General features: G+C 39.7%; 2 protein-coding genes across 5 annotated transcripts; one reads left to right on the forward strand and one right to left on the reverse strand.

Annotated features, from left to right (window-relative positions):
* Window positions 1–15492: 15492 nt before the first annotated feature.
* On the reverse strand, window positions 15493–32291 carry APIP (APAF1 interacting protein). 2 transcript variants are annotated; one of them, XM_054825800.1, is made up of 7 exons: window positions 32118–32291; window positions 26512–26612; window positions 23448–23496; window positions 22071–22146; window positions 20800–20935; window positions 18057–18224; window positions 15493–17502 (listed from the first exon to the last, which is right to left on the reverse strand). In XM_054825800.1, the coding sequence occupies exons 1-7, from the start codon at window positions 32151–32153 to the stop codon at window positions 17403–17405; spliced, it is 666 nt and encodes a 221-aa protein (XP_054681775.1). In that variant the 5' UTR covers window positions 32154–32291; the 3' UTR covers window positions 15493–17402. The 2 variants fall into 2 exon arrangements, with proteins under 2 accessions (XP_054681775.1, XP_054681774.1); XM_054825799.1 differs by having other exon boundaries at window positions 22029–22146; window positions 32118–32263.
* On the forward strand, window positions 32288–108817 carry PDHX (pyruvate dehydrogenase complex component X). 3 transcript variants are annotated; one of them, XM_054825798.1, is made up of 12 exons: window positions 32288–32415; window positions 45365–45448; window positions 55373–55473; window positions 68443–68648; window positions 70689–70787; window positions 78957–79140; window positions 81171–81318; window positions 84147–84170; window positions 86534–86592; window positions 90763–90921; window positions 95437–95501; window positions 104538–108817. In XM_054825798.1, the coding sequence occupies exons 2-12, from the start codon at window positions 45388–45390 to the stop codon at window positions 104800–104802; spliced, it is 1371 nt and encodes a 456-aa protein (XP_054681773.1). In that variant the 5' UTR covers window positions 32288–32415; window positions 45365–45387; the 3' UTR covers window positions 104803–108817. The 3 variants fall into 3 exon arrangements, with proteins under 3 accessions (XP_054681773.1, XP_054681770.1, XP_054681772.1); XM_054825795.1 differs by lacking the exon at window positions 32288–32415 and adding an exon at window positions 32545–32797; XM_054825797.1 differs by lacking the exons at window positions 32288–32415; window positions 84147–84170 and adding an exon at window positions 32545–32797.
* The last annotated feature ends 35362 nt before the right edge of the window (window positions 108818–144179 follow it).

The raw sequence follows: 144179 nt of genomic DNA on the forward strand, positions 1-144179 counted from the left end.
CCGGGGGTGCCAATTGTAATTGTAATGTACCTTTAAATTGTTGTAAACCACAATTTGAGTTGTATATTATAGAAATTACTATAGCAGGAACTACCTGAACCAATGGAGGACAAGCCTTACAAGAAGCAGTGCAAGTGCAGCTGTGATCCTACCTAATCTGGCTTTGGTGCCAAATAACTCCATGCAACACACGACCTCTCCCGTCCTGAGTGACCACCATAACAGATGGTGGACATGTTAAAGACATTTTATAGGGCTGTTCTAAGGGAATGATATCTGTATTTTATGTCAAAGGATGGGAAGGGTGGTGGGGGTTAATGAAGATGTATTGGGTAATGTGGAACCTGAGCATGATGTAAATGGTATGGAATAAGGAGTGGAGAATGTGCTGCTTTTGGCTGGGATAGAGTTAATTTTCTTCATACTGGCTAGAATTAGGCTATGGTTTAGATTTGTGCTGAAAACAGTGTTGATAATACAGGGATGTTTTAGCTATTGCTGAGCGGTGCTTACACAGAGCCAAGGACTTTTCTGCTTCTCACACCACCCCACCAGTGAGTAGGCTAGGGGTGCACAAGCAGCTAGGAGGGCACACAGCTGGGACAGCAGACCCCTATCGACCAAAGGGATATTCCATACCATATGATGTCATACTCAGCTTATAAAGCTGGGGGGGAAGAAGAAGGAAAGGAGCAATGTTCAGAATGATGGTGTTTGTCTTCCCAAGTAACCGTTATACATGATGGATCCCTGCTTTCCTGGAGATGGCTGAACACCTGCCTGCCCATGGGAAGTGATGAATGAATTCCGTGTGTTGCTTTGCTTGTGTGAGTGGCTTTTTCTTTACCTATTAAACTGTCTTTATCTCAACCCATGAGTTTTCTCACTTTTATCCTTTTGATTCTCTCCTCCATCACACCACAGGGGAGTGAGTGAGCAGCTGCCTGGTGCTTAATTGTTGGCTGGGGTTAAACCACTCCCCCATGCCTCACCACCCCCCAAAAAAAACCCGAACAACAACCCTCTAAAAAGTTCTGAACCTGATTTCCTTGGATTGCCATCAGGTTTCTATCAAAAACAACAAGATCTTGTTGAGATTGAGATAATTCAATGTCAAAATTGTAGTTAATTCCCAGCCAGGCATAAAAGACTTCTTCCAGCAGATTGTTTCTCACAGCTGCTGCCCTTTCTCCCAAAGCTAGCTCTTCTCTTTTTTCTCTCTTCCTACAGCTCTTACAGATTTTTTGAGTTGGAAGCCCCTTGTCATTCCCTGCCTCAAGGACAGGTGACAAACTGGTACTATCTCCCTCTGCATATTTTATATTTTAGATTTTTTTAGAATAGCCTGAAGCTCACAGTGCATGAGGGAGGATGAATGAGCTGAGTCAACATCAACACAAAAGTTAAGAATGAAAGTCAAAACCAATCACTTCAGTCGTTGTTGGCTGATGTTCATTTGTAAGTATCCGGGCCAGTACAGGTGAATAAGAGATCAAAAAAAGCCTAAACTGGTAATTTCAGAAGTTTCCATAGAGAGGGAAAAGGAAGAAAAGTAATTACCTTAGCTCCAGGGGATCAGGAATCATGTACTAGCTGCACCACATACACAGAAACAAACTGTAAAAGTAATCATCTTGTGAAAGACTGGAACCACACTTTTCAAGGCTGCTAAACAGCCACTTTAATTAGTCCAAAACTTACTAGCCTTCAAAGTAACTTTCTTTATCAGTAGCACTTCTCTGCAAGTATTTTGGGTTCACAGGCACCTACTCTGCTCTTTGGGGATCTCTGCATTGTGGAGCTCTCATTATCTCAGAAGGGTGCAGGACATTTGGCTATACCACAGAGAAATGTAAGCAATTGCAGAGGAAAGAAACTTGTTCTTCCAGCATGGGGAAAATGGATGGTTTGCCACAGGGTACTCATTGTTTCATGACACAGACACTGGTGGGGTTTTTTTGTTATCAGCCATATTTAGTAAGTAAATGTTTTTCTAAGCTCTGCTATTTTTCTGCCCTTTAGATATTCTCATCCTAAGTCCGTCATCCCAAATTTTTTCTAATGTTTTCTTTTTTTGTGTGTCTTAATGTCCCCTTGATATTTTTAAGCCTTTCTCATGTTTGACTTTTTCAATAAGCTTGCTTTTTCCTTTTTTATGTCCTTTCTTTATTCTCCCCTGCATATTCCTCCCCCTTTTCCCCAGTATTATATTTATTTATTAACTGCACTTAAGCAGTCTCAATTGAACATGAGGGCCTATTATGTTGGTCACAATCTACAAAGCACGGCAGAAAGGAATTTTATCCTCCTTTCACAGATAAGGAAAACATGGCTCTGGCCAGTCAGTATCTTGACCTAACCCATGTAAGGAAGCCCGATGCTTTCAGGCTTGAGACTATTTAGGATAGGATAGGATAGGATATCTCAGTTGGAAGAGACCTACAATGATCATCTAGTTCAACTCCCTGACCACTTTAGGGCTGACCAAAAGTTAAAGTATGTTATTTAAGGGCATTGTCCAAATGCCTCTTAGACGACTACAGGCTTGGGGCATCTTCCACCCCTCTAGGAAGTCTGTTGTAGTGTTTGACCACTGTCTCTGTAAAGAAAAGCTTCCTAATGTCAGGGTTTATCTCCCCTGATGTTGCTTTGAACCATTCCTACATGTCCTATGACTGGATCCCAGGGAGAAGAGATCAGTACCTCCCTCTCCACTTCCCCTCCTCAGGAAGCTGTAGAGATCAATGAGGTCGCCCCTCAGCCTCCAAACTAGACAAAGCCAAAGTCCCTAGCCTCTTCTCGTACGTCATTCCTTCCAGACCTTTCACCAGCTTTGTTGCCCTCCTCTAGATGCATTCAAGTGCCTTCACATCCTCCTTAAATTGTGGGGCCCAGAACTGCACACAGTGCTCAAGGTGAGGCTGCACCAATGCTGAATACCGCAGGATAATCACCTCTTTTGACCAGTTGGTGATGCTGTGTCTGATGCCCCCCAGAATGCAGTTTGCCCTCTTGGCTGCCAGGGCAGACTGCTGACTCATATAGAGCTGCTGTCAACCAGCACCCTCAGATCCCTTTCTGCAGGGCTGCTTTCTAGCCACTCCTCTCCCAATTTATATTTGTGCCTGGGGTTACTCTGTCCTGGGTGCAGAATTCAGCATTTGGACTTGTTAAATTTCATGCCATTAATCATTGCCCAGTGCTCCAATCTGTCTAGATCCCACTGCAAGGCCTCTTGTCCCTCAGAAGCAGCTCCCAGTTTGGTATCATCAGCAAACTTGCTAATGGTGCATTCAACTCCTGCATCCAGATCGTTGATAAATATATTTAGCAGAATTGTCCCTAGAATTGAACCCTTAGAAACACCACTGGTGTTTGGTCACCAGACAGATGTAGCCCCCATTTACTACAACCTTTTGAGCTCTGCCATTCATCCAGTTCTTCACCCAGCACACCGTGAACTTACTCACCTCACAGTTGGACACCTTGTCCAGAAGGATGCTGTGAGGGACAGCCTTACTAAAATCCAGAAAACCTGGAGTTTTCATGTGTCCCACTGATACAAGGCTATCAGTCATATCTCCTTTTTTTAAAAAAAAAAGAAACAACCCACCTTTTCTCTCCACGTGCTCTGTCTTTTCTATTTTCTTTTGCATTTTTTTCCAGAGAGAACAGTTTATTCTCTATGTTTATTAACCCTTGGCCACTTTTCTGAGTGGATATCTTTCCATCCAAATCAGTGGCAATGATGTCAGGTTTCATCAACTACAGAACACCTGTATTGCATAACTCAAGTTGAACAGCATACCCGTCTTGAAATAACATTAGGCACACAAGTTAATTGCATAGTTACTGTGGGGAAAAAAAAAAAAAAAAACAAAACCCCCAAAATGAATTATTTGGTGGTAACCATTCAGTCACTCTATCAGCAATAGCAGTAACTTGCTTGTTTAACTTAAGATAACACTTTCAGTGTTTGCTATTTTCCAGTAGTTGTGTAATTGAATGACATTTTGGAAAAATGCTTGCACATAAAATCTCAAGCTAACAGAGTAAGAAAAGGTTACTCCTACTACCTCCATAAACATTAGTGACAACAGTTATCATAGCTTATTCAAAAATAAAGGGGAAAAAGAGAGTAAGTGCCTTCATTGAATTCCACCCATGTTCTGCTGCAAGGTAATGGGGAAAGATGCACAAATGGGGGAGAAGGAGGAAGAAAAGAGGTACTTGACTGACATGTATAAATGAAGATCAAATAGTCTTTTTGGTTTTGTTATCCTCCTTTGTGGTAAATGATTTGGGTGAGGTAAGGTTGAGTTGCATGGTGAAACATATACTTAGCTGTATCTCATTTACAAAGCAAGAGGACTACTGTCCTGTCACTTTACATTATTATTAACTCTAACTCTCCAAACGTAAACTTCTAATTCTGAGAGCAAGATAGAATCAGCTTCTGTTAATGGAAGTGGAAATTAATCAATGCATCTAATAATTAGACTCTAAGTTTTTAATATGGAAATGAATATTTGGTTGATAAAAGAGAAAACTGAACTTTAGACTTTCTAAAAATTAAAGAATGAACCATTTTGTGGTAAATTTTCTTGAAAGCAGTTTTGAATTAGTATGTTTTCCCAATGGGTTTTAGCATCCATGCTTGCATGTGGACAGAAAGAACCACAGTCAATGTACATAAGGATCAACATCAAAATAAAGTAGGGCATGAATAAGAAGTTGTTTATTCAAGTCCTAAAGTGGATACTCCTATTCCAAGATAAAAATTTATCAGTATTAAATCACTTCTTTAGACTAGAAGGCTCCATCTGTTACGATGACGCTGTTACATAGTTACTACAAACTCCCTTCCTCTGATATATGACAGAAAGGGGCTTTTTCTGCTTTTAATTCAGTTGAGATTAACCCCTTTCTAGTCAGAGCAATGTAGTATTTAACACAGTAACATTACCATATTCACAAAGGCAAAATATATCTGTGTTACTGTATTGTCTTGAAATCACATTTACTCATTTGTTTGCATGTCAGCATTTGGATTGGGCCTGTCATAACTTTTCTGGGTGTCTGGAAGATTGGGATGCAGTGTCTTGAGTGCTAATATAATACAGAGATCTTGCAGAAATAGTATCTACTAGTTCACAGCAGCTGTTGTTCTGTCTGTATTTTGTTAAGGTTCTTCATTATTAATGGGAAGTCTAAGGGAGTTGTTATCCCATATCAATGCATAAAAAGAGATTTCAATCTATTATTGAGTCATAACAGCTACTGGCATGGTGCTTTTTTCAGTAGTAACTGGTTGGAAAGCAACCTTTGGACATGTTCCTGCAGCAACACCCACTCTTCTAGGGAAAAGGATTATCAATGCAAATCACAGGGGTGTGTTTATTAAAGGTTACTAATTTGAAAAATGCTGAGATAAATGATTGGTAAAAGCATCTGTCATCCATTTCAGGACATTATAAGATTATAAGAATCATGGAAAGCAAAAGAGGTTTTTGGTAAAAGGGAGGCCTGGAAGCTGTAATTGCACATTTCTTTATATGTGTTCTAAAGTGCCTCTTTAAACCTCCATTTCAAGAATCAAGGACTATTCTCAAGCATCTTAAGTATTTCTATTAGAAGTATCTAATCCATAGGTTTTTCCCTTGTCATCTAAATTTCTCCTCAAATTGTGTATAGTCACCAAAAGCCTTGAGTAACCAAGCCCCTATATCAAACCTAAGCCCTGTATCTCCCATGACAAAAACTTTGCTGGCTGACAGTACTTTAACTTCCTTCTGCTGACTCATCTTTCTCTATTCAAGCTAAAAAAAAGTGGGACACAGATTCAAGTATGTATCTGTAAATTAAACACAGATTAGAATTAAAGACTCCCCTTCCTTATGTAAATGATCTATTGGTTGCTTGAGGATTCATAGGTGCCAACTGCTATCTCTTTCTGAGACAATGAATAGTTTCACAGCATCTTCAGCAAGAATGGATGAGAGTACTCCCTCCAAATTTAGAATAACTGAAGTTTTAGCTCTCTTAATGGAGATGGGAGAAACTTGGTTGCACCGCCTCATTACACAAAGGTACCAGGTTTTCATCATTCTGAATGAGACCATTAACTGCCTGGATACAATTTGAAGGAACTGGTAGTTCCTTCTCCTCAGGAATAAATTAATAATCCCTGTTAACATTTTTTTCAAAGACAGTGCTTAGGCATCCATCTTTAGGAATGGATTCCAGGCTGAGATTTCTCAAACAGGAGGAGGCTCCTCTCCATTGTGTTTAGTCTAAGACACAGATATGGCTTAAGATTAAAGACCTAATATTGTTCATGTTGTTTGCTACTGGTTGCTTATTCTACTTCACACAGAGCTTGTATTTTAAAATGGAAATCTTCTTACACCTTGAAGTTTTTACAAGGAAGTCCATTACAAGTACCAGAAATCTATGTCCTTTTTTTTGGATAGCACTTTCAAGCTATAAGTGAAGATGCATAAGGAAGTACAAAACCTTTACAGAGCTTAGGTGGATGATAGATGAGTCAAAGACCTCATACTACTTCTCTGAACAGGAATTGATTTTTACCCAACTGGGAAATCCCACCTTTATCCTCTAAGAACTCAAGCATGGAAGTCATAGTTTGGGGGGGGGATGTTGTGATTTTTTTACTGCTGTTGTGCTCACTTGAAGATAAAATGACCAAATAGGATATCTTAGATAGTCCCAAGAGACTGTTTGGGTTATAGAAGCTAATTCCCAAGGATCTACAAATTCTGGGGAAGTGTTGTACCCGCTGCTCCTAAAATCACTGTCTTATGCTCAACCCCTAACAGACAGCTTGCAAGAGTTCTGCAAGGAAGGCTTCAGCTGCTTACATTATTCTCCGTCCTGGTGAAATTATCTTTGGCCTGATCTTAGCCTTTTCGACATTTTAGTCTTTCTACCCAATGTAAAGAGCATGGAAGACAGTGAGAGTTTCCTCTATAGACATTAGTAATATTAACAAGTACCATTTCAGTGCACAGCCACCAAGGTGTGAAAATACAACTCATGAAACTATCCTGACCTTAACCTCTCCTGCCCAACAGCATTTCAGTGATCGCTGCTGCACTTCAGCTGTCTTTTGTTTATTTCTTTGAAAATGAGTTTCTTCTCTTATTTGCAGAATTTGAGTTGTCATTTCCACTGGACTGATACTTAGGATGAAGTAGGATGAAAACATTTTCTAAAAAAAAAAATAAATTAAAAGAAAATTAAAAATTAATCTGTCTCAGTCAACCATAATCCAAAGTAGTAGCTTAAAGATTTTAACAAAATATGCAAATGAGAAATATCCTGAATCAATTATTAGTATCTTGTTTTAAAGGAGAGGATAATTACAACTGTAACTAAGCTGATGTTTGTGGGATGGACCATAAAGTTCTTGATCTCTCTATTAGCTTCTGAGCATATTAAATCTGCATCTACGTCTTACAGCTCAATCCTATAATGGGGAATCTTCTTTTGACCTAGCTGACATCTGTAGCACAAGGCTAAGTCTGGCCACTTAGCTATTTAACTCTGTCAACTTCATGACACTTCTCCTGAGCTCTTCATGGCTGCTTTTCTCTAATGTGGGTTTTCTCTTTTTCATGTGCAAGATTATTCTTATGTTATTGGTGTATTACTTTGAATTTCGGGGATTTTAACACCCATTCCCTGTTTTTTAGCTTTCTCCTTTCTGTTCTTTTGCACTGTATTCCTTTGTTGAGGAATCCTGTGCTCATTCCTTGTGCTCGTGATGGCCACTTTTTTCTGCATATGAATATTCTGTATTCCTTCCTTCATCCTGAAGCAGTTCTCACATGTGGACACTTCTTCCATGGAGAAATCTTTGTAAAACTATCCCCTGTGTTGTTAGGATCAATTCTGAATATGGTACGAAGAAACAAAAAATAAATCATAAACATGAAGATAGATAAGGTAGATAGGAACGTTGAGGAGATTTACAGAGCTTTGGAGGATTTCTGGAAGTGAAGCTGTGAATGATTTATCATTAATAATAAAGGAAGTAAGCAAAGAAATTTCAGGAAGATTTTTTTTTTTTCCCCAGAAGTTAAGTCTTCTGATAAATTTCTTCATATAGATTTCTGCATAGATGTCCACATACAGAGAAACACGGTTAGGGAGAGCTCATGACTTGCATAATGCTGTTATACGGCATAATGCCACAACTTTGGTCTCAGTGTTGCAGCCTGGGAACCTTTATCAAGTTAAACATAGACTATATATTATGGAGAGACACTAAACTTAAATATAGCTGGGATGACTGTTTCTCATCCTTTGTCTCCCTATGGGAACAGGTTACAATGTATTGTCATTTCATTTTATTTGATAATTAACTTTGTGCAATGTAAGTTTCTGGTTACAGTATATTATCAAGTATTGTCTACTTGATCGGCCATTGTTCTCTTCTGGTCTAATTAGAATTAGTTCCTCATTTTCAGTATCTGATAGGTTTGTTTTTAACATTTCCAAAATTTAGGAGGAATCTGTGTTGTATTAACTACTTAAAATGCCTAGACCTTCTCTTTAAAACATAGCAGTCTTCCTTATTAAGGACTAGAAATTTCAAACAGGACAATACATCTTAATGTAGGTTCATATACCTTTTTTATTAGCATTAATGGACTAACTATTCAGGCTACTAGGATTGTGCTGTTTTAAGCATAAGAAAAGTATAGTAAAACATGGTACTATTTTCTAGTACAGTGAAAATGTTTTATTAGTGCTTCAATTGCAATAGACAGTGGTCATCATCCTATTCATTTAACTATGCTTATCTACTAATGTTCCTACCATTACTATTAAATGCTTTCTTATTTAAGTGTCTGAGACCTTAATTATAATCTCTCTTCTTGCCTTTACTACAGTTAAATAATTTGTTATCATAATGTTTGTCCTTCCCTCACTTGAAACATTATGCTCTTATGCTATGACTTGAGGCTTGATTGACTGATCTGTCACTGAAATGGTATTGAATGGGTTCTCCTCCCTCTATTGCTTTTCAGAAACAGCCCTCTTCCTACTCCTACACATCTCTTTGTATCCCCATTCATGTTAACCATGACAAGCAAGCATGACAGTAGCCTTGGGGTTTTTTTGTTTGGGGTTGGTTTTTGGTTTTTTTCTGGCAAGTGGACTTTCGTGTTCAAATAACTTACTTATCCAAGTTGAGTAAAAACTAAATAACCTTTCAGACACCTCTACAGCACCCCAGCCATAAGCCTCTAACCATATTTACATGGAGGAAGTATCACGTGAGAAGTGTGACAAATTCTTCACTTTGGCAATGGGATTCTCCAAATAAAAAAATTAAAGCATGCAACTGGATTTAAAATGGAATTCAAGGACCTCCAACCCTGACTAAGTATTAATCTGTTCAGAAACATCTAAGTGCCTTGATTTTTAATTGCTAATGTAGTTTTTCTTGAGGCCCTTCTCCTAAACTCCTATGTGGACAGTCCTTTATTTATATACAAGTCGGAAAAACTACCTGCATTGTGATATCTCATTGGTTTTGTCTATGTTTTTCATACGTGTAGTCCTGAACTCTTGTTTTTGTGGTGCATGCAATACTTCAGAAATTATCATAACATCAAGGCTAGGGCATTAAATGAAATGATGACCCAAGAAGATGCAGTAGCTTGATTTTGAACATGTCACACAAGTCATAAAAGGAATAGTTTTTTTATTGTACGAATAAAGTTGCAGGGACTCTGAAGTTAAACTTAAAATAACCTTTTTAAAAGTTGTTGAGGATAATGAATTAGCCAGGAGGAGTTAGAGCCTGCTGCTGCCAACAAAAGTGCTTGGGGACTTGAGATAGAAGTGAACGATAAGAAGCAGCTTTCATACATTCAAATAAATTACATGTTGGGCTTGGCTTAATCCTGGCATCACAATGATCTCTGGGGTTTTCCCTACACTATCTTAGCCTATGATTATGCAAATATCCTTTTAATGTAGCGACTCCTTAACAGGAAATTTAGTCTCATACTTGCTCATATGCTCTTGCAACCAACAGACATTTGCTTGCAAAATCCTGGAGTGTCTGATGTACAAAAGGCACATTAACCTTTTCAGTACCAAAATTTTGCAAACATGCAAATAACAGGACATGCTCGGATATGTCAGGGATGTAGCAGAGGAATCAGGAAAGAGATAAGTTTCCTAACACAAAAATATTCCTGGGTTTGAAAGTTCAACCAGAATGCAAATGGTATTAAGTTTACATTTGGTTTCAAAGATAGTAAGGAAAACAGGGGAGGTAGAAAAATCTTACAGAAAAGCAGGATTAAAACTGAATAAGACATGGAAATGAGACAAAGCATAAAGACAAAAGAAATGTAATCATTAGCACGGCAGCCTGCTGAGCCCAGGCATCAGCATTCATGCATATAGACATACATAAATTTATTGCAGTGCTGTTGTTTTCAGGAACTGCACCAAAATGGGGACTGTGAGTGTAACCCGCTTTGTCCGGAGAACAGGAACTTAAGAATGGGAATTGTATGTTTCATCTGGAAAGACAGACAGCTTGTATCCTTTGGGAGGAGCAGAACTGAAGTCACAAAAATTGCATTGTGTTACTTGTGGTAGTATTAATGTACATGTCTGAGTAAACAGGAAAGCTCAGTTCCTGATTTCTTGTTTTTGTAAATCTCTGCTAGGTGAAATTATCTTAGGTAACATTTTTCTTAAACTAAGAGTTTCTAGTATAAGAGGTCATCTTTCTTTTTAGGAAAAAAAAAATAGCAGTTAAGCATTTGATGTAAATCTGAGATACACTAGTGATAAGTTGGCAGCTAGTACTTGAGGTGCCCTCCCCTCCCTTTTCTGTTTTACCCCCCTGATTGAAACACAGACAATTAAATCCTCAGAATTACAGGGGAGCCTAATGAAATGAAACTCCTAACTTTCCAATGGGATTTAGGGTAGTATCTGAGTCATTCAAGCTCTTTTGAAACTCCCATCAAAGTGAACTGTTCAAGGCATGACCTTAAAGTTAACATTTGAATCATCCACAAAAATCAGTTTTTTGCTTTAAATGTAAGACCTATTCTTTCTTCTATATCCAGTGTATTCTGTTTGTAATTACCAGAAATTATCATTAGAGAAATCGGAGCTAATATGAAGCTCATTAAGGAGCAAGAATTTATGCTTAACTATTTAAATAAAGTCTCGTTGATCTGGTTTCTGGAGATTAAACTCTGCAATTTTATCTGTCATAGATGGGAGAAACTTGCTAGTATAATAGCACAGTAACTTAGAGTAAAAAAAACCAACCAACACGCATATGCACATAAGTAACTACAGATAGATGGGTGTTTGCAAATGCTATTCTGGCAATATGACTTTGCATGATTCCCTACTAAATCTCACATAGTAAAGCACGCTGAGTCCATTTTTAGTACTGAGCACTAGCCAGTCATGAGTTTTTTTCTGACTGCTCTAGCAAAATCCAGCAGATGCTAGATTAAGTCTGAAGACACATAGAAAAATTTTTAAAAAATACTATTTGGAATTGATTTTGTTTTCAGTGGATTAAAATCCTACGAAATACCCAACTGTTGTGGTTCCACTAGAGGTTTCATGTCCGAAATAATTTTGCAGTGGTGCATTCAGTATGCTGAACCACTAGCATTCAAATTTAGCAGAAACAGGTATCTATGCTAATGATGTCAACCACAAAATAGTGAGATTTTATTTACAATCTGATTTATGTAGTGAAGCCTTGGGTAGTATGAAGATAAATGCCTTGGGTAGTTCTGAAGATAAAGAGCTCTTTTTCAGACCCAGTGACTTTCGCTCTTTTAAAAATATGTCAGGTAGCATTCTTTTGGAGTAACATTAAGCTGATTTAAAATTAACACAAATATACAGATTTGCTGACTTCTGTGAAAGCTTTGATTAGCTGGTATTAAAGCACAGTCACAGGCACCTCTATATTCTCTGTTACAGAAGTGTACCTTGGCTCAGAGGACTGTCCTTGGACACAACCTGGGTCTGTAAGGCACAGCTTTTATTTCACTTTACACAAAGGGAAAGAAAACAAAAACAAAACCTGCAAGCTTTCACCTCCCCTTATAACAAAAGAGAACTACAAATCCAAAGTGGCTTCAAAAATGAAGTGTTCTCCCAATTTCTTTATTGCTTATGAATCTGTAGAGTACATGACTGATAACTCCTTTAAGTAGGGATACCTTAACTTATATCAGCTCAGAGGTTTTTTCAACAATTTTGAAATTACGAAGCATTAATATCAAACTATATATTTTCTTTTTTTCCTTGATACAGAAGTAAGCCATCTAAAGCGCTCCACGAATTTTTTGCCAATTTGCCATCCTCTGTAAAATGGAAAAAAATTTTTACAGACATATTTGCCAAAAAGTATGGCAAAAAAGAATTTAGAGGAAGACCACTGGTTTATTTGTATTTTTCTACTAGTCATTGGGCTTTTTCAGATATTAATTTTTACCTATTTCAGAGTTAAAGGAAACAGGATGCCAGCTGTGCAGCATTCACTAGAGGACCTATATTGGCATCATAACTGCTTATGTAAGTTAGAGCTCTATCTCTTAAGGTTTCAAGATGCTGTATTCTGCAGTTTTATTTCCTTCTTGGAAAGCAAGTAGGATGTTTGCTAGGAAATTACTTTTATTGGGAAATACTGGAACTTAATTACTATTTTGAATGACCCACTTGAAATGGGAATTATGCCATTTTTACGTGTCTATCTGGTGATACTAAACCTAGATAATCGGCTTCAATGGACATCAAGTCTTTGCTGCAAATGTATAAAAATATCTAGCTGGCTTATTAGCCTACAATTCACATCAGAAAATGGTCTAGACTTTAAAATTATGGGAGTTTAGAAGTTTTAAATCACATAGGAAATTTTCATGGTTTTGTCCTACAGAATTGGAGCTAACGCTAAGAGCTTTCTGAACACTTTGGGAAACAGTAATCATTTCAAAAGTTTATGAAGTCACTAAAGCTGTGAAGTCACCGATTTCTTTGTTGAGAAGTCACATGACATGAGAAGAGCATATTTAGCTCATTTCCATACCACTAAATGGGACTCTGAGCATCTCGGAATCCTACATGAAAGAACTTTACTACTACTAAACTTGATATTTCACACAGATTTTAGAAAGGCTACAGAGTGGCAAACTGTAGCTGGATGAGGAAGTGAGTATTTGTAAGTAACATGATCCCAGAGGAAAATATTTCGCAAAAAATACCTTTCGAGTGTTCTTTTGTAGTTTGTCATTATACATGCAGAACAAAACACCACCAAGTCTAAAATCATCTTTATCCTTACAAAACATCAGTGTTATGGAATGATACAATTATGTCCTATTCTGACAGCACCATCATAATACCACAGGAGTTTACTTGTTGCAGAAATCTAGCAGTTTAAATAAAGAATTAAAGGTCACAATCAACAGATGGCAATTAGATTTCAAGACGAAGTGGATTGTCACATCAAGAACTATTTTCACTAGCATGCTCATAAAGAAGAAAAACTAAGGGAAATACAATCTGCTTTCCCTTCATGTCAGTTGCACGTCTGAAGTCTTGAAAATTCTTATAGATGTGTTTTGTGCTTAAGTGGAGCAGAGGAGTATGCAGCCTGTCCAAAGTCACTCTCCGATCTAAAATATAACATTTTTCACCCAAGTTCTTACTGCAGTCTACATACACTCACAAGATGTGGCGTCACTGCAAAATATTTGCCACTGACAAGTGTCTAATAATGAAAAAATGTATCAAAAAACATATAATCCACAACCCGTAGCAACTTAGTGATAACCAGTATTTCACAATAATTAAGTTCACCCTTCCCTTAAAGTTTAAAGGTTGCACACTGCAGGTACAGCACTACATACAGTACAGTAGCCACAAGACACCTATCTTAATGAAACCTGCCAGTCTGTCAGCATAGCATCACTACTTTTTTTAAGAATCAGATAGCACAAGTGTTTGGGAAGGGAGTTCAGAAATATAGTGAATGGCATAAACCACAAAACAATTAATGCTCTTGTGTTCCTAAAATGTGTAAAGAAATCCAGAAAAGAACTAAACATGGTTATTCCTTTAATATAAGAATAGAATGGCAAAGATTCTGGTCAATTAAATTCACTATAATTGACGCTGGTGGATCTTGAAGTCCTGTCATCAAGGGGAAAAAATGGGGCCTATTTGAACTATATGGTAATTCCTTTAACAACTCTTTAGTTGACATCTGACTGACAGGGACAAGAGAATTTGAGGGCAAAGCTTAGGTATTTCCTATACAGAAAATCTGAAGCATCCCAGAGAGGTGAGGGTATGTTATTTTGGTAGATGAGTACTCAGCAAGTTTCTGATGGCAGATTGTTTTGTAACAAATCATTCCTGTGGAGGGGTCAATTCATCAGTTGAGGTGTTGATGTCATCTTTGACATCTGCTGTTGGTCTGGTAGCAGCAGATGCTGAACACGCTCTCTTGTGCAGCACAGAAAGACAGGCTGTAGTTGCTACAAGGATGTGGAGATAAGAGGGATCTGGTTGCTGACAAACTGACAGCATAGTAGCAACAACTCTGTTGGGTACACCAGGCTGTCATGGCACAGGCGACCACATTTTACTGCTTAGAAACAGCTGGTACCCAGCAGGTTGGATCAGGTTAGCAGGTGCTTGGCTTATACCATGATGCCTTACTGCAAATGAGTTTTGTCAGAGCCCAGTGACACTGTTATGTGGGCACACAAATACCCACCAAGCCAAAGCAGGATGGTTTTTGTTCAGCACAACACAATTACCAGTAACTAGAGAGCCTAAAGGCATATGTTGTGCTATGATCAGTAGGCTAACATACATAAGTAAAGAAAAAATGCTCATTAACAGGTTAAAAATATAAGAAGTTTCTTCCTGACTTCTTGGTTTAGCAGAATACTTTCCATAGATTTCAGTTCTTTCTAAACTCTTCAGAACATCCACAGCAAATGCCTGTCCACAAGTTGCTGAGTATGGCTGAATAGTCATCCTCATGAAATGGGGGAAGCATTGTCTGCCATCTCTGGCTTTAGCCATCTCCCCTTTTGCCCCAGCTCTGGTTCTCTTTGGACCCACCTCTGAGTTGATTCAACGTTTTACCAGTGGCTTATTAGGAAAAAATAGAGTAATTTTCTTTCCCCTACTCCTGCAGTAGTTTCCTCTTAGGTTGAAGAGCTTTTGAGCATCCATGAGGTGAATTAATGTGCCAGAGATGATCCAAGGGGAAGTGGTGGGAAAGCATGGCCCCTAGCAGAAAACAATTGGTGCCTACCCTGCCTCAATTCACCCTTGGGACTAGAGTCTCAATACTCGATCAGAAAGTTGGTCAATCGAGGCTTAGACTGATGCCACTCGGGAACCACTCCAGGAAATTTTGAAAGAAGACACTAAGACACATAAATATGTAAGACTATATTTTAATGAGCAGTTTAAATAAATCTACCTTAAACTGACTAATCATAGGTCATAAAAAGCTGTTTTCAACTTGTAATAAACAACATCTTACTGAAATCCGGAGCAGTCTCTCAGTAACAACTTGCAAATGGACGCTATAAAATTATGTGCTTCCTACTCATTATAATGACAATTAAGACAATTTAAAAATACATATGCTACAGGCTTAATTAAAAAAACCCAAACCCTATTAACACAGCATGAATGAATCAACAGTTCAAACAATGCTTTAAAATTTTACACCTAACTTCTAATTGAGGGGCCGTCCTCACTTTTTCCCCCAAGAATAAAGGCTACTATAACTTTCAGAAATGGAAACCTAGAACAAGTTAAACGATGTAGTAGTAGAGCAGGATCAACAAGTGTAGGTTGTTGAAATATGAATTTTTAAAGAATGCAAACAAAATGTCACATTAGTTCTCCATAGCTTTTTTTCAAAAATTTTTTTGCATGTGAGTTTTCATTCCTCCTACTGTAGCATTTGACAGGATTCATAAATAGCAATGATTGTTCAGCATTTTGGGGTGGTTTTTTTTTCCTGTTTTAACTCTCCTTTTATTCTTGGATGTGTTTAAACAGTCAAAAGTGACTGCTAACATCTGTCAAATAGCCAAGTATAACAGCACCCCCTTCTGGTTTTTAGAGCATGAAATAGAATCACAGGATAAAAATGAAGATATTCTAAAATTAGGTATTTAATTCATAAGAAATAGGCAAAGGAATATTAATGTGACTACGTTAGCCCAACCTATTCAACTGTAGGGGCTGAGGAGCAATTTTAGGAATGGTTCTTGCAGGCCGTGAGGTAGCTCTGTAGAGGTATGGTAGCCAGCGTGCCTTCATCACTCTATGCAGTGGCAGCACTCCAAATACCTGTTCATGCAGCGACTCCCTCGACAGCAAGCCTCCTGTCCCACTGCTTCATCCTCTAGTGTGGGCATAAAGGCTAATGATCCAAGTACCTGTCTGTTCTGGGCTCATGCTGCCTGAGCAGCCATTTGTCATCTCTTCTGATGCAAACGTGGTGGGTGGAGAAGATTATCAGATGGGCCAACTCTGGGCAACAAGTTAGCTTATTCTGTTTAACTAGACCACCACTTTGGCCAAGCAAAAATTTATAATCTCAGTATTAGTATCTTAAAACTTGCATAGATTTACAGGAAGAAGTGTCCCAGACTCTGAAACATTATGCTTGCACTGTGTTTTGCCATACCGAGCTGTACATTGGTTACATAAGAGTTGTTTCATATTATCTATGTGCCTTTACTTTAAAATATTTGTTATGAAAACTTTCAAGTACTGATCATTGCTACATTAGAAAACAGAAAGTTATGGTAAACAGGTGACACTAATCATTGAAACAATCAAATTGCAACCAGCCATTTCTGCTGAAGGAAAAAACCAAAACCAACCCACCATATAAGTAACATCACTGAGATGGACTGAAATCAAACCTGATTCTGCAAGCTGAAGAACAAAAGTGGGTGTTCAGACATCTCTGTATAGATTAGCTTACTAGGCTGGGGTCTTTTTTTTCTCCATTGGCTTTTTCTGGTAATTCTTGATACAATTTAGTTTTAAAAAGCAGTTGCATTCCATGCTGTACATATGTGCTAAAATATGCACAGGACATACTTAACTATAATACATATCTTTTTGTTGCATTGTGTGGTAAAGGAGCATTATTTCAGGCATAGATATAATTACAATGGTAATGGAGCGGAGCGGGGGAGATGTGGAATACTGAAGTTTTCTGAATGGGAAAGCAGACTGAAGTGATGGTGTCATCTGCGGTCTCTCCCTCCAAACAGATCATCTCTACAGATAAATTCACACCTGAATATAAATGCTGTTGTCATTTACAAGATCCCGTTTTCTCCTGCTGGATGTTTTGAAGGATCTAGCCCATGCTGCTTCATTTGCACTGCAATATCGAACAAGTAATCGTAACACTCACACCTAAAATTGAAAGGGAAAAAAAAGTGAAAGGTAAAGTAAGGCTCAAGTCTTACCACGTCTTACGAAAATTAATAGTTTTCTTTCTTGAGCTTTCCATCACCAATGCGACAGTCTGACTGGACAGCTCTATTATTTATTTCCATTACTGTGGTATGGAAAGTGCCTGGCATTTTTGCTACATGATCCTGATTTGCTGCAGTTCCATCAGCAAATGAAGAACTAAATTACAAAAATGGGACTAGGAAAGACTACACAAACTGTATTGGCAGGTGTTATATAAAAGCAGAGATTGCCTGCAGGTTTCGTATGAGGAGGGACTTGTCCATATGAAAGGAAAATGTTGGAAACCCTTTCAGCCAGCATATGATATGAAAGGAAAACCAAGTGGTGGAATCATGGATGAACCCATTCCTAAAAGCTCCCTATACATTCAGTGAGGCCAGAAATTAATGTTCTGAATCATTATCCATGGGTTGGAAATACACAGGATATTAAAGTCATTACGATTTTGAGATATAATGGCAAAAGATACCATATGCCTAAATTGTACTCACATTGTTTTGGCTTTTTCCCATGTTTCTCCCCATACGTAAACTCCGTGACGTCTGACCAATACAGCACAAGAGTCTGGGTATTTTTCCACTGCACGTGCCATTCTTTCCTTGAGATCCTTCTCTTCTGGTGTATTCTCAATAATTGGAACCACTAGTGTATCATCATATCTGAAAGAAAAATGAATGTTCATGTACTTAAAAACCTGCTGTGTTTGGATGTATGAAACTTTTCTCTAAGAGATTCTCCTTTGACTGTGTAAAGATGTTAAATTCTCAACACTAGTGATTTTACGCTTTTCTCTTGTGAGTCATGCTGTAACATAAGAACTCTCAGGAACATCTCCCATTCTCAAATGTAGCAATACCTGAGCTACACTTAAGGCACAAAAAGAAAATAACACTTTAAGGTATTAGGTGTAGCCGTTTGTTCATGTATAACTTTGTAGTTGGGTCCCTTCGCAACTTTTTCAGACTCTCTTCATCCTGTATTGGCATCACGTACAAGCTGTATCTCAGATGAAATTATTTAAAAGATTCACATCATGAAGAAGGAAATGAAGCTGTTTACTAGAGAGCAGAAAAAAAAATTAATTTAGGTAGTTCAAAAAGCCCCTGGAAATAAGATTGTCCTGCTAAGGCATATAAATAGAAAGAAGGGTCAACACATGAAAAATAAATTGTCTGTGATGGAGTCATTGGTGGGCTATATGTGATCTTAAGAGAGCCTGAGAACCCCAGTTCCAAAGACAAGATGATGCATGTTACTCAGTGGAACTTGTCTAAGAGTTTCTTCTGAAGGAGGACTGGGATATTTGGCATTGTGTGAACCTTAATTAACACTGGCAGAAACTTGTTTAAATAGTTTTAATAAGTCCCCAGTTCAGGTTCAGTTTTATCACTGAGATCCCATGGATATTTCATGAGTGGATGCTAGTAGTACTTACTTTTATAGAACACAGAGAGAAACCAATGGTAAAAATAAAACAGCTTGTACTTCAAATCAAAATATTCAGAAAACTAAAAAGTCTCATCCCTTACAGTTTTCAATGCCGACTCTTTCCCAAGGAAGTCTATAAAATAGTGAATGAAGAAAATTAAGTGTTTTTTGTAGGTTTACTTTGACTTTTACATATGCTGATCGATAAAATTAGATTTGGAGTGTTTTCTGCTAGTGAGGCCAAATGAGCTAAGGGATTGGTTACCAAGGTTCCGTTTTCTACTTGGACATGAGTTTGGAAGCAGGTATAAATACCATAACTGACTCCTAATCATAACCGTAAGCTTTTTATCGAGAACTAGTATCTATAAAACCCCAAGAAGGCTCTGAATGAGTTAAATACTTGATATCTCTTTAGTTTTATTGAAATATAAGCAGCCTACATTTAACCAAACTTTCATATAAAATATCCTGGGACAGTCTGAGGCTTTCAAAGCTATTTACTATAGATCTAGTTCTCCTTCTACCGAAGTCAAAAGTAAAACTATTCTGACATCACTGGAATAATATTTAGGACAACAAATACTTCTGTTTATCCTATCTGTAGCATTTTTCTGGATAGCTTCCAGAAAAGATTTATGCAATTAGAAACATGTTGTGAACCTGTTTTTTGAAAGATCCCATTCTGTACGATCCAATTTCTTTTGAATTCAATGGGGAGCCTTGTGTGAGGCAAGACAGTGGAATTAGTCTAGTATGGACAAATATGTACTTAGGAACCATGTAATCTGGTGCTTTGATTTCTTTAGTTTTTCTGGTGAATTAACAGGATGACACAGGATATGGAACTCAGTAAATACAATGTCTCCTAATGAACATTTAGGAATGTTTGAAAATTCAAAATGCATATCCAAAGAAGAAAATTGTTGTGGATTTTTTTTAAACTAGTGTTGTTAGACAATTCAGTATAAGGGGTGTCTTTTGCCCCATTAAAAATACAAATGCTAATGCTGACAGGAAGGTAAAGCTGGCAAGTCAATCAAAACTGAATAAAATATGTCCAGGCATAAAATCACACGCCAGACATATGGCTTGCTCCCTTGCCAAAGGGCAATAGTTATAAAAATTAACATCAAAAAGTGAAAGAATTTAGCATTTCATTTTTCCATCTAATTGTCACATATTATATAAATGTTGTCTGCAGATCCCAATTCGACACTCTGTGGGTGGAATCCTCAAAACAAGCCACCACACATAATCTGGAATAACTCAGCGCTTACCTCAGAGCTCATCCATGAAAAGTAGTAACATTTTCTTTAATGCCCTGTTTATTCTGATTTTTCTTTCAAAGTCTGTCAAGCAAAATCTGAAATCCTCTACTCTCTTAACATGCCCTAAACTAGCACAGGCAGTGATATGTGAAGTCCACCCAAATGTAGTTTGTAGGTTGTCAATCCAACCTAATGCTGGCTGGCTCCAGTTTCAGTGTAACATTGAATAGATGTATTAACATCTCTGCTCCTGAGATATTTGTCAGGACATAGCTCTTTATTTGGTTTGTTTCTGTAGGTCAACACCCACAGTAGCCTTGACATTACAAGATTTTACCTCATCTCTTCCACAGGCTTGAGACTTACTTAGGGAAAGCCAATGACTGATTTATTTCACAGGTCTTTTTTACTTCTTATTCCTAATACTTTATATCACACAGTTCAACGCACTAACTCAAAAGACTTGTCATCTATTTATCTTGTGGAAAACAAATGATCAAATAGCACGCCTCTCTTCTTAAATATAGGTATGTACCGGTAATAGCCTCCTGAAGTGCACTTCTGGATTCCTTTTATCATCTCCTGATGGGTAATACTGAACTCACTCCCTGGGTAAAGAAGGGTAGCCATAACAGCAGCCTTGGAATGAGTATGGATCACTGCGCCTGCCCCTAAGAACAGAAAAAGAAGAAAAAAAATATATTTTTAGAATTAATTTTAAAATGTGTCTGTTAAGAAGATTTTTATTCACATACTTGATACGTTTCCTTTGGCTAGGCATCTTAGCAAATGGTGATCTACAGTATTAGAGGAAAAAATACACAGCAACCTAAATAAAGGTATAAGATAATTACTCATCTATAAAGGATAATTATGTATTGTCTTAGGACACTAGTGTTAACTTGCAGTTAGTGACAAATTCCAGAGGAGAAACTACTCGCATAAATTCAAGGAGAAACACTACCTGTACATTTCTTTACATACTGCAATGACTGAAACCCTCTATTATCAGAGTTCTGAGATTCTAAAGAATTTCCAAACTTATTTGTGAGACGAAAGTTTAAAGACTTTTACTTTCTTTTTATGCTAGTACTCTTCTTCAATTATCCACTGATTCTCTGAAAAAATATTTATTGTTATCTTATTGTGTCATGATTGAAAGATAGGTAGACAATAATTATAATTTACTTACAAAGTTGCAACGTTGCCCAAAACATGAAATGGGTTTTCCTCAGGTACACATTTAAGCTTCTTGTGTAGGAAGATCAGAAGAGACTCCCTAAATTCTTTCTAAAGTAACAGATGTGAATCTTACACAACAGCAGAAGCTCTCTATTACTGTCCACTGGCAAAAGAGAAGTTTCATACTTTTTTCACCTATCTGTAATTTAGAGCCTTTGATGGCAGCCAATGGTTGTATAAGCATCTAAAACATAGTTGCTGAAAAGGTAAAACTACTGTATAAAACACCTGTAAATCCCCCAGCTGCTCCCACAACCTACTAATATACTGCACTAAAAATCAGTATCAAAACGATGATCACAGGTATACGGGAGAAGATTAAAATGTAAATGAAATTCACAGGATGTTACCATGGATTACCTTCCGTTGTGCATAGTCCTTTGCAAACCAATTTATTTTATAGTTTTGTGTTAATTTCACTGTAACTTCCAGGTATAAGGAGTATGGTATTGAATTTCAATTTTGTGGATGCATACATACATTTTTTCAATCATTCCTGAACTAGTAACATTTGCTACACACCTCTCATAGTGTAGGCATTCATAAAAAGAGGTGTGCACTGACTTTTCTTTAATTTCTTGTGCGGTGGAGGACCACTGATGTCCAGTCCATTCATGTCACAAACAAACATATCTTCTGGCTGTAAGAAAGAAGAAATTATTTTGACCTGTGATGACCCAAATGGTTTTGTTTTCCTTCTAGGGAGACAAATATATACACCATATATTTAATATAGACAGTGATTTTAACTTTGTAGAAGTGCTTTAATGCACCACATTTATTCTAGCTTCTAAAACTACTTACTGACATGTGCAATGTGAATTAATATCAGACTGCTGCCAAGCAGATATTTGTAAAACTAAAATTTTCTCAGAAAGGAGACAGCCTGTATCTAAATAACAGATAATAGATCAAAAGGAAAAGCAGTAACTGATTCAAAAAAAGAAATGTAGATGTACTTTTCCTTCCCCCCTTAAAGAACCAACAAAGGACATGAAGTAAACCTGCAAGTAATATATTTAACTTGTAGAACTATTTCTTTAAGCTTTGCTTTTAGTAGCTTTACACGAATGTTACCTTTGCATCAATCAGCTACTCATAATGGTACAAAGAATTGTTCAGGCCAGCAATCAAATTTTTTCTTTAATGTTATTTTAAAAATCAACAGGAAATACAGTTGCAAGAGGCTTCCTTACCCATTGTGATCAATCCACTGCTACTGCTAGCAAAAAACAGACCACCATGGTCTTGCCATGGTATGCATTTGCGTGCCTTACTTGCTAACATTCTCAGTGAGCACTGCTGCAAAACTCCAAGTTTCTGTCAGTGAAGAGATTCCTTTCTCTTCTCATTGTATTTACCCTCAGATCTATAAAACAACAAATCATTTCCACATATTGTTCTATTCTGGGGGAGTTCCTGCTGTCATAAAATACTTATTTCCAACTTTCCCTTCCATTTATATTTTGGGGGTATTTTTGGAAAGGAGTCACATAGATAAGGTCACCTTTTCATGAGGAGAGCGAGTGCATCTATTCACTGAGAATATCAAGACAAAGATTTGTAATCACTCAAATGAAAATAAATAGAGATGAGGTGTTAATGAGGTGTGTCACAGTAACTTGAAACTGTAGCCAGACCGCTATAAAGCCATTCAAGCTTGACAAAGAATAAAGCTGAACTTGAGTCATGTTTGAATCTCAGAGTCTTCTGTGTTAATGTAAAGCAAAGAGATCATGAAGACTAATCTACACTGGCCACTGAAACACACGTTGGCTTGCTATGCTAGTGGAGTACTGGGCAAAATCCTCAGTTGTTTTAGTAAGGCAGTCAATAGTATAACAAGTCTCTAACTCTACATAAGGAAAAATGAAATTCTAAAGAAAGGTACTTTCATCCATCTCAAAATGAGCTCCGAGATAAAAATACAGTTTAACATACCTCCATTCTTTCCTTTTGGACTCCTGAAGGAGCGATGTAGATTTCATTCCTAAGAAAAGTTACAGACAGTGAAAATCGATAAACACAGGGTTGTTGAATTGCATGGGCATTAGAGCTCTCAATCCTCTGAAAGGGAAATAGCAGATCTAGTAGCTCGTAATTTAATAACTTTCTTGTTCCTTCCATAGATTGACATGTAGATGGTTTTCAAAATAGACCTGAATCATAAAAGGGCATATAAAATCTTTAACTTGCAGATTTACAAAACCATGCTTTCAACTTGACAAGAGATCTGAAACACACGTAGGAATTGCAGCCTTATTATTCCTACAAAGAAAAGCACACAGCCTCCCCTTGCAGTAATTCCAAACTCAAATCCCCAGAATTCAGAATAAAAATGGAACGAGACAAGTTGCAAGTAGATATTGATCTATGACAAAACAGGTGACAAAACTATTACTTAAAAATTCACAGACTACCTATAAACAATTTTAATTATCTGTAGTATTCTACAATGTAAATACTACTGGGTTTTGTTATAACTGTGTAGTTTAGGTTTTTAATGCATTTATAAATTTATTTGTATTAATAAAAAGTTAATACTAACTCAGTGCAATTAAGTGACTGAAATTCAAGTAGAAGTGCATCACTTCTTGCAAGGTTTACATAAACAGAGACTATAAAAAATCAATTTACATTAAAGTTATTTTAAGATGGCATCTGAAATATTTTCAATAATAGCAAAAAAAAATTCAGATTATCTTTCTCAACTGTAATCACTATTTGGTTTCAACAGAAACATACTAAATTCAGGAGCACAGAGACATCTAGTGAATAATTAGTTAAGCTACAGATACATTTCCTAAGGACCACGAAATGTTCATATTTCTGGACAACAGCACTTAGAAGAGCAATGAAGCTGGTGAAGGGTCTAGAGAACAAGTCTCATAAGGAGCAGCTGAGGGAACTGGGGTTATTTAGTCTGAAGAAAAGGAGGCTGAGGGGAAACCTTATTGCTCTCTATATAACTACCTGAAAGGAGGTTGTAAGCAGGTGGGTGTTGGTCTCTCTTCCCAAGTAACAAGCAATAGGACAAGAGGAAGTGACCTCAAGTTGTTCCAGGGGAGGTTTAGATTGGATATTAGGAAAAATTTCTTCACTGAAAGGGTTGTTAAGCATTGGAACAGGCTGCTGAGAGAAGTGGTTGAGTTACCATCCCTGGAGGTATTTAAAAGACATGTAGATGTGGTACTTAGGGACATGGTTTAGTGGTCAACTTGGCAGTGTTAAGTTTCCGGTTAGACTTGATGATCTTAAGGATCTTTTCCAACCAAAATGATTCTACGATTCTATCATTCTAACTCTTCCAAAAATACAACTCTTAAGATGATGTACTCTTCATAGTGGTAAAACGGCTGTGAGGCACATCAAAATGTGGCTTTATCATATTTGTAATTTTTAACATTCATGAGTTAACACTGTCAACATTGCATTAATTTAGTCTCAATTCCTTTGCATGAGCAAGATGACTGAGCGCGCAACATATCGAGAAATCAAGTGATCAAGTGGTAATTCAGTTACTAATGAAAGACATGCATTTTTTCTTAAAACAAATGTTTTTCTTTTATAGAAATTAATCACAAAGAGAAAATCTGATGATGAAATACAGCCTTTGAAATATAGGGCACTTGAAAAAGAGCTCTAAATCGATGCTGTCCCACGTCCTAACTGGCATTTTTATTCCAAGTAGTTGATACAAATTGCACAGTAAGTAATGCTGATTAGGATTAACTGGTAAGACCAGTTGTTAGAATTTCAATCAAATTTCAATTGTTCTTTCACTATTTCCTATGTAACAATTCTAAGCTAGTCTGACCTCTGCCTCATAACTATTAATTTTGAAACACAGCTACTGTTACTGTAGTCATAAAACAGTACAGCTACATAGATTACTATTCCTAGACCACGTACAATATTGGTACCAAATCTAACATGTATTTTGGTGTAGTCTGAGCAACCAAGTTATAGAACTGCTGAGGAAAACTGTACTAGTATGTTAGTGTATTCTCTGTTGACACCATTTGTTTGCCATAAACAACATGAATTGCACTGAAATGACAAAGAAAATAGGCTACATTTAGCTACTGATGAGAAATTAGTGCTAGAAAGATCTTTCCATAGATTAAGAACTTTAAAAACAAGAATTAACCCTCTTATCATTTCTCTCATTATTATTATTGCTCGTTTTGCTTGCAAAATCACGCAGGGAAGTGAAATGACCTGCCCAAAGCCATTAGAATAGCACAAATATTAGCATTTAGAGCCTTTACTTCACATATATACATAAAAAATATATTTCTACAGAAATGGCTGTTTGTGTCTGCATGGAAGCATACATCAGAAAAACGAGAGGTCAGACACTTTCAAATTAGAGTATCACAACACCCTGTGACTGGGCACAGAATTGTAGGCAGTGTGCAAGGTGTTTTGCAGAATGAGGACTTAACCTTTTTTCAGTGGCCACTGAGAGGAGCCTGCAAAGTACATTAAAAAAATGTTTTGCTGTTACCTGTCCTGCTTTAATTGTATGTTAAGAATATCTCCTTAGGAATTACCTCAGTACAACAGTAATTTCCTTCTTAAAGGAAATGTCTTGCCTGCAAAATGTCTAGGGTGAAATTTATCTCATCTAACCACAGACATTTGAAAGCTGTGTTCCTGGTGTAACCCACTCTAAATTCCATAGTCAATGAAATGAAAAAGGTGGAATGCATTGCTCCTTAAAGACAAATTGTCTACCTTAAACAAAGACAGGAAAGGACAGAAAAAAAGTCACTCCCTGAAGCTGGCTGTCCACTGAAGGCACTGCAACGATTGATTCAGACTAGCCACCTCCCTTCTATATGGTTAAATTTGGCTTACTGTTCATTTGTCCCTCTACCTTCTTGCTCACTCCTGACTTTCAAACATTTTTTGTGGAACTGAAATGCACTCACCAACTACTAAACACAGCCACCCTCTCTCTCTCTAACCATCAAATTCTTTCTCTTCCATCTTTACTTACCCATGCTTCAAGCTGATTCCTCCACCAGTTCCTGTTACCCAGCCTAAACCATAAAACAGTCTACAAAGCTCTGGGATAAGATTTCTTGGATGTAACTTCTCCTAAAAATAAATAAAAGAAATAAATTAAAAACCATCAGAAACATCACAAACCTAAGAATTTCAATTCTGAAATTTAGTTTAAAGGGGTAGTACTTTCATACTGTGGTACAACAGTCTAATTTATGCTTTTATGAACTTCAGTTACAAAATGACTGCATGTTTGCATAATGCCCTTTACACTTTGCAGGGGTCATTCATGCCTTGAAATGAACAAATAAAACCCTCAAATAAAATGCATGTCTGATTATCCTTCACAGGAAAGGTCACATCTCAAATTCATTCGAGTGCAGTTGCCCACAGGTATTACATCAGCGAGATTAAGTCACAGACTAATGCCATTAAAAAAAAAATGCATCTAACATTATCCATTTTGAAAAGCTCAACTAACATCTTTTCCCAAACAATCAGTTTTCTGTAAGTTTATTTTGATTAATTTACAAATTTCAGTAGAACAGACTTCATCAGTTCTGTTACATAATATTTTTACATAGCAGTCAAAAATACCATAAAAAACATAGGCAAATTATTTGATGAACTTCACATTCCTACATTACAATGTGAGGTTAGCTAACGTTCAGTTTAGCCAGAAGGCAAATTGCATTATTTTAATATTTCTTTCAGAGCAAAAAAAGTTCTTAATTTTTTCTATATTCCATTGTTTATTACATCAATAAATATATCTATATCTATCTATTAACTAAAGGTATCTGTGGTGTCAGAGATTCATTCATAGTTAATCTAAAACAGAATGGCTTTACAGTACAGGTCAAGACTATTTATTGGAAATCCTAAATATTACTCTGCACTGAACATATAAAACTAAGCAAGCTGTACCTAACAGGTAGCAGTCTTTTTAAGTGCATACTACATTGGAAAATTAAAAATTTTGAATGTTGGAATCATTTACATGAGAAATATAACCAGTACACACAGAAAAAACTGTGAGATGCTACTTTAATTCATGCTGTGTGCTTGAATTTATGCATTTGCATGTTGTCTTGAGTATTTCTTTTAGCATATCTGAGAGAATAAAAAGCCAGTGTCTTCCCCCATTTACCAGTGTAAAAATAAAAATTGTATGTGCTTTCACAATGATCCTGATACAACTGAACCCATCAAGTAAGGAATTAAACAGTAGAGAAACAGCAGTAATTTTATTTACAGCAATTTATCTCCCTGGGATGGGTTAAGATTTTTACCTACATTACCAGAGCAATACACACAGCTAGTTTTGTTTCTTATATGGGTGTGACAGAAAGCAGCAATTAAGCACAACAGATGTACTCCTTACATGGTTTTCAACAGAAAAATAGATTAGTTTTAGGAAGGCTAAACCCTTACGTCACCAAATACAGTCCTCTCTACTGCAGCTAACTCTCACCTAATTATTTTTATATATGCATTAAGCCTGATCAGTATTTCAAACTTCAACTAAATAGTGTAGCACGATATTCTTCAATGGCACTTGTTTCTGAAGCAATTATCTTTAAAGAACTGGAATTCAGTTCAGATGCTATTCCTGCCTGCTCTGATTTTGTTTCTACTATTTACAGTCTCTTTCAATATATTAAAAAATCATCTGCTTATATAATTTCAAATGACAGAAACAAGACTCTAACCAGCACTCCTATAAACTTATGTAAGAAGTTAAGATTTTTAAAGCACGCTGAACCTTCATCAGTTCACATTAGCTGAAACAAATAGAACAGCATATACAAGAGTACATGACGGAAAAAGACCCCAGGCCAAATAAACAAATTCCTACATTTATAGTGAAAAAAATCTGAAATCTTCACCATTCACACATCTGAAAATGAAACCACTCCTTTCCAGCTCTTCACCACTGAAAATACAAATATATATCAAGTACACTCTAACTGAACATTCCTCAAATACTAGTAACTCTGATATGTACTGTGAATTTGAAAATATTAATGTGTGTGTCTTATGTTTACAAACACAAAACAAACACATACTATGTGTAAATTATGGGTCCCTGTATTGTTGTTCTGATTTATTTATACAGAATTAATGGCTGGACATAATTTTTATCTATTTACCTGTCATGAAACTGAGTCCCATATTATCTTGTTCTGACTCTTATTCCAAATGACATCACTGTCTATTTCTAACTTATATACTACACCAGTATTTTTCATTTCAAAGAAAAATTACGTCTCTTCTACTTTTGATGGAATAAGCTTGTATTAAACAGGTTATATTGCTATTATTTATTGAATGTACACAGCCATAAACCCCCCTAGATTATAACACTCCTACATTTGTTTCATATTTTCCCTGTTTAATGAATCTAGACATTTACTGCAAAATTCATATTCATGGGAGAACATGAGTACTTTCCACCACTTTAAATCATTAAAAAGAATTTTTAAAACTTTAAATTCAGAAGCTACTTTCAAGAACATATGAAAATAAACATAATCAAGGAATTCTGACTATTTTTCTGAAGAATTCCAGGATTATAAATCAATCCTCAGAGTTTAACAGTATATTTCCAGGATCAGTGGATACTGATTATAAGCATAAACAAAAATATTACTGTATTTCATGTTTAAAATTACTGATAATAAAAATGACTGTTCTTTCCATAACTAAAAAGGCTACTTGCTGTAATAAGCCTAGGAGTGAACATGTGTGAAAGCAGTAGGCAACTCAACAGGATTACTCTTTATAAAATATCAATTAGCAGTACTTTTAAATTTGAATTTTAAGTTGAAGTACAGATGCCATTGGTTATCTCTTCCTTCCTATCTCCAGCTCAGGATCTGGCCCACTAGTTTTCTGATACAGCTAACATGAACAATTTAGCTTCTTTGCTTCTATGCTGTTGTCAGTGTAAGTTTCTACATGCTGTTAGGTATCAGGGAAAACTCTACAAACTTCTATCAACTAAAAGTGACTAATTTTTCAATTCATTAAATTATTCTTTTGAAAACAAATTTGCTGGTAAATTTCTAAACAGGGACTGAAATTATATTCACTGAAAATATAGACTATTCCAGCAGTCAAATCTTTTAAAAAAATTATATTCTGCAATACTGTGGTTGCTCAAGAAAAATTAGCTTTTTCCTATTTTACTCAAATTATTGTACCTAATATGATTTAAAAAACAAAACAAATCCAACCCAAAACCCCAGAAAACAATGTGGATCTAATATAATGGAAATCAAGGTGGACCCAGGCTACTTGTGGAACAAACACATTTGTAAAATTTTTGGGGATAATTTTCAAAAGGTCTAAAACTGGACTACAATGTGGGTATTTTAAGATATTATAGTAAATAAACAGTGCCTAAAATATGTATCTCCCTTTCATAAGTTACTAAGAAATCATATATTTTCCTCAGAAATAAGCACTGACTGCACTGATGAAATCATATTGTTGATATTTCATACTGATGGGTAGTAAATCATGATCAGGTTGAATAGCTAGGTAGTGGTAAGTTTGATGTGGTAAAAGAGATTTGTGCTACATTATAAAGTGAGAAAAATACCATTAATAAGCTGGTAGATTTCTGTTTAAAATCTGTCTTTAGCATAGAAATGGATCAAATAGAAAATGGAAAAAATAAATAGAATTTAGAAAATAGAATTTAGAAAACAGAAAATGGATCAAAAATGTCATGATCCTTTCAAAAAGTTTTTTCTACAACACCTTCAGCACCATACAAGGATTGCAAAAGGGAGGGTTTTTAGGTGAGAAAAAAAATAATTGTAAGGAAAGCAATGCAGTGAGGATTCCTACTCTACTTAAAAGGCTCAGACAGTCAATTTTTACAGCAAGTACAGACCTCAAACTGAAATTGATCATTTATGGCGTGCCTTTTTACGTTTTGATTTGGTTTTACTGCAGCAATTAGAAGCTTTAATAGTGGGGTTTTTTTTTAAATGACAAGTGATTAGCTGCTCTACTGCTCAGCTGTAGTCAATTTATGGTCATGAAAGGACATTTGCAAGAGAAACGTTTGTTTAGCAGTAGGAACCCACGTTAGGTGGGGTATTCCGTTAACACTCACAGAATAAAGAGAACAAAAGCAAAAATTAAGTAGCACATACCAAAACTGGTTGGCAGGTAGTTACTTAGACTAATACCTTTGCTGAAATATTAAGAAAAAATTGCTGCTGTCACTGTTCTCTCCCCCCACCCTGATACCACAGTGACTAAAGCTGAAGACTGAGTGATCATTGATGGTCTAAAGAAAGACTGTAAGACTTAAGGCAAAGGGGAACTGGAATTTTGTGAGCCCTGAGATATTGTCTCCAGAGGCTTTTTTTAATGCAGTCCCTCTGAACAGACAGACCACTTGCATCTTGATGCAGTTGCTACAGGGAACTGCACACCACAGGAATTCTTCCATTTGGTGTCGGACTTGCAGAACCAGGCATGGTGAGGCAGTGGTGGCACCACGGGAGAAACGGGCACAGGTACAAGACAGCAGCAGTGGTGCTGAGGCAGGAGACAGGGAAAGTGATGGAGATGGCAGCCTGGGGCAAGTTTGACAAGGTTTGGAAGCTTCTACGTTAACCTCATATTTAAAACCTACAATGACAGTGAGTCACAAACTCCTTAGGCAACCTGTTTAACTGTCTCAGGTTAGAAATATTTTCCTAATGCCTAACCTAAACCTTGCCTGCTGTAATTTAAGCTTGTTATTTCTTACCAAACAGCTACAGACATAAAGACAACGTTCTTCCCTTTCATCTCTATGACAACGTTTTACATATTAAGACAGTAACTCCATTTGTTCCTCATTTTTTTCTTTTTTTTTTTCTCATTAAGCAGATTCTTTCCCTCTTTCCTGATAGGCCACATTATCTAGTCTGCTGATTATTCTCATCTCCCTGTTGTCAGTCCACACTGCTCCTGATGCTTGGGCTAGTCTCTTGACCAGTTCCACATTCAAACAGGACAGGTATTTCAAGCCTCATCCAGGTGACGCTCCCATACCCTCTAGCACGATGTTTGCTTGGTTTGATAAAGACTGTCAGCTGGCAACATTTTGGGAAGTGTAGTAAATATTCTAAGATCTCTATACTCCCTGCTAATTACTAACTATGAAGGTTACTAGCTAATAGTAATTAGCTAAGATTATAAAAATAGCCTCAATTACCGCAACTGCGAACTGCTATCCTGGAGCACCCGCTGACGCAAAGTGCCCGAAGCCTGGCAGCGGGCAGAGCGTGGGCCTGTCAGCAGCGTCAGGGATGACACAGGTTGCCACGGCAGAGCCCAGGCACACCAGCAAGGTCGTTGCCGGTTCGCTGTCCCACCTCAGGCCTCCAGGAACCCCTCCCAGCCGGAAAGGGGTCCCTGTAGGAAAGAGATAGCTGACCCCACATGGAGCACTGCCGGGCTGCTTAAAGTGGACGCCGCCAGGACGAGGCGTGCGCGCCCGTCCTGCTGCCCAGCCCTAGGCCCCTTTAAAGCCCACGCGGCCTCAGGAGCAGGCGCTGCATGTGAGGATTCCGCGTGGCCCCTTGTTACCTGTACGGCGTTATAGTCGCTGACGGTGGCCGCCATGGTGCCACTCGGACGGCGAGCGCAGGGGTCCTTTCTTTGGGGCTTCTTTTGGGGGCCGCGCGGGTGCCTGCCGAGAATTTGTGTACCTCTGGCGGTAGGGCATCGACCCGATACTCCAGCGGGCGGCGCGGGCCCTGCCCCACTGTAGAGGCGGACTGGCCGGGGGGCGATAAACAGACCAGCCTTCACCCCCCCTCAGGTCAGGAGGGCAGAAAAGGGCTAGTAGCGAGAGGAGACGCGGGTGCACCCCAGAGGAGGACAGGTAGGCAGATCCGAGAGAGGTGCAGGTGCGTAAGTGATAGGCGTTTGCTCGTACCCGGGGCGTTAGAGGTAGTCAGGCCTGAGCAGGCGAGTGACTGAGCGCCCACGGCTAGTGCTGCGGGAGGGCTTGATGCTAAGGCGGCTTGGCCGCGGGGTGGCGCGCGTGCTGCCTTTTTTCTTCTCAGGCAGTGAGAGAGGCAGCTCTAGCGCTGAGTTGTACAGGGAAGTGAGGAGAAGCAAGATGGCAGCTACTTTGTGGCTGAGCTGTGGCGGCAAGGGGGTGGCGAGGCTGCTCCTGCGGGGGCGGCCAGGTCTGGGAGCAGGTGTGTCTTTCCCCGCTCGAGGAGGCTGGAGGCTTCTGCACGGGACCCGAGAGCTACTGGGTGAGTGACAGGCTGGATTCTGTGCCTTTCGTTGTCAGTCGGGTGCCTGTGCTGTTGGCCTGCTGCAGGTGTGCGTGGAGGAGCTGCGACGTTAAGTGAGGGATGAGGGTAGGTGATGCTGGGGGAGAAGTAGAGATTGTGCAAGGTGGCGGGGAGGTGTGAGTGCTTGCTGTTAACCAGGCGGGTGTGTGGGGTGGCAAGGCCGAGCAGGGCCGTCGGTGTACTGAGTAGCAATGACCGGTTGGGAAGTGGATGGCAGGCTATGGAGATGGGTTAGTTTGGCAGGGTGCTGTTTGGTTTGATCTCTGGAGGTACTGGAAGTACATCAGGAAGGGTATGGGCTGATGGGAGAGAGTTTGGAGACAGGTGCGAGAGCTATTAAAGGTCTAGAAAATGTGATCACTGAGAAAAACTGAAGGAATTGGAGTCTAGAGAGGAAAACAGATTGGGAGATCAAGCCTTCAAATATGTAAATACTTTGTTGTGGATAAGGAAAAAAGTGCTTATAATTGAGAATAGTTGAGTGTTTTCTAAGTATAAATATACTTAAGTACTGAAAATGAAGGTTTTGGGGTTTGTTTTTTCCAGTGTTTGGAGATTCCACCAGTTTCCTGTCATCTTGTTTTAACTCCAGCTATGTATTAAATAAACCTTTCTCACCATAAAGTACTACAATAGATTGCCTGAGAGGACTGTAGACAAGAGGTCTTTAAGGAGTTAGATACTAAGACTAATATAGAGGTAGCTAATCCTGCACTGGACAAAGAGATAAACATATTTTTTGAAGGAATCACATTTTTTCTAATAAAATTTGGAAATAAATAACATTTGTTTCAAGAACAGGGATAGCCTTCCCTATATCGGGGAAAGATTTTCATACTGCAAAGCAGCAAAGACAACCAGTGCCAGAAGAGAAAGGTATACTGACATCTAAACCCCAATGATTAACAAGTCTTTAAATTCTACTGAGCTTCATTGTAAAATGCAGGTAATTTTATTGTAAAATGCATGTAGCTTTCTTACATAAGGTTAGCAAAAGCTCAGTGCTTTATAAGTGCACTTAAAACAGAGTTCAGGTATTTTATGCTCAGTATCACACCAGTACCCAATAATAACGCACTTGATTATCATTTAAACATTTTACAAGTTGTAACTAACAGATCAAGTAGGGAGAGAAAAGATCACATTTCATTTGGGCATACAAAACTCTTTCCACATCTCTTAGAGAAAAATATGGAAGTTAAATACATCTGCCGGGTAATTCTGTAACAAACTTCTGAGAAGAAGAAAAAAAAGTATCTTGAAAGGCTGTTGCCTTAACCTCATAGGTTGACTTCTATGTAGCAATGTATGCTAGACATGCAATTAATAAATTCAATCTCCATTTCTCCATTTAAAAAAATACATAAAATATAGCTTCCATGCTCTTCTGTAGCTACTTGAAACACTACTACAAGTAGTGTTTCAAGTATCAGTAACAGGCTATCCCTGTTCTTGAAACAAATGTTATTTATTTCCAAATTTTATTAGAAAAAATGTGATTCCTTCAAAAAATATGTTTATCTCTTTGTCCAGTGCAGGATTAGCTACCTCTACATTAGTCTTAGTATCTAACTCCTTAAAGACCTCTTGTCTACAGTCCTCTCAGGCAATCTATTGTAGTACTGTATGGTGAGAAAGGTTTATTTAATACATAGCTGGAGTTAAAATATTAATTTTGGATATGGAAATGAGTGGTTTTATTTTCTTCTTTACTGTAAGCTGTTATGTATTAAGGTGGAGATACCACACTTCTTCAGGCTTTCCTCATTGACTTGTTTCTTTGAACTGTCTTAATATTCATTACTGCTTTTCAAGGTGGGGCATATCTCAGTGACACTATTTTTCTTAAATGTTTATTGTAGCTTCTAAAGTGAAAACAAAGTCATAACTTCTCTGGTAAAATACAGCTCTTTTGGATATAAAACTCACTCTTGTTTCCTAGTTTGAGAATTTAAAAGTTAAGTCAGTTTTAGTATTAGTTTTATTTCTCCACTTTTCTGAAAGTGCCATCATTTGAAGTATTGGTCCATGTGGATCTAGTTTTGTTGTGTCATTTTAGTGTTTTGCTTCTCTATTGTGGTTTTACCCCAGCCGGCAGCTGAGCACCACGCAGCCGCTCGCTCACTCCCCCCCATCAGGATGGGGGAGAGAATTGGAAAAGTTAAAGTGAGAAAACTCATAGGTTGAGATAAAGACAGTTTAATAGGAAAAGCAAAAGCCGCATGCACAAGCAAAGCAAAACAAGGAATTCATTCACCACTTCCCATGGGCAGGCAGGTGTTCAGCCATCTCTAGGAAAGCAGGGCTCTGTCACACGTAGCGGTTACTTGGGAAGACAAACACCATCACTCTGAATGCCGCCGCCCCCCAGTCCCTCTTCCCCCAAGCTCCTTATAAGCTGAGCATGACGTCATATGGTATGGAATATCCCCTTGGTCAGTTTGGGTCAGCTGTCCTGTCTGTGTCTCCTCCCAACTTCTCGTGTACCCCCAACCATCCCGCTGGCAGGGCAGTGCGAGAAACAGAAAAAGCCTTGGCTCTGTGTAAGCACTGCTCAACAATAGGTCCATAGAACAAAAACATCTCTATATTATCAATACTGCCTGCAGCACAAATCCAAAACATATCCCCATACTAGCTACTATGAAAAAAATTAACCCTCTCAGCTGAAACCAGGACATCTATGTGTTTCTGTCCCCCTCTGTGGTGGTGATAGAGGAGGGAGACAGTTGTTTTGCATAGTCAAAATGATTAATTCAGAATTGAATTCCTAATTTGTTGGTTACGAGGAAGGAAGAAAAATAGGATGAACCTTTATGTTGGAGGCCTGTCAATTTTTCTTTGGTTTTAATGTTTCTTAATCTTATCATTGATGTCAGGTTGGAGTAAATCTTTCAGTTCTCTACTGACTACAGAGTGTGGCTTAGGAAGTTATGAAATATCTCTTTGATGGGGCACATTAAAGTATTTGTCTTAAGTTCATTGCACTTTTTTTTGTTTGACAGTGCTGTAGCTGTTTCTGTATCAGATGAGGTCAAAGAAAGGCAATGAACCCGTGTTATGATGAATAAGTTTTAAGTACAAAATTTACTGTCAATGGGATTCTCAGATTGTAATTAATGGGAAATTATAGAGGTCTGCTGGTCTACTCTTCCCTTAAAGCCCTGATCTTCAGTCTGTTTGATACACAGCCTAAACATGCACTTAATTTCTTGATGGAGAAGGAAGGAGGGAGAAACATCATTCCCAGACTCAACTTGATTCTTAAAATGTGTTACCAAGAACAAATTCTCTTGGATACACAGAGGGTTTTCTTTAAAATAGTAGCTACTATTTATGTGAAGGTTTAAGTCTTCCTCCTTTTTATTCAGATAATTGATATGAAATAACACAGTTACTGTTGATAGCAGTAAAATTAATGGATGGTGACTGGGAGTTCAGAAGTTTCATATGCTCATGGCTCTAAATTCTATTATGCCAGTGAGGTCTGTCTTTGAGATTCTGTGTGAATTGCCAGAACTTTTTTTTTACACATAATAAAAGAGCAAAAATATTTACTTCCCAAAGACTGCCTGTATAGTGCAACTAACCTATGTAAATGCAATAACTCCTTTTATTAATGTTTTTTTATTTAATGAGGGAAGATATTACTTGAAGGGAATGGTTCATTGTAAGATTACCCTTTTTTGACACGTTTAAGCCTGTTTTTTTGGATGTGTACACTTATTAACTGAAAAGCGACTAAAATAGCTTTGAAAGAAGTCCATTGTTATAGCTAGTGTTCTTGTGCATCTGTTGCTGAACTTCTCTCAACATAGGTGTATCTATGCATGAGCGTTGAATGAATACATGAGAAATGGATAGGTTGGTGAGTTTGGAGGATGAGAAAGGAGTTTCCTTTGCATTAGCACTTGGATTGTAGTTCCATAATTGCTTTAACTCAACTTAAATTCTATCCTAGTTCTCACTGCCCATTTTAAATGCTGATTTTGTTCATACTGCTATATGATGAGCCAGATCAAGAAGCTAACCTGACTGAAATTGTATTCGTTTTTGTGATGGGCTTAACTTCCAGCAAAATCTATTCCCCAGTTTGGATAACTGGGCAGCAACATGAGTATTAGTACTGCTGCTAGTATGAATAAAGTTATGAACATGAACAGTTGGGGCAGAAGGCTGATTAACTCCTTTTGGTTGTATCATGGATACACACAACAGCTTTTTGCTCCACATTAACTTAAAACTCTTTTCCCTGAACTGGCCCAGTTCAAATGCAATCATTGGGCTGCCTTGCAAATTAGGTTTGTGATACATTGTAGGGAGAAGAAATGCTTTTCTTGTTTAAAAAGCACTTTGATATTGTAGCTATGAAATTACTTTAAAGTATCCAAATAAGTTAATAACTGTGTTCTCTGGGAAGTTTTTCTATGAACTTAGCGACTACATCTGACCTCCAGACAACTGAAAGTAATTAGAAATTGAGTTTTAAAATCAGTGCCATAGCATTGCCAAGTCTGTTGCTGAAATCTTTTCTTGTACGTTACTGTAGTGGATGCTGTAACTAGTATAATTCTGTTGTATAATTCTGCATATGTCAGATCAGGCTGCATATAAGTGAGGAGGAAAAGGAAGTTCTGTGCGAAGTAAAGTAATAGAAGTAATTTGTTGGTATACTTTGTCTACTTTTTTGCTGCCATGGCTATCCGTGTTATCAACATTATTTCTGAAGATTAAGTTCCTTCCTAGATAACCCAATTTAAAAATTACTTGAGATAATTTATTACTTTTTTAGTGTAGTGTTCTCTCAAGTACTCTGCCTCCAAAATTTTCTGAGTGTCAGGAATATTTTTCTTTCTTTGATATGCCAGCAAAAGCAGCCTAGAAATAGATCTGGTGACTGTAGCAGTTGTGGGGGGAGGGGGGAAACCCAAACCCTGCATGTGATTTTCCTTGTCAAGTTAGACAAATGAAACAGAGAACACTTCTTTACATTCTATAATGTATTATTTTCTACTTGCTATTATCTGTAAATATTTTTTGAGTGAACATATGTAAAGAAAATTGTGAACTCATAATTTAATTTGTAGTATTTGGAAAATGATCATAGACAAAACACGATTTGGTGAATGAACACATGAAGAATAATACACATTCTTAACGCAGTTCATTTTTCTGTGTATTGGTCCAAGATGGGAGGTTGCAAGAAGAAACTTTTTAAATAAAATCCTTGGAGGTAATTCAGATAGGAATTGCCAGTGTTACAAGGAACACTGTCTGGATACATTTCTAACCATTACAGTAATGAGTAGTATTAAACTGACAAGTATTTAAATACTGTGGAAAGAATAGATCAATTTCTAGGACTGATTTGGAAAATTAACCTGTGAATAGAAGACATTTATATTTCCTCATGCAGTCTTCTGGGAACATGAACCATACATACACTTGGCTTATTCCCACAGTTTTTTTGGGGAGCATGATCTTGATTATGTTGCTCTTCTGGGGATTTTTGGGGAATAAATAACTTCCTGCTCTTGGTGCCTTTTAAAATATCAAGATAATTGATGATGGCTGACATGATTAGAGGTTTGCTACAATGTTTCCATTTCACATTAAAAAAAAAAAAATCACAGAATGGTTTAGGTTGGAAGGGACCTTTTAAAGGTCGTGTAGTCCAACCCCCCCTGTTGTGAGCAGGGACATCTTCAACTAGATCAAGTTGCTCAGAGCCCTGTCCCACCTGACCTTGAATGTTTCCAGGAGTGGGGCATCTACCACCTCTCTGGGCAACTTGCTCCAGTGTTTCACCATCCTCATCGTAAAAAAAAATTTCTTTCTTGTATCTAGTCTGAATCTACCATCCTTTAGTTTAAAGCCATTATCCCTATTAAAAAGTCTGTCCCCATCTTTCTTATAAGCCTCCTTTAAGTATTGAGAGGCTGCAGTAAGGTCTCCTCAGAGCTTCCTCTTCTCCAGACTAAACAACCCTAAGTCTGTCATGCATTCCTTGTAGGAGAGGTGCCCAATCCCTCTGATCATTTTTGTGGTCCTCCTCTGGACCTGCTCCACCAGGTTCATGTCTTTCCAGTGCTGAGGGCTCCAGAGCTGGGCGCAGTACTCCAGGAGGGGTCTCACTCCCTGATAAACCAGAGGGGAGTAGAGGGGCAAAATTACTTCCCTCAACCTGTTGGTCATGCTTCTTTTGATGCAGTCCAGCATAGGGTTGGCTTTCTGGGCTGCAAGTGCACGTTGCTGGCTCATGTCTAGCTTTTTATCCACCAATACCTCAAGTCTTCTCAGCAGGGCTGCTCTCAGTCCTTTCATTCCCCAGTTGGTATTGATACCAGAGGTTGCCCCAACCCATGTGCAGGACCTTGTACTTGGCCTTGTTTAACATCATGGGGTTCAAACGGGCCCACTTCTCAAGCTTGTCCAGGTCCTTCTTAACAGCATCACATCCCTCAGGTGTGTCAGCCACACCACTCAGCTTGGTGTCATCTGTAAACTTGCTGAGGGTGCACTCGATCCCACTGCCTATGTTGTTGATGAAGATATTAAACAGTACTGGTCCTAGTATGGACCCCTGAGGGACACCACTTGTCACTGGTCTCCGTCCAGACATTGAGCCATTTACACTACTCTCTAGATGCGACCATCCAGCCTTATTCACAGAATAGTCCATCTGTCAAACGCGTATCTCTCAGTTTTAGAGATGAACATTGTGGGGGACCATGTCAGAGGCCTTACAGAAGTCCAGCTATGTTACATCAGTGGCTCGTCCTTTGTCCACTCATGCAGTCATTCCATCATAGAAGGCTATTCAGTTGGTCAAGCAAGACTTGGCCTTCATGAAGCCATGCTGGCTGTCACCTCCCTGTCCTCCATATGCCTTAGAGCAGCTTCCGGGAGGATCTGTTCCATGATCTTCTCAGGCACAGAGGTGAGGCTGACAGGTCAGGAGTTCCCAGGGTCCTTTTTTTTTTACCCTTTTGAAAAATGGGTGCAATGTTTCCCTTTTTCCAGTCACCAGGGACTTCATCTGACTGCCGTGACTTTTCAAATATCACAGAGAGTGGCTTGGCAACTACATGTCAGTTCCTTTAGGATTCTGGAATACATATCGTCAGGTCCCATACAGTTATGTATGTTCATGTTCCTCAAGTGGTCACAAACCTGATGTGTTACAGTGGGAGGGACTTCACTTCCCCCGCATCCTTGCCTTGAGGTCCATCCACTCAAGAGGTGTGGGAAGAGAGATTACATCGTTTTTCCATTATTTCCGTTACTTAATATCTCTACCTAACCTCTGAAATACTTATGATTATACCTATGTTATTTTGCAAATGTAATCATAGAATCAGAATGGTTTGTGTTGGAAGGGTCCTCAAAGGTCATCTAGTTCCAACCCTCCTGCTGTGGGCAGGGACACCTTCCACCAGACCAGGTTGCCCAAAGCCTCATCCAACCTGGCCTGCAACGCTTCCAGGGATGGGGCCTCCACAACTTCTCTGGGAGACCTGTTTCAGTGCCTCATCACCTTCACAGTAAAGAATTTCTAACATCTAATCTAAATCTACCCTCTTTTAGTTTACCCATTACCCCTTGTCCTGTCACTACAATCCCCGATAAACAGTCCTTCACCATCTTTCCTGTAGGCCTCTTTCAGGTACTGGAAGGCTGCAATAAGGTCTTCCTGGAGCCTTCTCTTCTCCAGGCTGAACAATCCCAGCTCTCTTAGCCTGTCCTCATAGGAGAGGTGCTCCAGCCCTCTCATCAACTTTGTGGCCCTCCTCTAGGCTCGCTTCAACAGCTCCATCTCTTTCTCATACTGGGGACCCCAGAGCTAGGTGTAGTATTCCAGGTGGGGTCTCATGAGAGAGGAGGAGAGGAGCAAAATTACCTCCCTCAACCTGCTGGCCATGCTGTTTTTAATACAGCCCAGGACACGGTTGGCTTTCTGGGCTGCTAGTGCACGCTGCTGGCTCATATTGAGCTTTTCATCAGCCAGTACCCCCAAGTCTTTCTCCTGAGGGCTGCTTTCAATCCATTTTCTGCCCAGCCTATAGTTGTGCTTGGGATTGTGCTGACCCATGTGCAGGACCTTGTGCTTGGCCTTGTTGAATTTCATGCGGTTCTCACGGGCCTACCTCTCAAGCTTGTCAAGGTCCCTCTGGATGGCATCTCTTCCCTCCAGTGTGTCGACCACACCACACAGCTTAGTGTTGTCAGCAAACTTGCTGAGGGTGCACTCGATCCTACTGTCCATGTCACCAACAAAGATGTTAAACAGTGCCGGTCCCAGTACTGACCCCTGAGGAATGCCACTCATCACTGGGCTCCACTTGGATATTGAGCTGTTGACCACAACTCTTTGAGTGTGACCATCCAGCCAATTCTTTATCCACCAAGTGGTCCATCCATTGAATCCATGCCTCTCCAATTTAGAGACAAGGAAGTCATGTGGGACAGTGTCAAATGCTTTGCACGAGTCCAGGTAGATGACGTCTGTCACTCTTCCCTTGTCCACTGACACTGTAACCCCATCCTAGAAGGCCACCAAATTTGTCAGGCAGGATTTGCCCTTAGTGAAGCTGTGTTGGCTGTCACCAGTCACCTCCTTATTTTCCAGGTGCCTGAGAACTGTTTCCAGGAGGATCTGCTCTGTGATCTTGCCAGGCACAGAAGGTGAGACTGACCGGCCTGTAGTTCCCTGGGTCTTCCTTTTTGCCCTTCTTAAAGATGGGGGTTATGTTCCCCCTTTTCCAGCCAGTGGGAACTTTGCCAGACTGTCATGACTTTTCAAATATGATGGAGAGTGGCTTGGCCACTTCATCCGCCAGTTCCCTCAGGACCTGTGGATGCATCTCATCAGGTCCCATGGACTTGTGCACCTTCAGGTTCCTTAGATATTCTAAAATCTGATCTTCTCCTACAGCGGGCAGTTCTGCATTCTCCCAGTCCCTGCCTTTGCCTTCTGTGACTTGGGCAGTGTGGCTAGAGCACTTGCCAGTGAAGACCGAGGCAAAGAAGTCGTTGGGTACCTCAGCCTCCTCCATATCCTGGGTAACCAGGTTGCCTGTTTCATTCCAGAGGGGACCCACATTTTCCCTTGTCCTCCTTTTATCACTGACATCATACCTATAGAAACTTTTCTTGTTGTCCTTGACATCCCTGGCCAGACTTAATTCTGTCAGGGCTTTGGCTTTCCTAACCTGATCTGTGGCTGTTCGGACAGTTTCTCTGTATTCCTCCCAGGCTACCTGCCCTTGCTTCCACCCTCTGTAGGCTTCCTTTTTTTGTTTGGCTTTGCCCAGGAGCTCCTTGTTCACCCATGGGGGCCTCTTGGCATTTTTGCCTGACTTCCTCTTTGTTGGGATGCATCGCTCCTGAGCTTGGAGGAGGTGACTCCTGAATATTAGCCAGCTGTCTTGGGCCCCTCTTCCCTCCAGAGCTTTGTCCCATGGTATTCTACCCAGCAGATCCCTGAAGAGGCCAAAGTCTGCTCTCCTGAAGTCCAGGGTAGTGAGCTTGCTGTACATCCTCCTTGCTGCTCTGAGGATCTTGAACTCCACCATTTCATGGTCACCGAAGTCAAGGCTGCCCTTGAGCTTCACATTCCCCATTGGCCTTCCTTGTTGGTGAGAACAAGGTCCAGCATGGCACCTCTCCTTGTTGGCTCAATGATGATTTATTCTTTCGTAATCCTGTAGCAATGAAAAAGGCAAGGTCAGATTTATTTGATGTATTAACATCAGTGAATTACAGAACATAGGTGGACACTTTTAATTTCCTGAAGTCATTGTGTATTAATTGAAGTTTCTCTTCCATCTCTGTCTTCTCTGAAATCTTAACCATGGTAACTCTTAGGACTTGGAAGTAAGGATGAGAAGCATTCTCATTCTAGGTGATGTGTTTTTCAGCTCAAAATTCTTCTATTTTTTCCTTGCTTTTTTTATTCTGGATTATAAGGGGGAGAAGGATTAATTTCTAAGTTTTTAAAGCACTTTCTGCTTACTGTAAGCAATACAGCAACTGGGAGAAATGTAGTGTTGTTTCCTATTGAATGATAATAAGCCTTAATGCTGGGTATTAGATAAAAGGGAATAAATATGAAGCAGAACTGATTCTTGCCATTGTATACAATGTACTTTCTATGTGTCTATTTCAGTTGTCTAACTGAATATAGATTCAGATATAATAGTTCAAGAAGGAGCCTCAAAAATCAGTCAGGTGCTGGAAAACTACTCTTATAAAATGGTATCTAAAAAGGTGTATTTATTTGGCCTCACGATGATCCTTTAAAGTTCAGAAAGAGTATCTCTTGTATTATAAGCTGTATGTCAGAATATTACTTTGGTATACTGGATCAAATGAGAAGAGATGTGGTGTGCTATGAAGCCAAGGAATGTGCTGTATCATGAGCCCTGTCCTCAGAAAAATCCAACTTACATGACATGCAGCTTGCTGCTGTGCAGTGCCACTTCTCTCTGTGTATGGGTTTATTAAGCAGATTCAGTCAATTGGTGGACTGAAGTGATCTGCTAGCTAGTGTCTGGTACATGGTGTTGCAAGGCCAGAGAGGTGGTGTTGCTTAAATACATTGGACTTTTCAGATCTCTTTATTTGGCTTGTCAAAGGAAAGAAATGGCTAAGAATTTACGTGGTCTGTTCATAGACACTTACCCATGAGAAGGATCTCTGTAATGAGATATCTTTAAAGCTTTTTAACAGAGGCATAAGATCCAATCACTGAAACTTGAAATTAGGCAATTTCAGTCTGCAAAGTAAATATAGTTTCATAGCAGAAAGGATAAATAAACATTGGACAAGCTTATCAGTGAAAGAGGTGGATCATGAGTGTATGGAGTACTAGGATCAGGGGACTTCTATTAATTTGAAATATGTACTTTAATCTGTCATCTTGAAAAAATTCCACAGCCTGTGGCAGAGAGAAAAAAGGAGGATGTCATGTTTGTGGCGGATTTCGATAAGACCAACAAAACTATCACCTAGGAATTCTGGACTCTGAATTCCCATTTCTTTTTATAAAGTTTGAACTTTGGAGGAATGGGTTTACATGCTTCGCCTTGGTGTGCTCTTAATATTGCATTTCAGCATTAAGACAGAGGTCTTAATATAAATATCATATAAATATCTAGCCTGTGGTTAAGAGTCAGAAAGCATTCTAACAATTGTGTAGATATATTTTGCACGTTTACACTTCAGTATGTCCTCATGCTTGCATGCCCATGATTAGAAGCCTGAGGATGGGTAAGTACTCTGAAACAGAAGAGCAGATGCCTGCCTGGCTGGTACTCTGGTCATACATTCATAATCATATTGTTGACATACTGCATAATTAGGAAGAAAAACTATGGTAAATACCACTGAGGAATCTGTGGGTGGAGTTACACTATCCTCTGTAGCACATCATGGTTCATCAGCAGGGAACACATCAATACCTCTTACCCAGTTTCTCATGATTGCAGCAGTTTTGGCCTCTCGAGGACTGAAATATGTGTGTCTGTGTGTGTTCTCTCCTCTGGGCTTGCTTATGTCTGACAAGTCTTATGTCCAGACTTCCTTTCCTGCAAAGCAAGCAGGAAACAAGCAGGATACTCATTTCCTGGACATTCACTTGTGTCCTAGAATAAACGAGAGGCTGTGACACAGCATTTTAACCAAGCTTTTGATCAAAGAGGCCTTGAGAGGGGCAGAAGTAAGCATATGCAGGGCCATGTATGGAAAGCCCCAAAAATGGAAATGTGGTTTGGTTTAGTACATCTGCCTCTGATACTCAAGAGGCATGAGGTATTAGTTGGCTCAGATTTGAAACTTATGGCATTTCGGGGGTGAGGGGAGAATAAAAAATATGAAAATCAAAACTTCAATACTAGCTGCTGATTTTTTTTTTCTACTATATGTATCTTATAGCTGATTTTTCATTCTACACATCATAGCTTGTGTGTAGTTGGAGCTCTAAGCAAGTTTGATTTTTTTTCCATTTACATTTCTGTTGGACAAAAGTTATATAACCCTGTTTCACTTGCATGCACCATAGGTTCAGTAGGTCAGGCTGAACTGAGGGGTACTTGAAGTACTAGTTTGTATATTTTTAGTAAAGCATTAAGACTTGGTTGTGAAGAAAGTTTTCATTAAAAATTAATTGAATCAAAGCTGAAACAGTGTGAGTATCTAAAGTCATCTTCATCTGATCCAAAGTTTTTGTATCATATTTTTACTTAAAACAGAGTTTAATTTGCTTAATACTTTGTATTATTTATGACTTTATACTCAAGTTGGCCCTTGTTCTCATATAGGTTATATATCTAGTGCCTTGTTTTCCTTGGTGCTTTTGGGAGTGCATGCTTGTTTGTAAGCTTAAAAAACAGCAGCATATTGAATCTTCTGTTCAACACTTTCAGATTCATGCACTTCTAGTTTCGTTTGTGTTAAGCAGTTAACTGAGAAAATCATTATACTGAAAATGTATTTAGTCTAGATAATCATGTGCTTGTTTTACAGGTACACCTGGTATTAAAGTTTTCATGCCTGCACTTTCTCCTACAATGGAAGAAGGAAACATTGTGAAATGGTTAAAAAAGGAAGGTAAGATAGCATTTTCTGTGGCCACGTTTGTTATAATCTTCAGCTATATAAATTTATTCTGTAAGAATAAGATCATTCTTTCTGGTTGTACCTTAGTATTTTGAAGCAAAATGTTTGGTATATAGATGTTGTGTTCTTGAACAATACCCGCTTTGAAATTGTTGCATTGATTATATTTTTGAAAAATTCCCATTAGGCTGTTCCAGGTTGTGAGTATGCATGTGTTGTCTTTAATTCCCAGTGTTGTTATGATGATCAGTAACTTTGGAAGTTTGAGAGCCTTTGACTTTGGGAAGAGTCTCTGTTTCATTGTTCTGCTGCATTATGAAATAACATGAAAGTTATGGTATTTTTATAGTTGCTATTCAGGGCTTATGTTTTTCATATCTAAACTATAGTCTACAATTAAAGCTGATAAAAAAATTTAAATTACTTTCATAACCCAAATTCCAAATGGTGAAATCTGTTTCCAAATAATAAAAAAAAAAAAAACCCAAATCAAAACCCAAACTACTCCTCCAAAAAAAGCCCTAACAACCATGGTTATCTTAGGTTTTCTGTGCTCTGACAACTGAAAAGTAATGTACTTCTGTTAAAATATGTTGGAGCAGCTAGATAAATAGTCTGAGTGTACGTTTTGTCTTCGCATAGGTTATACGTAAATGAAAAATGACATGCAGAAGAATCTTCCGTCCCTGTTATGTCAGGAAGACCTTTCTCCCCTCTCCTACTCTTTCCCTTCTCCAATTTAATATTAAAACTGGATTTTGAATGTAGTTTTGGATTCCAGGTAGCAGTTGTCCGTTGGTATATGATGCAATGCAGAGTTTTAGATGACTGTAGGAATATATCGTGTTCTCAGACATTTTTAGATTTGCTAAAGAGATGAACATGTTTGGAGAAGAGAAAAATCCCTTAAAGCGTATTATCTTGACAAATGGAATTTGGTGAGCTATATGTATTTTGACTATTCAGCCTAGAAAAGCCGTTGCCTTTAGCTTACCCTCTAAGTGTTGATACAGGCTCCATCACTGTGTTACTGGAGCACCCTGCTTTTATGCATTTTTTTAACACATTTTGAGACGTGGCCAAAAGGCAACTTGTGGCTCTAGTACTGGACATGATCTTTTGCTTGTAAAACTTCTGGTAAGAATTTCTGCAGAATTTACTAGGAACAGTGTGGCAGTCAATGTCTGTAAAAAGTAATTGTACTGATGTTCTAGAAACTTGAAGCTTCAGTTAGTCAAGTATCAAGTCCAAGATTATGCAGAGAGAAAGGAACGATCCAAAGTCCTTTTTATATTCATTAGTTGTCAATAACTGTAAAAAAATTAAAAATCAACAGTAGTCTGTTTTACAATAAATACAGCATTCAAAATTACAAGAGAAAGCAAAGAAGAGAGCATGATGGGAGTTAAAGTAGATACCAGTTTGCTCCACAACATGAGTGAGTTAGTTTTCCTCATAAAAATGTCTTAGAATGCAACAGCTATACAATGGTTTTTTTCAGTCTTTCCACTATACTTCACTCCCAGCCCAAAAGGGGGGGAGGGGGAAAGTTCCACACCTGTTTTAATTAAATTAAAATCAAATCTTAATTGATGGTTGGACTTTGAGAGAAAACTATTTTAGGATTTTTATTACTCTACTTCCTATTTAGAAACAAGGCCAAAACTGAATATAGTATATTGTTTTATTTGGCACATCTGTGACCATAATTAGTTCCTATGGATATTTTTTTTTTCCTCTGAGAGTCTGGAAAATAAACATAATGACAACATTTTAAAAAAGTGAAGAAAAATTTTGAAGAAAAAAAGCAAAGTGATTTAATGCTTACAGTCCTTCTGTCTGCAAGGGATGCTCATAGCTACATAATTGTCCAGTGACTTGGCCATCTAAATGTAGTATCATTGCTGAATGTGTTTGCTAATCTCATATCCAAGAAAATAAATATTTTAAAGCAATTGACAGAAGAAAGCTGATGATTGCATATGAAATGTTTCTCCTACTGTATAACCAGCAGGGGTCAGTAGAATATTATTTTGATAATTTTTCTGCTCTTTGTGTAAATATCAAATGTTTTGCATTTTATGGTTTCACAGGATGGACAGATGATTTCAGTACTGCAGAAGGACATGTGCTGAATTTAATTGACAGCTTTACTATTTCTTTCTCATTGTTAATGCCATTTCATATTGATTCCTATGGGTAATAAAGTCAGTCTCATAAAAATAAAACTGTGTAACCAAAAACTTGTATGTATTATGTATGAATTTAATGTTGATGAAAGATGATAGACTGACAGCCCAGGAGACAGAAATCCTCCTCTTATTGTGGGCAGGAAACAGAATAGGCAACAGTGCTAGCAGTTCCCTTGTGCAGTGTAACTCCCACAGCTTCTGAGATATCACCTCCAGGGACTTCGTAATCTATGCTGTCCTGGTTTTTGGCTAGGATAGAGTTGATTTTCACAAGAAGCTGGGAGGGGACACAGCCAGGACAGCTGACTCCAAGTAGCCAAAGGGGTATTCCATACCATATGACAGTCATGCTCAGGGAGGAGGAGCTACTGCTCCGTGTTGGGCTGGGCATCGGGCTTCTGGGCAGTGAGCAAATTAGGTTGTGTATAATCTGCTTTGTACATTCTTTCGTAAGTAGTGTTGTTATTTTCCTCTTTATTTGGTCTCCTAGTAAACTGTCCTTATCCCAGCCCCCAAGTTTTGCCTTTTTCTTCTGATTCTTCTCCCCATCCCACAAGGGGGTGGGGGGCAGTAAGCAAGTGGCTGTGTGGTGCTCAGCTGCCAGCTGGAGCTAAACCAGAACAGTCCTTTTTCATGCCCAACCTGGGTCTTGAAGGGTTGAGATAATGACAGATCTGACAACAGCATGTTAAAATGAATGTTATATGCATTTATTATATCAATTAGTTGCTGGTCACAATGGTGTTTTGTTTGTTCACATCGTTGTGTTATGTTAATCCTTCCTTGCTTGCCGTCATTTACTGACAGGCGGTTTTACTGCTCTTTCACCTCCCCTTGTTCATTCAGGCTAGTTACAACAGCTTTTGAGACTTGTGAATACCCTTGGGATGTTCAAGCCAGCATGCTCTTACTGCTGTGTCTCCTGAATGTGTTCCAGGTCTTGTTTAGGATTACAAAAAATTGTGTTAGGAATACTACCAAGACATCTGCCTTAAGGCTGGATAGTCATGGGTGGCATAGCATGTGGGAGTATATGGGCAGGTATCTAGAGAACTTCTCATCTCCAATGGTTTGAAATTTAATTCCTGAACAACTACAAAACTTTATTAAAGTTATAGAATATATAAAAGAAAAATGTTGTGGTTATTCCAAAGAGGCACAACTTACCACACTGGGGTGTGCCCTGGACAGTTTCTATGAAACACGGCTCGATATCAGGCAGCACCCTCAAGGGCAAGAGAGAGAAAAAGAGTGACAGGCACTGTGGCTTGTCCAACCCTGGTGACAGGCATGGCAGCTGAACCAGGAACCCACTCTTGCTGGTATCAGTGGCCCCTATACAGAAGAAGAAAAACCACAAAAACACCCCAATTCACTTAGTAAGGGATGACAGTGAACCAGCACCATCACAAGAACAGGAGGAAGGGGCAGAACCAGAAGTAATCACCCAATCCCTGTCCCTGAGTGAGCTGAGAGATAGGCAAAAAGATTTCAGCTGTCAGCCAAGTGAGCATGTTATCACCTGGCTGCTCTGATGCTGGGATAACGGGGCCAGTAGCCTGGAATTAGAGGGTAGGGAAGCCAAGCAGCTGGGATCCCTGTCTAGGGAAGGGGGCATTGACAATGTCATTGGGAAAAAAAGACAAGCCGTCAGCCTCTGGAAGCGACTTCTGTCAGGTGTGAAGGAAAGCTATCCCTTCAGTGAAGATGCTGTATGTTGTTCAGGCAAGTGGATCACCATGGAGGAATGTATCAATTACCTGAGAGAATTAGCCACGCAGAGATTGTTTATTATGACCCAGACAGCATGCAGTTACCCACAGAGCCAGGTGACTTCCAGTGCACATGACCCACGTGGTGGAAGCTTGTACGGAGCACACTATCATCATATGGCAGCTCACTGGCAGTAATGGACTGGGAAGACGAAGAAGGACCAGTAGCAGATAAATTGGCTAGCCAACTTCGGCAACGCAGAGAACTCGGTCCAGCAACTCAACGGAAAGATTGCACTGGAACAGGGTGAAGCTCTGGAGCACCTGCAGTGCATTGATGACATCATCGTATGGGGCAGCACAGCAGCCTAAGTCACTGAGAATGGGAAGAAAATAGTCCAAATCCTTCTGAAAACTAGTTTTGCCATGAAACAAAGTAAAGTCAAGGGACCTGCACAGGAGATCCAGTTTTTAGCAATAAAATGGCAAGATGGGTGTTGTCAGCAGCTATGTCTCCACTGACTAGCAAAAAGAAAACACAAGCTTTCTTAGGCGTTGTCTGTTTTTGGAGGATGCATATTCCAACTTACCGTCTGGTTGTGAGCCCTCTCTGTCAGGTGACCCAGAAGAAGAATGATTTCAAATGGGGCCCTGAGCAACGACAAGCCTTTGAACAACTTAAAACAGGAAAGAGTTCATGCAGTAGCCCTTGGGCCAGTCCGGGCAGGACCAGATGTTAAAAATGGGCGGTACACCTCAGCCAGGGAGCATGGCCCTACCTGGAGTCTCTGGCAGAAAGCACCAGGGGAGACTCGAGGTCGACCCCTAAGGTTTTGGAGTTGAGGATACAGAGGATCCAAGGCCTGCTACACTGCAACTCAAAAAGAGATACTGGCAGTGTACGAGGGGGTTCGAGCCACTTAGGAAGTGACTGGTACTGAAGCATGCCTCCTGGCACCCCGACTGCTGGTGCTGGGCTGGATGTTCAAAGGGAGGGTCCCCTCTACATATCATGCAACTGATGCTATGTGGAGCGAGTGAGTCGCCTGTGATCACACCACGGGCTCCAATAGGAAACCCTGATCGCCCGGGAATTCTGAAGTGATCATGGACTGGCCAGAAGGCAAAGACTTTGGAATGTCGCCAGAGGAGGAGGTGACGCTTGCTGAAGAAGCCCCACCGTATAATAAACTGCCAGAAAATGAGAAGCCGTATGCCCTGTTCACTGATGGGTCTTGCCGCATTGTGGGAAAGCGTTGGAGGTGGAAGGCTGCTGCGTGAAGTCGCTGAAACTGCTGAAGGAGGAGGAGAATCAAGCCATTTTGCAGAGGTGAAAGCCATCCTGCTGGCTTTAGATATTGCTGATCGAGAAAAGTGGCTGGTGCTCTATCTCTGTACTGATTCATGAATGGTGGCCAGCGTCCTGTGGGGGTGGTTACAGCAATTGAAGTAGAGCAACTGGCTCCGTAACTGCCAAGCGGCTAAAGCCCCTCTTGTAGGGAGGACAATGGCTGAAATATAAATATGGGGAGGCCTGGCAGATTGATTATATCACACTCCCACAAACCCGCCAAAGCAAGCACTATGTCCTCACAACGGAGGAAGCAACCGCCGGATGGCTGGAAACATATCCTGTGCCCCATGCCACTACCCACAACAGTATCCTGGGCCTTGAAAAGCAAGTCTGGTGGTGACATGGCACCCCAGAAAGAACTGAGTCCGACAATGGGGCTCATTTCCAAAACAACCTCATAGACACCTGGGACAAAGAGCATGGCATTGAGTGGGTGTATCACATCCCCTTGTCATGCACCAGCCTCTGGGAAAAGCGAACGCTACAGTGGACTGCTAAAGACTACACTGAGAGCAACGGGTGGTGGGACCATCAAACACTGGGATACACAGTTAGCAAAGGCCACCTGGTTAGTTAACACTAGGGGATCTACCAATCGAGCTGGCCCTGCCCAGTCAAAACTTCCATGCGCTGTAGAAGGGGATAAATTCCCTGTAGTGCAGATAAAGAATATGTTGGGGAAGACAGTCTGGGTTAGCCCTGCTTCAGGCAAAGGCAAATCCATTCACTGGATCGCTTTTGCTCAAGGACCTGGGTGCACTTGGTGGGTAATGCAGAAGGATGGGGAGGTCTGATGTGTACCTCAAGGGGATTTGACTTTGGGTGAGAGTAGACAATAAATTAAATTGTATTATGTTAATTACTACATGATAATGCATGTCATCACTACTATGTTTGCTATATGCCATAACAACAGTATTACAGTAAGCATCACCCAGAGTAATGAAGAACGAACTTTGATGAAACTGAGGCAAGGTGCAGAGGTGATGAAACCAGAACTGGCTGCAGCAACTGGCACCCAGCAACTTCCTCGAGATCAACACCTTCAACCTGCAGACCGTGAGCGTGGGCCGTGCCAGGTACACCACGACCTCCAGATGCAGCATGCAACAATCAAACACCACACACCATCTCCCCTGCCCTGAGAGACTGTTAAGAAAGATTCAGCCCAGAAGTCATGGGCTAAATGAATTCAGCGGACATTTTAGAGGGATGGTACATGGACTAAGGGAATGATATCTGCGTTTATATATTTATGTTCAAAGATAGGAAGAGTGGTGGTGATTAATTGGAAAGTGTAGGATCTGGGCATGATGGAAGTGGTATAGAATTAAGGGGTGGATACTGTCCTCATTTTTGGCTGGGGTAGAGTTAATTTTGACCAGGAAGCTGAGAGGAGGCACAGCCAGGAGAGGTGACCGAAACTAGCCAAAGGGATATTCCATATGGTATGATGTCTTGCTCAATAAATAAAGGGGGCTGGCTGCGGAGGAGGGGCAGCTGGTTGGTAGTCCCGGCTTCCTGGTTGTGAGCATATTGCATTGTATATCTGTATATTTGTATATTCTGTTCTAAGGATTGTTATTTTCCTCTTCCTTTGCTGTCCTAGTAAACTGTCCTTATCCTAACCCACGAGTTTTACCTTTTTCTCCTGATTCTCCTCCACATCCCACTGGGGTTGGGAGGAGCGAGTGAGTGGCCACGTGGTGCTCAGCTGCCGGCTGGTGCTAAACCAGGACATATCGTCAGAGAACTTCAATTTGATTTTCAAAGAGTACATCAAGGAGTGGACTTTGTATGTTTTGATTAGGATACTTGTCTGTCAGTTATTGAACAGAGCACGTAGGCTATTGAATGCTGTTTGGATGTGATCTCCTAGAGGGAAACTTGTAGAGATCCTGATCATTCAGCCTTACTGTAGGAACTTGGTCATTTAAAAAAGCCCAGATGAACCTCACCCAAGATTTTTCAAGGGCATTATATGTACTCTGCCATTCAGGTAACTTCTGTTGCACAGACTGCTCTCTTAGTAGAAAGCGTAAGAGCAAAGATATGCTCTTCAAAAGTGTTCTTTTTTGTCCTGGATTTGGCTTAGATAGAGTCAATTTTCTTTCCAGTAGCTGGTATACTGTTGTATTTTGGATTTAGTATGAGAATAATGTTGATAACACACTGATGTTTTTAGTTGTTGCTAGGTAGTTTTATTGTTTACACTAAGTAAAGGACTTTTCAGCTTCTCACGCTGTGCCAGGTGCACAAGAAGCTGGGTGAGCACAGCCAGGACAGCTGACCCAGACTGGCCAAAGGGATATTCCCTACCATATAAAATCATGCTCCATGTATAACTGGGGAAGCAAGCTGGGAGGTGGGATCACTGCTCAGAAACAGACTCAGCATCATTGGTTTTTTTCCTGCATGTGGTTAGCAATTGCAATTGTACATCACTTGTAGCATTTTTTTTATTATTTCTCTTCGTTATTCTATTGAACTGTCTTTATCTCAACCCACAAGGTTTTTTTCCATTCTCCTCCCCATCCCACTGGGGAGGGAGGGGTGAGCGAGTGGCTGCATAATGCTTAGTTACTGGCTGGGGTTAAATCATGACAGTTTCCAATCCTATCTATTGGGAAAGCTGATTTGTAATTGACATCAAAGTGGGCATTGATTAGGAACTATCACAAATTTTGCAATCATCATGAAAATAACTGTGATTCTTTCTGTTGCACTTGGATACTGAAACACGCATGAGATTTTTGAATGCTGCTATGAAATATTATTCTTAAAATTTTATGTAATCAATTGCCTTCCAAATTTATGACCACTTCTTGGCTGCAGCAGTGAAAGGAAAACAAAAATAGTAGTGGAAAAGTGGTTTGCCCTGTTCTCTGAAGACTTTTCTTCTTGCCTTCCCTGTGCAAAGGAATCCTTAGCTTCCTGTGAACAGCCTCATGTACCCAAGTTAAGAGATATGTCGTGTGTGACAAACATATTGATGAAGGTATTTGCTTTGACTAGCTTGCACGACTAGCTTGCATTGTTGGAGTTACTGCTGTAGGTTGCTTACCATTAAGATTTCTTTTTAATGGTGCAGGACACTTAGAGTCTGATTGCAGGTTGGGAGGAGAGAATAATAAAGATATGGAGTTAAGCTCCTTTCTGCTTGCCTATCTTAGCTCTGTAGGCTACAGAATTTGCCCAACAATTTGATTTCTTAACATCTATGAAGGACTTACCTAATGATCTGGTATATGGGCTACTTGAATTAATGATCCAGTGGAATTAAAACACTTGTATAGAGCCTGGAGTTTTGACTTCCTGTTATAAACAGTTTATGCTCTATTTGTTGTTAAGTGAAGTGTGGCAATTAGATTATTAAATTAAAAAGATCAGGTGCTACTTTGTGTACTCCCCTGCCAAGTTATACAATAGGAACATAAATGACTTAATAAAACCATGTAAGTAACTTATCTTTGAAGGTTTCTGTTGTTTACTACTGCAGAGATCACAAGGATCATACAGTGCTCATTTTACCCTTCTTATTCAGTTAGTCCTGAAACAGGAAATAATAATTTAAAAAAATAAAAAATGTTTATCTCTTAGCTAAATACAGGTGGTAGCCTGTACTAGGTTTATGCTGATGTTTAAGTACAACAGAGAGTGATATCAGGAATTAAATTAACTGCTTAGATAATACTGTTGCAGCATTTCTGGTACTGGGGAAATATTTAAAATTTTACTTCATAGAAAAATTGTAATCGTGTTAGGCTTGCATGTATATTGTCCCTATTTTTCAGTGCTCTGTAAGGAAAGGGTTATCTTATTTTGTTGGAGGCCAAAACATTCAACTACCTCAAAGTTTTTCAATGTAATTTCAATTTTGATGTTAGCCATCTAGTCAGTATTGATCTGTTGAAAGAATCCAGACCCTTTATCATGTGCTAGCATATCCAGAATCTTTATCATGTGCTAGCAGATAGGGGTATTCTTCAAAAGGAGAGGAAGAGTATACCTCAAAATTGATCATAGATTTGTGTAATGTAGGAAAGCAATTTCTAACACTTATGCATGTTTTTATTTCAAAAAGTATGTTTCTAAAAGACCTTTTTTAACTGTATAGGTGATTGAGGAAACAAGCTTGCAGATATGCTTTCCAAAGAGATTAAAGTTCCTGAGGTTTTTATTTTAATATCTTTAATAGTGTAGATACAAACTAGAGAACTGTGATGCTTAGTTAAAAATGTTGTTGCCTGTGACCATTGTCTTAAAAAATTAGTTTTAAGTAGCTTGCTTTGACTTATAGTTAGCGATGAATTTGGAAGCATCAGGATTTTATTCATGGCAGTGTTACTGAGTTATGGCATTGTAGAAATAAATTTCATTGTGTGTGTACTTCCTCTTTGAAAACCTACTGTAAACATCAGTATTTGGAGTATGTTAATGTTCTGCGACAGCAGTTTATGTCTCTGAATATTAGTGGGTTTTATTTGGAAATCAAAGATACAATATGAAAAGTAACGTTAGGGGATCACCTAGTTATAGAATATATTAAAGAATGCCAAATATCTGTATTATATTGATAAATATCTATCTTCGATGGTTAAATAAATCTGAAAGGAAGTTTAGGCTAAGCATTCTTAAGTTCTGTTATATTTTGCAGGTGACACAGTGAATGCTGGAGATGCATTGTGTGAAATTGAAACAGACAAAGCGGTGATTACCATGGAATCAAGTGATGATGGCATATTGGCTAAAATACTGGTAGGGATTCTGCCTTTCTGAGTAGGATGATATAACTTTTCTTCAGCCTGTCATTTAGCATAACATAGAATAGCAAAACCTTAGATAGCTAAATTTCCTTCTGCTCAGCTTTCAGAATAATGCACTTACTTGCATTCCTAGTGAGAAATAATTACTCTATTTCTTTCGTACATGTACCAGACTACTGGTACATGGTACATGATTCTATATGTGTTTAATGGATTTTCAGTTAAACTGATTGAATTATGTTGTTTTGTATGTTTTGCACCTTATGGATTATGTCCATGAAATATTACAGTTCATAACATCTCTTACTCTGAGTTACAAAAAACCAAGTTGTGGTCAGTTAGCTGGAATGTGGAATTTCGGATAATACTTTTTCCAGGATGTGTGATCTCCACACTAGATTATCTTATGCTGGCCATTGAAGATGGAACGTTATACAAGATGGGCTGACTCAGAAGACCATTCTTAGAATTATTAATTTCCTGTATTCATAAAATTAGATTGATCAGGGTTAATATAAAGAATGAGAACTGGGATGAAAGTGAAGTTCTCTGAACATCATTTTGGAGTATTTGTGTGTATGTGCATATATAACAGAGATAACGCTCAGTTTGTTTTGCTTCCTTGTTTATGTTTGGCTTTAAATCCTGTTCTGTACCAAGAACAAATCAATAACAACAGGACTACAGAGATCAGGATGAAGGACTTAGTTCTAACCCTGCATTGCTTAAGGTCTGCTTGCAAGTCCTGTTCTATTCTTTACATACTGGATTCTAAAAAGACAAGTCAAATTCTGTATCTTTTCCTTTCTCCTCTTTCTGACATTTTTAAAAAACATTTCTTATTTCAAAATGACCTGATGTTAATTCTCATCAGAATTTAGAAGGGTGGGGCTGTAATTTGGAGGCTTTCTGTTGCTGCTTCTGTGTCAAAGTAAATACTGCATTTTCCGAAAGCCCATATTTTATGCTTAAAAATTAAGGGAGACTATATTTTTCTTGTCCATTAAATATGTATAATGGGAAATACATTTTAGAATTTCTTATCTTTAGGGAGGGAAATGAAAGTTGTTACTAGTTGTGTATAAAGACAGCAAAAGGATTTTCCCTCCCTTTCAATATTCACCACTTTTTCTAAAATTTTCCCTAAACAATATCCAAATCTGTGGAGTTCTCTTATTTATCCTGTGAAGTCTTAAACTGTCAGCTAGCCTCTCACACAAGAACACTGATACCTTTTCTTTTTCCTTTTAGAAATCGGGTAGATAAATGTGGTATACTTAAATGTGATTTTGCAATGAATTTGCAGTTTGGTTAAGGTAAAACAACTTGCCTAGTTACAATTGTAGAAAATCTAATTGGGCAATTATGCAGCTAAACAGGGAAACAAAGTTCTGCAGCATAATATTTCTCAGGTTTAATGCATATACTGATATATAAAGAACTTCTTACCACACTTAAACATCCTACCTATGAGCTAGTGTCTCCAAGAAAAGTTATGAAATACTTTGTAATGTTCAATCCATAGGATACTGAAGAAATCTACTTGAATCACTGTGCAACTTCGTAGCTTTTTTTGGTGGTAGACATGTTAAAATGGATATTAGTACTGTTACTTTGTCTTAACTCTAAGAGTGTTTGACTGACACTTTAGCTGTCTTGGTACACAGTATGTTAGGTTTGGTTGTTCCAGGACTAATAATTTAGCTTGTATTCTTTCTGTCAAAGGATCCTTTGTGTCTTGAAGCATTGCTTAATAGCTCAGGTTTCCAGCATTGTAGTGTTTGCCTTTCTCTAGTTCCTTACCCTTGCATAACACTCAGTTGCTTGGCCAACCAATTGCATCTATAAAGTGCTGTTGGACCAGGTGTGAAATGAACACCATGGAGAAGGCATGGATATTTGCCTTTATATAGGCGCAGCCCAGCTGATTGGGTGCAGAGGGGATACATGAATATGCAGCTGTGTGGTGCCATGCTTTTACCACCATACTTTTATAGTGAATGTGTTGGGCTTTGTATTTAAATACTGTTGCAGGTTTGTCGTGGCTTAACCTGTCAGGCAGCTAAAACAACCACATAGCCGTTCATTCATTCCCACCCACAGTGGGATGGGGGAGAGAATCAAAAAGAAAAAAAGTTAAAACTCACAGGTTGCAATAAAGACAGTTTAACAGGACAGAAAAGGAAGATGATGATGATAATAATAATAGAAAGAATATACAGAACAAGGGATGCACAGCACAATTGCTTACCACCCAAAGCCGATACTCTGCTAGTTCCTGATCCGAGCCGCTTCCTGGCCAACTCCCTAGTTGTATACTGAGCATGACGTCGTATGGTATGGAATATCCTGATGGCCAGTTTGAGTCATCTGTCCTGGCTGTGTCCCCTCCCAGCTTCTTGGGCAACCCCGCCTTCTCACTGGCAGGCCAGTATGACAAGCTGAAAAGTCATTGACTGCTTGGCAACAACTAAAGTAGTGTGTGATCAATATTCTTCTCATCCTAAATACAAAACCTAGCACTGTACCAGCTGACAGGAAGAAAATTAACTCTATTCCACCTAAAACCAGGACAGTACCCACCCCTTATTCTACACTATCTATGTCATGCCCAGGTTCCAGAATTTCCAATACATTGCAATTAATCACCACCATTTTTCCTGTCTTTTGATATATACACACAGATATCATTTCCTTAGTCTATGGACCACCCCCATAAAATGTCTGTAAAATGTTCATAAATGTCCATACAGTTTCTTTAGCCCATGACTTCTGGGCTGAATCTTTCTTAACAGTCTCTCAGGGCAGGGGAGATGGTGTGTGGTGTTTGATTGTTGCATGCTGCATCTGGAGGTCGTGGTGTACCTGGCACGGCCCACGCTCACGGTCTGCAGGTTGAAGGTGTTGATCTCGAGGAAGTTGCTGGGTGCCAGTTGCTGCAGCCAGTTCTGGTTTCATCACCTCTGCACCTTGCCTCAGTTTCATCAAAGTTCGTTCTTCATTACTCTGGGTGATGCTTACTGTAATACTGTTGTTATGGCATATAGCAAACATAGTAGTGATGACATGCATTATCATGTAGTAATTAACATCATACAATTTAATTTATTGTCTACTCTCACCCAAAGTCAAATCCCCTTGAGGTACACATCAGACCTCCCCATCCTTCTGCATTACCCACCAAGTGCACCCAGGTCCTTGAGCAAAAGCGATCCAGTGAATGGATTTGCCTTTGCCTGAAGCAGGGCTAACCCAGACTGTCTTCCCCAACATATTCTTTATCTGCACTACAGGGAATTTATCCCCTTCTACAGCGCATGGAAGTTTTGACTGGGCAGGGCCAGCTCGATTGGTAGATCCCCTAGTGTTAACTAACCAGGTGGCCTTTGCTAACTGTGTATCCCAGTGTTTGATGGTCCCACCACCCGTTGCTCTCAGTGTAGTCTTTAGCAGTCCACTGTAGCGTTCGCTTTTCCCAGAGGCTGGTGCATGACAAGGGGATGTGATACACCCACTCAATGCCATGCTCTTTGTCCCAGGTGTCTATGAGGTTGTTTTGGAAATGAGCCCCATTGTCGGACTCAGTTCTTTCTGGGGTGCCATGTCACCACCAGACTTGCTTTTCAAGGCCCAGGATACTGTTGTGGGTAGTGGCATGGGGCACAGGATATGTTTCCAGCCATCCGGCGGTTGCTTCCTCCGTTGTGAGGACATAGTGCTTGCTTTGGCGGGTTTGTGGGAGTGTGATATAATCAATCTGCCAGGCCTCCCCATATTTATATTTCAGCCATTGTCCTCCCTACAAGAGGGGCTTTAGCCGCTTGGCAGTTACGGAGCCAGTTGCTCTACTTCAATTGCTGTAACCACCCCCACAGGACGCTGGCCACCATTCATGAATCAGTACAGAGATAGAGCACCAGCCACTTTTCTCGATCAGCAATATCTAAAGCCAGCAGGATGGCTTTCACCTCTGCAAAATGGCTTGATTCACCTCCTCCTTCAGCAGTTTCAGCGACTTCACGCAGCAGCCTTCCACCTCCAACGCTTTCCCACAATGCGGCAAGACCCATCAGTGAACAGGGCATACGGCTTCTCATTTTCTGGCAGTTTATTATACGGTGGGGCTTCTTCAGCAAGCGTCACCTCCTCCTCTGGCGACATTCCAAAGTCTTTGCCTTCTGGCCAGTCCATGATCACTTCAGAATTCCCGGGCGATCAGGGTTTCCTATTGGAGCCCGTGGTGTGATCACAGGCGACTCACTCGCTCCACATAGCATCAGTTGCATGATATGTAGAGGGGACCCTCCCTTTGAACATCCAGCCCAGCACCAGCAGTCGGGGTGCCAGGAGGCATGCTTCAGTACCAGTCACTTCCTAAGTGGCTCGAACCCCCTCGTACACTGCCAGTATCTCTTTTTGAGTTGCAGTGTAGCAGGCCTTGGATCCTCTGTATCCTCAACTCCAAAACCTTAGGGGTCGACCTCGAGTCTCCCCTGGTGCTTTCTGCCAGAGACTCCAGGTAGGGCCATGCTCCCTGGCTGAGGTGTACCGCCCATTTTTAACATCTGGTCCTGCCCGGACTGGCCCAAGGGCTACTGCATGAACTCTTTCCTGTTTTAAGTTGTTCAAAGGCTTGTCGTTGCTCAGGGCCCCATTTGAAATCATTCTTCTTCTGGGTCACCTGACAGAGAGGGCTCACAACCAGACGGTAAGTTGGAATATGCATCCTCCAAAAACAGACAACGCCTAAGAAAGCTTGTGTTTTCTTTTTGCTAGTCAGTGGAGACATAGCTGCTGACAACACCCATCTTGCCATTTTATTGCTAAAAACTGGATCTCCTGTGCAGGTCCCTTGACTTTACTTTGTTTCATGGCAAAACTAGTTTTCAGAAGGATTTGGACTATTTTCTTCCCATTCTCAGTGACTTAGGCTGCTGTGCTGCCCCATACGATGATGTCATCAATGCACTGCAGGTGCTCCAGAGCTTCACCCTGTTCCAGTGCAATCTTTCCGTTGAGTTGCTGGACCGAGTTCTCCGCGTTGCCGAAGTTGGCTAGCCAATTTATCTGCTACTGGTCCTTCTTCGTCTTCCCAGTCCATTACTGCCAGTGAGCTGCCATATGATGATAGTGTGCTCCGTACAAGCTTCCACCACGTGGGTCATGTGCACTGGAAGTCACCTGGCTCTGTGGGTAACTGCATGCTGTCTGGGTCATAATAAACAATCTCTGCGTGGCTAATTCTCTCAGGTAATTGATACATTCCTCCATGGTGATCCACTTGCCTGAACAACATACAGCATCTTCACTGAAGGGATAGCTTTCCTTCACACCTGATAGAAGTCGCTTCCAGAGGCTGACGGCTTGTCTTTTTTTCCCAATGACATTGTCAATGCCCCCTTCCCTAGACAGGGATCCCAGCTGCTTGGCTTCCCTACCCTCTAATTCCAGGCTACTGGCCCCGTTATCCCAGCATCAGAGCAGCCAGGTGATAACATGCTCACTTGGCTGACAGCTGAAATCTTTTTGCCTATCTCTCAGCTCACTCAGGGACAGGGATTGGGTGATTACTTCTGGTTCTGCCCCTTCCTCCTGTTCTTGTGATGGTGCTGGTTCACTGTCATCCCTTACTAAGTGAATTGGGGTGTTTTTGTGGTTTTTCTTCTTCTGTATAGGGGCCACTGATACTGGCATGGTATCAGTGTCAGTCAGACTGGCTGTAGTTCCAGTTGCTGGTGTTGGAGTGGCCGAGGTGCCTGTTGCTGGGGTTGGGGTGGCAGCAGTGCCTTTTGCTGGGGTGGGGGTTGGCGCATTGCCTGTCATTTTGTCATCAGATCCAGACGCTGTGTCTTCTGTTTGAGGGTACTAAATAGTGTTGAACAGGACTCGGTAGGCATGGGCCAGGCCCCAGCACATTGCAATGATTTGTGTGTCTCTGGAATTGCCAGGGTGACAACATGCTTTTTCCAAACATTCTACTAGTTTTCCAAGATTCTGCAGTTGTGCAGGGGTTATATTCCAGAACACTGGAGGTGCCTGCCATTGTAGGCATTTGGCCATGCTATCCCACACGCCCTGCTACTCGTAACTATCCAGCCTTGGGCCGCATCTCTGGGCGATAGTTTTAAATAGTTGTTTAACCCTAAACAAGACATGAAATACATTCAGGAGATGTAGCAATAGGAACATGTTGGTTTGAACATCCTAAGGATATTCACAATTCTCAAGAGCTGTTGTAACTAGCCTGAGGGAGAAGAGAAAGGCGAAGATGAAATGTTCCCCTGTCTCCCCCCTAGATTGGTTCTCTGGGGAAAAAAGAGTATGATTAATTCCCAGGAGATGGCGCCCAAGGTACAGAAATTACAGCAGTGCTGAATACACATACCAAATCATTCTCATGGCCAATAATGTTATCTTATCATAAGTGAGGAGTACACAGTGCAGCAAAAGGAAAATTCTCATCCAGCTCCCAGAGGTGATAAACAGCACAATAGGGAATTACTTTATGCAGTCATGCAAACAAATAATACATTGTTTTGACCAGCAACTATCACACTAATGTAATGAATGCTTACAACAAAGCTGTTCTAACATGTAACATGCTCTGGTCAGATCTGCTATTATCTCAACCCTTTGTGCCCCATGTTGAGCACCAAAAAGGCTGTCATGGTTTAACCCAGCAGGCAGCTAACAGCCGTTCACTCACTCACACCTCCTCCAGTAGGATGGGGGAGAGAATCAAAAAGAAAAAAAGTTAAAACTCGTGAGTTGAGATAGACAGCTTACTAGGACAGAAGAGGAAGATGATAATAATAATAATAATGATAAAAGAATATACAGAACAAGGGATGCACAGCACAATTGCTCACCACCCAAAGCCAATGCTCTGCTAGTTCCTGATCCGAGCCACTTCCTGGCCAACCCCCTAGCTGTATACTGAACATGATGTCATATGGTGTGGAATATCCCAATGGCCAGTTTGGGTCATCTGTCCTGGCTGTGTCCCCTCCCAGCTTCTTGGGCAACCCCACCTTCTCACTGGCAGGCCAGTATGAGAAGCTGAAAAGTCCTTGACTGCTTGGCGACAACTAAAATATTAGTGTGTGATCAACATTCTTCTCATCCTAAATCCAAAACATACCAGCTGCTAGGAAGAAAATTAATTCTATCTCAGCCAAAACCAGGACAAGCTTCAACTGCAAGTTTTCATACTTCAACTTGTACTTCAGTTTTAACTCCTGCATTCAAGATACAAAGAGTATGCCATTAATGTTTGTATGAAAAGTCTGGTTTTAAATGACTTGTCCCTGTATTTTTTGGGAATTTGGTAACAGAAGGGACTAAATTTCAGTTCTCCAGCATAAGATTTAGTTGTCTTTGATGATACTTCCCTTTTAGTTCTTTGCCTCATTCCTTATATATCTTTTATATCATAAAAAAATCCAAACACAAATGAAAGGCTGCAAAAAATAATGAAGCAGGAATATCCTAGAGACAAAACTCCATGTTTTTGCACACTCTTGATATAGCTTCATAGAAAATGGAATAAATATAAGTGAGCATGTTATTAAAGACTAAATTGTACATATGCAGAAATTGTGCTGATTGAATGTTTGCCTTTCAGCAATACGATAATGGTCTTTTGCTGTTCCTGTGTGTGGAAATCAGTTGTAATATACTTTTTGTTGCAAACCACATTTTCCAAATTTTCATGGTACTTATAAGATACTCTGTGCCTCATTTGACAGAAAAGACCACACGTAAATTATATAGTCTGTGTTACCCTCACAAGAGTCCATCTTTGTGGTTTGCTTGGGAGGACTAAAATTTTGTTTCTTCATTTCTTATGCTTTTCTCTCCAAACTCTTCACTTTTTGAAATTTTCAGAATAGTCTCATTTCTGTGCTGGTGGAGTATTGCAGCTGTTTCTTCTCTCTCTCCACAATAATTAAATAATGGGGTGGCTTGGAAGAATTTTGAATGAAATAAAAAATTATGAGAATTGTTTTGCCATATGTGTAATAGATTATGAAACCCTTTGTCAAAATATTTGGTTCAAATTGGTGTGTTGGGAGAGAAGAGGGTGGTAAAAATTTAGAGATTGAGAAGTAAAATGTAATAAGATGACTAGAGTAAACTTGAAAGGGAAAATTCTGGGCTGAAGAGAGGTAGAGGACAGAGTCAAGATACTGCAGTTACAGAATTCTCCACTTGGAGAACAGATCAAAGACCCTAGTGAAAAACTATATTGAACAAAATCCTTTTTGTGATAGGAAGAAGGGGAGAAAAACAAAACATACCACACACCCCCAAAACAGATCAAAAAAAGAAACCTCTCTTGCATCAACAGTGAGACCTGAGAGATCCAGCCTTTAATTTGAAACTTTAATTGACAAAAGTAACTTTTATGGAGCTGGAAATAAAATTGAATTTACTATATAGATTTTCATTAAATGAATGCTCATTAACATGAACTATGGAGACACTTCATCGACTTCTCTTCACTGAGATCCTTTATCTTCTATGATAGAAATATTTTTACCGCTTTAACCTGGTAATGTGAAAGGTAATATTCTTAAAATTGTTATTTTTGTTTTGCATGATCTGTTTAAAGGGTTATCTGCTCATAATCTGCATACCAATTTTGTTAGTGTTTTCTTAAAACAGTTGTTCAGAATCTGTTGATAATTGGAAAATATGATTTGAAAATTAAATGTGAGATTCCTTTTAAGCTATAGAATCTTTCCCCTTCCTAACATACAGAGGTCATAGATTAGAAGTATTTTGTAGACTGCAATGCATGTGAAATGCAGGAAGAAATAATAAGAATTCCACTGTGTTTAGGGTGATATTAAGTGAAAAGTATTTCTAGTTTTAGTATGCAAAGTTGTGTAAACATAAAGCAATGATTTCTTGAAGCTTAGATTAAGATTTCAACTGATCCATACCTCTGCTAGAAAAAAGTTACTCTCTATCCATTTTAGCTCACTAGCTTTAGTGATCATATCTTTTGATCAATAAATACCTATAACAAGACTGAAACTTTCTAACTCTACTCAGTACTCTAAGTCCTTTTGTGCAGATGATGTCCACTATCTCAGTCATGCTTCTGAGCATGAATGCTTATCTTAACTCTGTGAAGCTGTTGGACTTCATCTAAAAGATAGGGCTGGTTTTGTAGTTCCTTGCTAAACAAAGTGTATCAGATGCTGCCCTGCAAATATTGCTTTATATACATGCACTTGTTAATAATGAGACTATTTAAAGCTTAGTGGCATTCAGTCAAAATTGGAAAGGATTTATAAAGAGATAATATTGTCTGAGAAACAAAATGGTGTGAAATTTAAATGTCTGTTTCCTTGATATTTGCTTTGTTCCTTCATATTTGCTATGTTCCATTGTTTCACTATGTTTAATACAAACACTTCACAATCAAATTAAGTTTATGTAGAAAACAGGAAGAAGAATTAAGAATGTGTGTGTGTGTGGCTTTCCACAGAAATCTTACGCTGTTTCTGAAGCTGTAGTTATTAAATTGTGTTGTCACCACAAGTGTTGCTAGTAAAATTTCCCTGGAAGATATTGCAGGTTTTGGTCTTAGCACTTGACAAAAACTTGTGTGACCTCTTCATTTTTTTTAATATGAAGTACCTATTCTGCATTTACAGATACTGCTTTGTTAGATTATGTGAAGAGGAGATACAGGGATTGTCTCTGTCAAAAGTATTAAAGAATGATTCCTAGAGAGACATTAAGAAAAGAATAGCAGACTCCAATATTGATATTTCGAGTTTCTTTAGTAGTAATTCATGATGACTACAAGTAGCATTAGTATTTCAGAAGATGTGTTTTTCCTGTTTTCTGTCCTGCATTACGAATGCATTCCAAATTCCAAAATTTCTTTGTGTATATTGCTGTTGTGGCACATTTTTTGATAGATCAAAACATCTACTCTGGTATGTCTTTTAATGACTAAAGCACTGTGCTGCTGTGGCAACAGCTCTGAGGGAACTTTACTCCTCTGTGCACTTAATCTCCTCCAGTTTTTTTCTCCCAGTCATGGGTCACCTGTGCTTCGTTAGTTTGTCAGGAAAGTTAGGATCTTTTTGACTCTTCTTGGCTATGTGTACACACAGTAATAGAAGTATTGTGAAGCTACTTATTTCAGCTCTTCCTGCATCTGAGATTCTGGGGTTCATTGAGATTTATGCAGAGAGGTTTTCTGGTACTGTGAATTATGAAAATGTAGAAGTGACTCAAAAATCCAGGAGATGAAAAATTAAGCAAAATAATAGCAATTTTTCTTTGTCTATTCTAGTTCTGATCTGCAAAGGCTTTGTGTTTAAAAACATGGGGTTTTTTTAAAAAATACATGCATACACTTTTTAAAAGTATAAACCAGCAGTCATCTAGGCTGGAAACTTGTATTGGAAAGTAAGGAATGCTCTAGTTTTCACGTAACTGTCTTGGAGCAGTGAACATGAGGAAAAAACACAGTTGGCTTGCTCTGAAGAGTGAGAGTTGACAACATTGATGGCCATGAATGCTCATATAATGCTGGGTTATAAACAAAGCCTAACTAGTGTAATTGTTGCGTTGTTTCTGAAGGCTCAACCGTCCCTGTTGGATTTCTGCATGTGTTATCATAGCACCATTAAAGCACTCTGACACTAAAATTGTGGTAAGGACTTGACACCACAAGCATGTCATAGTGCTTCTTGGTCTATTCAGTTACACTGTGTAGACTGCACTGCTTATAAGTGTTCTCCGTTGTATGTGCAAGCCTTTGTAAAGGAAAGAGAAGATATGCAAAAAAAATTTCTTATTTTGGAAAAAATCTTAAGTGCTGCATATTAATATGTTATGAGGAGTATTTTGAACTTGGAGGACTTAGCTGGTTTGCATCATCATTGATATGGATCAAACATCTGAGTATTATGCTGATAAACATAGTTTTTTCTAAATACCTTGTTCAGTGCTAAGTATGATAATGCTGTAAAATTATTAGAGTTAATAACTTCAGTATTTTGTATGTTTATAGCTTTGTTTTCTTTTGTTTTTCCCAGTTTTTATGTTTCAGTAACTAGGTTAGGTAGGTTGTGTTTGTACTGGCTTCAAGCTGCTGTTTTATTTGATTATGAGTGGTAGTAACATTGTAATTATACATAGTTTTATAAATCTGTTTATCAATGGGCCTTTCTGTGGTAGGAACTTTCAGCCTTAGAAAAATCAGTTCAGGACTTTTGGTTGGCATTCTGTCATCCACAAGTACTTTAAAGTCATCTCATAAAAATAAAATATCATCAAATCTTGATGGACTCTTCAGACTTTTTTCTTTCAAATGAAGCTTTTCAGAATGTTAATGAACAAGAATGCATTAAGAGATCAGAACAAGAGATATTGAACTAAATCTTGAATTTTTTTCATGTAATAAATACTCTTAAAGAAGTATTACACTAGAATTTACCTAGTGTTTATGGGGGAAAAAGAAGTGAACTGACAAAACTGTAAATGTGAGATGTTTTATCAGAATATACTGAGAACAAACTGCCTTTGCTGTTCCTTCTTAGGTCTGGTGTTGGTCCTTCTAGTGAGGGAGCTGGGTAATCCTGTGGAACATGATACATTCTGTCAGTGGAGTTAACAGTGTGCAGGCAACAGTCTTAGCTGAGTTCTAGTATTTGCATCTGTCTAGTACAGTCTTTACAGCATTCTGTTTATTTATTAGTGTTTAAGTGCCTAGAAAACCCAATTAAGTTAGTAAGAGCAGCGTGATGTCTGGTACTATGTATATTTTTATTTTGTGTGTCTGTCTTTGGGCTTTTCAAATGATAGTGATTTGTGTTTTCTTGAGTAAAATGTCAGCATTGCAGGTATGTAGACCAGCTTCATTTGAGGCAAATGTGTGTGCAATATGGCTTTATGGTGGAAATATGATGTCCATTTCCTTTGTTAGGAAATCAGCTCTATTTGGGCTGGTTCAATCTGAGGCGTATTTGACTACCTGTGGTCCTAAAGGGCTATCTTTACATTTGGTCTGATGCCCTGGAAATGTTACTGCTTTTGAAAACCTGAGGCGTTGTACTTCTGCAACCATTTCAGAGCCTGTATGAGGAGCCCTTCATTATGAGGAGCCCTTCATTAGGCTGTTAAGTCAACATGACTGCCATGCCTTTATCTGCCAAAGCATCAAAGAAATTTTTTGACTGTCATACAGATATCTTTTGGTTTTAAAAGGAACATTAGAATAGATTGGCGTTATCCAATCTAATTGGATTATATTTAGATTAGATTAGATTATTTTTTCTGTAAGATTTCTGTTAGATGTTCTTTGAAACAGTGATTTACAGACCACATAAGTGCTATCACTTTCTTGGTGGACAGACTTGTTATTTGGCACCAGTTATGTTAAAATAGACAAACTTAGAGGTGGAAGTTAGTGGAAAGTGAATGTTATCTTTTTCAAAAAGAAGTAATGGGGCACTATTGTGGTTGTGGGGTTTTGGCCTCTCTTTGTTTCCTTAACTTCTGAATTTACAAGCTTGTGTTTTAAGAAGTAACACTGCTAGATACAGGGTAGATACCTTGAAGTACATCTGCTCAATGTGTCCAGCAAAATTTTCAGGCTTGGTTCGCAAAGATTCAGCACCCACATTTGTTTTCAGTAGCTAATGTGACTTTATTCTTCGAGGTACTCAGTAGTCTGTAACTTGCATACTTTGATTTCTGAATGCTAATTTTAGATGTATGGGATTTGGGGCATAAGTTAATATTCCTCACTTTATAATAGCAACTGTAATTAATTTCAGTCATGAGTCATCTTATAGCAGGAATAAAATAGGATATATTTTCTTGATGAAGTGTCATTAATATGCCTGAAATTTTCACATCTACCATTTTTAGTCATATTAGTCTAGACAGCGCAATATGTAACTTAATGTTCTCATTGCCTTAAATTTAGGTGGAAGAAGGAAGCAAAAATGTACGCTTGGGCTCACTTATTGCTCTGCTGGTAGAGGAAGGACAGGACTGGAAGCAAGTTGAAATACCAGCTGATGGTATTGATCCATCTTCTCTGGCATCACCAGCACCTGCGCTTACTTCAACTCATGCAGGTCCTTCAGTTTCAGCCCCTCCTAAACTGGAACATCAACCCAGAAGATTGCAGTAAGTTTCTCTGTCTGTTATGAAATGGAACTCTTATTTAGTTAGATCAGTAGAGCTGAACCAAGAAGAATCTTTTGTCCCTTTTTACCTGGTATTAAGCCATTAGTTTAAGGGAGTGTTTCAGTATGTGTGAGGTAGTAAAGCTTGCCTGCCCAGAATATTTCTTTGCTTGTAAACCCAATAAGTCAATTCAGACAGCATAGTTTTATTAGAACACTTTCTATGGATGTGCTTTTATTCTGACATACAATTGCTTTATGAAGGATTCCAGGATTAGATTAGAAGTTGTGTTTATATACAATAAACACTAATGCTTATGCATCAGATGCTCAGTTTTCCTATAACTTGTTTTCTATTCCTTTTTTAGGAGAAAAAATAAACAGACAAATGGCATACTCCAAAATCCTTCCAAGCTCTTGCAATTTTGATATTAGAAAAAATTTCTTCTTGTTTTCATAACAGTGGAATGCAAAGTACTCAAAACTGGATTTATGTGCTTTTTGTTAGTTTTGTTTTGATCTGTTAGGGTACTCTAACCATTACAAACATCTTAGAGGGGGAGTAAATTAACACCAAATTGTTAGTCAGGTAACAGTAATCTATAAATCACTGTTTTGTGTCGCAGGATGTACCCTATTTGGAGGTATAATCCTTATTTGGAGTGAATTATAATAACAAAAGCTGTAAAATTACAGCCTATTAGAGAAAAGAATAGGAAACTAATCTTGGTAGCATGTGCTAGCAGACTGTTTGGGTTTGGTTGTTTTCTGGTTTTTGGAGGTTTTTTAAACCTCATTACTTTTTCTGTCTGGTTTGCTATATTTACTTTTGTTGTCAGCATTTAGGCTTTTCTCATGCAAGTGGAAGACAACTAATTGAAGTCATTGCTGAAATGTTACCAGTAGTAGGAGGATGATCTAAGGAAAGGATCCTTGAAAAGGATTAAGTCTTGCATTTTAGTACCAAAGAACATCAGAAGCGTGTCTGTTTCACTGCAGCTGTTAATTAGAGATGTATCAGCATCTTTGGAATCAAGTGATCATTTATGACATGTTTTTTCTGGCAAGGGCTTACGGACAGTTCTTAAAACTCAATGTGGTGCAAATATAGTCTCCTTTAGGAAATAATGAATTGGAGATTTTGTGGAAAGACTTGAAACCAAGTATTTATTCTTTTATGAAAATGTTGCTGCTTTTGTATCTAAGAATTTTGAAATCTGTTCTTTACGTGTTTTTTTTTTTCCTCATTTCAGAAAGGAAATCATGCTAAGCTGCCCTAAGTGCTCTGTAGCTATGCACTGTGCTTTGTAGTTGATCACTGTTTCTGTTTCAGGCAGAAACGTTACTATTGAGCATACCCCGTCTAGGTCAAGGTGACAGGTACAGGTTTACTATTATTATAGTGTATCTTAGGTGTATGCTGATTAAAATGTTTGAGTATGGGAGGGCTTAATATTTAGTCTTCTAAAGCAGATACAGATGTGGTTGCATAATTCAGTATAGCTTTTGCTTTTCGAAAAAGTATCCATTTCATTAAGTCAGTCCTATAAAATAAAGTTGAAAGGTAATGTTATAATTAGCATTAAGATGCATTAATGATGCAATTACAGCTAGCCAAACAAATAATGGAGATGAGCAACCCTCTTGTCTGAGCTCCTAAAACTCATTTTTTAATGTTAGAATAATAAGCTGGTCTTAAAAAATGTGTTTGGTTCTTCACTGATGACCCTTTTCTAGAAGAATCCACAAGTATATTACATTGCTGCTGTAAGAGGAAAATTTGGAGATGAGTTTTGCACTCTTTATTTTGCTCTCTTTAAGGTCATTGTGTTTTTAGATTCAACCTTGCAATAAAGCTTGCTGAAAGGTCACAGTCTGACTTCTGTGTTAGGATCACAGCCTTTGTACAGAATTCTTGTTTTCTTCCCCAGCTGTTGCTTCTGAAATAGAGCATATATTGTGTAGTTTCTCTTGATATACATTGAATGAAATAAGTTAATCTTACTGTTTAAATATTTTATTTTACCCCTCATTTCTTTAGGGTTCGCTTAAGTCCTGCAGCTCGCAACATTCTGGAGACACATGGACTAGACCCAAGCAATATTACACCTTCTGGGCCTCGAGGAATCTTCACTAAAGAGTAAGTAGATATTTCAGTAAAGCTACAACCTCATATTCCTTTATTTCTTCCTTTGAACCTAGAGCAATTTCCATGAACATGAAAGGTCCTTTTATTTAAAAAATCAGCTTTTTGTTCCAGTTTTTTCTATAGGGCATGGCTTAGTTAAAGTCAAAATACCTGTTGAGAAAATATGGAGAATAGATTAGGAACTATTGTAAGAAGCCTTTAATTAAAAAAAAAAAGAAAAATCTCTTTGTTTTTATATCCCCATCTGAGCTGCGTGGTACTGCTGTCACATTTTCTGCAGCTCAGCCTAATGGTGGCTATCAACTCCTGGGCACCACTGTTGGCTACCATTGTGGATCTCAAGAATTTTGCTACTCAGAGATGTATTCAGAGCCAAAATAAAATACCAGTGGCCTGTTTTCTTCAACTTCTTTTCTTTGTGGAGTTCAGGTCTTTTGCTTCTTTAACTGAAGTTCAGTTATGAAGTCTCTCAGGATTTAATTTGTTCCCTTTTTTATTAGGCTGGGGAGAGCAATGAAGTGTAATGGTAAGAAATCCAGAGCTCTGGTTTTTTCCCCCATCTTTGATTTAAAGAATATTTGTTTAAAAACCTGGTGTTTATTATAATCAGGCTTCTAGTAGTTTACTATGCTTTTTGAGTATTTTTATGTAATGATTGGCACTCAAGCCTTGGAGTGAGGAGCTTGTGTAATAAAAACATGTTGTGGTAGATCCAGAGCCCTTAGCCTCGAAATGGTGCATTATCTTTGCATTAGTGTGTATGTTATTGGAGATGGGGATTTTGGCTGGAATACTTATTTTTGTTCTCAGTAAAATTATTCCTATTGACAAATGCCATCATTCACCTACACAGACCTTGTTAGCTGCTATAATTTTAATTCCATTCAAAGACAACCAGGTCAGCATAAATTGGAATTGAACCCAGAGAAGCAGGCAGTGGAAGTCTGCTGTTTTTTCAAAACTCTTTTTCCTATGGTCTTTGGCTGAGTTGAGATAAAATGAGGAGTTGAATAGATATATCTGATACAACAGCAAATTATCAGAGATCAGTTTTTTTCTTAATTATGTAAGTGTAATGGTAATTTATGGTGTGTTACTAGGCTATGGCATGTGGAAACCTTCTAGGACTTTGAGCTACCTAATTAACTTTCCCTAGTTGTCATGGAGATGTAGCAAAGATTTTTCTGTAGCTATGAGAATTATCTAACAGTATCTTTTTTTCAAAACTGCTTTCTTCCGTAGAGATTTGATTTGAAACATCATTTTAAGATACAGACTGAGGGTTTTTTAACCATTCTTTTGAAATGGTGTTAATCTTTCAGATGCCTACAGGCTCTGCTGTTATGTTCAGTTTGAAATGAAATGTTTACAGATTTTTGTAGAGAGCAGCTACAGATATTCAGGGAAATATTTATTTTGCTAACTTGACATTACTGTTAAAATACATGCCATGTTTTATAGCTGTGTGACTCATGGTCTCTTTTCCAAGTATACTAGCAATTGATTCTTTGAGGGAGTGTTCAAGTTCACTTTTCACTTTTAAACTCTGAGTTTCCAGGGCTCACACTCACCAGATTAAAAGAAACAAAAAAAGACAGTGAGTTATGTAAGCAAGCAAGATTCTTCCCCCCCGCAACTTTCTATCTTTAAATTTAATTCACTGTAAAAATTTAACAGCAATAGGAGCTTTCACGTAATAGCTTTCTCTGTCATAATCTACTCTCTTAGTAGACTGATACTTCATTTCTCTTATGTATCTGTGAAAGGCTGAGTTAGCATTGTCTTCTTCCTGCTTGTTTTTGGTTTATGGAGTGGCAGCTTTTTTTTATTATTATTTTTAAGCAATATCCTCTGCTTTCTTCAGAAATATACTAGAAGATTGACATGTCAGTACAAAGTAACTCACAACTTCCATCAAAGATTGTACCATCTTCCTAGTCATCAGCTCAGACACTGTGTTTGGGAGAGCTAAGTTAAAATCGTTGATTGTTTCAGACTACTTCTGCCCTTTCTCCTCCTATTTATTAGTGATCTAGGGATTTATAAAAAGGTGGGGGGGACAAGTTATCAATAATAAATATGTTTTTCTGAGGCCATATTCCTCCTATCTGTAACTTTGTACCAGCTGTCACTAAGTTAGTGTGATTTGGGATCTCAGAGCTGCTCAGGCATTTGCATTTTCAGTTTGCAAATAAGGCACAGCACACACATGTCATGCTGGTTTTCCAGAGTCATTTCATGTGTATGTATTGACTGCAGACTTACAGTGGGATCTATGCTGCGTGCAATTTGTCAGCTGCCATTATGCCTTCTACACTGTTGATAGTACAGTAAGTCTGATACCTAGCAGTATCTGATGTGTAACGTTCTCTGATCACCTTTTTCCTTTCCAGGAAATCTTCTGTGAATTATCATAGAATGCTTTGGTTGGAAGGGAACTTAAAGATCTTCTAGTTCCAACCCCCCTGCCATGGGCAGGGACACCCTCCACTAGACCACGTTGCCCAAAGCCCCATCCAACCTGGCCTTGAACACTTCCAGGGATGGGGCCTCCACAACCTCTCTGGGCAACCTGTTCCAGTGTCTCACCACCCTCATCGTAAAGAATTTCTTACTTTAATCTAAATCTCTCCTCCTTCAGTTTAAAGGCATTACCACTTTTCCTGTCACTACATGCCCTTGTAAAAAGTCCCCCAGCTTACTTGCAGGCCCCCTTTAGGTAACTGAGTAATTGGATGTTCAGATGAAAGGGCATTGGGACATCAGAGGAAGCTTAAGGTAGCCTGTGCATCTCCTGTTGCACCATTGGATCCTTAGTGATTTTTAGGTGTATAACCTTTAACTTGTCCATTTCAAATAAAGTGTATTTTGAGCACAAAACACTCAGTTTACTTTCACTATTCTTTGGATTTTGGCTAACATGAAGTGGAAAGACTACACACTGTCGTGGTTTAACCCCAGCTCACAGCTAAGCACCACACAGCTGCTCGCTCACCACCACCCCCAGCGGGATGTGGGAGAGAATCAGAAGAATAAAAGTGAAAAAACCTCTAGGTTGAGTTAGAGAGTTCAATACGTAAAGCAAAAGCCATACATGCAAGCAAAGCAAGACAAGGAATTTCATTCACTACTTCCTATTGGCAGGCAGATGTTCAACCATCTCCAGGAGAGCAGGGCTCCATCACATGTAATGGTTACTTGGGAAGACAAACACCATCACTCCAAATGTGTCCCCTTCCTCATCCCTCTTCCCATAGCCCCTTATATGTTGAGCATGATATGATATGGTATGGAATATCTCTTTCATCAGTTGGGGTCAGCTGATCCAGCTGTGTCTCCTCTCAATTTCTTCTACACCCAAGTGTACCCAGGTCCTTGAGCAATCCAGCAGGTTGATTTGCTTTTGCCTGAAGCAGGGCTAACCCAGGAACTTTATCCCCTTCTACAGCGCATGGAAGTTTTGACTGGGCAGGGCCAGCTCGATTGGTAGATCCCCTAGTGTTAACTAACCAGGTGGCCTTTGCTAACTGTGTATCCCAGTGTTTGATGGTCCCACCACCCGTTGCTCTCAGTGTAGTCTTTAGCAGTCCACTGTAGCGTTCGCTTTTCCCAGAGGCTGGTGCATGACAAGGGGATGTGATACACCCACTCAATGCCATGCTCTTTGTCCCAGGTGTCTATGAGGTTGTTTTGGAAATGAGCCCCATTGTCGGACTCAGTTCTTTCTGGGGTGCCATGTCACCACCAGACTTGCTTTTCAAGGCCCAGGATACTGTTGTGGGTAGTGGCATGGGGCACAGGATATGTTTCCAGCCATCCGGCGGTTGCTTCCTCCGTTGTGAGGACATAGTGCTTGCTTTGGCGGGTTTGTGGGAGTGTGATATAATCAATCTGCCAGGCCTCCCCATATTTATATTTCAGCCATTGTCCTCCCTACAAGAGGGGCTTTAGCCGCTTGGCAGTTACGGAGCCAGTTGCTCTACTTCAATTGCTGTAACCACCCCCACAGGACGCTGGCCACCATTCATGAATCAGTACAGAGATAGAGCACCAGCCACTTTTCTCGATCAGCAATATCTAAAGCCAGCAGGATGGCTTTCACCTCTGCAAAATGGCTTGATTCACCTCCTCCTTCAGCAGTTTCAGCGACTTCACGCAGCAGCCTTCCACCTCCAACGCTTTCCCACAATGCGGCAAGACCCATCAGTGAACAGGGCATACGGCTTCTCATTTTCTGGCAGTTTATTATACGGTGGGGCTTCTTCAGCAAGCGTCACCTCCTCCTCTGGCGACATTCCAAAGTCTTTGCCTTCTGGCCAGTCCATGATCACTTCAGAATTCCCGGGCGATCAGGGTTTCCTATTGGAGCCCGTGGTGTGATCACAGGCGACTCACTCGCTCCACATAGCATCAGTTGCATGATATGTAGAGGGGACCCTCCCTTTGAACATCCAGCCCAGCACCAGCAGTCGGGGTGCCAGGAGGCATGCTTCAGTACCAGTCACTTCCTAAGTGGCTCGAACCCCCTCGTACACTGCCAGTATCTCTTTTTGAGTTGCAGTGTAGCAGGCCTTGGATCCTCTGTATCCTCAACTCCAAAACCTTAGGGGTCGACCTCGAGTCTCCCCTGGTGCTTTCTGCCAGAGACTCCAGGTAGGGCCATGCTCCCTGGCTGAGGTGTACCGCCCATTTTTAACATCTGGTCCTGCCCGGACTGGCCCAAGGGCTACTGCATGAACTCTTTCCTGTTTTAAGTTGTTCAAAGGCTTGTCGTTGCTCAGGGCCCCATTTGAAATCATTCTTCTTCTGGGTCACCTGACAGAGAGGGCTCACAACCAGACGGTAAGTTGGAATATGCATCCTCCAAAAACAGACAACGCCTAAGAAAGCTTGTGTTTTCTTTTTGCTAGTCAGTGGAGACATAGCTGCTGACAACACCCATCTTGCCATTTTATTGCTAAAAACTGGATCTCCTGTGCAGGTCCCTTGACTTTACTTTGTTTCATGGCAAAACTAGTTTTCAGAAGGATTTGGACTATTTTCTTCCCATTCTCAGTGACTTAGGCTGCTGTGCTGCCCCATACGATGATGTCGTCAGTGTATCACTGGTGGGGTGGGGTAAGAAGCAGAAAAGGCCTTGACTCTGTGTAAGCACTACTCAGCAATAGCAAAAACATCTCTATATTATCAACACTGTTTTCAACACAAATCTAAAACATAGCCCCATACTAGCTACTAGGAAGAAAATTAACTGTATCCCAGCCAAAACCAGCACACACACTACCGTAGTAGTGCTAAACTGAAGTGTAACAGAGTTGCCAGAATCTGCATACTTCTAATAATAACAGTTTGGTAAGGCATGTTTTTGTTTAATAAATGTTTACCAAGCTCTGGTATCTTTTCTGATCAGTAGACTACTCTCGTGTTTGTTACCTCTCTCATCTTTCTACATTACTATCCTGTGTTGATAGAGGTTTATAGAGTGGTTGGAAAGATGTGTCCAACCCTTCCTTTTCCAGTTCTCATAAAATATCTATTTGCCTGCCTTGAACTGAAATCTGTTTAACTTGATTTGCTTTGGTGCCTCCTCCAACTATACTTATATGCAGGCTTGCAGTCTTGCACCCATGACAGTCATAACATTGCTGTACCTGTTTTTCTTAATCAGTTAAATCATGTGGAATTGGTGGGAAGGAAATTATTTTTATGTGTATATATAACAAATATTTATATAATATCTATAAATATATATGAATATGACTTTTATATATGTATATTTTATATATATTTCTATGTCATACACATGAGTTTCAGAAAGTCCTGAGTCAATCTTCTAATCTAAAAATAAGCTCAATTTTGGCAATACATTTTTCAGTTAACACACTAAAACCCACTAAAATTATTAAATGCATTTTGACTTGGCTATGATAGGTAGAACCATCTGGTTTTTGTCATTTGCATAATATATGGAAGTAATTTTAAAGCATTTTGTTACCTTTACAATATATAAGCTAGAAAAGCTTTATTTTATCTATTATAGAATCTAATGAGCAGATGGTCTGTCTTATGACTGCCAAGTTAAAACCCTTAGGTAGTTTTTGGTAACTTCTAATATGTTAACAAGGAAAGTTGTATTATGCCATGCTGTTACTTTTTTATCTCAAATTGTAATGCTAGGGGATGATTTCATTTAATGAAATCTCATTTTTTTCCCTGATATAGTAGTTATGTTAAAAACTAAACACATTTTTAAAAGAAATTTTGACTAACCTGTCAATTTGGGAAAACAAGTAACAACTTTAATAATGACAAATTTACATCCTGAGCTCAGTAATTTTTTTCATTTTTAATATCATTTGCTGGAGTACATATTGGAGCTAAAAATAAATTGAAGCAAGTCAGCAATCAGTAAAAGGCATTACATAGAACACACAGCTTTTCAGGTTTCAGTTCTTGGTTCTGGAGTGCTGCTTTGTCAGGAACAACTAAGAATGCATAATGTTTTGAGATTTTTTTCCTTTCTACAAAAATTTAATAACACAAACTATTGACTTGCACTCAAGAATAGACTGTCACTCAAGCAGTAATCTAATGAAATTAGATAGCTTTGTTGTTTAGTATTTATGGCTTATGTTTTGAAGCCATGGTATGGTTCTAAGTAGTCTGATTTTTACATTTATTTTTAATTTTCTCTGCCAGTTTATGTAATAAAACTTTGTGTACATAAACCTTTGTGTACATGCTATGGTGATGTCTTCATGAAGTGACAGAGATTTATCTAGGGTGTAAGATGCAGACTTTTGTTATCAGATCTGGAGCATAAAGAGAAGACGTGTATGACTGATACAGCTGCTCTTACAAGTCACTAGTATATGTGCAGTTACACCTGCAAATTTTACTATAGCTTATTTCCTTTGCAATTGGCAGTGGTGGTGTAAATGCAGTCTTTTCTGTTTAGTCTTGTAGGTGCTAATCTTTAGCATTGTCCTGGTTTTCAGCCACGATAGTTAATTTTCACAAGAAAATGGGAGGGGACATAGCCAGGAGAGATGATCCAGACTAGCCAAAGGGATATTCCATACCATATGATGTCATGCTCAGGATAAAAAGGAGGCTTGGCCAGGGAGGAGCAGCAGCTCTGGGGATGGTTGGGGATGGTTGGGTGTCCAGTCATCAAGTGAGCAAATTGCATTGTGTATCACCCGCTTTGTGTATTCTGTTATAAGTAGTGGTGTTATTTTCCTCTTCCTTTTCTGTCCCAGTAAACTGTCCTTATCCCAAACCACTAATTTTACCTTTTTCTTCCCATTCTTCTCCCCATCCCACTGAGGCGGGGAGGGGTGAGCAAGCATCTGCGAGTTGCTCAGCAGCTGGCTGGAGCTAAACCACAACAAGCATGTTGTTTTATAAATACAGTGTACTAGTAGATATAGTATTGTAGCTTAAAGATGGGAGTTTACTTATGTTAGTCATTCTGTGTCCACAAGAGAGAAGTTTTGTGGCAGTAGCTGTATCAGTATAAAGACCCTGGGAGAATGTTTATAGAGTAGATGAGGTTCAACCACACCTGGAACTGTTAGATGTTACTCAGTTTTTAGCTTTCGTTCTTTAGTGTGGTGCTGTCTTTCAAATTGCTTATAAAGTATGGACTTGTATACTATCTACACCTGCTGGTGCATATTTATGTCAGAAAGGTACACAAAAGTGAATGATAAATATACTACTCAATTTTCTTTGAACACTAATTACATTAGATTCAAATGCCTACAAATACAACAGATGAAACAGCTTTTATTTGAGACTTTATACCCTGAGTAAGTGTATTCTGATATCTTATTTAGAAGAATTGTTAGTGGAATTCACAAATTACCTTGTACACTCACAATTAGTGATGATGAATGTCATCCTTCTTTAGCACAAATGTTTTCTGTTACTCTATATTCAAGCCCATTTATTCACAGAAGTTAATGAGAATATACTAAAAAGATAACATGAGACACACAAAATTTGTATCAGTAATAATCACCTTCTTAACGTTTGTTTTGACAACAGAAATTTAACTGCACAGAAGTGGCTCGTTAAAGTGATGAAATAGTAATACTTTTGGAATTTTTGAAATAGTTTCTTTGTTGTCAGTATTTCACTGTGTTTAATCACCAGGGATGCTCTCAAACTTCTGCAAGAGAAGCAGAAGGGCAAACCCAGTGAATTGAAATGTGTGGTTTCTCCAGCTCCTCCCCAGCCTACTGCAGTGCATTCTGCTTCGCAAGCAACAGCTGTGACTTCTGCTTATCCAAGGCCAGCAGTTCCACCAGTTTCCACACCAGGACAACCTGCTGCACTGGTAATGTTTCTATTAAGTCCTCAACATTGCTACAGCTAAATATTGGCATGGCTACTTAAATAGGTATATGAGATTTCCAGAACTGGAGAGACAAAGGAAACTAAGGCTACCCAGATGCCAAACCCAGTCACATGCAGTTTTTATTCAAAATGCAGAGTTCTCAGAATTATGATCTGCACACTACTTCGTGTAACTTGCAAATTGAAGCCATGAAAAAATTTACATTGCAGGCCTTGGAAAAGGGAAAGTCAGAGAGGCAGCAATTTTATTTCAGTCCCCAAAACAGAAGATGCCATTAGTTTGGAAATCAACAATACACCCTTTCCCTCAATCCCTGAAGGATCAGTGTGTCAGAGTGTATTTCCAAACTCGGAAAAACTTGCATCCTGATGTATTTTTACTGTTGCTTTCCTGCGATATATGTAAATGTCCACTGATGAGTTATCAAGAAGCGAGGAAGGAAAGGGCTTAGTGGTTGTTTTGAAGAGTAATTTGCAAACTCTTGCACCTAATTACAGTTTCTATGTTAATCTGAAATTCAGAAATACCAGAAATTGTTTTTTAAAGAATAAATGCCCACGCTGAAATGCACATTAGTAGAAATTGAAAACCTTTTGTGAAAAATGGGGGAAAAACCTTTCTGGCTCTAGAAATAAATTTGAAGTAACTTTAAAGGCTGAAATTTACAATGTAGCGACAATTCATAATATTCAGAAAATGCTGCTGGTTTTGTACTGTAGAAAGAAGCAAACAAAGCGCAGAAAGCTCAAACTTAAATATTTTTAACATTACAGATAAAAAATGTTTCTGTGATTGCACCAGACATACATATTGCAATTTCTTCTATTGTGTACTGCTCAGTATGTAGTATACCTGCTGTAGATTAGGTATACAAAATAATGTTTTACAGAATCACTTACTTTCTTGTTTTCTGTAGTCACTGATATTTCAAGAGATTCCTTGAAAGTTGACTTGCTTCTATGAACAAGGTGGGAAAACTTGTGCATTCAAATATTACTGAATATATCTGGAAGGAGAGAGAAGAATAACAAAAAGGAGATGCAGTAAAGCCTGTCTTAAGGAACCACCCAGGGGACTGAAAAAGCAGTATCTTACTGAGGAAACATTCTATTATAATTTAAATGGAACAAAGCATATTCTGAGCAATATGCCAGCTCTGGCAGATGGAACAATGCTTTTATTCTCTGGCAGAGAATTAATGCCTGAAGATTTGAATTTTATTTTTTTTTTTGGAAGCAGTCTGCTAGAATAGCAGGAATCATAGAATCATAGAATGGTTCTGGTTGGAAGGGGTCTTAAAGATCATCTAGTTCCAACCCCCCTGCCATGGGCAGGGACACCTTCCACTAGACTAGGTTGCTCAAAGCCTCATCCAACCCGGCCTTCAGCACTTCCAGGGATGGGGCATCCACAACTTCTCTGGGCGACCTGTTCCAGTGCCTCACCACCCTCACAATGAAGAATTTCTTTCTAACATCTAATCTAAATCAACCCTTTTTTCAGTTTAAAGCCATTACTCCTTGTCCTATCACTTGTAAAAAGTCGTTCTCCAGCTTTCCTGTAGGCCCACTTTAGGTACATGGAGCCTTCTCTTCTCCAGGCTGAACAATCCCAACTCTCTCAGCCTGTCCTCACAGGAGAGGTGCTCCAGTCCTCTGATCATTTTTGTGGCCCTCCTCTGGACTCGCTCCAGCAGGTCCATGTCTTGTACTGGGGACCCCAGAGCTGGACACAGTACTCCAGGTAAGGTCTCTCAAGAGTGGAGTAGAAGGGCAGAATCACCTCCCTCAGCCTGCTGGTCACACTTCTAAGTTGAATAGACTAGAACACCCAGTGGTCCTAATCATATTAATTTCAGTAGTTGGAACGTATCGCTTTTTGATATTTAGGGGATAGTTGAAGAGCAGGAGTCACTGATGATAACGCATCAGTGCTGGAGTCCTGTTTCAGCAAAAGGGAAGTATATTTGCTCTTTCGGTATTAAGTATGCTGCATATGTTTTCTTTTAGGGCACATTCACAGAAATCCCAGCTAGCAACATTCGAAGAGTTATTGCTAAGAGATTAACAGAGTCCAAAACTACTGTACCTCATGCATATGCTGCTGCTGACTGTGACATTGATGCTATTTTGAAATTAAGAAAAGAATTGGCCAAAGGTTAGTAATTAAACTGATTTACTGTAATGTGTGGAAATAATGAATAGTTTGTCTTGTTTACATAATCTTGCCCAAGAGGTAGATTTTTGTATAGTCAGAACACTATGCATTCAAAAAATCTTTTTCAGTATTCTGTGTGTTGGACTCAAGCTGTAGTTTCCTCTGATTATTGAATTGGACAGCTTACCAAGATGTAAGAAGACAGAGGTGTTACTTTGCCAGCTAACACAACATGCTGTAGAGAACTGCAGTTTAACAAAGGACTATGCATTGTGCAGTAGGTTTTTGTTTCCTTCCATCCAGATGCAGCAATATTCAACTTCTTGATGGCTGAAATCTCAAATTATTCATGTGAAAGGTTATAGGGGAAGCTTTAAATTAAAATACATTCATGCTCTGTCCTTTTAGATACAATGTTAAAATTTAGTTTTCCTGGCCTCTTTGTTGAATTTACTGGAAAAGGAAAGTGTGGTGGGTTGACCCTGGCTGGAGGCCACCAGAGCCGCTCTCTCACTCCCCTCATTCACTAGACAGGGGAGAAAAAGTATAACGAAAAGCTTGTGGATCGAGATAAGGACAGGGAGAGATCATTCACTAATTATCGTCACGAGCAAAACAGACCGAACTTAGAGAGGGAATTCATCTGATTTATTACCAAGCAAAACAGAGTAAAGCAATGAGAAAATAAAATCAACTCTTAAATCACCTCCCCCCACCCCTCCCATCTTCCCAGGCTCAACTTCACTCCCGGCTACAACCTCCGCCCCCCTCAGCGGCACAGGGGGACGGGGAGTGGGGGTTACGGTCAGTTCATCACACGGTGTTTCTGCTGCTTCTTCATCCTCAGGGGGAGGACTCCTCTCATAGTTCCCCTGCTTCAGCATGGAGTCCCTCTCACGGGGTGCAGGCCTTCAGGAGCAAACTGCTCCAGCGTGGGGTCCCCCACGAGGTCACAAGTCCTGCCAGCAAACCTGCTCTGGCGTGGGCTCCTCTCTCCATGGGTCCACAGGTCCTGCCAGGAGCTTGCTCCAGCGTGGGCTTCCCACGGGCCGCAGCCTCCTTCAGGTGCCTCCACCTGGTGCGGCGTGGGGTCCTCCACGGGCTGCGGGTGGAATCTCTACACCCCCTCATCCTTCCTCCATGGGCTTCCTGCTTCACCATGGTCTCCACCACGGGCTGCAGGGGGATCTCTGCTCCAGCGCCTGGAGCACCTCCTCCCCTCCTTCTTCACTGACCTTGGTGTCTGCAGAGTTTCTTACATCTCACTCCTCTCTCCAGCTGCAAAAGCTCTCTCTCTAAGTGTTTTTTTTCTTCTTAAATATGTTATCACAGAGGCGCTGATTGGCTTGGCCTTGGCCAGCGGCGGGTCCGTCTTAGAGCTGGCTGGCATTGGCTCTATCAGACACAGGGGGAGCTTCTAGCAGCTTCTCACAGAAGCCACCCCTGTAGCACCCCCCCGCTACCAAAACCTTGCCACACAAACCCAACGCAGAAAGCTAATGCAGCTTCTCAAATTCTGAGTGAGAATGGCTTTATCCATGCTGAGGAAGGAAGGAGTTTTTAGTACGTGCCAGCCAATGCATAGTAAATTCCTCTTGAAGTCAAAGTAATGGTGTTAATGTGAAGGAGGCAGGATTATCTCTTTCACTGAAATTTATATATATGCTTAAAGCTATGTTAAAGCTGTTGGAATAGAAATCTGTCCAAGGGAAAAATGGATAATTTTAAAATATACATTGAGAATTGGATTAAAAGCTATAAATGACAGACATGTTTATGTGTAAGATTAAGAAATCAAATTTTCGCTTTTTGTCTCAATTTGTATTAACTGAAGTTAACTTACAAAAAGTTTTTGAAGTTTAAGGTCATAATCAAAGATTGCTTTGTTTTTTCTAAAACTGTTTTTATTTTTGCTAAAATCAGCTGAACATACTGTACAATAGGATGTGTTAATAGTTTCAAAATTAACTATGCAGACTAGAATCTTCTTTCCCAGATCTCAGTTCAACAAAGTGTATATGACATGCATTTAAAAAACCAAGAGGATTTTTCAATAGAACACTCTTCAGGCAGGTACTTCATTTTCATGCAAAATATTACAGAGGTGTTGTTTGCTTAGTGTCTTTTTGTTTAAGGACTTCTACTTAGTCGGGTGAGAAAACTGAATGAAATGTTTTCTTACTTTAACATCATAATTGTCTTAATTTAAATAAATTCTATTATATTTAGAAATATTTGGTCAATATACTGACTTTAATGTCTACAGGAAGTGGCTCCAATTTCATAGTTTGTGAAGGTATTGAACCAAATCCTGTGAAAATTCTTTAGGAATACATTGTTTTATATTATGTCAGTTCTTGCAATTGCCTGCAGGTACTATCATTTTTCCTTCTTTTTGTGGTTGGTTTTTTTTTTTAATTTGGTAGCTGGTTTAATATTCTGTAAAGAGGACACCAGCACAGTACAATCTATTTATAAATAACAGTGCCAGAAATATGGAAACAAATGTTTTTCTAAAATTTTGACATCTGTAAGTTAATTTGATCAAGCCAGATTTACAGCTGAGTAGGTTAGATAGGGCATCTTGCTCTTCAGTAACTCACCTTAAGTTAGAGGATTTTAAAAAAATTTTATCCTTTCACTCAGAGGTATTTAAGCCTGAGAAAAGAATTATTTTGTAATGTAATGTTTCTTTTTTCCATCATGCTTATAAAGCTATTTTCCATTAAATACACATCTCGAACAAGAATTTAAAGGACTGTAATGAAATAAAATCAGAGAGAGAATTGTTGAGCAGTTGCACTACAAGACTGTATTTTTCTCTGCAGGGTCATATCTCTGTCACCAATCTGGTAAGCTGCGGAAAAACATTAATGAATGAATTCGCTGTCCTTTTTCAGTCGCATCTTCCATCTTATCTCCTAAGCTACTTGAAGTTATATGTTTTTGGAGTTATTTTTCTTCATGGAAAAGCTGGATTAAATAGTTGAAAACCTGTGCTGTGTGTTTCTGCTTCTGTAGTATCCTTATTCCCTCTGATGCCAAATTTGAGTTATTTTAAGCTGTTCCAATCCGCTGATACATTTTGGCATCAGACCTGTAAAACAGTTATACAAGCACAATTGAGGTGCTGTTGCAAGAGTAGGAAGCAGTAGCTGAGGGGAAGGGAGTCAGGCCTGGGTGGTGGCAATGCCTGCCTCCAATTTCCTGCTTGTCCGTGGAGCTCTTAACTAATTCTAATACATTGAGAAATGAGGTTTGACCGCAGCTGTCCAGGAGGAGTAACCTTCTCAGGAAATCTATCTCATTTTAAGGCAGAACTTGAGAAATTAGTCAAGATCATGTAGTAAGATTGACTGCAATATCTGTAGGTGATTCTTCTGGTCTTAAGATTCTATAAAATGTCTTAAGTTTCTATAAAATGTCTTAAATTTCTATAAAATGACAATATTTCTAGTTTCTAAGGTTAGCAATGTTTTTTATTGAATTGACAATATCTGCTTCTCCTTTCACTGGAGTTTTGAATGACTACTTTTTAATGCAAGAGTACCGAGGTCATTTTTCTACTTGACTTTTTTTAAATGATTCACTTATTCACAAGTTAATGTCAAAGACAGTTTATGATGTTGATATTTTCTTTAAACAGCAGCAGTTCATAAGAAATTAAGTAAAAAATTATCTTAGGAATGCTCACTTAAAATTTTTCACATCTCTCCTGCTGCTGTGGATTCTTAATGAATATTTTTTAAAAACGTAGGGGTGGGAAACAGCCATATGTCTTTGCACAAAATTGAATTGCAGAGATGGAAATTACTTTTTTTTTCTGATAGAAATGATGGTGGTTTCTAATACATAATGAGATGTAATGTGGAATTTTTATGCAGCATTCCCTGTTGTAAGCTGCTTTGTTTTGGAGGTAAAATATAGCAATTATCCGTACTGTCAACTTCAGTGATTGAGGGTAAAATATTATCAGATACACTTCATTTAACTGTACTCCTATATCTTCACTGTATTCCTGCCTCCCTAGTAAACAGTGACATGCTAATCATGGCAAACGTTGCAGGTTAATTTGGCGGTGGATACTTGGTTCATTCCTCCAAATTTATGATCATTTAAGAAGATTTCACTTAATATAATTATCTAGAAATAATTTTCCCTTTTAAAAAGCATTTCTAAAGGTATGTATATTACATGCCATAAACCAGACTTGAGAATGAAGTAGTTTTGCTTCTTGATCTGTACAGCTGACAGCAGTGATGATGGTAGCAGCGTAATGTAGCTTTTTTATTATGAGAATGATGGATTTAATATTGTGTAAATATCATGCACCTTCAGGATAATTTTGTAGCAACTGTGGCATATTCTGCATTGTATCTATAGTCTTTACTTCTGCTGCCGGTCCTGATTTTAGTTAGTACTTTTGGTCTCCTAAAACTTGGAAAAAATAATGCAAAGCAAATATAGCTATTGTTTCCATCCATCCTTTCTCCCAAGCTTTTGGGGAAAGGAAGGAAATGTACTAAGTGTTACGCAGTATTTCTTAGGCTTACATTGAAAAAATCCAGTCCTCTCAAGGTTATTTTATCTGCTTCTGGCTAATGCTACCTTTTTTGTGTGTAGCTTTGCTTTTAATTTAACATCTTTGTCACTCTCATATTATTTTGCAGCCTGCTTTAGAATATATTATTAACCCATTTTAAGGATTGGCAGATGCTTTCACCTTGCTACTTCTTACATTATAAGGCCCCAAAGGTCACTGGAGAATAACATACTTCTGATTTATAGCTGAATAAAAGCTGAACTCTGCAATTATTCCAGTTAATGCATCACACTACATAAAGAATAATAATCTCCAGTATTATCTTTGTATATTTAGGTCCTGCAATAGATTTCTAAATCAACAGTAAATATGTAAAGCATAAACCACATGTGGGCTGCTACTTATAAGAGTAGTAATACTGAAGTTAGCAGCTTTATTGACCTAGTAACAGCTAGCAAAAATATCTGTACTGAGGAGATTTTTCCTTGATGATACTCCTTTTGTCCCAAGCAGGAGAAAAGTTTGCTTTCTTCTATGATTGTAGTTTGGAGATGAATTACTTTCTGGCAATGTTTAAAGAAGCAAATCTGCTGAATGACTGGAATGTTGTCATCACACAAATGCTGATAAGCAAATCTTATGAGCAATGATTGTTGTCTTTTCTTTTTGCAGATGACATTAAAGTATCTGTAAATGATTTTATTATCAAGGCAACTGCAGTCACTCTGAAGGTAAGTGAATAATTGACTTTAAAAAAATATGTTTTATAGCAAACTGCCAAGGACAGAAGAGTGTTTTGTTAGCCTATATGGAGATATGAATGCGATCATAGCAATGCTTGTAATTCTTTATCACTTATTGTTAGGATTTTTTAAGCTCTCCAGGTAAAATTCTCTACACTGTCTATACCGTGGACTGTAAAAATGAGAACTTCTTAGTAAAGATCCACTTACTACAGTTATCATCTGCAGATAATGGTGGATGGTTTGTCAGCAGACTAAAGCAATTGGCAAGATAAGTCTTCTGTTCTTTGCTGTTGCATCTTATTTTCTTTTGCAGTTGTAAACAAATATTTATCCAAGTCTTATACCAGTCTTAAGTATTACCTCAGATGTATTCTGATGGCATATTCAGTGACCTGTACTTTGAATTAGAAATTCTTCAGGCAATCAATCTTTGCTCATTGTTAAGAATTTTCATTGTTCCCTTTCTCAATGTAAAAGTTAAACAATTGCAGTACATCTTGAAGTTAAGATCTTAAATTCCATTAGGGTCTACTTATTCCATGCCAAACTACAGAGGCTTCACAGTCTCCATAAGCTATTTGTGTGTTCTGTGGGTAGAACTGGATACGTTGCCCTCTAATTTGTGTCGATGGCTCTGCTTGGAAAACATTGTAGTGCCACTAAATTTTTTGAAATTGTAAGGTTTCAGAGATCCTTCTTTAGAACTCCCACACTTTGGAACTGTGTCTTCTTAGTCCAGAGTGTCTCAAATATAATCACTTGGAAAACATAATGTGAAATTAATCTTATTTCCAAGCTTATGAAAAGAAAGAACTGTGATGGTTTCATTTAGATGTGGAGTGGTTTTCGTATAAATTCAGTTTGCACTTAATTTTAGAGTAAGTCATAGGTGGGTGCTCTGACCAGCCTGAAGGCCAGTATTTTTAAGGTTCAGGAGGAAATAGTGTCTTTACTGATCACTAACACCTGGAAAAGATCTCTCTCATGTAGAAAGATAATTAAGGGGGACACATGCTTGATCTCTCAGCTGTCCTGTGGAGTTTGCCCTCGTCATCAAGGCAATGTACTTATGTGTGACAAGGAATGAATGCAGATGTTGAAGCAGTTTGATATTGCCGTAGATTTGTTACCCACACCTTCTTGATTGCACAGTGATCACACCTTGTAGCTATATGGTAAATGCCTAGAAAAGCTAAACTCTTCTGATATCATTGCATCATTTGAGCAATGGGTTCTAAAAGAATGGAATTAAGAGAGAACAGTGCACTGGAATGGACTAAAACCAAACATGATCTAAATATTAATGTATATTTGCCAGAGCTATAGATTTTGACAGAAAAAAGATAAGATTCTAGGCAGTTTCATAAGAAAATGCCTGAGAGATATTCTGGGCATTGGATAGACTGGAAAAAACTTCCCAAGTTATTCTATACCAGAAACAGAAGGAGGAGCTAGATATGCTTGCTATGCATTTGTTAGATGTGAACATAGCAAGAAGCTTCTTTTTGTGACCTAATGAGACTTTATGCAATGAAATGGTGACATCCAAAAATTACTGTGAACTCCTAGCTGTGAGCGTGGCATAACAAATCTCTGCACCAGTGAGCAGGTGAAAGTAACAGGAGACAGAGAGAGAGAGGAATGAAAGATTAAGTTTTGTGTTTTTCTCTTCTACACAAAAAAAGACCAGTCAAGGAAGATAATGGGATGTAATCCTAGTTTACAGTTTGTCTATATGTGAAAGAATGACTTGAATACAAGCATCCAATGTACTTTTTATTACTTATGCTTATAAAAGTTTTTTGTTGTTATCTGTGGATTTTTTAAATGGCTGTCTGAAAATTAAAAGACAAGTAGCTTCCTGTTTATTTAACTATTAGGCTGCTTTACTGTACTTTGAAAGAGCATACATGTGGATTATGCATGTTGTTTGTTGCCATTATTCAAAACAAGATTTCCTTCTCTGACATCACAAAGTGACATAACTAATGAATTCTGTAAAAATTACTTCTCTTTCTGATATGCAAATAAAAACATTTAGTCTGTGATTAGATTTGTATTATTTTTCCTAGTATTTTCAGCTGACACTTCTGATACAGAATTTGAATCTTGAACTTAAGGATTAGATAGTTCTATGCTGCGAACATGAGAAAGTCATCTGTAGCATATCATAGAATCATAGCAAGGTTTGGATTGGAAGGGACCTTAAAGATCATCTAATTCCAACCCCCCTGCCATGGGCAGGGACACCCTCCAATAGACCACCCTTCCAACCTGGCCTTCAACACTTCCAGGGATGGGGCATCCACAACTTCTCTGGGCAACCTGTTCCAGTGCCTCTCTGCCCTCACAGTAAAGAATTTCTTCCTAATATCTCATCTAAATCTACCCTCTCTCAGTTTAAAGCCATTACTCCTTGTCCTATCACTTGTAAAAAGTCCTTTTCCAGCTTTTCTGTAGGCCCCCTTTAGGTTCTGGAAAGACTCTGGTCTCCCTGGAGCCTTCTCTTCTCCAGGTTGAACAATCCCAACTCTCTCAGCCTGTCTTCATAGGAGAGGTACTTCAGCCCTCTGATCATTTTTGTGGCCTTCCCCTGGACTCACTCCAGCAGGTCCATGTCTTGTACTGGGGACCCCAGAGCTCAACACAGTACTCCAGGTGGAGTCTCATGAGAGTGGAGTAGAGGGGCAGAATCACCTCCTTCGACCTACTGGTCACCTGCTTTGATGCAGCCCAGGATACGATTGGCTTTCTGTGCTGCAAGCACACATTGCTGGGACTTGCTGAGCTTGTCCACCAACACCGCCAAGTCCTTCTCCTCAGGGCTGCTCTCAATCCATTCTCCACCGAGCTTGTATTTGTGCTGATGCCATAAGTTGTTGGGCTTAGTAACAACAGCTGCTATAGCATCCGTCCTTTAAAAATAAACAGTCTTTCATTGCTGAAATGATGGGAGAAATAATACTGCCTGGTCTACATCAAAATTAAGAGTATTCTAATCATATTGAAGTTGATAGGAAAAACTCCTTGTCCCTAACATCTCTTTTGTATACCTTATATAGAGAGTCATACTTGCACAACACCCACTTGAAGGCATTTTACAACTGTGTATACTGTGGGACTTTCCTGAAAATTTATTTAACTTGCGAAGAGGAGTACTACCATCCTTTTTCCTTTTTTTTTTTTTTTTTTTTTTTTTGAAATATACATTCTGGTGTTGAAGAATAGGAACTGAGAGTACTGTTACACCATTTCTTCTAGGAGCAGAGTTGGTTTAGATAATGTGTCCCTCCTTCACTTTTTTTCTGGAATACCTTCTCGATTATGAAGTCAACTTCCTAATTCCTGATTCATTAAGGACAATGAATACTAATCTTGGATTTATTGTAAATAGTACCTTCACAGTATCTATTACCAGTTACCTGAGATTTCAGTTATATGTTGGGGTTGGTTTTTCTCCCTAACTGTTTCAGCTTCTCAAAAATTTGGTTGAAATTATCAGTAAACATTATATCAATTTTAACTGAGTCCACACACACACAAAAAAAAAGTCTGGTGCATTTTAGGAGAACCTCATCTGAAAAACAGTGAGTGTACCTGCAGCATATTCTATTTGTAGCTTCCTTTGTTAAGAGTCATGCTTGAGACATGAGTGGAAAACAACACACAGGTATAGTAGGATGTCCGTTTCCCTGCTTTTTGATGACACTGCTTTTTAGCTTTGCATGCTGGGCATCTGGAAGGTGGTATCAGTGACTCTGAAGGAATTTGTAGGCTTTTGTTAATTTTTTTTCCAGCAGCACCAAAAAACCATCTGCCTGCCCTGCTATTTTCAGTTTCTGGAGCATACATTCATGCTTTTTGACAAAGTAAGTTTAAATAAAATAAAATAAAGGTAAACTAACAGTATACGTCTATTCTTAGACCCTCACTGTGATTTTTTTTTTTTTTTTTTTTGCCTTGCTCGTGGCAGTCCTGCTGACAGATGTGACTGACCAGTTCTTTTGCCTACATTTGCACACAGCTGTCTGTGATGCATTAATTTGGTGAATGCCTCTATGTAGCTATGTGTTTTAAAGGATTTTCCTTTTTCTTGATAATTGATTGCATCTTTGTTCTTTTAACAGCTGTCTTTTTTTACTCACTCTCTTCTAGCAAATGCCAGATGTGAATGTAACCTGGGATGGAGAAGTCTGTAGGCAGCTGCAGTCCATTGACATTTCTATTGCTGTGGCAACAGACCGAGGTCTTATTACACCAATCATAAAAAATGTTGCTGCCAAGGGAATAAAGGAAATTGCTGCCTCTGCAAAGGTAGGTCTTAAATGTATGGTAGGCTGAGGAATATAGTAGCTATATAGTTTTTTGTAGCAGAAAACATAGCATCACACAGATACACATTAATAATAACAAAGGCAGTTTCAAAATGGATCCAAAGCAGTTTCAGCAGTCCTTAGATTTCAAAATTATTATTAATTTTGCAAGTCTATTCATTTTTAATTAACAGTAACTTAGCCATGATATTATTGAGTTGAATGCTGGCTAGACTGTTTGAAAAATAAACCTGTACAGACTTCTGCAATTTAATATAATTGTATTTCTTTAATCCTCATGAGAAAGATAGATAATGTTAATTTCTTTACTATTTCCAGTCTTTGAGTTTAAGATTTTGTTTGTTTGGGAGGGGTTTTGCTCCCATTCTCAGAAATTTGCTTGTAGCTGCTTGTGTTACTCTCTGTGTAGTAATATTATGGCACTTATTTCTGTCTGCATTTTTTCAATATGGAGTTCAGCTCTAACAGAGGCCTTTTTTTGTAATTTAATGAGTGCTAATCAAAGGCCTACAGCATCTGAGGAATGCAGTGGAAGTAGTGCTGGGGTGTAAAACTGTCCCAAAACTAGACACAAGGTGCACTTTGTAAATTTTTGTCTTTTACCAAAAACTACAGGAATCTTAATAGTCTGTGTTGGCAGAGGGGAACAACCAAAAAAGTTGTAGCAGAAAAAGGCATGTCATGCCACAAAACATCCATAACTGGATGTTTTAAAGATTTTTTCAGCCTATATTGCTTACTTCATGTTGAATGTGTTGTGAAAGTAAATCCTTTCACTAATATAATAGCCAGCCAAGGAGGAAGGTCAGGTGAGATTGTTGTATTGTTCTGTGATGAGCAATAGAATGACAAGAAGAAAAGCATTATGAGAAGTGAAGTATAGGTTGAACTTTCATTATCATCCCAAATACCTGTGATACTGTGATGCAGTATTACAAACCTCTCTTACTATAAATTACAGTGTCCTGCAGTTCGCATGATGGGAATGTATGCTTACATTATGTTCAATAGGGCTATAATAAAGTAAGCATTCCCCTTTCATTTAAAATGGAATGTAACATAGGTAACACTACTCAATATGAAAGTCATTGGGTCACATAGATTGCAGGTGTCCACACCAACATAATTTTGCTTTTCAACTTCTTCACTGAATTATTGAAATAAATATATAGCCGGCATACACATGTGGGAGGCACAAACCAAAACTGCAGCTGCTTTTCTACCAGTCTCCCTGTAGTTTGGCAGGCGCTTTCTTTGTGTAGATTACTTATGTCCCCTTCTGCAGCATGTTAATTTTAACTTCTTTCCAGGTCATGTGCATCCTAGCACTGTATTTTCATCATTCAAATAATGCAATGGCACATATACGTTATGCTCATATTGACCTTATTGTGTGAATACTGTTCCCATGGCTGTTGTCTTCTGGTTCACTAATTATTCAGAGATGAATAAAAGCCTAAAATAAAATTCAATATACCCTTTTAACTTTTATATTCATAATAAGGGTGTCAAAGGTTTGTAAAACTTGGTGTAAGCTTGAGTATTTAGTGGGCAATTCATTAGAATGAGAGTCTTTTTAATTGCTTGGTATTTATTTCTAACCTGAAGTCATTGCAGTCATTATACTACCATGGCCTTTCAGAACCCTTGTCTCAAAGATGTTTTGAAATGTATATAGAGAAGACAGTTATTTACCATGGCCAACAGAGTTATATTAAAACATGAAAGGAGATTAATCCATGTCACAACTATAACTACTGACAAACTCATCTGGGCAAAAGTTTATCTTGTAATGACTCTACCTCCATCCACATGCAAACAAAAAGAAGTCAATTAAATCATAGTTTATACTTATTGACTCTGGTCCTTAAAGGCAGGGTTGAGGTTTCATAGAAATTGCCTTTTTGTAGATTGAGTTGAGTGCTTGACAGGATATTCATAGAATGCATGTAGAAAATCCCTGGAAAGCAGAACGGGCAATTCCTAGAAAGCAATGTAGAAACTTAAAAAAAAAAAAAAAGGAGAAAAAAGACCCCAACTGAAACCCAAGGTCAATTCCTAGAAAGAACATGGAAAATATCCTAGAAAACAGTGGTAGAATTCCTAATTAAGGGAGTGGAGAATTCCTAGAAAACAGAGGGGATTCATAGAATAATCTTCTCCAAGAAAGTTTCACAAATTTGATATATCACTTTTTTCATGTTGTGATAAAGTAGATTTTTTTTTGTTTTATTCACTTCCACTGAAATTTCCCTAACATAATTAAATGATTGGAAACTTTGGAAACTATAATTATTTTTATTATTTTTACCAGAAGGAAAATATAAACAGACTGTGTTGTTTTTATCAGTCTTCCCAGAAGCAGATCTGAGTCTATTTCTCTGACTGTGCATTTGGAAACAGTTATTTTTGTCTTAAAATGTCATAATGCTGCAATTGTCACAACGTGACATTTTTCATGTGCTTTTCCACCTGCGGAATGAATATGATACAAGCCAAAAACACTAACTGTATTCTGTATGAATAGGATATGTCATCTGTCCTGCATATCTTCCCACTTCAGTCTCTGCTGTCAGTTGAAGAGGTCCTCATTTTGAAAAGGTTGCTGCTAATGGAGAAGTCATCTGATACATTTCCAGTCACCACCTTTTCCATTGGGTACTCACAGGGTGTTAGGAACAGGTTGGTGGCTGAATAATTGGCTTTTGACCAACCGAGTGCCATTTTTCTTGACATCCACCCAGTCCTTCCTTATGTGACAGCTACTGTAAGAATTACTCATCCTGATGTGTCCAAAGGAGGGCAACAAAGATGGTGAACAGTCTAGAGGGGAAGATGTATGAGGAGAGGCTGAAGTCCCTTGGTTTGTTCAGCCTAGAGGAGACTGAGGGGAGACCTCATCGTGGCTTACAGCTTCCTCACAAGGGGGAGCGAAGGGGCAGGCGCCGATCTCCTCCCTCTGGTCACCAGTGATAGAACCCGAGGGAACAGAATGAAGCTGCGACAAGGGAGGTTTAGTTTGGAAATCAGGAAAAGGTTCTTCACTGAGAGTGTGGTTGGGCACTGGAACAGGCTCCCCAGGGAAGTGGTCACAGTGCCAAGCTTGGCTGAGTTCAAGAAGCATCTGGATAACACTCTGATTTGGCTGGTCCTGTGTGGAGCCAGGAGTTGGACTTGATGATCCTTATGGGTCCCTTCCAACTCAGGATATTCTATGATTCCCACTGCTTCTGTCTAAAGAGACCTCTGAGCTAGAATATAAACATCCTAGGTGGGTGTCGTGGTTTTACCCCAGCTGGCAGCTAAGCACCACGCAGCCGCTCACTCACTCCTCCGCATCAGGATGGAGGAGAGAATTGGAAGAGTGAAAGTGAGAAAACTCATGGGTTGAGATAAAGACAGTTTAATAGGTAAAGCAAAAGCCGCATGCACAAGCAAAGCAAAGCAAGGAATTCATTCACCGCTTCCCATGGGCAGGCAGGTGTTCAGCCATCTCCAGGAAAGCAGGGCTCTGTCACTCGTAACGGTTACTTGGGAAGACAAATGCTATCACTCCCAAGGCCGCCACCCCCCAGTCCCTCCTCTTCCCCAAGCCTCTTATAAGCTGAGCATGACGTCATATGGTATGGAATATCCCCTTGGTCAGTTAGGGTCAGCTGTCCTGTCTGTGTCTCCTCCCAACTTCTTGTGTACCCCCAGTCATCCTGCTGGCAGGGCAGTGCGAGAAACAGAAAAGGCCTTGGCTCTGTGTAAGCACTGCTCAACAATAGGTCCATAGAACAAAAACATCTCTATATTATCAATACTGCCTGCAGCACAAATCCAAAACATATCCCCATACTAGCTACTATGAAGAAAATTAAACCTCTCAACTGAAACCAGGACAGTGGGCATAAGCTTCTTTTTCTCTGATCTTATCTTAGAACATAGTATGAAGTTCTTGGGCTGGATTTTGAACAAAAAGTTTGTGGACAATTTCTTCTGTTATATTTAAAAGTAGAAAAGTCTCACAAATGAAATGGAGGTCACAGGAAGGGTGGTCTTTAAGGTAGTTGAATGCTTAGCTGGAAGAAATACATTCTGTCAATCTGCTAGAAAGTTCTGAGGTGGTGCATGGCAGTTTCTTTAATCAAATATGTTAAGAAGAATACTGTGAATTTGTCTCATTAGTATTTTGCTAGATATTTTTGTCATGTAAAAACACCAGGGAGAATGTTGGTTCTGTTGTGAAAACTGGAGCAAGGTTTGTAGGGTGATAGAACAGCTTTTATCGAACAGCCAGTATCATTGGGAAAATGAAGTTTTGTGTCCTAGTGTCTTTGCCAAATCATTACAGCTAAAACAACGTTGCTGAGGTGCTTCCCTAAATACAAAAACAGATGACATTTTAATGGCTGTATGGTACTTATAATGTCTTACTGAAGTAAAAAGAATTAGTCTATTACAACACTTTAATTTATTTCCACTCTCCTTTTTCTTCTTTCATTTTCCTTAGGCTCTAGCAAAGAAAGCAAGAGATGGAAAACTGTTACCGGAAGAGTACCAGGGAGGATCTTTTAGGTAAAACTCTCTAGAGGCATTTAATACATGCAGTGTGGGTTCAGAACTGATTTATCCTCAGCTATTCCACTGTATGTTAATGCATTGCCTTTTAAAATCTTACTCCATGTATCCTGTGTCTTGTACCAGGGGGAAACAATTATATTGGTACAGGTTTTTTTCATTTGAGCCTGCTGTGAATTTCATTGTTTTCATACCAAGACTGGTCTGACGTTTATTTTTGCACCTAATTTTTCCCAATTGCAGAAGAATGTGGGGGTTTGTTTTTACTGGGTTTTTTTTTGGGGGGGGGGGCATTAGATCACATCCTGTAGTTAGGAAAACCCATTGATAATAGCTTAAAAATAAATATTTTAAAAGGAGTTGTTTGGCAGAGGCATCACAGCAGATAGTGATGTCCAGTTTGTCTTCAATTCACTCTTCAGAAGAATGTGTATAGAGGGGCAAAAAAAAAAGTTACAGCAAAGTTGTGGTGTTAACTCTTATAGTTTACTTTTAACCAAAACATTAAAAACCAAGTAGATCGATTTTAAATCGTAGCATATATTTAGTAAATATTTTTTTCTATACAAGATACTCTGCAAAAAGAGCTAGCAAACTCAGCAATGGCATAAATGGCATGTGTAAAATACTAGCATAAATGTAGTGACACAGTTGCACAACTAATTTCTCAGCTGACCTTTTACGATGGACTGTCTCCGTATCTTTCTTGTTCTGGAGTGTCCAGAACTGGACACAGTATTCCAGATGTGGCCTCATCAGGGCAGAGTAGAGGGGGAGGATAACCTCCCTCGACCTGCTGGCCACGCTCTTCTTAATGCACCCCAGGATAGATACCATTGGCCTTCTTGGCTACAAGGGCACAGTGCTGGCTTATGGAGAGCTTGTTGTCCACCAGGACTCCCAGTTCCTTCCGCACAGTGCTGCTTCCCCTAACCTATACTGGTACCTGGGGTTATTGCCCCCTAGGTGCAGGACCCTACACTTGCCCTTACTGAATTTCATATGGTTCCTCTTTGCCCAATTCTCTGGTCTGTCCAGGTCTCGCTGAATGGCAGCACAGCCTTCCGGTGTGTCAGCCACTCCTCCCAGTTTAGTATCATCAGCAAATTTGCTGAAGGTACACTCTGTCCCCTCATCCAGGTCATTGATGAATATATTGAATCAGACCAGACCAAGCACTGACCCTTGGAGCACACCACTAGATAAAGGCCTCCAACTAGACTCCATGCTGCTTATCACAACCCTCTGGGCTCTGCCCTTCAGCCAGTTCTCTGCCCACCTCACTGTTCACTCATCCAACCCACACTTCCTAAGCTTGCTAACGAGGATGTTATGAGAGACAGTATCAAAAGCCTTGCTGAAGTCAAGGTAGACAACATCCACTGCTCTCCCTTCATCCACTCAGCTGGTCATGCCATCATAGAAGGCTATCAGATTGGTCAGGCATGATTTCCCCTTGGTGAATCCATGTTGACCACTCCCAATAGCCTTCTTCTCCTCCACGCGCTTATTGATAACCCACAAAATAAGTTGTTCCATCATCTCTCCAGGGATGGAGGTGAGGCTGACTGGCCTGTAGTTTCCTGGGTCCTCCTCCTTGCCCTTTTTGAAGACCAGAGTGACACTGGTTCTTCTCCAGTCCTCAGGCACCTCTCCTGTTTTCCATGACCTTTCAAAGATGAAGGAGAGCGGCCTAACAATAACATCTGCCAGCTCCCTCAGCACTTGTGGGTACATCCCATCAGGGCCCATAGATTTGTGACTGTTGAGTTTGCCTAGATGTTCTCTAACCCAATCCTTCTTGACCAAGGGAAGGTCTTCCTTTTGCAAGACTTTCTCTCCTACCTCCAGGGTTTGGGTTTTCTGAGGGCTGACCTTAGCAGTAAAGACTGAAGCAAAGGCATTCAGTAACTTTGCCTTCTCTGTATCCTCCATCACCAAGGCACTCACTTTGTTCAGCAGCAGGCTGACATTTCCCTAGTCTTCCTTTTGCTGCTGATGTATTTGAAAAAGCCCTTCTTGTTGTCCTTGACTTCCCCTGCCAGTTTTAATTCCAACTGGGCCTTAGGCTTCCTTGTTGCATCCCTACACACTCTGACTACATTCTTATATTCCTCCCAAGTGACCATTCCATTTTTCCACATACTGTAAACTTCTTACTTCCCTTTGAGTTTTTCCAGCAGCTCCTTAATCATCCATGCAGGTCTCCTTCCTCCTTTGTTTGATTTCCTGTTCTTCAGAATGCACTGATCTTGAGCTCAGAGGAAGTGATGTTTGAATACTGACCAGCTCTCTTGGGCCCCCTTATCTTCTAGAACCTTAACCCATGGGATTCTCCCAAGCAGGTCTTTGAAAAGGCCAAAGGTAGCTCTCCTGAAGTCCAGGGTTGTAATCCTACTTACTGCCCTGCTTCTTCCACATAGGATTCTGAATTCCACCATCTCATGGTCACTGCAGCCAAGACTGCCCCCAACTTTCAGATCTTCAACCAGTCCTTCTTTGTTTGTTAGTACAAGGTCCAGCAGCACCCCTCTCCTCATGGACTCCTCTACTAGCTGTGTCAAAAAGTTGTCATCAATGCTCTGCAGGAACCTCCTGGACTGTGCGTGCCTGGCTTCTTCGTCCACCCCTAGACAGAGCTCGGTACATTCCAGTTGCTCTCTCACATAAAGAGCAACTCCACCACCTTGCCTTGCTAGCCTGTCCTTCCTAAAAAGTAGGTAACATTGCAACTGTCTGGAGAGTGGCTCTCATGCTGGAGGAGTGGTCAAAAAAATCCTCTAAGCCTTTCAGCAGAAAAAGTATGGAAAGGCAGCAGTGGAGGCTTGGATGTCTTCATCAACACAAATGGCCCCTGAGTGTGAATAACTGTGGGCATTGTGCTGGTAAACAGATGGCAGTAGTGAGAACAGCTGCATGAGGTGTGACCAGATGGATGATCTGCTCAGCCTGCTGGCAGAGCTATGAGACGAAGTGGAAAGGTTAAGGAACATCAGACAGTCTGAGAAAGAGATAGACTGGTGGAGCCATGCTCTGCCCTCCCTGAGACAGAAACAGGAACAGCCACCACAAAAAAAAACAAGATCAAGGGGATCTTGTATCCTACCCCTGCCAGGCTGAAGACAATAGCTTAAAGGAAAGGAGTGAATGGAAGCAAGTCCCTCCTTGCCCACCTTGCCTTCCTAAATGCCTTTGTACAACAGGTATGAGGTTCTAGATGTGGAAGACCCATCAATGGATGACGTGGATGATGGTGCATTCTACATTAGATGTGTTGCCAAGGTCAGAAAGGCCTACCTTCCGTATCACATTCACTTCCATGAGGAAGAAAAGATGGGTTATATTTGTAGGTGACTCCCTTCTGAAGGGAACAGAGGGTCCAGTATGCCAGACAGACCCTCCTCTTAGGGAAGTCTGCTGCCTCCCTGGGCTCGGGTTAAGGACATCACTAGGAACCTTCCTAGCCTGGTACGGCTCTCGGACTATTACCCATTACTGCTCTTCCATGTGGGTGGCGATGAAGCTGCAACGCGTAGTCCAGGGGCCATGAAAAGAGAGTTCAGGGCCTTGGGACGGTTGCTGAGGAATCTGGAGCACAGGTTATTTTTTTCCCCTACCTTTCCAGTTGTGGGCAGTGACATTGGAAGAAACAGACAGACCCAGTCTACGAATACATGGCTCCATGGCTGGTGTGACCATGACAGTTTTGAGGTTTTCGATAATGGGTTGGCCTACGTGGCACCAGGTTTACTGGTGTCAGATGGGATTCACCGTTCTCAAAGGGAGAAAAGGGTCTTTGCTCACAGGCTAGCAGGCCTCATTGACAGAGCCTTAAACTAGATCTGAAGGAGGAGGAGGGATAACATCAGGCTTGCCCGTGACAAGGTGTGGGATGATGTGCAAAGGCTAGAAGGACAGGGTGCTAGCGAGGGCCCTCAGCCTGTTGCTCTGAGACATGCTGGCTACGCTGGAGCACACCTGAAGTCTTACAGAGATAAGCTAGGGGCTACGGAGGTAATAGGAGCCAACAGGGAAACACCAGTGAAATACCTCAAAGGAATTTAGGGGTGTTCCTCTAAGAAGGTGACACAGCTGACAGACCAGCTGAAGCACCTCTACACCAATGCACACAGCATGGGCAACAAACAGGAGGAGTTGGAAGCCACCACACTGCTATAGAAAGCTATGACCTAGTTGCCATTCCTGAAACTTGGTGGGACAAATCCCATGACTGGAGTGTGGCTGTTGTTGGCTACAGGCTGTTCAGAAGGGACAGGTGAGGAAGGAGGGGTGGAGGTGTTGCCCTCTGCATCAAGAAATGCATAGAGTGCAGTGATCATGCACTGATGGGGTTCATAGTCCTCAGGCATATGGATCAGACAAAGACTAAAGTCAGGACCCTGAATTTTAGGAAAGCAAACTTCCAGCTGTTCAAGGAGTTAGTCAGTAGGACCCCCTGGGAAGCTGCCCTCAGGGACAAGGGAGCAGAACAGAGCTGACAGATCTTTAAGGATGCTTTCCATAGAGAGCAAGAGCTTTCGATCCCCAGGTGTAAGAAGTCAGGAAAGGAAGGCAAGAGACCAGCATGGATGAGTCAAGACCTGCTGGTCAAACTAAAGGACAAGAAGGAAATGCCCAGGCAGTGGAAGCAGGGACAGGTATCCTGGGAAGAGTATGGGGACATTGCCTGGTTGTGTAGGGATCAGGAAGGCCAAGGCACAGCTGGAGCTGAACTTGGCAAGGGATGCAAAGAATAATAAGAAGGGCTTCTACAGGTATGTCAGCCAGAAAAGAAAGGCCAAAGAAAGCGTACCCCCATTGATGAACACAACTGGCAAACTGGTAACAACGGACGAGGAGAAGGCTGAGGTACTCAACAACTTTTTTGCCTCAGTCTTCACTGGCAACCTCTCTTCCCACACCTCTTGAGCGGATGGACCACGAGACGGGGACTGGGGAACAAAGTCCCTCCGTAAGAGAAGATCAGGTTTGTGACCACCTGAGGAACCTGAATATACGTAAGTCATGGGATCAGACGACATGCATCCCAGAGTCCTGAGGGAATGGCTGATGTGGCTGCCAAGCCACCTTCCATGATATTTGAAAAGTCATGGCAGTCAGATGAAGTCCCCGGTGACTGGAAAAAGGGAAATATTGTACCCATTTTTAAAAAGGGTAGAAAAAAGGACCCTGGGAACTCCTGACCTGTCAGCCTCACCTCTGTGCCTGAGAAGATCATGGAACAGATCCTCCTGGAAGCTGCACTAAGGCATATGTTGGACAGGAAGGTGATTCAAGACAGCCAGCATGGCTTCACCAAGGGCAAGTCCTACCTGACCAACCTAGTGGCCTTCTGTGATAGAATGACTACATCAATGGACAAGGGAAGAGCTACAGATGTCACCAAGGGCAAATGATGCTTGACAAACCTGATCGCCTTCTACAATAAAGTAACCTTCTTAGTTGATGTGGGGCGAGCAGTGGACATTGTCTACCTGTATTTCTCCAAGGCTTTTGATACAGTTCCCCACAGCCTCCTCCTAGAGAAACTGGTGCATTATGGTCTAGACGAGTGGTCCATGCAGTGGCTGGGGAACTGGCTGAGAGGCTGCACCCAGAGGGTGGTGGTAAATAGTTTTTTCGAACTGGTAACCTGTCACAAGTGGGGTCTCCCAGGGATCGATATTGGGCCCAATGCTGTTTAATATCTTCATAAATGATCTGGATGATGGGACCAAGTGTGTGCTGATGAAGTTTGTGGATGATACCAAAGTGAGTGAGGAAGTAGACACTTCAGAGCCACCCTGTAGAAGGACCTAGATAGGCTGGAAGAGTGGGCTAACAACCTTGTGAAGTTCAACAAGGACAAGTGGAAAAACATAACTGAGGAGTGCAGCACAGACTGACATCCACCTGGCTGGAGAATAGCTCTGTGGAAAGGAACCTAGGGGTCCTGGTGGACAGCAAGCTCAATATGAGTGAACAGTGTGCTTCAGTGGCAAAACAAGCCAACAGGATGCTGCGTTGCATCAACAAGGGCATCACCAGCAGACATAAAGAAGTCATTATCCTACTCTACTCAGTGCTGGAATACTGTGTTCAATGTACAAAAAAGATGCAGACAGGCTAGAGGGGGTCTAGAGGAGGGCCACCAGGGTGATCAAAGGACTGTGAAGCCTGCCATATGAGGAAAGGCTGAGAGAACTGGGTTTGTTCAGCCTTGAGAAAAGAAGGCTTAGGGATGACCTTATCACCATGTTGCAGTACTTAAAGGGTGGCTACAAAGAAGATGGAGACTCCCTTTTTACAAGGAGTCACATGGAGAAGAAATTAGGTAACAAGTGCAAGTTACTCCTGGGGAGATTCCGATTGTACTCTAGAGGAAAATTTTTCACAATGATAACAATCAGCCATTGGAATAGTCTCCCCAGGGAAGTGGTGGATTCCCCAACATTGGACACTTGGCTGGATGCTGTGCTGGACCAGATGATCCTTGAGGTCCCTTCCAACCCGGGATTCTATGATTCTATGTAATCTATTTGGACTTCTGTAAGGCCTTTCACACGGTGCCACACAAAATCCTCTCTAAATTAGGGAGATACAGATTTGGTGGGTGGACTGTTCAGTGGATGAGGAATTGGTTGGATGCCCACATCCAGATGGTAGTGGTAAACGACTTAATGTCCAGATGGAGACTGGTGACAAGTGGTGTACCTCAGGGGTCTGTACTGGGACCAGTACTGCTTAATATCTTCATCAACAGCATAGGTAGTGGGATCGAGTGCACCGTCAGCAAGTTTGAAGATGACATAGAATCATAGAATCATAGAATGGTTTGGGTTGGAAGGGACCTTAAAGATCATCTAGTTCCAACCCCCCTGCTGTGGGCAGGGACACCCTCCACTAGACCACATTGCCCAAAGCCTCATCCAACCTGGTCTTAAACACTTCCAGGGATGGGGCATCCACAACCTCTTTGGGCAACCTGTTCCAGGGCCTCACCACTCTAACAGTAAAGAATTTCTTTCTAACATCTAATCTAAATCGACCCTCCTTCAGCTTAAACTCATCAAGCTGAGCAGTGTGGTTGACATGCCTGAGGGATGGGATGCCAATCAGAAGGACCTGGACAAGCTCGAGAAGTGAGCCCTCATGAGGTTCAACAAGGCCAAATGTGAGGTCCTGCACATGGGTCAGGGCAAACTCTGGTATCAGTACTAACTGGGGAATGAAGGGATTGAGAGCAGCCCTGTTGAGGAGGACTTAAGGTACTGGTGGATGAAAAACTGAACATGAGCTGGCAATTGAAGAGTCTGTGTCTGGCAGCCAGGGTTCTGTTACAGATTCACAGATTGGTAGGTGTTGGAAGGGACCTCTGGAGATCACTAGTCCAACTCCCCTGCTAGAGCAGGATCACCTAGAGCATGTTGCACAGGATTGCGCCCAGGCAGGTTTTGAATACCTCCAGAGAAGGTATCTTTGCCCAATTCTCTGGTCTGTCCAGGTCTCGCTGAATGGCAGCACAGCCTTCCGGTGTGTCAGCTACTCCTCCCAGTTTAGTATCATCAGCAAATTTGCTGAAGGTACACTCTGTCCCCTCATCCAGGTCATTGATGAATATATTGAATCAGACCAGACCAAGCACTGACCCTTGGAGCACACCACTAGATAAAGGCCTCCAACTAGACTCCATGCTGCTTATCACAACCCTCTGGGCTCTGCCCTTCAGCCAGTTCTCTGCCCACCTCACTGTTCACTCATCCAACCCACACTTCCTAAGCTTGCTAATGAGGATGGTATGAGAGATGGTGTCACTTGCAGAATGTGCACTCGCAGCCCAGAAAGTCGACCATATCCTGGGCTGCGTCAAAAGAAGCGTGGCCAGCAGGTTAAGGGAGGTGATTCTGCCCCTCTGTTCCCCTCTGGTGAGAGCTCACCTGGAGTACTGCATCCAGCTCTGGAGCCCTCAGCACAGGAAAGACATGGACTCGTTGGAGCAGGTCCAGAGGAGGGCCACAAAAATGATCAGAGGGATGAGCACCTCTCCTATGAAGACAGGCTGAGAGAGTTGGGGTTGTTCAGCCTGGAGAAGAGAAGACTCCAGGGAGACCTTATTGCAGCCTTCCACTACCTAAAGGGGGCTTCTAAGAAAGATGGAGACAAATTTTTTAGCAGGGCCTGTTGCGATAGGACAAGGGGTAATGGTTTTAAACTGAAAGAGGGTAGATTCAGACTAAATGTAAGAAAGACATGTTTTACAGTGAGGGTGGTGAAACAGTGGAGCAGGTTGCCCAGAGAGGTGGTAGATGCCCCATTCCTGGAAACATTCAAGGTCAGGTTGGACAGGGCTCTGAGCAACCTGATCTAGTTGAAGATGTCCCTGCACGTTGCGGGGGGGTTGGACTAGATGACTTTTAAAGGTCCCTTCCAATCCAAACTATTCTATGATGCTGTACACATTAATCTTTTTTCCACTCTTTGCAGTAACTGTAACAAAAAGTAGGAGATGGTAGGCCAGCTTTCTCTATAGACAATCTGTCACAAATAGTCCACAGGCCTTTCCTAATATACCACTTCCCAGTGGTGACACAGACAAAAATGTTCAAGGGAGAAAGGCATGATGAGGCTTTCCTGTGCCTGACTGATATCTGTAAGCCTAAATGGTATCACTTGGTTATCAGCAGCCATTGTAACTTCAAGTTGTGAGGTTCAATCTTAGACATTTGGCTTGGAACAGGGGCAGGCAAAGTTTATTTGAAGATACCACTTTCCTCTCTTACTTTCTGCCTGTAGTGCGTGCAATGCAAGGATATATTTCTGTATGGGACTTTTAAAAAGGTGCATTAGTTGTAATTGCAAAAATCCCAAACCTTTGACAGTGTGAATTTGCCCAACTGAAATTCAGTTCAAATCTATTTTAAAGTTAATGGGTTTGGACTTGGGAGAGAGAGTAGTTAATGAATACAGATTATTTCTTCTGGGGGGGATATATAATTTCTGACATTGCTAGTAACTCTTTTCTCTTTAATTTAGTATCTCCAATCTGGGCATGTTTGGCATCAATGATTTCACTGCAGTCATAAACCCTCCGCAGGCCTGCATCCTAGCTGTGGGCAGAGCAAGACCAGAGCTCAAGATTGTGGAAGATGAAGAAGGGAATGAGAAACTTAAGCAGCATCAACTCATGACAGTGACTCTTTCAAGTGATGGTCGAGTGGTAGATGATGAACTGGCTTCAAAGTTTCTGGAGACCTTGAAAGCCAACATAGAGAATCCAATGCGACTTGCCCTGTGTTAAACTCCGTGAAGATTGCTTCTTGTTTTGTCAACATAGATTACTGTTATGTACTTGGGGTTGTTTTTCTGTATTGAGGAGTAAATAGTTACTCTCAGATGGACAGTTAAAATATTTAATTTATTGAATTGACATGAAATGCTATTAATTTTCATGCTTTTAGTCTTTTGCAATGACCAGGTTTTATACTGTAAAGCTAAAAGACTTTAAAGCTAATATACTACATTTCTTTAAACACTTAGTACTAATAGCATATGACATTTGCGTAGAAAAGTCAATATCTCCTATGTAAAGGAAAATAGCAGAAAACTTTATGAAATTTAAAAGAGAATCATAGAATAGTTTGGGTTGGAAGGGACCTTTAAAAGTGTTTCACCACCCGCATCGTAAAACATTTCTTTCCTATATCTAGTCTGAATTTACCCTCTTTCAGTTTAAAACCATTACCCCTTGTCCTATCACAACAGGCCCTGTAAAAAAGTCTGTCCCCATCTTTCTTATAAGCCCCCTTTAGGTACTGGACGGCTGCAATAAGATCTCCCCAGAGCCTTCTCTTCTCCAGGCTGAACGACCCCAACTCTCTCAGCCTGTCTTCATTGGAGAAGTGCTCCAGCCCTCTGATCATTTTTGTGGCTCTCCTCTGGACTCCTATAGATCCATGTCTTTCTTGTACTGAGGGCTCCACAGCTGGGTGCAGTCGTCCATATGGGGTCTTTTCTGTGCTGAGATGGGATGCTTTATTTAAGGCCTAAATATCTAGCTTTTTGAGTGAAGGAAGCAAGAATCACAATTGGGCAAAGTTCCGCATGAGTCTTGGTCAATGCTGAGATAACTGAGTAGCTAAATTATATTGCTGCAGTAGAAAGTTTTTCAGTTTTCAGAAGACTTTTCTGGCATGTTGTGCCATGCAAATTAGATTGAAATAAGGTTTATAAAATGTTGACGGATATTTCAGTGGCTTTCTATATAGGAGCAAAGACTTTAAAAAAAAAAAGTTTTGGATTAATTTCGTTCCCATCACAAATTCAACTGTTCTTTGTCTTCTCTTTTATCATAAGCTACATTGAAGAAAACAATATGACTGTGGAGATGAATGGGGAAAAAAAATGACAGGAAATTTTGAGAAAGACTAAATTAGATCATAGATAAAAATGTAATTTCTCAAAATATTAAGTAATCTAGTGAACTCAACAGCTGAATTTGTACAATTAGAACTCATTGAAACACATCTAAACTGTAGGGGCATCTATTTTTTCCAGTAGTTTAAGATAACTGCATGATCTAATACCTTGCAGAGAGGTAGAGAGGAGAATAAACTTGTCTGCATAAATGCATTGTCTGTAAAGGATGGAATCTCAGCATTGTTGGTTTTTAGGTTTTGATGGAACCAACTTTTCATGAAAACAACATTTTGTGTAAAAAAAAAAAATTTGTTTTCTTTGACTCTAATTTGGAGACAATTTTTTAAATTTAGAAGATACCCCAACTCAGATATCTTCTTCAGTACATATATATATATATAAAAATTCAAGTGCTTTTTGATATGTTGTGGTTAACTTAAAACCCAAGTTAATTGTGCCAGCAGTATTGTGATGAAAAACTAGCTTTGATCTCTTAATCTCATAGAGTTTCCAGTATAAAAGGTCAAATTTTGCACACTGAATATTTGCTGGTTAATGCTGTTGTTTGCATGGATAGAATAAAGACGAAAGTAGAAAGTGTTTCATCATGAGTGTATATTGAATTGTGACGTGGAGGCTTAAGTGCGGTGGCCTGAAGTTTAAATTAACAGAAGTAGGTAATTTTTTTCTTATATATAAATATGGAATGACATATTGTATGAGTTTGTAATGAAATAACTGCATATCCTGGTTTCAGCTGAGAGGGTTGATTTTCTTCATAGTAGTTAGTATGGGCCTATGTTTTGGATTTGTGCTGAGAACAGTGTTGACAGTATAAGATGTGTTTGTTGTTGCTGAGCAGTGCTTACACAGAGCCAAGGCCTTTTCTGCTTCTCACACCACCCTGCCAGCGGGATGACTGGGGGTACACAAGAAGTTGGGAGGGGATGCAGACAGGACAGCTGACCCAAACTGACCAAAGGGATATTCCATACCATATGACATCATGCTCAGCTTATAAGGGGCTGGGGGAAGAGGAGGGACTTGGGGGTGGCGGTGTTGGGAGTGATAGCATTTGTCTTCCCAAGTAACCATTATGTGTGACGGAGCCCTGCTTTCCTGGAGATGGCTGAACACCTGCCTGCCCATGGGAAGTGGTGAATGAATTCCTTGTTTTGCTTTGCTTGTGTGCGCAGCTTTTGCTTTACCTATTAAACTGCCTTTATCTCAACCCACGAGTTTTCTCACTTTACAGGACCTGGTGAAAATATAAATTGCCAGTAGAATTCTGGGAGTTTGTCTTACTCTGGTTTGCGCAAGTACTTTTTTTAAAGATTTGGAAGATTTGTTTGTTGACTTGCTGCCATAATTAAAACGTTAATTGCAAGACAAAACCTTTAGTTAATACTGAGTTGAGAGTTTTTGCTAGATGAGTTTGCTTATTTGACTTGTTCTGATATAAAAAAAATTCATAAACTATTAATCTAACAGTAGGGAGAGATTTTGATTACCAAATCTAGTTTACTGTGCAATAATGAACATATCCATTCTGTATTTCCAGGAGTTTCTCGCTGATAAATTATATTCCAGATTGGGTGCTGAAGATTAATTTGCAATTTTAAATGGTTAACCATGAATTTTTCCAAAGTTGTTTGTCAATCCCATATTACTCTGAAGGGAAACAACCCACCAATTTATATATTGTCCTTAATAATGTACAAGAAGTTTGCATAGATAAATCTGCTCTGCCGAAGAGAATTTGCAGACTAATTTAAAATCTGATATACTGTTCTTCATTTTTGTACTTGGTGCTCTGGTGGTGTTGTGTGCTCTCCAGCATTTGTATGTCCTACTCTTTAGCTGGACACAGTTAAGGGTTGCATGACTGATGTGTACAACTGTAGTTTTATGCATATGTGTGTTCACATAGTGCGAGTCAGTATGTTTTACTTTTGCTTTTGGAGCCATTGGAGGGCCCTGTTGTATGTAAGTGTAGAATGTTTATCATGTCTCATTCATGTGGGTACTAATACGTCCATTATACTTTCCCTGTTCAACACAAAGCGGTGAAGACAGTGCAACTTTTTCTCCAGGTTAAATAAACCTTTACAACTTTTGAACTAGGCAAATCTCAATAAGGCTAGTACAAGCTTTAATTCAAATTTCTTTACACCTGCCTGCTTGCCAGCATTGTCATTTGACATAAAGATAGATGTATGTTATTTGTCAGTCATCAGCTTATGAAGGAAATCTCTGGAATTCAGACATGTGATAGCAGTCAGATCTCCTTAATTCAGAGTAATTGTGCCATTTGGCAACTTCTGCCATTTTAGCAGAAGTGAGACAACCAATAGTTGCCCATACAGATTCAAATAAAAAAATAAAACATTGAATATCTTCCTGAAGAATTTAGGGATTTGGGGATGGGGGCAATGGATAAAATGGCCTAGAAAGTGAAGCATTTGAAATGGTTATGCTTACGGTGGAAGCAAATTTGCCTTGAAGTAAAAGTTTCACGGATGAAAAATATAACTTTTCACATTTTATTCTTTAAAATGTCTTCTGTCAACATCTTTTTTACATACCTAAGCAAGAAATACCATAAAGACATCTACTTTCTTGAAGAATTTTTAAAAAAAAAAATCTAAGAAGTATGCTAACATCTGCTGATAATGTCTGCCTTTAGGATATGTTTGGGGAAAATTACTTTCTTTGTATCATTTTCCATTGCAAGAGGCATAGTTAGAAAAAAATAAAAGGTAGTTATTTTGGACTTTGTGATTGTTGACAAGTATTGAACTGTGTGTCACACTTGAATCCCTAATTACACTGTCAGAATATTTTTTTATTTTTTTTCCTGCAATGTATTCCTTATGAAATAAAATTTCTGTAATTAATCTTCCTGCACGTAATCCCTGAAGAACTTCACTCCTGCAAAGTGCTATTTTCACCTAATCCTTTTGTCCATGTGCACATCTCCATCCATACAAAATATAGTAGACACTCTTATTTCAACTAATGATTAGTCCTGTTGGATACAACATATTTTAAAGTTGAGTAGGAAGGAAAAAGTATGACAAATAATCCAAGAAGCAAAGTCCGAACGCATGCTTTTATATGCTGTGTTGTACAGAAAGTTGCATATTGATCACATTAAAGTATATGCAATTGCAGAGTGAGTTAGGGGAAAACTGATTCAGAATTATTAGAACTGTCATACTTGATGTGTTTTTCATACACAATAATTTGTGCCACAAGTTGATGGAGAATAAAGGAAAAGAGATGTGGCAAACATGATAACATGCACGTCATGGAGAAGAGAAGGCTCTGGGGAGACCTTATTGCAGCCTTCCAGTATCTAAAGGGGGCCTACAAGAAAGATGGGGACAAATGTTTTAACAGGGCCTGTTGCGATAGAACAAGGGGTAATGGTTTTAAACTGATTCAGACTAGATACAAGGAAGACTTTTTTTTACGATAAGGATGGTGAAACACGGGAACAGGTTGCCCAGAGAGGTGGTAGATGCCCCATTCCTGGAAACATGGAAGGTCAGGTTGGATGGGGCTCTGAGCAACCTGATCTAGTTGAAGATATCCCTGCTTATTGCAGGGGAGATTGGAATAGACGACCTTTAAAGGTCCCTTCCAACCCAAACCATTCTATTATTGTATGAAAACTACTACTCTTGAGCTATTGCTCATGCTGAGTATTGTTTGTACTGCTGCAAGGTTAGTAAATCATTTGTTAGATCATTAGATATTCTAGTGATGAGAGTAAATTCTGCTGCCTTTTGTGTAGGTAATATTTCAGCTTATGTTCTGTGCCATTTTCATGTTGTGGAAGGGCTGCTTTTCAGCTTCTGGTTCATGGCTGATTTGCCTTAACTGCTCTGATTCGTGCTATTTTGTTCTTGAAATTAGAGAATGATTTTTTTTTTTTTTCAAGGCTTGAAATAAAATGTCCCTTCACTTCTTATGAAGTACCACAGCACAACTAATAAAATGTAACTAGCCATCCTCCCACTCAATATTTTTCTGAGTTTTCCAAATCAGGAGAGATTCTCATCTAGTATTATAGTGCATCCTGGATCAGAAATAAATAGCTATTATTTCTTTTACCCTGAAGGTTGCTAATAAGCAGTCAGGCATGATCATTTAAGAAATGTCATAGCAGCTACAATTTCCTGTTTCCCAATATCTGTTTGTAGACTATTTACATTTCCTTTTTTTTGTTTAAAGAGGTATTGAATTATATGTGAATAGTCACACAGTGCTTTGTAAGTAAGCAAGATGGAAAAATATGGTTGTTCAGTGTATGTTCTTGTTTGTATACTTACGATGATAATGATTTTTCATTTTCCTTAAAGTTTCCAAGTATTAGCTAAATGATAGTCCAATAAAATGAGATTAATGTTTTGATAACCCTTTCTAAGTAATTTAAATGTTCTGATCCTTCCCTTTTAGTCTCTGTGCACTAGGTTAAGTTTTAGAAACATCTAATTTATGAATATTTCCTTTTTTAATTCAGCTAAATGACAGAGTTGAGTAGATTTTTCTCTGTTGGTTTTAAGAGGCACCACCAAACCCTTTGAGAATATGTCATTTAAATTAAAGTCCTAGCAATAATTTAAAAATATGCCAGCTAGATATTATTCTTGCAGAAGAAGGAGTCTATCTAAGATGAGCATGACATTGATCTCAGGATGCAAGGAAGATGAGCATTGTGGCAGTAGCTTTAAAGGATGTTAGCACAACAGAGAAGTATCTTCAATGTGTTTCCTATCAGTTTTCTTTCTGACTAGTAATGTAGCATGAAAAATGAAACGTTCTACAGGGAAATGCACGCGCATGAAATGTGTTGTTTTCTTTTGCTGTATTTTGTAAATTACCAGAAATATATGCATAAATTTCCAAAATTTGTTTCCAAGAAAGTATATTAATCAGCCTATTAATCTCTACACATAGAGCTGTTCACTGAATCATTCTTCAGAAATGGGTACTGATGTGCTCCTCACCAGTGGATTACTTGGAATAAACCTTGATGATGCCACTGGTTTCGGTCATTTCAGTCAATGACAGAGTTTGTTTTAAAGAGAAAACTAAAATACAGAAAGGCCAGCAGAGGGCAGACTGAGCAGTCTGGTTTTCTGGCTTTCTGGCTCTCTTAAGTGTAAATATAGTCACTGAACTATTTTAGTACGTAGATATTCTTGTATTTAAACTATAGCTTGATGGTTAGTCGTTTGGTTTTGAAGTGTTTCAGAAAGCACCTCACATGAATAAAGAAGGAATAGTAAACATTAACTTGCCTTGATCTGTTGGAATTAGGATCAGATGCAAACTTTGGTCATTGTATGGCACTTCCTGCAGAACTGGATCATAGAATCATAGAATATCTCAAGTTGGAAGGGACCCACAAGGATCATTGAGTCCAACTCCCTGCTCCTTGCGGGACTACCTAAAACTGAATCATACAACTAGGAGCTTCATCCAGATGCTCCTTGAACTCTGACATGCTTGGTGCTTCCCTGGTGAGCCTGTTCCAGTGGCCAGCCACCCTGTCAGTGAAAAACCTTTTCGTAATGTCAAATCTGAACTTCCCCTGGTGCAGCTTCATTCCATTTCCTCAAGTCCTATCACTGGTCACCAGAGAGAGGAGATCAGCACCTCCCCCTCCACTGTCCTGCTTGAGGAAGTTGTAGACTGTGATGAGGTCATCCCTCAGCCTTCTCTAAGCTGAGCAAACCGAGTGACCTCAGCTGCTCCTGATAAGTCTTACCCTCGAGACCTTTCACAATCTTGGTTGCCCTCTTCTGGACACACTAATAGTTTGACATCCTTCTTATATTGAGATGCCGAAAACTGCACACAGTGCCCGAGGTCAGGCTGCACCAGTGCAGTGTAGAGTGGGACAATCAGCTCCCTTGACCCGCTAGCTAAGCTGTGCTTGATGGACCCTGGGACACAGTTGGCCCATCTGACTGCTGGGCACACTGCTAACTCATATTCAATAATGTTTTATTCCATTTGTCCCTAAAATGTTGAAGGCATAGAAAGCAGATTCCTCTAAGTCAGTCTGGCAATTACATCCATAATAGATTAAATAGAGAAAAAAATGATCAGTTGAAAGTACCTTTCAATACGTTCTTAGTTAAGCATAAGTTTTAAACTTGTAACTTTCTGTAATTTCTTTCTTTGTAATGATGCTTGAGTAAAGCAGGATGTTCACAGTAGCCTGCTGGAGATTTGTAGAAGTATGCTAATAAGTAAATGTTCCAAGAAACACAGAAATTTAGGATAATCAACATGTGCTGATTAAATGGGGGTGCAAATCATTTACTAGAAGCTTGACTGGCTACTTTGCATGGTTACTTTACAAAATCTGCCTGACCTGTATCAGTGAAAAGCCATCACTGTTTGCTTGAATTCAGTTTGCACTCCTTCCCTTTGACATCAGTTTTGCTTTGACTTGTAGGTATCACAGTGGATAATTATTCAGATACAATAACAATATTGTCCTACTTGGCAAGTTAAACATTTGTGTCATTATGAGAAATAACTAGCTGGAAAATGACAGATTTTTCTGTTTGTTCATTACATGCACTAAGGAAAATGATTCATGCTATGTTAATGAATACACTATTTATCTCCTTAAAGATTAGACATCAAGAGAAGATTCTTTTTTATACCTTAAAAGTTCCTCTCATGTGGCCTAGACTTAGATAGGAAGAAAGGGCAGCTGTGAACATTTTTACTTCTGCTCACTGTTGTATGAAGAATATACTGTATTCTTAGTGCAGCACATCTTTCTCTCTCCTACAGTTTCATTATTTTTGCATTATCTATGTAAAAGCATGCTGTTTGCTTCACTTTGCAGGGATCCAAGCAATTGAACCTTGTAGGACACTCCCTGTTGACCTAGTCATCAGCCAGTTCCTGTTTCAGCTGCCTGTCTTAAGAAACTACTTGTAAATGTTTCATTTTGCAACTTTGGTGCACTTTTAATTTCTTCCCTGCCAAACAAATTATAAGATTAAATATCCGTGGAGGTTGTTTGCTTGTGCAGATGCTTATACCTTCTGTCATGTCTCAGTCTTCATTAGCAGCATGCACTGAATTTCTCTAGGTTTCAGCAAACAGCATCACACCATTTCCTCTTCCTTTCATGGAAAATAGGAACTATAATGGATCCTTTGGTTGATCAAGAAAGAAACTTCTTACACTCTTCTGGAGTGTGAGACTTCTGGCTTATAGTGTAAATTTCAACTAAATATTCTGAGTGCAATACATTGCTTACTTGCTCATTTTGGCAATGATTCTAGAGCACCTCTGCTATTCACTTTATAGTACAAGCAATACGCAGGTTCAAATGAAAATAATATTCACACTTTTTTCCCCCCAAGAGTATTTAGAGAGACAAGTTATGTACAGAATTATTTTAGGGTCAATTCACAAATGAATTGGTTGTGCCTACAGAAATTTATCAGATGTTATAACATCTTGCATTTCCCTGTTGAGAAGTACAGAAGAGTTATGGCTTTTTAGGCAATTTAGAAATATTTCCTCTGGCCATTCAGAATTGTGGCATGAAAATACAACCAGGACTGTCCACAGAGGTGCTGAGGGACTGAAAAGATCAGGATAGCAGCTCCAACTACATCTTAAAAAGCTGCCTTTGGCTTCCAGTGATACCATGAAATATCAGTGAGGAAGCATGTACCCTTTGTGTTCACATGTATCAGGTCTCCTGGCACTCAGTCTCATCTCTTTCAAGCAATCAAATTGTGAGAAGACAAAGAAAACAACTGATGATACAGCAGAAAGCTGAAGCATCTTTCAATCATTTATCAGCAGTTCTGGCTAACCATGGAGGTCCCCCCCAATTGACTGGAGGTTAGGAAATGTGATGCCCATCTACAATAAGGGCTGGAAGGAGGATCCAGGGAACTGCAGGCCTACCAGTCTGACCTAAGTGCCGGGGAAGGTTGTGGAGCAGATCATCTTGAGTGCCATCACATGGCATGTACAGAACAACCTGGTGATTAGGCCCACTTGGCATGGGTTTATGACTGGCAGGTCCTGCTTGACCAACCTGATCTCCTTCTATGACAAGGTGACCCACTTAGTGGATGAGGGAAAGGCTGTGGATGTTGTCTACCTAGATGTTAGTAAAGCCTTTGACACCATTTCCCACAGCATTCTCCTGGAGGAACTGGCTGTTCATGGCTTGGATGGGTTGCCAGTCACAAGTGGTGTTCCTCAGGGCTCAGTACTGGGGCCAGTTCCATTTAATATCTTTATCAATGATCTGGATGAGGGGATCAAGTGCACCCTCAGTCAGTTTGCAGATGACACCAAGTTGGATGGGAGTACTGATCTGCTTGAGGGTAGGAAGGCTCTACAGAGGGATCTGAACAGTCTGGATTGATGAACCGAGGCCAATTGTATGAGGTTCAACAAGGCTCAGTGCCGGGCTCTGCACTTGGGTCACAACAACCCCATGCAGTGTTACAGGCTTGGGGAAGAGTGGCTGGAAAGCTGCCTAGCACAGGACCTGGGGGTGTTGGTTGATGGCCAGCTGCATATGAGCCAGCAGTGTGCCCAGGTGGCCAAGAAGGCCAACAGCATCCTGGCTTGTATCAGAAATAGTGCGGCCAGCAGGACTAGGGGAGTGATTGTCCCCCTGTACTGAGCACTGGTGAGGCCACACCTCGAGTGCTGTGTTCAGTTTTGGGCCCCTCCCTACAAGAAAGACATTGAGGTGTTGGAGCATGTCCAAAGCTGGTGAAGGGTCTAGAGAACAAGTCTTGTGAGGAGCAACTCGGGGAACTGGAGTTGTTTACCCTGCAGAAAAGGAGGCTGAGGGGAGACCTCATTGCTCTCTAGAACTACCTGAAAGAAGGTTGTAGGCAGGTGGGTGTTGGTCTCTTCTCCCAAGTAACAAGTGATAGGAAGAGAGGAAATGGCCTCAAGCTGTGCCAGGGGAGATTTAGATTGGATATTAGGAAAAATTTCTTCACCATAAGGGTTGTCAATCATTGGAACAGGCTGCCCAGGGAAGTGGTTGAGTCACCATCCCTGGAGGTATTTAAAAGATGTGTAGATGTGGTGCTTAGGGACATGGTTTAGTGGTGGACTTGGCAGTGTTAAGTTTACAATTGAACTCAATGATCTTAAGCATCTTTTCCAACCTAAATGATTCTATGATTCTGTGATTTAGTTTAGCTACATGGGGACATTGTAAAGATTCCAGACATTAAAGGTGAGAGAAATTTTACCAGATAATTAGATTTACGTTTGTCCCTGTATATTTAAGATAACAGTTTATCCACCACCATAAATGTGAAGGCTGGGTCTTCCTGGTGTGGAGCTTATTCTGACTGTGGTAGAGATGTTCTAGAGGCACTTTCTTTTGTTTGTTAGAAGTAAGTCTTGAAATCTCAGCCAGTTTGTGAATCATATGCTTAAGGCAAAAAAACCCACAACCCTGCTGCCTCCTTTTCTGTAACCTTGTGTTGCCGTCATTTCTCAGTCATTAGCTCATCTTCCCACTGGCTTTTGAATAATCCCTGCTAGTGCTGCTTCTTGAAGCTGTCTTCTATACTTTCCAGCCCTGTGTCAGGAACTGGTTGATATTTGTCTTCACAGATTCTGCAAAAGGAGAAAAGCAGAGACTTTAAGTAAAAATTTGTGACTATGAGATATATGTATATATATATTGGTGAATGTCGTATTCATTCGCCTATCCAGAAAACTCTTTGAATGGTTTATTTTGAGGTAACTATTGAAAGCCTGTGAAGCAAGAGGAAATATTTCATTATGATTACTTTATTTCCTCCTGTGTAAACTGTTCACTACCCACTGTAATCCAGCAGGTTTTGCCACTCTTTCAAAAGAAAGCCTTTGTCCATCTGTAAACTGTTTTAATTCTTCAAGATTCACTAAAGCAGGACTCATTAATGTAAAGCACATACTGTGTTTTACAGTTTAGAGCATGGTACCTATAACTGTTGCCAAATCACTTTGTTAAAAGCTGTTTACTGAGACATATGTAAAATACACTGTTGTTGAAGCTAGCATCATTTATAATTTACTTTTAGTGCTTTAATTTTTTTTACCCCCCAAGTTGCATGTTGGGATTGTGGTGGCCCTTTACACCTGTTGTTTTTTGTTTGTTTGTTTGTTTGTTTTAAATTGCTGCTCTTCAGGAGTGGCAGCTAGAGACCAGGTGGGATATCCAAAGATGTCTAAAATAACACTGGGGCTTGCATGTAAACAACGAACTCTCATCACTGAGTAAGCACAGAGGAACCACTGTTAGGTTTTGACTTGCTGTTTCTTGTTTCCCTAGAGAATGAGCTTGAATGATTTTTTTCTTAATTGATTGGGTTTTGACAGAATCTTTTGTATTTTCACTGCAATGTATTATATAAAAACAATCCATTTTTCCATATACTTGGAGACCTGTTTCTAACAACATCAGCAGTTGTGCATGTTCTGAAAATAAAGATACATGTTACATACAACTTCTGCATTACTGGCAGAGAGCTACCTCATACACAGGTAAGAAATCAGCTTGCAAGCTACTCTCAAAATGAGAAACAAAGGACTTGCTGGAGAATAGCTTGATTTATCTTTCTGATAGATTTCAGATCATTTATAACAGTGAACTGAAATTCAATGAAATAGAAACAGCAGAAAAGAGACACTTGAATCTTCAGTTTTGATTAAATCTAATCCAATCTTCAGCGTCAACTACTGTTATCTTTGATTTGGAGATTTGGATCATGAATCAAAGAGGACGAAATTTCTGTCTAGTAACTTGTGGCAGACAGTTAAATGTTTACATGTGACTGTTGAGTTTTAAGCGTAGGTGCCCAGGAAACTCCAAACTGCAAACACAATCCCACCCCAGATTTCCGAGGACTGCAGGCTTATCAGATGCTTACCAAGCATTTTACTGAGGTATATGAAAGAAAATACAGAAACTTTTTTAAAATCAGGAACTAAAAATCATGTAACTGCTACTAAAACTGGGTAAGATGTGTGCAAACAATAAATTAGAAGTGTGCTCTGATTTCATATTGAACACATCCAGCCAAGAAGAAAACTAGATGCCTTTATTGAGTATTTAGAGTGGAAATAAAAATTAAATAGTGCTCCTCAGGATAACTACATTACATAATAAATTAATATGAAATATAGTTACTTCCTCTGTATGCATTTTTTTTTCAAATGAAAAAGCCCTCAACCTAGACATAAAGAAGAAAATCCTCCTATAAGGATATGGACTTTTCCCAGCATACATGACTTGCCAAAACCTAAGAATAATTAGGTAGGCATCTTCTAAATGCTTTGCACGTATACAATAAAACATTTCTTTAGTGAATAGTAGGCTAGCAATACAGCAGGAAAACAGTAGGCAAAAAAGCAAGAGATGCTGGTACATGTTGATGCTGATTGCAACACAATAGGTTTGTTGTCTCAAACCGAGAGCATGACATCATCAAACTAATGCCTTTGATCTCAAACACCAAGGCAAATGAATTGTTATAAAAGGCCATACACTGGATTTTTCCCAGTACTGTTCCAACCGATTATTTGGAATAAGAATTAACAATTAATTAATATGATTGTAATTCATATAAACAGCCATGTAATTAAGTCTGTAATTAGGCCTGATTTTTAGAATAGATGAGCATGCAATTCCTATTATATTCCAAGGAAGATAATTTGTCTGAAGGGGGAGTACATGTCAGCAGGTGACATAGAAGGTTACAGAAGGAGACCAAGCTGAAGAAGGTTATGGAGTTTCCAAGAAGACGAACATATGCCAGAAACTAGAGATCAGTATCAAAAACAGAGATGCAAGTCAGCTGGCTGGCACTGTAGGAAGCAGAGCAAGTCCACTGAATGGAGGAAGTGAGTTGCCCAATGACTTACAGCCAGCCTTGTCTCTCTGCTTCTGGAACTGTTCAGTGGTCTCCAGAACTGAGCGCTTACCTTCCATGCCTCTTCTGCATCATGGGGTTTTATCCATGGTAAAAGTTAACATTTGTACAGCTGCCTTCACTCCAGCCATTGTGAGTATATAATGCAACAAGTCTTTGAGATTTCTTATGTGGACTCTACTGAGTGCATTTGTGATCAGCAGGATAGAGATGGAGTTATTCAGTGGCTTGTCTGGCCTAGTTCAGATATCCAACAAGGACAATTTGTGGCTGGGATGCCAGCCAGGTGCTTTTTTAGTTTGTGTTATGGAAAACAATGCCTCCTTGACTACAATGTACTTAATAAAAATAAAACCATTTCAATTCCAAAGAAAATAGTCCTGATTCTGCATCTCTTTTCTGCTCCATAAAGTGGTGTCAGTGTGTGAGTGTTGTAGCTGTCTGTTGTCACATTGTAGAGCATTGTAAGTGGTTACTTTGATGTGGCTCAGAGGAAAATGGCAAGTTAAGTGCAGATACCAAATCTAGACTGAATGGTTTTTCTTTTTTGGCTGCTGATATACTTCAGCTCTTTTGGTGCTTTGTGTATAATGCATTAAGCATAAGTATTGTATTAAGTAAAAGGTAACTTACTCCAGGAATCAGTGGAGAACTTCCTGAGATGCCTTGTACTCTGAACATTGCCATGAACATATGGTATTCATTCGAGATGTTATGGGCCTGTTTCTGTGGGGAAATGAACAGGAAAATATTTCCAAAGCATTTTAATTAAAATCACAGAAGAGTCAAGGCACATCTTTATGCCTCAGACATATTCAAGAGATACAAGCACTTTTCTTTGCCTGTATCATTTGTATGAAATGTTTTAGAAAGATATGAGCAATAAGAATCTATTAAACTGTCATGGTTTAGCCCCAACTGGCAGCTAAGCACCATGCAGCTGCTCATTCACTCCTTCCCGCTAGGATGGGAGAGAGTATTGGAAGAGTGAAAGTGAGAAAAACTCATGGGTTGAGATAAAGACAGTTTAATAGGTAAAGCAAAAGCCGCACACGCAAGCGAAGCAAACCAAGGAATTCATTCACCACTTTCCATCAGCAGGCAGGTGTTCAGCCATCTCCAGGAAAGCAGGGATCCATCACGCATAAGAGTTAGTTGAGAAGACAACGTTCATTCTGAATGTCCCTCCTCCTCCTTCCTCTTCCCCAAGCCCTTTATATGCTGAGCATGACATCATATGGTATGGAATATCAGTTTGGGTCAGCTGTCCTGTTTGCGTCCCCTCCCAACTTCTTGTGCACCCCCAGCCATCCTGCTGGTGTGGTGATAATAGAAGCAGAAAAGGCCTTGGCTCTCTGTAAGCACTGCTCAACAATAACAAAAATATCTCTATATAACAAAGAAAAATTTGTATATTATCAACACTGTTCTCAGTGCAAATCCAAAACGTAGCCCCATACTAGCTACTATGAAGAAAATAACTCTCAGCTGAAACCACGACATAAGCCTTTGTAAATTTGTGATGTGGTGAGCAAGGATACAAGACGCTTCTTTAGTTTTTCTCAGTCTGAAGGAGTATAGTTTTTGCCTTCCACACCACTCAGGTGTCTGCAGTATGGGACATCACCCCAACACATATGGAGGACAAACCTGAAAAGGCAGATATACTGCTTTCTCTGATACACAATTGTGCATGTTTTAAGAAGCAAAAATTCTCCCAAGTAAGCATCTCTTGCAATCCTTTTTAACAAGCTATTGACAACAGACTATGGTTTATTTTCATTGTTCCCTTTCCATTTTTAACAGCTACTGAACCTAAATGAGTTTCTGCTCACAGTATCATGTCGATGCCAATGCTAAATGCTAGCAACCCATCTAACCTGACTTTCCTTAAACAGAAACAACACCTGCCCCAATTGTCTTGATCAAAAGTTGTTTGCTATAGTGTAGTTTGCTGTGCACTTGTGTATTCACCATGAGAACACTGTACTTCAATGATTCTCTGCCTTTAACTTCTCCAGTGATTTTATTCAATCCTGACATTTCAGAGAGTCAAATCTGTTATCCAGACATCAATCCCCTGTATGGCAGATTGTTTTCCAAAATTCCTATTGATCTTTAGCTGGAGGGAAAAAATATCTGAATTTTACACAGAAGACAATATTTTCAGGATTATTAACAGTAGGGTGGGTACTTGAGAAGGAAAGATTTTCTCTATAATAACTAAATACATGTTATTGTACGTCATCTCTATGGTAGCATGCTTAAACTCCAGTGGAGTACCAGTCATTCTTTTTGGAGCTTTGGAAACAGTTGTAACTTTCCAGGCTGCATTTCCACAGTGTATTGTTTATCATGAACCTTCCAGAATTTTAAGCAGGCGTACCCTTGCATTCTGATGTTAAAATACTCTGTAGCACCTACTTCACCAAGCAAGTTCAGTTCCATTTACTGTAAAATAAGCTCTATTTTCTAGAATACATCAAAGGGTGTGGAAAACTGTCTAAATTTGCCTGCACTAGGGACAGAAGGCAGAATGATGTAGGAGGAAGAGAATTGCTGATACCAAAGACTGATTAAAAAAATCCACATATTAACTTACTGTGTTGCCTTACAACAGCTGGAGTGAAAAAGAAAAGGATGGTTGGAAAATAAGAACCATTTGAAACTAAGTATGGGCATAGGTATTAGACACATCCCTCATAAGTTTTCAAGTTTCAGTATGGGGAGAAGGAAACAGGAATCAAAGCCTGTAATATAATTGCCCCCTAGATTTGGAAGAAACTTGCTTCTTATTGCAACCTGAATTTTCCACAGCCCTTATTTTATGTCCAGCACATACTAGAATAAAAAAATTACTATCCTTAAACTTTAAGAAAGTCAGTATTTCCATCGTTGATATTTAGATCCACCGCCAAATCACAAAAGTAGCTATTATCTTTAAAACAGCACATTCATTTATATGGCAGTGAATAAGCTAAAGAAAAAACAGTGGTGTGTTAGAAAGAGGGTAAACACCACTGTTTCTTCTTGAGAAAAGTTCCATTGTGCTTCATAACTAATAGGCCTCATCTCTACTGTTTATTACAGTGTTACTGCATCTCACTTTATCACTAATTACAGTTTGTTTTTAGGAAAGGAAAGTGCTGTCGTTGCTCTTGTCTCAGCAGCAGAATTATTACAATATGCCAATGTGTTTGGCAGCATGCTGGCAATTTCTGATTTCTAAGAACACAAATGCACTATGACCTACAAACATCAAGTTCTTCTCTGTAGCTTTCACAGACTCCAGAAAGAACAGAAGCTTGCTTTGCTATGCCTGCTGGTTAAATATATGGTGATCAACCACAGCATTGTGCCTGTTGACTACAACTAAAACAAGCTATTAACTCAATCTTCTACTGAGGGGTCATTGAGTTTAGGGGTAGACAGCCAGAACAAGGGGCACATTTCTGCTGAAAGCAACCTGAGAATGGTGGTTTGGTGGTTCATTTTTTATTTGCATAGAACTAACCATAAAGCCTCTGTTTGCAGATTGCTTTGCAGAATCTACCTGCCATACCTGTTGCTGGCCTTTCCAGTTCCAGCAAGCCTTGTGTACCCAGTGTTTTATTTTTGTTTTCCAGGCTGCCTGGTCTTCTTTTCTCATATTTCTTTCCTACTATTGCAGTAGTTTCATTTTCCCTTACTCTATTCCCTTGAGGCAGTTTTCTTCTTTTCCTCTGCTCTGGCATCTATAAGCATTTTGCTGGCTGGGTCTTATTCTTATGTGATGACACAGTACTTCCAAAGGAGCCATGATAAATCATAAATGAAATATTGCTGATGACCTTAGTGGACACTATCAGAAGACATTATCATTATAAATCTGTTCAGAAAAGAACTCTTAAGGAAAACCACCCTTTCAGAGTGCTTAAATGAGATTTCTGGGGTGTACGCTTCCCTGGAACAGTCTCAGGTTGACCAAGAAGTCACTATAGAGAGAAGATGCAGAAAATAATCTTATTGAGCATGTTACTTGGAGGAAAGTCCTCACCTGGAGAAATAGCTCCAGAATTATGCATATTAAATAGCATATTCCTCACGAAGCTTCTCAGACTGCAGAAAGCCATTTGTTAAGAAAGGTGAATTATATCTATCAGACCTTGGCTGTAGGCAGTTTATCACCTGGAGCAGTCCATTTGAATGTACATTATAGCCTTGTTTCTGGCCCTGTCTTCTGCTCCTGACTGGATACCCTAGATGGGCTCCATCACTTGCCTTGCCTGGGAGTGTCAAGAAACCCTCATTAGCAGCATCTGTCTCTGTCCACTGTTTTCAGTCCCTGTGGGACTGCTGTGACCCTTGCTGCTCCAAGAAAGAGTCAATTTTTTGTGCAGCTTTTGAAGACTTCAATGTACTATGGTTTTCATGTGCAACCTCCTTTGCTGCAGCTTTACCAAGGTGAAAATGTGTTCTGAATTCCAGATCAGCCTCTTTCAGTTCCAATATTTTCTTAATCTCAGTTTTTATCTTTGTTTATTCAAGTTTATCTCGACTTTCATTGAAGATTAATCTTTGTATTTTCATAAATATATTTTCCTAGCAAAATGTCAGCCTTCCAGCTCATCTTTTACAGAAACTTTTTTGCCTTTCAAAATTACTGCTGTATTTATTTCTTATATGCTGCTTTAAGAAATGGGAAGTGTAGTCTCAAAGATCCATTTATAATGTACCCTTCTTTTCACTTAACAAATGAGGTTTCATTTTTATCCTAATTACCAGTGTATACTTTGTGTACTAGAACCAGCTTAATTTTATCTCAGCATTAGACCTCTGTTCTAAAAGCTGGAGGTATAGCAAACTCAGGATGCTGTTACTTTCTGCCTTGCTAGATTTTAGATTCAAAAAGCTCATTTGAGAAATACGAAGCCACACAGAACTAGCCTAAGTAAGAAGAAATACACTGAGTTGCCAAGTGTATTATGCCTGCAAAAAGGCAAAATCAATCCAGATTAATTTTTAGAGTGTTATAGTAGGAGTTCATTCTTTTCTTGGACAGCTATTACTTCTTCAAGAACAAGGACACAAGTGTGGGATGGGTTATGATGCAACAAGATCTTCCTCAAGTTGTATCCTTAACTGCCAAGTATCAGTCTTTAATGTTGTCATTGTAAACTGGATTAGAAGCTACATAATGAATGAGAACACAAGAGTGCTTGCAAAAATTTGTAGCCCTCACTCTCAGTAGCCTGGTGGATGATGAGATATCCTGGAAAGTTTTATTGGTTGAGTCAAAAGAATACCTTTAGAGAAAAATGAAATTTTACAGACCTTCATTGTGTTTATATGTTTTGACATGGGCAGGCTCTGGAAATTTAACTCTGAAAAGATTTTTATTTCACAAAGCCATCGCTAAACAGGTACAGATTTAGAGTGACAGTCAGTGCTAAATTAAGGGAAACCCTTGAGAGAGGGTGCACTATGTAGACATACTCATATATTGTATACAGTATTTACTCTCCAGTCAACAATATACAGTATATAAAGTATTTACAGTAATTTAGTTGGTAGACTGCGCAGCTTCACTGTTGTAGAGATTAATGTGTTTTATGGTGACAGCAGTGTTACAATGGCAGATTCACTTGGTAGTCAGCCAGCTAACTAACTAAGCTGAGGGAAAAAAATATGTAGAAGTTTTAGTAGAAGTTTTTGCACTTTAACTTTACACATTTACAGAACGTGTAAAGCTGTTAGTGTTCACAAAACTTGCAGGTGTCACATTAGGAACACCAGGGTCTTCCAGGTGATGTTTGCTTTGTCTTATTCAATCCCAATGCCTTATCCTGTGCTTTCCTTTCCCCATGGCCTGTTTTTCATCTCTTGATCTCTTCTTTTTTTTTTTCTTCCTCTTACTCTTCCCCTTAGTGTGTCTCATTTATCCACTGCTTCTCCCATCATTCTGTTTTGCGTGCCTCTCAATTTTCTATTCTAAATTTCTTCTGTTTTCATTTTTTAAGTCTCTTTTCCCACTTTTATTTTAGGCCTCAGCTTTACCATTATTCAAGTGCTGCCTATTCAGATTTATATTTTGTATGAAATATGAGGGATTTGGATCGAAGCAAGTGATCTTTCACTCATGTCAACAGTAAGTATAGTTATCCTTGGCTCTTCTGACATTTTAATAACTGTATTTTTTCCTCCAGTTGTTTCCATGGGTTATTAGGTCTTTCATACTTGGATGTGATCAGCAGGTCAAGGGAGGTGATTCTGCCCCTCTACTCTACTCTACTCTACTCTACTCTACTCTACTCTACTCTACTCTACTCTACTCTTGTGAGACCCCACCTGGAGTACTGCATCCAGTTCTGGGACCCCCAACATAAGAAGGACATGGAACTGTTGGATCGAGTCCAGGGGAGGGCCACAAAAATGATCAGAGGGTTGGAGCACCTCTCCTATGAAGACAGGCTGAGAGAGTTGGGGTTGTTCAGCCTGGAGAAGAGAAGGCTCCAGGGAGACTTTATAGCTGCCTGTCAGTATGTGAATGGGGCATACAAGAAGGCTGGAGAGGGACTGTGTACAAGGGCAAGTAGTGACAGGACAAGGGGTAATGGCTTTAAACTAGTAGAGGGTCTATTTAGATTGGATATAAGGAAAAAAATTCTTTACTGTGAGGGCGGGGAGGCACTGGAACAGGTTGCCCAGAGAAGTTATGGATGCTCCCTCCCTGGAAGTTTTTAAGGCCAGCTTGGCTGGGGCTTTGGGCTACCTGATCTAGTGGAGGGTGTTTCTGCCCATGGCAGGGGGATTGGAACTAGATGATCTTTAAGGTCCCTTCCAACCCAAACCGTTCTATGATTCCATTCTATGTTAATTTTAAATCTCTTCCAAGCTGACCAAGATTTTAACTGTGCTGTCCCATCTGAAAGGAGAGGCAAAGTTCCCTCTCTCTGCACAGTGTAAATAGTAGCCTGTATAATATACTGCAGCAATTGACTTTTAAGACTGTGCTGGAAAGTTAGCAAAGATGGTCACACTAGAATAGTGAAATAAACAGAGGACTGTGAAGGGGCTGTATAGTGAACTGCACTGTGGGAAATGTTCCAGGTTGACTAATTTCCTGCAGCCTCCCTAGAAAGCTCCTTGTACAGCTTCAATTTGGATTGTTTAAACTTATTGTGGTGTGTTACTGCATGCTGTTGAGCAGTTGCTGAGATCTATCTTGGAGGCTGCTGCACTTAAGAAACCAAACCAAAGCAAACCTCCCTCCTCTCCCCCAAACAGATATTTGCTTGCATGCTATTTATTAGCATGAAAATATAGTTTTGGAGGTTTCTTGGTAAAGCAGCAGGTGTCAACTGCAACACAGAAACCCTGCATTTTGAAAATATTCATTACTATAACAACCAGATAGTAGTATCCAGGCACTGCTGTGATCTCCTTATATAGGAAGCATATTATAATCTCGTTTTACACTCATTATTTTTACTATTTTTTTAGACTTGTTCACATAAATAACACAGTTTGTCTACACTAAGAAGCACTACTTGAGCTGTTGTGTGTAACTCCCTTTTTACAATGTGACAAAGGGTAGGTTCTCCACTAGTCTCAGCCTGCGCAGCTCCATTGACTTCATCTGTTAGTTTTCAGCCCAAATTTTTGTTCTAATTACATATTCAGCAATACGTTGTAAAAAGACTCTTTTGAATAGTCAATTTAAGCACCATTCTTATTAGCTAGTAGGTTCATGGAGGTTTTGCCCGAGCCATGTTTTCTAGAATGCTCTAAGTAAAAAAGGACTTTAAACTCATCATGACATACAAAAATAGTATTATAAAAAAGGCAATCTTTTTAGCTATTTTGCATTTGTTTATGCATCAGCTGGTCTATCACAAGTCTGTCTGGTTTGTCACCCCTAGGTACAGTTTCTACCTACATTATTTCTTCTCATAATATTCTTTGGGCTTTCTGGTTCATTTTTGAAAGGAAGCAATATGTTATGTACTTATTGTCTTTGAATCATTGAAGTTCAATGCATTGGGAAAGAGGTTCTCCCAAACCACTTTTGCTTGACGACTCAATGGCAGCTGCCATTAGAAAAAGTATTGTGATTTCCCAGGCAGGATATTCCTTTATTGGACTCGTCTGTACTGCTTGAAAGTCTGAGCTGTTTCATGAAGAACCATCAGCGTCTGAACTGACATTCCTACAACTCTCAAAGTCTGTTAATCATGGGCACATGCTATAGACACTGGTATAGAGAGGCATAAAGAACACGCTTATTGCAATATAAATCAATTATAGCTGTATAGTTTACCAGGAAATTAGTGCAGTATTGATTGAAATAATAGAAACATCATGTCAAGGATGCTTATTTTTGCCATGTAAGCTTTCTTAGAAAGTAAATTAAATTAGTAATCAAATCAGAAAAAAATAAAGGAAACATATATTTGGCTCTGAGTTTCTCAGCTATCAAGCTGTACAATTTCTAGCCTGTTGTGGTGGTTTTGTGTTTGGTTTTTTTTTTAATTCTGTTTCAACCAAAACACTTTTTCAACATTATTAATGCTGAGAGAAGATTTTTTGTTGTTGGTTTTGGTTTTTTTTTTTTGTTAAAGAACAGGAAAGAATTCCTCATATTGTTCTTTTCTCCCTTTGTAAGGACTGATGCCACAGTTGACATTTTTTTCAGAAATCTGCTGGCAGCGATCTAATATCACAAGTGTGCTTTGGAAAAAATAGTTCTAGTAGTGCATCTGCTTTACAGTCCTTATTGATTTTTTTGCCATATTTGTTTGTCAGGGTGGATTTAGTCTAGATTAGGAAGTTGGTTTTGTTTTTTTTTTTAAAGGCATTATTATCCAACACTACAAGTAGAGCAGGATTTTTTTCTTCATTGATTTTCAGTTGTTAAGGTGTATTTTTATAAAGCCAAATGTTTCCAGCTTTCTTTTTGATTATGGATTTTCAAATACAAATGTGATAACGGCAAGGTCCCAAAGTTCGGGCCTACACTCTCCTTTGCTTGAGCCCATTAGCTGGTGCAAGATTAACAAGTATTTTTCAGCTTGCTGTGGATGCAGCTGCCTTGAAGTTCGCCACAGTAACACTACAGCATCTTCAGGTGTTTTCCTATGTAGTTGATCATGCAAGTCTGTGGTTATTGTTTTATGCCCTCTCCACTACCTTCTTTTCTGACACCTGTCTTTGGTTCCTGACAACTGGGTCTGTTTCCAGAAGTGCAAAGCTGTTCAAAGCACTGTTTTCATAATTCTGATTCACAGGAAATGGTTAGCAGCATTTCACTGTGTTGCAATTCACTCATGGTCTCAGTTAAAAGCCTGATGCAATGATCTGTCTGCTGGCAGGTCTGCAGACTGATCAAAAACCGCAAGTGACCTTCAGCTACATGACACTAGACCACTATTCTGTCCAGTTTCTTCTGTTGCTCCCAGCCTCTAAGCATAAAGTTAAATGAAGTTATCTTTACAGAGTCTTTTCAGGGCATAAAAATATTCAGGAACACAGAGCTTAAGTTCATTGGGGCAGGAGTTCCAGTCTCTTCTTTACAGTCTAACGATTTAGTATGGGAGATAACACTTCATCTCTGCATCCTGTTTTCAGTAGTGTTGCATGATAGATGAGCTAAAGTAAAACAGGAATAAGACACATGAGGTATCTATTCAAAGTTTTACACAGAGGTGGGGAGAGGGTGGGAATTTTCCAGTGATTATACCCTTGCCCATGAGACATAATTATCCAAAACAGTCTGATAACTAATGAAATTTGTTTGCATAGCTAATTCCCCTGATTAGTTCTGGGGAAGTGTGTGGCTTTGTTTACACTTCAGGGAGTTTCTTGCATAATTTTCTTCCAAAGGTGAATAACATCATACTTCCCTAAATGCAGCTGGCTCTGAGAATCAAACTCCATGTTCAGCAACTGAATTTTCAATATCTCTGATGCTTTGATGACTGCATCTGCTACAGGAGTTTCTTTCTCTTTTTCAATATGCACCTTGTACAAGTTGCTAACTCACACTTTAGCCTATGCCATAGTTTCTTGGAAGTACACCTTTTTCAGAGAAAACCCATTCAAATGTAACATCTCATTCCATAATTTATCTATGTAAATCTCTAGAAGTGTATAAGAAAAGACAGAATTATCACAACCACTAGTTTAAGTAAGTGGTGAAAACTCTTTCGAACACCAGAAATTATTTGGATTTTCATCTAAATTTGGTTTTGGTTTTTAACAGCTCAGCAAACCGTACTGTTCATGCATGGTGATCTAGCCTATACACAGAACAGGTCACCAGTTGACAACACCAAACTCTATAGGTCAGTTACTAAGAGATCTCTTTGGTAAAGTAATTTTCAGGACCTTCTTTCTTTGGTGTTTATTTTGATCGTCTGGACACTTTTCTAATGACTTAACAGAAGATTATTTTTTTTTTTTAAAGCAAAGGCATCACCCTGGCATGGCATGAAAGTTAAGTAGGAAGGGAAGATGAATGAAACCAATAAGTTTTGCTATAAGCAAGGAAAGTAGAACATAAATAGTTCCTTTTTATCCATGTCACGTCTCCTTTGAAAGTAACAACTTGAATGCTGACTGCAGCTCAGTATTAACATGGACACAGAAATAGAGATGAGTTAATACTTCCACTGGACTAGCTGCATTTAAACAAACAGAACTCTTACATTTCCCAGATGAGAATATGCTGCCTCAGTTCACCTACTATTTAGCCATGGACAGTAATGCAACATTTGCTGACGTCTGTCTGCCTGTATATTGTTCTTTCTGCCTGTATATTGTTCTTTCTGCCTGCCATAATAAATCTATTAGGTCATAATCAGGAGATCATGCTGTAGTGATGTTATCTGATTTCTCACCTAAAGCTGCTGGTAAATGTGGGTATGAACCCAAAAGGGAAATAGAGTATTGTATAGGAACTGAAAAAGCTCAGAAACTCTGGGCTTTTTCCTTCTCAAAGACATAAAGAGGAAGAACCCAGTCTTCATGAGGAGAACAGGATGTGAGGCTTCCCAGACTCTGTGATCAGAGGTGCATGCAAGGAAGTTTCTCATTCCAATTAAATCTTGTGGAGTAAATGGTAGCTACACATGATGGAAGAATATAGGTTTTCATCAGGTTCTTATTATGATTGTATTGGTCTCGCTGAATGAACTTTGAATTGAGAAGTAATTTTTTTCCTGGCAGCTAGTATCAAATATTATGATGAGGCAAATGAGGCACCTCTTGACTTGCAACACTCTGCCTTACAGATTTTGAGAGAATATGCGATTCCAAATAGGGCTATCCCATTCACTGTTTCTTTCAGAAGGAAAAGAGAGGCTGAGACACTTTGGTGCATGTTTTTGAGAGAGATTTTCCCACAGAGCTTTTGCACACAGCTGTCCCAGTACCAGCATCTATATTCCTAATTCGTGCCCTTGGATTTCTGAATCTTTTAGGCTGTTCAAATTACTGAAAATCTTGGAAGCTAATGACAGAAGTCTCAGATGAAAAAAGGAACCTGTGGATGTTAAGCATCTTGCACTGTGTGAAGAATTGGGCTACAAGCCAGTCTGGTTGTTCAAGGCAGACTGATAGAGGCCAGTAAAGAAGTAATTTTTAAATTTGGCCCTTTTTCCTGGGCTTATTCATGACTTGATGTATACGAAAACCTGAAATTCCCAGTAAGAAACTCCCTTCTAGAGTACAGAGACCAATTTGTTCTTTCAGTCAGGATGCTGGCTCAGTTGGTGGTGGGGTTTTTAGCGTGCATTCCTCTGAAAGGAAGTCTTGACACTTAGACTTATTCAGAAAGTAGAAGACCCTGATTCAGTGCTTTCCTCTGACAAAGGTTCACCCTTCTATGAAAAAAGCCATAGATAGACCAGAGGGTAAACTGGCACTGGGTTATCTTTACTTATATCATGAGAGTGAGCCATTATGTAGCCAAGAACACAACATTCAAAAGCAAGGACAGTCAGCCAGAAAGGCTAGTCTGGAAGGGTGTCCTGGAGTCATGGTTCTCAGGAGTAAGTCTATGCCTTATTATTTATCGCTTCCCATAAATAAAGATTATCCTACTCTTTAGTGTTAGGTGAGCAGTAATCAATAGTTCCCATTGTATTGGGTTTGTGTGGCAAGGTTTTGGTAGCGGGGGGGGGGGGCTGCAGGGGTGGCTTCTGTGAGAAACTGCTAGAAGCTTCCCCTGTGTCTGATAGAGCCAATGCCAGCCGGCTCCAAGACAGACCTGCCGCTGGCCAAGGCCAAGCCAATCAGCGCCTCTGTGATAACATGTTTAAGAAGGAAAAAAAAAAAAAACAGTTAGAGAGAGCTTTTTGCAGCCCAAGAGAGGAGTGAGAAGATGCAAGAAACTCTGCAGACACTAAGGTCAGTGCAGAAGGAGGGGGAGGAAGTGCTCCAGGTGCTGGAGCAGAGGTCCCCCTGCAGCCCGTGGTGAAGACCATGGTGAAGCAGGCTGTCCCCCTGCAGCCCATGGAGGAAGGATGAGGGGGTGTAGAGATTCCACCTGCAGCCCATGGAGGACCGCACGCTGGAGCAGGTGGAGGCACCTGAAGGAGGCTGTGGCCCGTGGGAAGCCCATGCTGGAGCAAGTTCCTGGCTGGACCGGTGGACCCGTGAAGAGGGGAGCCCATGCCAGGGCAGGTTTGCTGGCAGGACTTGTGACCCCGTGGGGGACCCACGCTGGAGCAGTTTGCTCCTGAAGGTTTGCACCCCATGGAAGAGACCACACTGGAGCAGTTCATGAAGAACTGTAGCCTATGGGAAGGACTCCATGCTGGAGCAGGGGAACGATGAGAGGAGTCCTCCCCCTGAGGAGGAAGGAGTGGCAGAAACAATGTGTGATGAACTGACCATAACCCCCATTCTCCATCCCCCTGTGCTGCTGAGTGGGGGGCGGAGGTTGAAACCGGGAGCGAAGTTGAGCTCGGGAAGAAGGGAGGGGTGGGGGGAGATGTTTTAAGATTTGATTTTGTTTCTCATTCCTCTACTCTGTTTTGCTTGGTAATAAATTAGATGAATTTCCTCTCTAAGTTCAGTCTGTTTTGCTCATGATGGTAATTAGTGAGTGATCTCTCCCTGTCCTTATCTCAACCCACAAGCCTTTCGTTAAACCTTTTCTCCCCTGTCTAGTTAAGGTGGGGGAGTGAGAGAGTGGCTCTGGTGGGCACCTGGCATCCAGACAGGGTCACCTCACCACACCCATCAATGATAAGAAATTTCATCATGCTTTTTAGCTCTTACGATCTTGGGGAATTTTGCACTTAGGCTTTCTGAGCATATTCAGTAACAGAAATCGAAATCTTTTTACTGACACAAACCATAGGTCTACATGGACAAAATGTTGAGATAAGATTGCTGACAATCACAGCCTTGAACTAAGATCCCCTAATCCTTCTTGGTTTTTTTTTGACGTATGTATGAGTCTATGTTTTGGTCTGGTTCTTTGCAGGTAACCATTTCTGGGTTTTGCTGTCTCACAATGCCTTTTCTAGTGTCCCAGAGAAAGGAAGGGCTGAACATTTATCAGTGAAAGTAGACATAATCTTCCTGCCTACAGCATGTTTTGCAGAGGGAAGCAATATCTCCTGCAAATGAAAGGTGTAAATATCTTATTTTCTTCCTTTCAGGCATAACATTTGGTGAAAAGGTGAAAGTGCTGTCTTCTAAACAGTTGATTTCCGCAGGTGTTCCCTTTTTAAGTGTAGTGTTAGAGAAGTTAACATTAGAAAGTGCCAAGGGAATTGAAGTACACTGTGGCTTCACTATCTGTCTTTCTGGGTGGAATAATCATGGCCAGAGATGTGATATGTGCCAGTCAAGGAATTTGACGTATACTGCGCTTGATAGTTCACAGCAAGTGAAAACAAGGGAAGTCTTGAATTGTGTAGAGCTAGACTGAGATAATAGCAAAGCCTGTATGCATGAGTTACACAAGCATGATTATCCCCTCGTCACAGTTTTCCATGGTTATACTGCATAGTTACAATGCATACAAATGTTGTCCTGCTATAGCAACATGACTCATTTGTTCTTTTAAAGACATTTCTATTACATCAGGGGGATCATTTTTGGAAATCTGGACATTTTCACTGAGTCAGTTAACTGTTTTTTCTTTTCCAAATGTGCCTGGTTGTCTTCTGAGTAAGCTTGGAGAATGTGAAGCTGGATGACTATTGGTGGGGTCTGTCTGTCTGCAGGCAGAAAATTCCCTGAATGAATATATGGCTTGTACGTCATACCAGTATTATTCATAAACATACTATCTAAGAAAGAGAACAATTTAGCAAACCAATAAATATTTTTTTCTGATAGTAAATTGAAGAATGCACACTGAGGAAGAGATAACTCCTCTTTCTCAGAGGACTTTCCCAGTTGTTTGGCCTTGCAAAAATAATTCTTAAATTGGTACAGAATGACTCCATAAACAAATACTTCTTTGTGTTATAGAAACTACATTTTATGAAAAAGCAAGTTTGTATCACAATTAGTAAATCTTACTAATACTACAGTTGATATAATAAAATTATTAGATTGTCTATTGTCATGTTGTCTATTTCAAAATTATTTTTGTTTAGACTATATGGTCCAAGGTATTTTCACTGAATATCTGGAAACTTCTTAACTAGAGATTTTTACCTAAAGTGATCAGAAGAAATCCAGATTATATCTCCTTCTATTTATATACAATTTTATTGGAAAATTTTATAATGGGAAGGTGTGTCTGTGTGAAAGAGCACATTGATGTGTTTACTACTTAATAGAAGAGACAGAATTTTTTGTTTATGAAACATTAAGCCTGCAGTAGTCATTTGATATAACCCAGAAGGGGAAAAAACCTGCTGGATAAATTGAAAAAAAATCCTGCCTGCATACTGTCTATATGATTTGTCTGTAAATGGACAATGATATACACTTGTCACTTGAAAATATGAAAATTAGAGTGAGGCAGAGCTAGGTTTAACAAAATTAAACCTTTTCTTAAAATCTCCATAAGGAGAACGTAGGCATTAGTTTTTAAATACTGTTGTGGCTTTGTTGTTTCACTGACATAACTATTCTGAAAAAAAAAAAAAAAACACAAAAAACAAAACAAAATTAAAATCAGTCTGTTTATTATAGACATGATATGCTCAAGAATAACATAGGCAATGCTTGCACTAGCTCTCAGTTTCAGGTAAATCTCAGCCTAAGTACTTGTGAAATGGCTCTGGACTGTCTTGAAGTTAGTGAGAGTTAAGGGATGGAAAGCAAACAGCAGGGATTTCCCAGGCTTGGTGCTTGTTAGCTTAGAAACACTGAATTCCTTCATTTAAATTGCTAAAAAAGTCTCCTCCATCTCTGGAAAACCAAGTTATGCATGCTTGAAGGCTAGCAGACCCCTGCTGTCTTTACATGTAGTCTGCTCTGCTGCCAGCCCTGTAAACATTGCTTGACATGAGTGGAGACTTACAAAGTAGGAGATATGCTCAGCGTCACAGCAGGCAGAGGCAGCCAAATTAATAACTCCTCGGTTATTAATTCTACTCTTACAGGATCACCATAACCAACTTGTAAGAAATAACAAGCCTCAGCTCGCTGGGTTGCCTTTAGTTTTACTTTCTTGCTTGCAAGGGCGGCTCTTGCTGCAGCCAATGGGAGCATTCTGGGCTTTGATTAATCATAAAGTACTCATAAATTTTGTAATGAAATGATTTAGGAGACATTGACATAGAGACTTTCAGTCTTTAAAGCTCTTACTCTATACTAGAACACTTTCATATTTTTATTAACACTATTCTCTACTTGCTTTTAGGCAAAATGAGATGAAATAAACTGTGCAAACTAGAACAGAAATTGCAACAGCACACAATTACACAATATATACCTAGCATTACGCTGCAGGCACGTCAAGATTAAAAATACCAACATGGAGGTCCTAATTAACACATGCACACTATTTTGGCAACCAGCAGCTTTTGAAATAGGAATTCACTGGATTAACCTCTCAAGTCTTGTCTCTTCTTTACTCCAACTGTATGTGAAAGACACATCTGCAATTTGTTTCTGCATTTATTCACTTTGTTTTAACATGTATTATGCTTATTCTTTCCAGATAAATTTTCATGCAGGTCATCATCTAAGGTTCTATTTTTCTAGGCACTGATTGATTACTTTTGGCTGGTGTTTGGACATAGAGCAACTGAAAGAGCAAAGCAAGAATTACATCACCCTGGGTTTTGTTCTGAGGAGGATACCACTTTAACCCTGCTGTTGCAAACTAAAAAGTGATATAAAAGCCTACAAGAGGACACAGAAACAGCCTGGAAGAAAATAGCATAGGGACTGCAGGTACCAAAATATCTATGCGTGTGTCTGGGGGCTGGGTTTGTATTTCTGGAAAGCAAACTATTTTCATACAATCATAGAATGGTTTGGGTTGGAAGGGACCTTAAAGATCATCTAGTTCCAACCCCCCTGCTGCGGGCAGGGACGCCCTCCATTTAGACCACATTGCTCAAAGCCTCATCCAACCTGGCCTTAAACACTTCCAGAGAGGGGGCATCCACAACATTCCTGGGCAAACTGTTTCCATGCCTCACCACCCTCACAGAGAAGAATTTGTTCCTAATATCTAATCTAAATCTACCCTCCTTCAGTTTAAAGCCATTACCCCTTGTCCTATCACTAGATGCCCTTGTAAACAGTCCCTCTCCAGCTTTCCTGTAGGCGCCCTTTAGGTAGTGGAAGGCTGCTATAAGGTCTCCCTGGAGTCTTCTCTTCTCAGTCTGAACAATCCCAACTCTCTCAGCCTGTCCTCATAGGAGAGGTGCTCCAGCCCTCTGATCAGCTTCGTTGCCCTCCTCTGGACTCGCTCCAACAGCTCCATGTCTCTCCTGTACTGGGGCCCCCAGAGCTGGATGCAGTACTCCAGGTGGGGTCTCATGAGAGAGGAGGAGAGGGGCAGGATCTCCTCCCTCGACCTGCTGGTCACACCTCTTTTGATGCAGCCCGGGATACAGTTGGCTTTCTGGGATGCAAGCGTGCATTGCACATTGATCATGTTGAGCTTACCATCCTTTAGCACTTGAGGAGATAATCACTTGTTTTCAACATACTTTGTCCTTTTTTCCTCTCAATGCATCATAAACTTGTTTTGGATTTTTTTTTTTTTAACTGGAAAATTATTACAGGAACAGCCAGAAACAAGCAATAATTATAGCAATGCATTACAAAATAAGGTACTGCTGGAACCAGAAAAGCAGCAAAGCAATCTGCTTGTGGCTTATTTCCTGGGTGAAAGAAAGAGCTCAGGGTGTGACTGGGAAGAGGAAGTTTATGCCATGGAAATGTAGTAATCACTATCCATGAATAAGGAGCTGTTGACTAATGGGCAGTAAAGTTTTGGTGCACAGATGATTAACAAGTGACCTAGTTTCATCCTCTGCATCCTGCCCATGACTCTGAGGTGTCTCCATATTTTTTGCCCGTCTGAACGTGCATTTTGCTTTAGTCAGGATTAAATCAACTGCATAGAGTGCTGATGACTTCCTTGCTGTAGCTGTGACCATGAACTTTGCATTTAAGAACAGGACCCAGAATTCTGGTTAGATTCCAGTCACTGTGTTCTTCCTCCTTAAATTGTCACATATATTCATCTGAAATAAACAACTGTCAAAACAATGTGCTTTCAATCAACTGCTGTATTGCAGTGACAGACAAATTTATCCTTAAATGTAGTCTGCAGTTAGAGTCAATTGATGACGATGGACTGCTAAATAAAATAGCAATCGTTGCTCATTATAAGTACCCATATAATAAACATTAACTAGATATTGCTGTGTAAAATTGGTGGAGGGAGAAAATGAAATTGATGTGTTTGGTATTTTACTTGGTAGTTTTAAAGTTGAAATGTAAATTGTACAGTATATCTGATACAAATGTCAAACAGCATCATAAGATCATTTGTTTCATGCCAGTCAAAAGATAACAGCAAATTCATGTGAATCATTTGCTATCAGATATGAAGGGCACTAAAATAAAGTTCCTGTCTCTTAAAAAGGCAGAACTGGTGGTGCTTGGAATGTAGTGATCACGAAATAAAAAATAAAATTTTGCTAGAATGGAAAGTAAATCTAACAGAAAAGTAAACTTCATTGAAGGCTACAATGTTAATTAAGTTTCTGTTGAATAATACTGGATTGGCAGCTTGGAATATGAAGGTATTTTTAATTAAAAAAAAAAAATCACACTCACTTGAAAAGTACTTTAGAAATGTCTTCAGATGAGTTGTCTTGAGTTCTTTAAGTAGAACAGATAAATAGCTTGATTCCAGGTATTTTAGAGAACACATTGCTAGGTTTTCCTCTCTTCTCTATTGGAGAGAATATTCCCTATTCCTCACTCAAGAACAAGATAATACACTGGATGGTCCTCTAGCATAATTCCTTAATTCCTTTAAAACTTCCAATTTTTATTTCCCCTTCAGGATTTTATTTGAAAGCCCATATATGTCTGAATCATAGGAGTCTTTACGAGTTCATATTTTGAGTGGGTTGTTGCCAGTATGTAATATGATTGCTCTGCCTTTAGTGGATGCTAACTAAGGGGGAAAACATTTATAACACCTGCAGAAGCTAAGATTTTTCGAGTTTGGTGTAATTTCCCATTCTAAGCTTAAGAGAATGCTAGTTACAATCTGGTGTGGTGTACTAACTGGATCTGTACTCAGATGAAATTGCTGTCTTATTAAATCTACAGAGCCTTTCTTAGTTTCTTTCTCTCTTTCTCTCTTACCCTGTGTGATCTGCTGTTTCTGCCTCCTTGTGACTCCCTGAGATTAAGCTTCCTGTTAATTGTATCAGGGTATTCCCCAGGGAGGCTGGAACTGGAAAATGTCCTCTATGGGACAGGAGTGGAAAAATCTCCCACAGTGAGCTCCAGGAGTTTTAAAGCATGGGGTTTTTTTCTTTGGCAAGGATTTCTTCATACTGAGCAATACAAGAGGAAAATTTTTACTGGATTTACAGCTTAAAGAGCCAAGAAATTGTCTAAAAAAGCTGTAGCTGAGCTATTAACATTGCATTTTAATTAGAAAGGGTATCTGCTGCTCTGCCCAGCAGTGGTGCCTCAGAGTGAAATTGTTTTTTGGAGGAGAAAATCTTAGCAGACTTTTCTAAGCTTGCTTGGAGATGGTTGATTGCAGGCAGAGCAGTTTTAGTCCTTTAACAAAAGGCTGTACGATACTCAAGAGGGGGGAGCTAAGAGGTTTATTGGTGAAAGATGCTCAAAGGATGAAAGTGGTGTCCATTCAATTCTACTTTGCCAGCACTGAGGTTCTAGATGATGCAGCCAGTTTGGCTGGTATAGGTTGTTTTGTTCAAATGTGAGCTTGGTAAATAATCAGAAAATTCCAGGGAAAATGGGGATGATCACATGCATGATCACATGCTTCCTCCTCTCCTCACCTTCCCAGGATCCCAGACACACTGATGTAGACAGTGCCTACTTAATGAGCATCTTTTTAGTGTTTTGTTTATGCCTCATTTTTCTATGTTTGGCCTTTAGGGACTGTGTCTGATGACCAAGAAGCCACGTGCTTTGAGATGACTCATGCTTTTCTATAGTGTGTGAATGCTTCAAAAGCAGTAGTTTGTCTTTACAATGGCCCCTGAGACAAGCAAATCTTATCACCTCCAGGACATTTGAGTAAAAGAAACAATTAGCTTGATTTGAGACAGTACAGTTCTATTTGTTAACCAAGTACAGTTCTGACAAAATTGACATGCAGGAAATCATGTTTTAAAATACGTAGAAGTAAACTGAACTTTAAACCTTCAAAGTGTAGCGCTCTCTAACTTCACTTACAGCTATGAACCTATGAGATTTCTTTTACTGGAGTTGAAGCCTCAGTTCAGACACCAGAAGTTAACATGCAGCCTTCACTTGTTTAAAAAAAATATATAGTATCAGTACAAGTAACTTCTCCAGTTTCAGGTAGAAAGTAAGTGGCAAAGAGAAGAATTCAGTTTAGCCTTTAACCTCAACCCTGACCACACCTTTTTTCTCCTGCAGTCCCTTATTCTAACTGCTATACACCTCCCGGTCTCTGTGAGGATTATGGATGAAATAATCACTTTTATTTCAGAGCTTTCCTGCGTTCCCAGGGTGTTTTGTAGAAAGTATGCTGCATAAGGTATTGCAAAGAAGGAAAATATATGATTGTGAAATTGTGAAGGTGGCTTCCTTATGCATACAACAGGACTGAATTATGACTACACACTGATGAATGCCAATATTTCCTCATTTTGGAACCTCGTAACCAAATAAAAGAGATGTTCTATGCAACCTGCTTGGTTTTCAAAAAATGAAATTAAAAAAAGCCTCCAGAAGTGCTGCCTTGTAGAGAAGTATCTTGAGTTGTTATCACAGTCATCAGTTAACAGAGATATTTATCTGTAGCAGACTGATGTTTACAACCAGACCATCACTAGAGGAAAAATGAGGGAGTGGTAGATGACAGTGGCACTTTAGCATAGACTGACCATATCTCTGGAATGCATTTACTGTACATCCAGTAGGACAAAGCTCCTGGCAGGAGAAAGGAATATGTCTTGAGAGAAACAGTATGAGTGTGGACATGGCTGCCATTTTTATTTCTTTCAGCACAAAGTTGAGCTTTTATATTGCTTCTATTCTGTGCTGCAATTTCCCTTTTGCTTTGTGGCCTGCTTCCTGACTGAGTCAGCCCAGGTCTACTTCTCTTCCTGCCAGGTCTTTCAACAGGATTCTTTTTGCAGTCCACTTGTATATGTGTCAATTCTTGTCCTCTCCTTGACTCTGACAGCTTCTTTATTGCTCTGGGGTTTGTGTGGCTACATGGAATTTGGCAGTTTCACTGATAGTTGTGCTTAGCCCCATGCTTGGGCATGCCCTGTGAGGGTGGAATATTTGATAATTGTAGCTGCAAATAGCAACTGTGTGTATATGAGATGCACTTATGCTTAGAATTTTAGCAGCAGTTATAGGATTGGAATATGGCATGCTCCTGATGCAACAACCACTCCCATATGAATCTGTAAAGTTTTAGAAGTATGTATATTTGAATAAAACAATATATTCTTAATGTTATGTTTTGAAAAGACCAAACTATTCTGGTTGAAATTTCCCAAAAATTAAATTTACCTTAACACAGCAGACACCCAGAAAAAAATTGTTTCAAAATTTAACAGACCTTTAAAATATGATTTTTTAAACAGATATTGTTACATGGCTTTAATAGATAGAACAACAAATAGTAGCTACTAAGCCACCAACAAATGGAAATATGTTTCTGTCTACATAAGACTGACCAAAGAAACAATCTAAAATTACAGGACTGTGCGAGCCCACAACGAGAGGTGTGAGCCCACGAGGAGAGGTGCCATGCTGGACCTTGTTCTCACCAACAAGGAGGACCTTGTACGGGACGTGAAGCTCAAGGGTAGCCTTGGCTGCAGTGACTGCGAAATGGTGAAATTCAGGATCCTGAGGGCAGCGAGGAGGGCACACAGCAAGCTCACTACCCTGGACTTCAGGAGAGCAGACTTTGGCCTCTTCAGGGATCTGCTGGGTAGAATACCATGGGACAAAGCTCTGGAGGGAAGAGGGGCCCAAGACAGCTGGCTAATATTCAGGAGTCACCTCCTCCAAGCTCAGGAGCGATGCATCCCAACAAAGAGGAAGTCAAGCAAATCCACCAAGAGACCCCCAAGGATGAACAAGGAGCTCCTGGGCAAAGTCAAATAAAAAAAGGAAGCCTACAGAGGGTGGAAGCAAGGGCAGGTAGCCTGGGAGGAATACAGAGAAACTGTCCGAACAGCCACAGATCAGGTTAGGAAAGCCAAAGCCCTGATAGAAATTAGTCTGGCCAGGGATGTCAAGGACAACAAGAAAAGTTTCTATAGGTATGATGTCAGTGATAAAAGGAGGACAAGGGAAAATGTGGGTCCCCTCTGGAATGAAACAGGCAACCTGGTTACCCAGGATATGGAGGAGGCTGAGGTACTCAACGACTTCTTTGCCTCAGTCTTCACTGACAAGTGCTCTAGCCACACTGCCCAAGTTGCAGGAGGCAAAGGCAGGGACTGGGAGAATGAAGAACTGCCCGCTGTAGGAGAAGATCAGATTCAAGAACACTTAAGGAACCTGAAGATGCACAAGTCCATGGGACCTGATGAGTTGCATCCACGGGTTTTGAGGGCACTGGCGGATGAAGTGGCCAGGCCACTCTCCATCATATTTGAGAAGTCATGGCAGTCTGGCAAAGTTCCCACTGGCTGGAAAAGGGGGAACATAACCCCCATTTTTAAGAAGGGCAAAAAGGAAGACCCAGGGAGCTACAGGCCGGTCAGTCTCACCTTCTGTGCCTGGCAAGATTATGGAGCAGACCCTCCTGGAAACTCTGCTCAGGCACCTGGAAAATAAGGAGGTGACTGGTGACAGCCAACACGGCTTCACTAAGGGCAAATAGTGCCTAACAAATCTGATGACTTTCTATGATGGGGTTACAGCATCAGTGGATAAGGGAAGGGCAGCTGACGTCATCTGCCTGGACTTGTGCAAGGCATTTGACGCTGTCCCACATGACTTCCTTGTCTCTAAATTGGAGAGACATGGATTCAATGGATGGACCACTTGGTGGATAAGGAATTGGCTGGATGGTCACACTCAAAGAGTTGTGGTCAACAGCTCAATGTCCAAGTGGAGAACGGCAACGAGTGGTGTTCCTCAGGGATCAGTACTGGGACCGGCACTGTTCAACATCTTTGTTGGTGACATGGACAGTGGGATTGAGTGCACCCTCAGCAAGTTTGCTGACAACACTAAGCTGTGTGGTGTGGTCAACACGCTGGAGGGAGGGGATGCCATCCAGAGGGACCTTGACAGGCTGGAGAGGTGGGCCCATGAGAACTGCATGAAGTTCAACAAGGCCAAGCACAAGGTCCTGCACATGGGTCGGCGCAATCCCAAGCAAGACTATAGGCTGGGCGAGGAATGGATTGAAAGCAGCCCTGAGGAGAAGGACTTGGGGGTATTGATTGACAAGAAGCTCAACATGAGCCGGCAGTGTGCGCTTGCAGCCCAGAAAGCCAACCATGTCCAGGGCTGCATCAAAAGAGGTGTGTCCAGCAGGTCAAGGGAGGTGATCCTGCCCCTCTACTCCTCTCTCATGAGACCCCACCTGGAGTACTGCATCCAGCTCTGGGGGCCACAGTACAAGACAGACATGGACCTGTTGGAGTGAGTCCAGAGGAGGGCCACGAAGCTGATCAGAGGGATGGAGCACCTCTCCTGTGAGGACAGGTTGAGGGAGTTGGGATTGTTCAGCCTGGAGAAAAGGCTGCTCCAGGGAGATCTCATTGCAGCTTACCAGTACCTGAAGGGGCCTACAGGAAAGATGGAGAGGGACTGTTTATCAGGGAGTGTAGTGACAGGACAAGGGGCAATGGGTTTAAGCTGAAGGAGGGTCGATTTAGATTAGATGTTAGAAAGAAATTCTTTACTGTGAGGGTGGTGAGGTACTGGAACAGGTTGCCCAGAGAGGCTGTGGAGGCCCCATCCCTGGAAGCGTTCAAGGCCAGGTTGGATGAGGCTTTGGGCAATGTGGTCTAGTGGAGGGTGTCCCTGCCCACAGCAGGAGGGTTGGAACTAGATGATCTTTAAGGTCCCTTCCAACCCAAACCATGCTATGATTCTATGATTTCCAATCTCAGAGCCTTAAAACTTACTTATTTAATGATTTTCTTTCCTCACTAGAAGGCATTTCCCTACATAGCCAGTCTCTTTTTCCTTTCTTCCCCTTTCCCTGCATATAATAAAATGTTTTTCTTGATTTCCAATATTGAGATGAAATCAAGCCCTGTCTGGCATCCTTTCAAAAAGACAGAGATGTAGGGAGGATATTTGAACTATTAGCTAAACCTCGTATATAAAATTTTCCATTCTCTTTTAATAATGCTTTGGCATTTTTTAAGTGCTTTTTATTCTTTGTAAAGACGTGACCTAAAAGTACTTCATGAAAAACTGAGCTAGATCCTGGAATGGAGGAGGAAAAGGAATGATTCTTGCAGGGCTCTGGAACATATAGGCAGAGGAAATGAGCCAGATTTCACTCTCCTTCAGTAGATTTTGTTTCAAAATGGCTGGCAAAGACAAAAAAGTGTTGAAACTTCTCCAGATTTCTTAGGATTTGTGTGAGCAGCCAATGTTTCCTTTGAATTGCCTGAAGTAATTTCAAGGGGGAGCTGTGTACTCTTACAACAACAAAAAAGAAGTCAAATACACAGTAGTGCTCACAGTGCTAGTGCTCTAGTATCTGTTGCACAGGTATTTGCACATACATGTACTCCGGTATTGGAACTCACTGGAAAGATTTTATACTCTTTGTCCCTTCCATTTTTCTTTCCCTTCTCTTCTCATAGATTTCTCCTTTTTTGTTTTCCCTCTGTCTCTTCCACAATTCTTCGCTTCCTCTCTACAAGTCATTTTTATTACTCACATTGACCATAGATTGGGTTTCTGAGTTTCTGTGTCTTTACTTGCAAACCAAAAGGCTTCCTCTTTTTTAAAAAGAAAAAGGAAAAGAAAAAAAAAAAAAGAAAAAAGAAAAAAAAGAAGAAAAAAGAAAAAAAAAGAAAAAAGAAAAAAAAAAGAAAAAAAAAAGAGCAGAAAACCCCCCATCTCTCCACCCTGTGAAGATTCCATGTAGAGCTCTTGAAGGTTTTGTATTCTCTTCCACCAAATTCACAGAGAGGCACATGCCAAATCTGTTTTCATGTCCATGAAGGAAAAGTTGGACTTCTTTGGAAGAAAAGAAATTAACAATGCTACACTTGTATTTTCACAGCTGACGACCACAAACTTCATGGTGAGTATGTTAGGATCTACCTTTCCAGGTCTGAGTGCACGGTAATAAAAATGCAAGGAAATTCATAACTTCAAATGCTGTGTGAGAAAAGGATAGAGAGACCCTTTCTAATACTCTCCCTCTTCCAGTGTCTCTATAAAGGAAAATTAATTGCAATCTGTAGTTTGCTTTCTGGAAATGAGAAACTTGGAATGTTTCCTCTGTAAATCAACACTACAATTGGAGGTTAATGCAAGCCCATAGGCCCTCTTTTTCTAAGCATTTCTTTGCTTCTGAATGCACATTTATGCAATCATATTAAATTTGAGATTTAAAGGGCAAGTTTAGAAACCTTGCATAATTGCATAATTGCATAGTAGTTAACCGTTCAAGAATCACGGTACTTCCTTGGTTTCTGCAGATACTAAATCACCTCTGCTACCTTTTTCCATGTCAAGGAGTTGAAAAGAAACAAACTCAAGAACAAAAAACAGCATTTGATGTTCTATATTTATACAAGATATTGTGCTGTGATCACTAAATGTTCTTTTGTGGTTAATGCTTGTGATACACCTCACATAGCAAGCATCAGTTTATGATGTGCTGCACAAAACCATTGTAGAAAAAGATGTTTCCTCATCCCCAAAAGGTGTACTACACAATAAGAGGCAAGGCATAACTCAAACTGGGAGAAACAACCAAATAGCAGTTAAGTTAGTTGTCAGCGTGAAGAGTATTATAATTCTATGACTTCATTCAGTAATGAGGTTGTAAATCATAGATATGACAGTGGAAAAAATGTCAGTGTTATTTTTAGATAATGCATATTTGGTAAGGCAGGATGAATATTCTGTGTAAGTCAAGGGCTTACATAAAAAGCTGTTGATAAACTGCAAAAATTCTAGAGCAAGGTATGGCAGCAAAATATTTATGGTCTGGAAAGACTGACTTGTGGGGAAAATGTGAAATGATAACTCAGAGGGAATCGTGATACAAGTTTGTAAAATCTGAAGCATGTGAATGCCAAAGAAGGAGAGGGATTTACTGTAATGCAAAGGAAGTACTACAAGAATTAATGAGCTGAAGAATTTGGAGACAGTATAACTATGAGACTGCAAAATGCTTTAAAGTAGACTTAAAATATAAGACTGGACATATGTCTAAAAAATATAGGGCAGGAACCAGCCTGAACATTGGAAGTGGGTAATCTACTGTTACATTCGAGCCTTATAGACTACCCTCCACCACAATGTTTTTCTGCCAGTAACCTCAGCACTTGTGTGGAGCTGGAATGTTGCATTTCTGACTGCTTTATTACTGATTATGAACTGTGCTATGATAGGCCATGTAAAAAAAGTAAACAGTTAATGGATGACTGACTTCAAATCATCTTCTATCCAATTACCTGGAGAAATCTCTGCA

The sequence above is a fragment of the Grus americana genome, chromosome 5, assembly GCF_028858705.1.
Source record: "Grus americana isolate bGruAme1 chromosome 5, bGruAme1.mat, whole genome shotgun sequence".
Taxonomy (NCBI): domain Eukaryota; kingdom Metazoa; phylum Chordata; class Aves; order Gruiformes; family Gruidae; genus Grus; species Grus americana.

Bases quoted from the DNA above. Each gene is read 5' to 3' on its own strand.
- PDHX (XM_054825795.1), top strand. From the start codon at position 32,545: ATGCTAAGGCGGCTTGGCCGCGGGGTGGCGCGCGTGCTGCCTTTTTTC. The intron at 79,141-81,170 runs GTAATGTTTCTA...GTTTTCTTTTAG, and splicing joins CAGGACAACCTGCTGCACTG to GGCACATTCACAGAAATCCC. The intron at 81,319-84,146 runs GTTAGTAATTAA...TTTTCTCTGCAG, and splicing joins AAGAAAAGAATTGGCCAAAG to GGTCATATCTCTGTCACCAA.
- APIP (XM_054825799.1), bottom strand. From the start codon at position 32,153: ATGGCGGCCACCGTCAGCGACTATAACGCCGTACAG. The intron at 26,613-32,117 runs GTAACAAGGGGC...ATTTATTTTTAG, and splicing joins GCGACTATAACGCCGTACAG to GAGAAGTTACATCCAAGAAA. The intron at 20,936-22,028 runs GTGTGTAGCAAA...TTCTGTTCTTAG, and splicing joins GAATGCCTACACTATGAGAG to GGGCAGGCGCAGTGATCCAT.